The sequence below is a fragment of the Euleptes europaea genome, chromosome 10, assembly GCF_029931775.1.
Source record: "Euleptes europaea isolate rEulEur1 chromosome 10, rEulEur1.hap1, whole genome shotgun sequence".
In the NCBI taxonomy this organism is placed as follows: Eukaryota; Metazoa; Chordata; class Lepidosauria; order Squamata; family Sphaerodactylidae; genus Euleptes; species Euleptes europaea.
In genome coordinates this window covers 23,004,746-23,148,924 of record NC_079321.1, presented here as the reverse complement: position 1 = coordinate 23,148,924, position 144,179 = coordinate 23,004,746, and the positions used below count along the sequence as shown (strand labels likewise).

The 144,179-nt window shown below is 43.9% G+C and overlaps 1 protein-coding gene across 1 annotated transcript; it reads right to left on the bottom strand.

The window, feature by feature from the left end:
* Positions 1 to 24,732: 24,732 nt before the first annotated feature.
* LDAH (lipid droplet associated hydrolase) lies at positions 24,733 to 139,737 on the bottom strand. Its single transcript, XM_056856759.1, has 7 exons — positions 139,686 to 139,737; positions 134,112 to 134,264; positions 120,368 to 120,502; positions 97,188 to 97,357; positions 60,280 to 60,520; positions 36,264 to 36,346; positions 24,733 to 24,941 (listed from the first exon to the last, which is right to left on the bottom strand). The coding sequence occupies exons 1-7, from the start codon at positions 139,735 to 139,737 to the stop codon at positions 24,750 to 24,752; spliced, it is 1,026 nt and encodes a 341-aa protein (XP_056712737.1). The 3' UTR covers positions 24,733 to 24,749.
* Positions 139,738 to 144,179: the final 4,442 nt, after the last annotated feature.

Below are 144,179 nucleotides of genomic sequence, written 5' to 3'. Positions count from 1 at the left end.
GAAGAGATAAACCCCACACGCCACATTCCCAATCCTCACAACCCCCTTGCATGCCTGAGAATTAATTTATGGAAAGAATGCCGGGAACTCTGAACGTGGAATTCCCTGCATGCACCTAGTTTGGCAAGTTTGGGGAAAGATGTTTCTCTCCCCAGGCATTGCTTTCAGACATGGTAGACCGAAGCAAACTAGATGGAGTAGTGGTCTGATGGGAGGAGGCAGCCTCATGTATTCTGTAGAAGATGGGGCCAGCAAAGTTCATGTGTAAGGTGATATTTGACAGTATGTCAGAGACTGGACACTTCCATGCAGTGACCTGATTCTTCCATGCTCTCTGGAGAATTTCAGCTCATGCCAGTCCGTCACTTCTTCATCTGGCTGATGGACTGTGCAGCTTGCAGAATTGTGTTGGTGTTGGGGGGCAGGGGGGCAGCCGCCATTTTTTTGTGGCTCACATTTCCTGTTCCTCGTGTAATCTTCAGTTAAGAATGTGAATGGGGCACATGCCATCAAAAGCAAAGGGACTGACTTTAAACGAATACATGAACACATGAATACATGAAGTTGCCTTTACTGAATCAGCCCATGGGTCCATCAAGGTCAGGATTGTTTACCCTGGCTGGCAGCGGCCCTCCAGGGACTCAGGTAGAGGTCTTTCATGTCACCTACTGCCTGGACCTTTTAACTGGAGATACCAGGCATCTTCCCTGCAGAAAGTCCCAGGTTTAGCCACCAGCATCTCCAGTTAAAAGTTTAATGTAGGTAAAAGGTAAAGGTCCCCCTGTGCAAGCACTGGGTCATTCCTGACCCATGGGGTGACATCACTCATTTTACCGACCTCGGAAGGATGGAAGGCTGAGTCAACCTTGAGCCGGCTACCTGAAACCAACTTCTGTCGGGATCGAACTCAGGTCATGAGCAAAGCTTTTGACTGCAGTACTGCAGCTTAACACTCTGCGCCACAGGGCTCCTTCATGTAGGAGTTGATGTGAAAGACCTCAACTTGCGACCCTGGAGAGCTGCTGCCTGTCAGAATACATGAGAATGACCTTGATGGTTTGACTCAGTAGCGGGCAGCTTCATGTGTGCCTTTATGTGTGAGAAATCTACCAGTTAGAACTGCCCGCAACAGGAACTCCAATATGCCAGACGACTTGTGTAGTTTAGTTTTCTTTACACTGTTGTCTGTAGAATTCCATAGCATGCTTGTAGCTCTGTTGCCTTCAGTGATTTCCTCCCAAGGTCTCCCTTTCACTGAGGTGGAAAATCTGTAACCGGCCTATACCGTTTCAGATTGCTGGTGAGGGTCGCATGATTAAATACACCTCCATGTGAAAAAGAAATCCTTCCACACAGAAAAAAGAAACCCTTCCAGTTTCTAGCCTAGCCTTTTTGTGGCATGCTAGTATTCCGTGTGGAAGGGTACAGCCCAGACATTGGTTTTCCACCTCTGTGGTACTTCTTCTCCCCAAGGGAAATCGACTCTTCTCTTTCATGGCCCCGATTCTTCTCAACAAGCTTTCTAAACAGAGCCACAGTCCACAACTTAATTGGCAGCACTGAGTTTAATGGTTTGGAGAGAGTGGACAGGGAGGAGTTTTTCTCCTTCTCCCATAATACTAGAACAGGGGGTCATCTGCTGAAGCTGGAGAGTGAGAGATTCAAAACAGATAAAAGGAAGTATTTTTTCACACAACGCATGGTTAAATTGTGAAACTCCCTGCCCCAGGATGTGGTGATGGCTGCCAGCTTGGAGGGCTTTAAGAGGGGAATGGACGTATTCATGGAGGAGAGGGGTATTCATGGCTATTAGTTAGAATGGATACTAGTCATGCTGCATACCTATTCTCTCTAGTATCAGAGGAGCATGCCTATTATATTAGGTGCTGTCGAACACAGGCAGGATGGTGCTGCTGCAGTCGTCTTGTTTGTGGCTTCCTGGAGACACCTGGTTGGCCACTGTGTGAACAGACTGCTGGACTTGATGGGCCTTGGTCTGATCCAGCAGGGCTTTTCTTATGTTCTTATTGCTCTGCAACAGACTGGTTGTGGGTTGTCGCTGGGCCTCCTATGGTTCTGTCACTTCAGGCCACGGAAGATCCCAACATCCAGCACTATTGAAAGGGGAAACATTTCCTCTTTGGGGATCGCTTGGCAATTGACATGCAACCTTCTCACAATCAGATCTTGTCCCTCAAGGAGTGAACTTTGATCTGTGCAGTTGGTCTAGAAGTCTTTTATCCTGGAGCAATATTGAAGCTAAGGAGGTATATGAGGAGTTTAGCAGGAGTCTTGCAGCACTCAATCTGAGCTTCCTAAAGGCATTGGTTTTGAGAGATGACATTTCAGTAGGGCCAGTTCTCCCTTCAGGCAACTCTTCCTTCAGTTCTATTGTCCATCATAGATCCAACTTGGATTTATAGAATATAAGACCAGCCCCTGTAGGCCTGATCTGAGGCAGGCAGATTTGATGGTTTGACAAAGGCTGCAATCCTGCATGTTCTTACTTTGAAGCAAGTCCCATTGAAATGAACGGGAATCCATCCAAAATAAGCATGCATAGAACTGCAGCCAAACAGTTCAGAAATTTAGCTGAAGTCTTCGAGCCATTTCTTTTTAGAATGAGCATTTCCCACAATAGCTGTTGATATTCCCGTTTTCTGCGAATGTCATTTACTCCTCTCATTTTTTCTGGGATTAATTTGCAAAGCGGGGGCCCCTACTGTTTCCGGTGGCAGTGAGTTGCACTGTTCTGCACCGCATGGTGTGAAAATTCTCATCTTTCATCTGTTTGGAACCCGGCACGTGTTCATTTTCATCAGATGCTCTCTGCTTCTGGCATTGAGTGATAAGGGGAGCAGCTTTTTAAAGACTTGCTTCTAAAGTGGCAGCAAGCCCAACACCAGGCTTCTGAGGTCAGACGGATTGCAAATGTGCTAAACAGAAATACATGTCCTGATCCAGTACCTTTAGTGTGCACATGGCTCCATTCACTTCAGTGAAAGGGGCAGCTCTGTGCACAAATCTCTGTACATGGCTGGCGATGGTGTTTAAAGCAGGGGTGTTTAACTCATTTGTTATGAGGGCTGGATGTGATATAAATGTCATTTGGTTGGGCCGGGCCACGCCTCGCCAGCCCAGATCGAGAGTGGTGGGATGGCTGCTTCTGCTGGGACCGGATCTGGCCCACGGGCCATATGTTTGACCCCCCTGGTTTAAAGGAATAAAATGCCTGAACAGGAACTCCTGTGCCTGTAGGGAGAAATAGTTGGGGATGAAAAATCTTTTGGTGGGACTCCTGTTGCCAGCTAGGGTTGCCAACTGTGAGTGGACCCTGGGGAGGACAGAGTTTGCAGAGGGGAGAGAGTTTAGCAGAGATGTGATGCCATCGAGTCCACCCTTTTCTCCAGGGGAACTGAATTACGTAGTCTAAAATACAATTGTCATTGTGGGACAGCTCCAGGTCTCATCTGGAGATTGGCGAACTCATCTACAGCCCAGAGGAAAGCTCATTTTCTTAGTTGGTTTTAAAATTTGTTGGGGATTATAATCTTTTTCTTTTGCTAATCCAGTTTCTTGCGATGTGAGGCTTGCTAATGACACAAGTCAGGGAAGATGGATTCCCAAGAGGAGATAAATGTGTTCTGTCCACTGGAGAGTTCTTAAATTTGTTTGAAGGTTTTCAAACCTAGTGCAACCCATAGACAGGAACATTGCCAGTGTAGGTCTGAAGCATTTGTAGATTTTGGGCAAAGTTTCAAAATACTAGCAGGCATTTAATTCTACCTTGCTGCTTAGAACCCTGTATCCAGCTAGATATGGTCTATATTTTGGTTCTCGTTTCTTTTTGCAACAGACAGGAGTGTAAAAAAAATGAAGTGGATCTTTTTCAGACTTCCTTCATGATTATTATATAATTGTGGGCAGTAAAACTGCTAAATAATGGAGGCAGTATCTTCAAGGAGTGCATTGGCAGGGTTCAATATGGCTCTTGTGGGAAGACCCCATTCCAGTGGCGAGACTCATTCTGATGGCTGTTAATCATCTTGTGTAATATCTTAAGAACATAACATAAGAAAGGCCCTGCTGGATCAGACCAAGGTCCATCTAGTCCAGCAGACTGTTCACACAGTGGCCAACCAGGTGCCTCTAGGAAGCCACAAACAAGACAACTGCAGCAGCACCATCCTGCCTGTGTTCGACAGCACCTAATATAATAGGCATGCTCCTCTGATACTAGAGAGAATAGGTATGCAGCATGACTAGTATCCATTTTAACTAATAGCCAATAATCTTGTCTAACAGCCATCTTGTCTAACAGCCAGCTCCAAAGGACATTATTTTTTCTGGCCTGTTGGCAACCTTCAGCACCATGCTCTCATGAATAGCAAGAGAATACCTGTTGTTACCGAAACTGCTCTTTGATTGGGGAAATTAGCATGAGCAGCGGCACTAATTTATTTATATAGCGGAATCACCCAATGTATATCAGGGTTGTTTTCAGTGAAATTCAGAGTAACGACAGACCAAGGAATTCCAGATTAAAAGTGTTTATATATTTATTCATTCAGTGTTGCAATACATACATACAGGAAACTAAGAATAACATAGGAACATGCCCATTGTAAGGTGGAACACAGGCAGGACAACGCTGCTGCAGTCGTCTTGCTTGTGGGCTTCCTAGAGGCACCTGGTTGGCCTCTGTGTGAACAGACTGCTGGACTTGAGGGGCGTTGGTCTGATCCAGCAGGGCTTATGTTCTTGTGTTATGTGCTTAAGTGCTCTGAAAGTCTGCCTTCTGCTAATGATGAAAGAGAGTGTAATTGACTTCCCTTCAGGTGAATTAAAAACTCCCATTGATTTCAGTGCATCCCACTGAATTCAAGTGCTAGCTGAATAAGTGTTTTGTTTTCTTGATGGGAGACCACCAAGGATGTCCAGGATTGCTCTGCAGAGGCAGGCAATGACAGAATACCTCTGTTCATTGTCGCCTCGAAAACCCTATGAGGTCACCATCAGTCAGCTGTGACTTGACAGCACTTTTCCCCACCATAGCACTGAATATGGTCTTTCCACATGGGTTGTATGTGTATGTATTTGGCGTGTTCATTGAGCACACTTAAGAGGCCAGCTGGCTACACATCAGTAGGACATAGCTTGAGCACATCTTCTTCTGATCAAACAGCAAAGACAGGCTATCCCAGGCAATGCATGTATAACAAACTACACGAGGGGGCGGGGAAGCATTATTGATTGGCAAATATTCATATACAACGTGGCACCTTCCCATGCAAGAAATGCTTCCTGCGTGCTGGGGTGGGGGTGGGGAGAGAGCTACCCATAGATTTCATTTGGGAAAACTGTGTCTCCCCCAAGTCTGCACTGAAATTAGCATCTAGTCGTTTGGTTTGGTGTTGGTCATTTGGACCCAAAAAATAGCAGTTAAAGGGATTTCTTTCTGCCCCACAATTCAGCTTCCACTAGCACAAGTATACAGACTTTGGATGGGTGGGGGTCAGTTCCCATCTAACGTTTCTGCTGATTCTTCATCCTGTTGAAGACCTCCAATTCCCCCTCCATGCTGACACACAAGAGGAAGCCTTTCAGTGGGCGTTCTGGGCTGCGGTGGAAAGGGGGAGGCAAGAAAGTTGTGTTTTTCTGATGAAAATCCTTCTGTCAGTGGTCATTTCCCCACAGGATCCAAGCCTTGGTTTCACTGGCGTGAGCATTATCAAGGACTGAAAGTACAAGCAGTTGTTCCTTGCAGGGGTATTGCGATCAGCAGTGGTGGATTCTTACAGAGCAAAGCCGAACATGCCCCACGCAGTTTGACTGAGGGGGGCGGCAATTGCACAGAGGAGCTGGGAAACGACTCTTTGTATGTTTGATCACGTTTTGAAATTGGTACTCTAAAGCCGCAGTTTTCAATCAGTTCATCACGGACCTCCAGTGGGTTGTGGAGCCCTACCCGCTGAGCCCCCTAGAACCCCACTTTTTGGGGGGGTTGCCTTGTGGTGCTGTTATTGCGCATGCTTAGAGAGCAAAGGGACCTTGCCTCTTGTCTCTGCACATATGGTGAGAGGAGCAACTGGACAGTGAGCAGTGGAGAGAATTCCTCCCGGGTTCCGATCCCAAGAGAAGATGCAGAAAAGAGCAACCAAAATGATCAGGGGACTAGAGCAACTGCCCTATGAGGTGTGGTTAAAACGTTTAGGGCTGTTTAGCTTGGAAAGAAGGCGGTTAAGGGGAGACATGATAGAGGTCTATAAAATTATGCATGGTATGGAGAGAGTGGACAGGGAGAAGCTTTTCTTCTTCATAATACGAGAACACGTGGTCATCTGCTGAAGCTGGACAGTGAGAGATTCATAACAGATAAAAGAAAGTCTTTCTTCATACAACACAATGTTAAACTGGAACTCCCTGCCCCAGGATCTGGTGGCTGCCTACTTGGAAGGCTTTAAGAGGGGAGTGGACATGTTCATGGAGAGGGGTATTCATGGCTACTAGTCAAAACGGATACTAGTCATGATGCATACCTATTCTCTCCAGGATCAGAGGAGTGTGCCTAATATATTAGGTGCTGTGGAATACAGGCAGGATGCTGCTGCAGTCGTCTTGTTTGTGGGCTTCCTAGAGGCACCTGATTGGCCACTGTGTGAACAGACTGCTGGACTTGATTGACCTTGGTCTGATCCAGCATGCCCTTTCTTACGTTCTTATGTTCCTCACTACACTACGGCATATCTCTTGGTGCTTGTCTTGTGTTTGCCGTCCTGAGCTCTCTTGGTCTGCAAGCCACAGCCCTAGGCTTATCATCAGGGATGTCATATCTCTGGCTCCTCCTTTTTCTGTAACCATGATGCCACACACTTGCAACACAGTGGGTCCCATCCAGGGTTGGTTAAAAGCGGGTCACAGCTTTAGAAAGATTTAAGACCGCGACTGTAAATCTTGAGATGGAGTACATGGGGTAGTTTTGTGTGTGATTACCACCAATCTGGTCCTAATGGAGTGTTACTGTCATGCCGATGCTTGTGATATGTAAAGGATGAGGAGGAAGAGGTGACTTTAAAATAAGTGTATATTCTTGATGGGAAAAATAACAGTTGAGCAATTCCCTATTTTTAGGGGGAGAAACACCAGCAACGGACTATGAGTAGAATTGCATCCCCCACCATGACAAATAAAGTAGCACGAAATCTTGGTGGTTGAACTCCTGCTTCTGAGGGTGGGCAGCAGAATTCCCAGTGGGTCGAAGACATCCGTCAAGGGTTTAGCTATACAGATATAACCTGTTCTCACATCAGCTCTCTTTGCAGAAATTTAGGTATGCCTAAAGACTGCTTTACAGCAGATGAATTTCTGATATGGGTAGTCATAGTTAGGATTTATGTGATGTACCCCATGCCAGTTGTCTACTTTTAACTGTTGAACAGACTGAAATCAATGAAACTCCACTGTGCCTAAAATTTTCTCTGTTGCACCCATTGAAATGAATGGGATTCTCACAGGAAAGGCGGTTGGCTTGTGTCCTGTGGCCCTAACAAGAGAATGATGTGATTCGCTCACCTTTTTCTTTAAAGCTGGAAACCTCACATGTCACTTATGAAATGTGCTAGATTTGGAGAGTTGTTTCTACATAGTAGACGAGCCAAAGGTTCTAATTGGCATATGGAAGCCCTTGGACATGACAGCAAAAGATTCTGAAGCAAAAGAATCTATAGGATCATATGTTTGCAAAGACACCTGTCATGTATGTCATCCTGCTTCCTCTGTAAGCACTGACAACATTTTGAAAGTCAGGTCCAAAAATATCTGTTCAACGGTTGCATCAAAAGCTGCTTTGCAGCCTATGCTCAAATGTTCACATAGATGTCGGTATTTGATTCCCCTCTGCCCTCCTCCTCCCCCCCCCCACACACACAGTGGTTGGAATCCATCATAATTTTATTGACTTTGCTGGAGATACGCCTGATTTACTGTGAGATTGGAATCAGGTCCCGCGAATGTAATTTATCTCACAATAAGGCCAGAGGGAAGAGGGTGAAAATATCTAGAATTAAAAATAGTGTTGCACATTTGGACATTTTTTGCATAGTTGGGTTCCAAATACTTTAACTGTAACCTTGGTCAGACCTCAGGAATGCCCCCAAAGTTTGGCACTTCTGTTTCAGCGCCTTGGAGCTTCTCCCGCCTTTTCTCATCGGCGTTTTCTCCTGTGTCATTTATATGTTAACGGATCCTGTCGGCAATGAGCGGAGCTACTGTCCATTCGGATAAACTGCTCCACGGGCTAAAAGCATATTTGAAAATCAAGACGTTGACAATTAGGTGCGAAAATACGATCTTTGGAACCCAGCTGCTCGCAACCGAGGCTGAGCAGGGCGGCCAAAGTTTAGATGGTTCCTTGTTGCGGCGTGTGTTTTTCTTTCCCTCTTATCAAGAAACTAGATTCCTTTTTTGCAGGAAACCGGCTGCATTCTCACTGCTCCATATTTTTAATGACCCCTAGAGAAATGTTGTCGGAACATATTTGTCCAACTGGCTAAGTGAAGGAGTTTATTATCATCATAAGAACAAAGCTATTTGCAGTTTAACCACGAAAACAAAACACCATCCGCAACAACCCACATTTTAATTTATACACTTCCTTTTCTCATTTATAGAAAACAAAAAACAAAAAACCTTTTCCTTTTTCTCTGTTTCTCCTGCATCCCGTTCCTGAGAAACTGTTGTTTACTGTATTTCCATGTGTGTCTGTACATAAAAACAAATGCCTATTTTTCTGGATTTTTTTTTAAAAAGTATTATTTGGGTCTGAGTGTGTGAAATGTTCTATGGAAGGTAGCTCTGTAAGTGATGGTGTAAATGCATTGTGTGTATGTATTCTAAAATTTTAAATAGATTGTACATATTCAATTGTAAATTAACTGTAAACAAGCAATATATATTTTCTTGAACATATTATATAGTGGTATATATTTGTTAAATAAGCAATCTTGTATACTCTTAATTAACCTTTTAAATATTTTGTACAGATAAGTTTATTAAATATTTTATTGATACGTGCTACAATGAAATTCTTTTTGGAGATTTTTTCGGGGGGGGGGGGGATGCAGGACAGCTGGATTCTTTTAACTCCAAATGAAATTTCTCTCTTAGCTGTAGGGTTTTTGTCCCCTAATGGGATTGTCCCCTAATGGGAGTTTACTCAGCACTTTACAATATGCTTATTGCTTTGCAATCTCGCTGGTCCTCCCCCCCCCCCCCACCCCGTGAGATAGGATAGGAGTTTATTTTTTCTCATTTTACTGACGGGAAACATAAAATGATGCAGTTAAATAGGCGCCCAGTGGCACTTTATTGACTAGCAACATTTGTTCTGAAATAAGTTTTCGTGTGTCTGCATTCACTTTATCAGATGAACAAAGAGTCCATCCTTAGAAGGCTGAATGTTTCCATTCCATATGGCTAAACGCTGTGCCTTCCATGATAATAATCCCAGAGGGATAGTAGTTGTGTAATTCTGTTACAGAAGGCCGGTAGTACCTTAAGATGCTGCTGGACTTTGGTTTATTTTTGCTCCAACAGATTATCACGGCTACCTCTGGATTTATCAACTGATGCAAGGAGTCGCCGAACTAATCTGCGTTTTTTTGTCTGTCTCAGAGGTGCATGTCCCAAGAGTCTAGCCATGAGACCATGCGGAATCCGTGGCTGTCTCATACAGTCTGGATGCATGGAAGGGGAGGGCTGTGGCTCAGTCGTAGAGCACCTACTTGGCATGCAGAATGTCCCAGGTTCAGTCCCCGGCACCTCCAGTTAAAGGGACTAGGCAAGTAGGTGATGTGAAAGACCTCAGCCTGAGACCCTGGAGTGCCACTGCCAGTCTGAGTAGACAATACTGACTTTGATGGGCCAAGGTCTGATTCAGTATAAGGCAGCTTCCTGTGTTCACAAGGTACGAAGCCGTCACAGAGATCCATTCCAATCCTTTTATCTCCTGTCCTGTAGCACCGACACCACCGAGGAATCCACCCCATTCTGCCCTCTGAACACATCCCCCAGAAGAATCTGGCCAAGCGTTCTTCCCCCACGCCCCTCACACACTCACAAGCAACTCTTGGAAGAACTAATAGTCAATCTCAGTATGGGAGTCAGAATCAGCTGCTGGCGGTTCCTCCATGAACACAAGAAAACGTTCAGCTGATAGGAATGGCCTGGGGGTAACAGAAGATGCAAAAGTAGAATGGATCTTTCTGGAGCCTCTCTGCTTTTCACTCACATGGGATTTCAGATTTTATTGCTGACAGCCCGACCCTAACCATGCTTACTTAAATATCTTGGCTATTGGTTTCAATGGCATTTATTCCTGTGTAAGCACACTTTAGTGTTCCAGTCTGTTGGCCCTTTGCAAGAAGTTGGCCATATGCTTGCACTTTTTAAACCTTTAAAGCAGGGGTGTCAAACATAAGGCCCAAGGGCCGAATCCGACCCCTTGAGAGCTCTTATCTGGCCCACAAGCCAGCCGAGGGAGCCTCCCCCCCCACATTCTCAATCTGGGCTATATATGTCCCATCTGGCCCTCGTAACAATAGAGTTCAACACCCCTGCTTTAAAGGAAAGGCCTCAGCCCTGGGATTTTTGTCCCCACTCCAGACACATCCTTGGACTTGGAATTAATGATAGCACCCTTCTTTCCGCAGAGAAGAGTGCTTAGGCCAACTACCATCAATGGGACAAATAACTGGGAACGGTGCACAGCACGCCCTGCACCCATGCAGCTCCTGCAACTGCCGGTTTCTCATGCAATGCTGCAAATGAGTTGCAGTTCCATATGCAGGGCTATTCTGAAAGGAAATGGATTCTATGGGGTCATTTTCATCCCGGTCCCTTTCATTCCTATTTCTTGTCCCAGCTAGGCTGTAAATCCAGATGTTTGTTTGGAGGTTTCGCTGGCATCCAAACTGCAGCAGGGGTTTGAAGCATTCAGATTCTGCCCTGCTTTGCTCCAATCTTTTCTACCTTTTTGGCCGTCAAGTCACAGCTGACAGGATTTTCAAGGCAAGAGACGTTCAGAGGTGGTTTGCCATTGCCTGCCTCTGCAGCATGCCCCTGGTATTCCTTGGAGGTCACCCACCTGGCAAGTTTCCATGGCAGAATGGGTATTTGAACCTGGGTTTCCCAGATCCTAGTCCGACATCTTAACCATTACACTACAATGGCTCTCTTTTCCATACCTGGCCTGATGTAATATTTTGGGAAAGATCACATTCAAAGCATGTTTGCATACCACATGGACAGGACCGTATGCATTTTTATAGGTCCCAACCACATTAACACCATTTTCATGGCCATCATCCCCCTCCCACGGGCCATAGAATCATAGAGTTAGAAGGGGCCATACAAACCATCTAGTCCAACCCCCTGCTCAATGCAGGATCAGCCTAGAGAATCCCTGACAAGTGCTTGTCCAGCCTCTGCTTAGAGAGAGGGGGAGCTCACCACCTCCCTAGGTAGCTGATTCCACTGTCAACTCTTACTGTTTAAAAAAAACAACTAATATCCAGCCGGTACCTCTCCACCTGCAATTTAAACCCATTATTGCAAGTCCTATCCTCTGCTGCCAACAGGAACAGCTCCCTGCCCTCCTCTAAGTGACAGCCCTTCAGATACTTAAAGAGAGCAATCATTTCCCCCCTCAACCTCCTCTTCTCCAGACTAAACATTCCCAACTCCCTCAGCTTTTCCTCGTAGGGCTTGGTGTCCAGGCCCCTGATCATCCTCGTCACTCCCCTCTGCACCTGCTCCATTCTGCCCACATCCTTTTTGAAGTGGGGCCTCCAGAACTGTGCACAATACTCCAGGTGTGGCCATTATAAGTGATACAGCAATAGCAGATTTTTTAAAAAAGTGTCCCAAAGTCCATGGCATGGGGAGGGGTGAGGTAATGGTGGCTGAGTCAAGGAAAATGGTAGGAGGAGGAGCCGTGGCTCAGTGGTAGAGCATCTGCTTGGCATGCAGAAGGTCCCAGGTTCTATCCCCGGCATCTCCAGTTAAAGGGGCCAGGCAAGTAGGTGGATGTGAAAGACCTCCGCCTGAGACCCTGGAGAGCTGCTGCCTGTCTGAGTAGACAATACTGACTTCGATGGACCAAGGGTCTGATTCAGTATAAGGCAGCTTCATATGTTCATATATATGTTCAAAGTGTGAAGAAAACTACCACTCGGATGCTCCACGTGCCTCTGCATTCATGGCTGCAATGAGTGCTCCACAGACAATCGTCATTCTGTAAAGCCACTTTAATGAAAAAAGAAATATGAATTTAAAAGACTTGATTAGAATCCCCAGGTAGCATTAACAGAAACAAAGAGACCAAGGGTGCAAGGTGAATCTGTTAGGAAAAAATAATAATCCAAAGCCAGCAGGTGTGTAATGACTTTAATTAGGATCTACCAAATATCACAAAGAAGAGAAGTTCAGGTCACAGTACAAAAAAGTCCCAGCCTGCAGTTGGTACAGCCTAAAACGGCAAATCAGAGGTGTTACAGACTTCTCTCTTGCTTTTTAGAAATGCAACATGGTATCACTTTACTCTGCTCTGGTTAGACCTCACCTTGAGTACTGTGTTCAGTTTTGGGCACCACAATTTAAGGATGTAGACAAGCTGGAACGTGTCCAGAGGAGGGCAACAAAGATGGTGAGGGGTCTGGAGACCAAGTCCTATGAGGAAAGGTTGAAGGAGCTGGGTATGCTTAGCCTGAAGAGGAGAAGACTGAGAGGGGATATGATAACCATCTTCAAGTATCTGAAGGGCAGTCCTATAGAGGGGGATGCTGAGTTGTTTTCTGTTGTCCCAGAAGGTCGGACCAGAACCAACGCGTTAAAATTAAATCAAAAGAGTTTCCATCTAGACATTAGGAAGAATTTTCTAACAGTTAAAGCAGTTCCTCGGTGGAACAGGCTTCCTCAGGAGGTGGTGAGCTCTCCTTCCCTGGAGGTTTTTAAGAAGGGGTGGGATGGCCATCTATCAGCAATGCTGATTCTGTGATCTTAGGCAGATGATGAGAGGGAGGGCATCTTGGCCATCTTCTGGGCATGAAATAGGGATTACTGGGGGTGTGGGGGTGGGAGGTAGTTGTAAAATTCCTGCATTGTGCATGGGGTTGGACTAGATGACCCTGGTGGTCCCTTCCAACTCTATGATATGTCTTCAAGTGACTGTGTACTGATAGAGATTTTAAAAGAGAGAACGTTACAGTTGTGGGATGGTCAGGATGCACAGCAAAATTGCATAAGCGTTGCTAAGCACAAGTAACAGTGCAATGATGGGGGCATACCGGGAAGAAGCACTGAAATAACAAAATACAGCGATGGTAAAACTGGTCCTGGACTGTACCACTTTAGATAGTTGGTGGGGGAATATGATTAGTTGCTCCCCTAGAGTAAAAACCCCCCAAAAAACCCCACTGTCAAAACATTGAAAACTAAATCTCTGGGGAAAGGATTCTAGACCAGTTTGTGTGTTTATGCATGCAGGGTTCAGTCATGAATAGTTGCTGCACTAATCCTAGGGGCCAAACTAGATGAGACAATTTTTCATGGGTTGGCTCTGGTTTTCCCAACCCAAGTTTCAGAGCATCAGTCAGACACCACACTGCTGGAAACTCGTCTCCTGACTACACAGGCCCCACAGTGGAGAAGAAGAAGAGTTGGTTTTTATACCCTGCTTTTCTCTACCTTTAAGGAGTCTAAAAGTGGATTACAATCAACTTCCCGTCCCTTCCCCACAACAGACACCTTGTGAGGTAGGTGGGGCTGAGAGAGTTCGGAGAGAACTGTGTGAAGCCAAAGGTCACCCAGCAGGCTTCATGTGGAGGATTGGGGAATCGAACCCGATTTTCCAGATTAGAGTCCACCACTCTTAACCACTACACCATGCTGGCAAATAGGACTCCCAGGGCCATTTCAGGTCAAGAAAAAGGTGTGGGTGGGTGAGGCTGCAGACTCTTCTCTCCCTGTGGTGTGTCCCAAAGTGAATTGGGGCCCTGTACATTTGGGAAACACGTTCCCAGCAGTGCGATATATGATTGATGGTCTTGAAGCCATGTTAAGGAAAGCAGATCCAGCCTGTGAAAAATGGTCTTGTCTAGTTTGGCCCCAAGTCACAAGATAAAAACTCTAGATTCTGAGAAAGTTGGCTGGGGATTCATAATCGCTGAGTAATATCGGATATTTTTTTGCAAGGAAGCTGAATGTGGGTTGAGAGGGAATTCATGCACATTTCCCCTCACTCCCACTATTCCCTGAGGCCAAACAAGTTTTGAAACCATACAAAACCCTAAATACCTTTTAACGAGAGGCTAAAGAGGAGTAGCTGGACCCAGCGGCAGCAGTAGGTTCTTTCCCACCTCCAGGTTTCTGAAAATATTTGGAATTAATTTTTCTGAAGCTTAAGGAGTAATTTTCCACTCTCCTATCCAAGTACTGACTAGGCCTGACCTTGAGCGTAGCATCTGAGATTACTTATCTGGTATATTTTTAATCCTTCCCTTCCTCCAAGAGCTCTGGGTGGTGTACATGGTTTCCCCCTCCACACAAGAAGTCTGTGAGGTAGTTGGAATGAGTGTGTGACTGTAGGGTTGCCATCCTCCAGGAACTAACTGGACATCTCCTGCTATTACAACTGCTCTCCAGCTGATGGAGATCACTTCCCCTGGAGAAAATGGCTGCTTTGGCCATTGGACTCTGTGGCATTGGGGTCCCTCCACAAACCCCGCCCTCCTCAGGCTCCGCCCCTAAAACCTCCCACCAGTGGTGAAGGGGGACCTGGCAACCCTATGTGACTGGCCCAAGGGCACCTAGTGAGCTTCATGGTTGGGTGGTGATTTAAACTCAGATCTCCCAGGTGCTAGTCCAACGCTCTTACCACACTGGCTCTCACTCTTTTAGACTTGTTCTTGATGCCATAAGTGGCGACTGTGGTCTGGATGGCTTTAATGAAGATGTTTCAGGACGAATAAGGAAGCCGAAGATCTCCACTCTTCTTGTTCCATAAGCAACATTTTGAATAGTTATTAAATCTTTACAGTGGGAAAAAAAAATCAGTATCCTGAGAGCCCTTTGGCACAATACTCAGCAGAGAAATGCTCCCCTGTGTCAGAAGCACCAATGTATGGACCACACTATTTCAGTACCTAATGCAAGAAATGTCATCGGTCATTTATGCATGGGTACTTGGACTCACGTTCGCTCCCTGTCTGACTCGGTTGCTCCTTGGAGATTTGCTTGAGTTTTCCGTCTATTAGAAATGACCTCACTGCCAGCCCCTGCAATGTCCGGGTCTTCCCATTCCTCTGTTAACCCGACTCTTCCCTCTCCCCTGAACTCAGCCCGGCTGAAATCTCCATGCAGAAGGCAAAGCACTGGACACAGAAGCTTGGCATCTCTCACAGCCAATCACAAAGCAGCGTGTAAAGAGGCGGGGATTCAAATGCTTCCTGTTTCCTGGGAGCTCTTTCTGAGCAAAAGAAAGGCTTTTTAAAACCAAGGCTTGGATTTCTCCCCCCGCCCTATCTTTCAGATTGCTCCAGTTTTTTTGGTCTTAAAATTCTTTTCTATGCAGCAATTGGGTTTGGGGGGGGGGGTTCTCCCACAGTGAGCACTGCAAAGTAAGCCAATTACAAAGCAGCATTTAAAGGGGTGGGACTTGATTTTAGCTTGGAGACTGAAAGTGCACAGATTTCCAAATGGAAAGTGTGGGTCCAGCTAGCAACGAACCTCAGGTAAATGACCACATTAAACTTCTTCATCCATGCTATCTGCCTTTTAATGGTACCACAACAATCTACCTCTTCAAACAGGCTTCCTTCTCATGCTTCATAGTATGGTCTGTCCTGAATACTGTCTTTTTTTCCTTTTTGCATTATGACTTCCTTACAGCATGGATAATGGCATTCTCCCTTCTCTGCCTCCTTTATACACTCAGTCTGTCTTGCTTCATAAATTCTGAATTAGTGCTGCTTACATCAACATCCAGTTCTGGCAACTGTGCTGTATTCTTACCACTATGGCTTTCTCTTTTCAGCATTCTGCACTGGCTTAATCATTCTTGGTCACTAGGAAACTCTCAGTGGATTCTCATTTTGTCTAGAGTCCAAGAAAGAGGCTCAGGGACTTGGGATAATTGCGGAGTCTTAACTTGACCCTATGACACTAAGAGTAAGACGACAGTCTCCGGGGCATTGAAGGTCTCTTACCATTCCAACAAAGTTTTAAAGAACTCTAGTAATGATAAAACTCATTCCACATCTCTTGCTCAAACGAAAATGTTTGTTGGTGGACGAGCAAGCCTCAGGGATGTGGGGAAGGGAGAAAAATCCAAATCAGAAGCGCTAGGGCCTGCAAAATGAAAGCGGTAAGTGGGAACAATTGCAAAATGATAAATTATTTGTCGAGCGTGCTTCTTGCTTGTTTAGTGGTTAAGTACACTATCTTACTGCTATCATCTGGACATATATATTATTCCTTAACAATATGGTCTGTAACCAGGTCTTTAGAAAGCTGCATCACAATGGAATCTCATTCACTAAGTGCAGAATCGAGTAGCTTTTCCAAAATGATGAGAATATTTCTCCTTTATCTGTTCCCTGAGATTACAAAGAAAACCAGAAATAATTTTAATTTCTTCTCAGAAGATTCAGATTATTCGGGGGGCATTGGTGGGGGGACTAGGCTAATGGTCAAAGAGTTTTTGGTATTCTTCTATCTTCTTTCACAGTGTTAATTGAAACAAGGCCTAGACTCTCTTCGTCTAACACTGATCAGCACCCTGCTCTCTTTAAGCATTACCCAGTCCCTCAAAATAATTTAAATATGAATGAATATTACTTTAAGATAAACAGAATGTTGTCTGAACGAGATTCACAGCTGTGAAATATTTTTTTGTGTTTAGAATTTGTATGCTCTTCAAAATTGCTTTAAACATCTACGAACCATCCAGTATGCCCTGTGTATTCCTTTATGTAGTTTAATACAGGTCGACTATCCCTTAGCCGGACATCCGAAAACCGGAATGACCCGAAAACTGGACTTCAAAGCAAAAACCGTTGTTAATGAGGCAGATGACTCTGGAGGAAACGTTTTAAAAAGCCATCCAGCAGAATGCTGCCTCATCCCAGGAGGAATCACTTCCTGGTCCCTCAACTGTTTCTGATATTTCTTCCCACCTTAAAAAAACAAAAAAACAACAACACTACAGTTCTGTTGTTTGTCGTTGCTCTCGTTTAACAGCTGATACAGGTATTCTGGTGAGATAGTTACACCTTTGCTTTCTGATGATTCCACGTACACAAAATTATTTAAAATATTGTTTTGAATTACATTCAGGCTATGTGTATAAAGTGTATATAAAACATAAACAAATTATGGGGTCCCATCCCCAAGATATCTCATTACGTATATGCAAATATTTCAAAATACGGAAAAATCCAAAATACGGAACACTTCCGGTCCCAAGCATTTTGGATAAGGGATATTCAACATATTCATTCGTTTGCGGTGCCCAAAACGTTTCAGAAGACAACATGAGAGAACAGAAGTGTTCCTATGAATACTAACAGAGCATTGCTACAATTCTGCAATTATACCAAGTTAATTGCATTGAGGTGAGAGGGTGAGGACTGCAGCAAAATTTACAAATCGTACATTTGAGATCGTACACAGGAGCGGGCAGTCCCAGAGCAAGCTGAACAAAGTAACCCCTTCAGTACAGGCAATGCCACTCAGCCAACAACAAGAAGAAGAGTTGGTTCTCATATGCTGACTTTCTCTACCACGTAAGGGAGACTCAAATTGGCTTACAATCACCTTCCCTTCCCCTCCCCACAACAGACACCCTGTGAGGTAGGTGGGGCTAACAGAGCTCTCAATAGAACTGTAACTTGCCCAAGGTCACCCAGCTGGCTTCAAGTGTAGGAGTGGGGAAACAAATCCAGTTCACCAGATTAGCCTCTGCCGCTCATGTGGAGGAGTGGGGAATCAAACCCGGTTCTCCAGATCAGAGTCCACCACTCAACTTGCTCCCAGCGGCCAGCCCCCACCCCCACCCCAGGCAGCAGCTCACCGGAACTCTCCCGTGACATGAAAGGGCCTGCCTCCCTCTGCTCATACACGTGAAATATACTACTTGCTCATGATCGTAAGTGCATAAAATGTAACTGCATTAAAATGGTCAGAATGCATGGATCTCGCTATAGAGGCAAGACACTTTCAACCAAGAGCTGGAGTTCCCTAGCCTTCTCCTGTAGGCCAGGCTGCTGTTGTGAACTCAAGACATATTTCTCAGCTGATCACATCAGACACACAGAAATATAGAAACAATTGCATCTTTTTTTTTAAATAAAGAAGTTGAGTAACAGTAGGTCTCAATGAAATCAAGATCAGCTATGTAATATCAGTTCCTTACCAAAGAAAAACATTTTAATTAAAAAAATCCCTCCGTCTGTCATACAGTAATCTAACACATCAGTCAGTGGATTTTCTTAGCACCAAGATTTTACTGATCAATAACATACTTCGTTGCACAAGCGATTTCATACAAGGATCGGAACATTTAAGACAGTAAAGAGCCACAGTTTACTAAGGACCCCATCATACACTGCCTTGAAGCCCCGGTTCAAAGATGCACGCCGTTTTACTTTCTCCATGACGACAGCCGACACTGCTCTCCCAGCCCCAGTTCAGCGACAGTCACAGATACTGCTTCATCAGTACTTTAAGTCCCTGGGAGATGCAGCAGAGAAGGAGAGATATCCTCAAATATACCAGTCTAAAGACCCTGTCCCACCTTTAGGCATTGAGCAGGGGTTGGACTAGATGGCCTGTATGGCCCCTTCCAACTCTATGATTCTAGGACTCTACATTCACATGACTGCACTGGTTGCAGAAATAGTACAAGTAGGATTACTGGTGTGGCACCAGCATAAAATATCATTGAACATCACAAGGTTCTCTTGCAAAGCCCCTCTGGAGCGGCATCATGGAAAGAAGATGGTTAAGGGGAGACATGATAGAGGTCTATAAAATTATGCAGGGTATGGAGACAGTGTTCACTCCTCTCTTAAAGCCTTCCAAGTTGGCAGCCATCACCACATCCTGGGGCAGGGAGTTCCACTATTTAACTATGTGTTGTGTGAAGAAATACTTCTTTTTATCTGTTTTGAATCTTTCACCTTCCAGCTTCAGCAGATGACCCTGCGTTATATTATTATGAGAGAAGGAGAAAAGCTTCTCCCTGTTCACTCTCTCCATACCATGCATAATTTTATAGACCTCTATCATGTCTCCCCTTAACTGCCTTCTTTCCAAGCTAAACAGCCCTAAGCGTTTTAACCGCTCCTCACAGGGCAGTTGCTCTGGTCCCCTGATCATTTTGATTGCTCTTTTCTGCACCTTCTCAAGTTCTGCAATATCCTTTTTTAGGTGTGGTGATCTGAACTGTACACAGTATTCCAAGTGTGGTCTCACCATATATTTGTACATGAATGAAATCAGTAGCTGCAGCAAAAACCATTCATGGCATTTTGAAATCCAAGTACACTGATGGTTCTGAATAATGCCAATTCCAAAAGGTCTGAAGAAGAAGAAGAATTAGTTTTTATATGCCAACTTTCTCTACCACTTAAGGAAGAATCAAACCGGCTTACAATCACCTTCCCTTCCCCTCCCCACAACAGATACCCTGTGAGGTAGGTGAGGCTGAGAGTGTTCGAAGAGAACTGTGACTAGCCCAAGATCACCAAGCTGGCTTCATGTGGAAGAGTGGGGAAATCAACCTGGTCCACCAGATTAGCGTCCGCCACTCTGAGTGGGGAATCAAACCTGGTTCTCCAGATTAGAGTCCGTCGCTCTTAACCACTACTTCCTGCTTGCTCTCAAGAACCATTCTTGGGTACCACTGTCAATTTCGCTTGAGGTATCACACCTAAATATTTTCCCTTAGAATGGTTTCAGTGGCTAGAAGGCTAATCCTACAGTCACGCAACAGAGGGTCGAAAAGGATGGGGCACAATTATTGCAATGTGACATTGGGCGAAAATGCATGGTCGCTTTAGCCTCCTTTATTCCCTGTTTCAGCCAGGATCGAACGTGCGTTCCATCCTGGCTAAATCCTGGCTGAAACAAGGGGCGAAAACGCATGGTCACTTTATCCTCCTTTAATCCTTGTTTTAGTCAGGATCGAATGCACATTAGGCGAAACGCACGCGTTCGATCCAGGCTGAATCCTGGCTGAAACAGGGATTAAAGGAGGATAAAGCGACCATGCGTTTTCGCCCAAGGAATAAAGGAGGCTAAAGCAACCATGTGTTTTCGCCCATTCTGACAAACTTGTGCTGGTGGGTAGATTGGTGGTCACTCCATCAGAAGAGCTTCCAGCACCTGATGTGGCATTGCGAAGTGGCACAGAATAGGTGGAAATGACTGGAGAGGATGGGACATGGGTAAAATCACTTATGCACCAGACTAACGGGCATCTAATGGATGTTCCACACTTACATGCAGCAAACTCAAATTTGCCGCCAAATATGAAATTGCTCCCTGATGAGTGGCCCTATATGAAGCACATGTTTCAAAACAGGTTGGTCCACAATCATGCTTTTATATATTTTAGGTGTACAGTTAAAAACAGTAATAATGTGCCAAGTGCTGCCATATTTTAGCGCATATGTACTCCGCTGCTATGAAGTTCGCAGTTGTATTACCACAGATGAGGCATAGGCCTCCCTCCCTCATTTCCCACCCCCCAGGGTGCCACACTTGCAACCCCAGAACCTTCCATTTTGAATGCTATCATTGCCGCGCATACCTTTCAGATGTAATCACTAACAATCTGACACTGCCATTTCACAACAATGGATCTTCGTTCCTGATCTTAGTTATAACGATCTGTCTTTGAATCCCTCTCCCAAATGCCCAGATTATTTTCAGCCTCAATTTTAGACAACAGCTTTTTGGTTTAACACCAATAACCCTGCAAGATTTTTAGATTCTAACTGATATTTAGAGAACTATCACAGCTGTGAACCCGGAAGACCCAGGTTCAAATAATCTTACCTCTACAGTGACTTTGCTAAAGGCCTTTAGACAAGGTACTTAACAGTAATATACGGACACCGAAACCTCTTTTAATGGGGTTATTGTAAGATTGTAAGAATTGATGAGCATAAATATGTATATGCTTTGAACCTTAATCCTAAAGGGCTATATGAGTACTAAGGACAAAATTAAAAAGCAGGGCCTATGGTTGAATGATTATCATGACATAAGAACATAAGAAAAGCCATGCTGGATCAGACCCAAGTCCATCAAGTTCAGCAGTCTGTTCACACAGTGGCCAACCAGATGCCTCTAGGAATCCCACAAACAAGATGACTGCAGCAGCATTATCCTGCCTGTGTTCCACAGCATCTGATATCACAGGCATGCTTCTGTGATCTTGGAGAGAATAGGTATGCATCATGACTAGTAGCCATTTTGACTAGTAGGCATGGATAACCCTATCCTCCATGAAAGTGTCCACCCCCCTCTTAAAGCTTTCCAAGTTGGCAGCCATCACCACATCCTGGGGCAGGGAGCTCCACAATTTAACTATGCATTGTGTGAAGAAATACTTCCTATCAGACCAGATAATGACCAGCTTTTGTTATCCAGGCTAGCCAAAGATACAAATGTCAAAATGGAGTGTCGTTTCTTAAAGCTGTCAAAATTTGAGATTCTAACACATCTCACATAAGGTTATGAGAACAATCAAGATAAAGGTCAAAAAGCACCACAAGCCCTGAAAGTGCTACATTATTACATAAATATCTATAATATAAATAGCACATGAAAATACTGCACATTTAAGTGGCTTGGGCCATTGATGCAAGAACAGTTACATACATTTTAGTGCCTATATCTATGCAACAGAATCACAACCATCAAAAGTTTGAGATATAACTATCAATCACTGGTTAATTTGCCCATGGAAATGAGCAAGGGTGTGAAAGTTCAGTTGGTTAAAATCGACAGTTTGAAAGTGGGAAAAGACAAATTTGGAAGGTGGATATGAGCCACAAACTGGCTCAAGGAAATAACCGTTCCACATTACCAATGTTCTAGAATTGCAGAATAAGCCCTAGGCATTCATGGTTTCTTGGTCCCTGTTTAGCAGCAAAACATGTTTCAAAAACGATTAGCGGGGGACCTCCTGTTAACAGGCCCAGTTCTCACCCAAGACAGAAGAGGGAAACCCATTTCTGTGTCATGACCTTTTCAGAGTGTTAGGGAGGGCACCTAAGACTGAATATAAAGGTAAAGGTCCCCTGTGCAAGCACAGGGTCATTCCTGACCCATGGGGTGATGTCACATCCCGACGTTTACCAGGTAGACTTTGTTTACGGGGTGGTTTGCCATTGCCTTCCCCAGACATCTTCCCTTTACACCCAGCAAGCTGGGTACTCATTTTACCGACCTCGGAAGGAGGTAAGGCTGAGTCATCCTTGAGCCAGCTACCTGAAACCAGCTTCCGTTGGGATCGAACTCCGGTCGTGAGCAGAGCTTGGACTGCAGTACAGCAGCTTACCACTCTGCCACAGGGCTCCTAAAGACTGGACATACCTTTCATACAAAAAGGTGGCCTGTACAAACAATATTAACTGATAGTTTTCTGTGCCCAAGGATCCTATTTATTTATTTAAATTTTTTTAAAAAAAACTATACCAGCTTTTCTCTTAAGGACCCAATGGGGTTGCATGGCGTTTTGGTACAGGGTTGTATTCGATAATGCGAGCCTTCACCTGCAGTCTGAAATAACATGGCTCCCAAACTGGGTCACCTCCGCATCTACTGATTGTGGGAACTAGATTTTAGTGGCATCTAGGAAATAAGGGCAGATGAGAGAGTTTTATCACGGCCTGTCTCCAACCATGTGTTTCCTCTGTTGGAAAGGCATTTCTGTTTGCAGAAGCGAGGGCAGCTATTTGTGCAGACCCCCCCATTTGGCCTTCTATGGTATTGCCTGACTCCCCCCATGAACAAAATTGGGGGGCTCAGTCTCCTGCAGCAGGAGGGGAAAGAAGGAAAACCCTCTTCTGCAAAGTCCACGCATGGTTAGATACTCACAATTATGTTCATTTTCTATCTCATTAAAAATCGTCTTTTAAAAAAAGAATAAAATTAAAAAGATAATATTTTAAAGGATATCCTTTGATACCAAAGAGATGAGAAAGAGATCTTTTTCATTTATGGATTATATTATCATTGAATTGTTTCAAATATTATTTGGAATGGGTACGTATTGAAGGTCCCCCCCCCCCGGTCTCTCTTATTTGCTATAAAGCCCATTTCAATAAAGTATCTGCACAAAAAGTAATCTTGCGCTATTCTCTGAGAACAGAATTTTTAAAAGTTAAAGAAATTTAGGGCTCTGTGCTGCATGCTGATGGCCATTAGCCAGCAACATATTTCAGCTGAGGATCAACTTCATGTGTATGTGGAAGCTTTCCTGCATTACAATACAGTTCTTTGACATTTTGATCTTGGGGGCTGATTCACACATTGCACACACACTCAAAACCCCCCCCCCCAAAAAAAACTTGCACTCAGTGACCCGCATCTAAATGCAAAAAAATTACCTCCTTTTCAAGTACTGCATTGGAGATGACTTGGAAACCCTGTTAATGGAACCTGATCAGTTAAGGCTGCTGCACACAAACAACTAATTCCTTGACACTGCAACCATATACATGTGTGAACTCTTTTTCAATCACACCATTCGGCAATGGGAACTGCAGCTTGCCCCACAAGTTATAGATATTACTGGCTGGGGAAGCTCTGACTTCAGTTTTTAAGTACAGCAGCAATTGAAGAAGAAGAGGAGGAGTTGGTTTTTATATGCCGACTTTCTCTACCACTTAAGGGAGACTCAAACCGGCTTACCATCTCCTTCCCCTCCACACAACAGACACCCTGTGAGGTAGGTGGGGCTGAGAGAGAGTGACTTGCCCAAGGTCACCCAGCTGGCTTCGTGTGTAGGAGTGGGGAAACAAATCCAGTTCACCAGATTAGCCTCCGCCGCTCATGTGAAGGAGTGGGGAATCAAACCTGGTTCTCCAGATCAGAGTCCACCGCTCCAAACCTCCATTCTTAACCACTACACCACGCTGGCTCTCTTTTATCTGCTAACTTTCTCTACCTTTTAAGGAGAATCAAACCGGCTTAGAATCACCTTTCCTTCCCCTCCCCACAACAGACACCTTCTGAGATAGGTGGGGCTGAGAGAGTTCGGAGAGAACTGTGATTGGCCCAAGGTCACCCAACTAGCTTCATGGGTAGGAGTGGGGAAACCAACCCGGTTCACCAGATTAGAGTCCACTGCTCATGTGAACAGGGAATCACCCTGGTTCTCCAGATCAGAGTCCACCGCTCTCAACAACTACACCATGCTGAAACTGGGCTATTACCACACACTTTTAAAAGTCTGGTTTTGAACTTGACAAAATCCATGACAGGCACTTACATCCACACTGAAGGCATTTAACAGGACTCTGTCAATGGGACGGCACTAAGGTCACACTACGCCCTCAACAGGAAAGAAGCCACAATGCACAGACAAAATTAAGGGGGCAAACCTCCTCAAGTACAACGACATGTTCACAAAGCAGGGAACATCTCCCGACCATTGATTTTATCCATTGCTTCACCGTTTACAGTCCGACTAGATCATCCTGTAGCCACTCGGTGATCATAGCAGCTACTTCCTCGCTGGCTTCGAGGACAAAAGCGTGGCGGATTCCTTTCTCACACAATCGGATGTCTCCGTCTGGAAACTCCATCTTCATCTCCTCATAGTATTGCACCGGGCACCACTGGTCTGTAGCTCCATAGTAAAAAGTCAGCTGAAGTCAAAATAGAGAAATTATATTAGAAGAAAAAAGGAGAAAACAGATTTGTCAGTTCGGACACCACCTGTGGCTTCTTTTCTCGTCCCAGTCGCTGCTCAGTCTATCGACAGAATCAAAGCTGTAGAGAGTCAAAGCTAAATCTTTAAAATATTCAAACCCAGTCATGTGGATACAAAATCACAAAAATCACAAAATCACACAAGGTTGGAAGAGACCACAAGGGCCATCCAGTCCAACCCTCTGCCATGTAGGATCCCACAATCAAAGCTCTCCTGACAGATGACCATCCAACCTCTGCTTAAAGACCTCCAAAGATGGGGACTCCACTCCCACTCCTGAGGCAGCGCATTCCACAGTCGAACCGCCCTCACCATCAGAAAGTTCTTCTTAATGTTTAGGTGGAATCACTTTTCTCTTAGTTTAAATCCATTACTCCATGTTCTAGTCTCGGAAGCAACAGAGAACAAGCTAGTTCCCTCATTAAGATGGCATCCCTTCAAATATTTAAACATGGCTATCATGTCTCCCCTTAACCTTCTCTTCTCCAGACTAAACAAACCCAGCTCTTTAAGTCTCTCCTCATAGGGCATGGATTCCAGACCTTTGACCATTCTGGTTGCCCTTCTCTGGACACGCTCCAACTTGTCAACATCCTTCTTAAATCGTGAAGCCCAAAATTGGACACAGTATTCCAAATGAGGTCTGACCAATGCAGAATACAATGGTAGTATCACTTTGATCTAGACACAATATTCCTATTGATGCAGCCCAGAATTGCATTGGCCTTCTTAGCCACCATATCACACTGTTGACTCATATTCAGTTACATATTTCATTCATGCGGCATGATTCACAAGTATACATATTTTTTACCTGTACAACAAGTTCATTATTCAATATCCCTGATAAAAATTTTAATCGCAGTCCTCGTTTCCCCAGTAATTCCCATGCACTTTCTGCCTTAAAATAATAATAATCTTGAACATATTATCAAATGAAACGTCCTGAAAATGAGCTGAGAATTCAGATACCACGCAACTATGGCAGCCGCTGCAAAAATACTAGAGGAATCCAAGATTGCTATCAACAGGATGTTTACATTTAAAGAGTTTCTAGGAAAATAATGAAGATTTCCTGCTTGGTTGACTGTACTGGCACTGCAGCTCAAGAAAAGTGTAAAAGTACTGACAATTTTTTCCCCTTCTTCTGGTTTTATGGCTTCCGCAGACTCACGGATGAAAAAAAAGAGACAATAGTTTAAATGTACAACAGGCATCCAAGTATTGGCGCCCTCCATTCAGACAGGTCAACAGTCTCAGACTTCACTTTCAATGCTGGACCTGCTTTTTAAATTCCAGCTGGCCATGCAAGAATCGTGTTGAGTGGCACTCCTTCCCAAATCTCCCTTCTGTGTTCATTTTCTTCTTACTTTTAAAAAACACAGAACGGGGAGCCAGCGTGGTGTAGTGGTTACGAGTGGCAGACTCTAATCTGGAGAACTGGGTTTGTTTCCCCAATCCTACACATGCAGCCTGCTGGGTAACCTTGAGCTAGTCACAGTTCTCTCAGAACTGTCCCAGCCCCACGAAGAAGAAGAGTTGGTTTTTATATGCCGACTTTCTCTACCACTTAGGGAAGAATCAAACTGGCTCACAATCACCTTCCCTTCCCCTCCCCACAACAGACACCCTGTGAGGTAGGTGAGGCTGAGAGAGTGTGACTAGCCCAAGGTCACCCAGCTGGCTTCATGTGTAGGAGTGGGGAAACAAATCCAGTTCACCAGATTAGCCTCCGCCGCTCATGTGGAGGAGTGGGAAATCAAACCCGGTTGTCCAGATCAGAGTCCACCACTCCAAACCACCACTCTTAACCACTACACCACGTTGGCTCTCTTACCTCACAAGGTGTCTGTTGTGGAGAGAGGAAGGGAAGCTGATCGTAAGCTGGTTTGAAATTCCTTCAAGGTAGAGAAAATCAGGGTATAAAAACCAACTCTTCTTCTTCTAACTAACTAAAAGGTGGCACATCCTGACTTGGATAGCCCCAGGCTAGCTTGAGCTTGTCAGATCTCAGAAGCTATGCAGGGTTGGCCCTGGTTAGTATTTGGATGGGCAAGCTCCAAGGAACAGCAGGGTTGTGACATGGAGGCAGGCAATGGCAAACCACCTCCAAATGACTCTTGCCTTGAAAACCCTACCGGATCCGGGAAGAATCAGCTGTGACTTGACGGCACAAAAAAAGGGGGGGGCACTGTGGCTGGTGTGATCCACCTTAAGCTGGGGAATGACCCAGTTGTGCTTCATGACCATCAGTTGAAGGTTAGTAGCTTACATAACACTAGACAGTAAGAGTAGCCCTGCTTTATTTAATATGCTGATAGGCTGCACAGATGATCCCACATTCTAGTATTATGGGGGGGGGGGGAAAGCGATTTGCCTCATGAATTCTGCTGCACTCTATGCATAATTTTCAAGGCAAATCACTTTTCTCCCTCTCTCATAATACTAGAACGTGGGGGTCATCTGCTGAAGCTTGAGAGTGAGACATTCAAAACAGATAAAAGGAAGTATTTCTTCACACAACACATACCGGTAGTTAAATTGTAGAACTCCCTGCCCTGGGATGTGGTGATGGCTGCCAACTTGGAAGGCTTTAAGAGGGGAGTGGACATGTTCATGGAGAAGAGGGCTATTCATGGCTACTAGTAAAAATGGATACTAGTCATGATGCATACCTATTCTCTCCAGGATCAGAGGAGCATGCCTATTATATTAGGTGCTGTGGTACACAGGCAGGATATTGCTGCTGCAGTCGTCTTGTTTGTGGGCTTCCTAGAGGCACCTGGTTGGCCACGGTGTGAACAGACTGCTGCACTTGATGGGCCTTGGTCTGATCCAGCATGCCCTTTCTTATGTTCTTATGATCCTATCAAACCACTGATGTAATCTGGTTTACAAAGCTTCAGCCAAGGAATAGCCTTCTTTCCCCCCCCAGTAAGAATACATAAAAAATCCCCTCAGCTGCTCTTAATTGTGGAATTTCTTCTTCCACTCAACAAAGTAATAAAAATGAAACAATCTGCTGGTTTTGGAAATTCTACTTTGAATTTTGGACCTCTCATATGCAATTCTTTGGCATTACCAGCTGGATGTGAGATGGAGTGCCAGTATCAACCTGAAAACACTTGACATATAGGAATTCTTTCATAAAAATTTCTCTGCCATATGGAGATCAGCTGGTGCTACATTTGTGTATGTCTTGATCTCCCAGGAGAACAATTTATTTTCATGAAAAAAGTTGGATCAAAATATTGATGAATACAATTAAATTCAATAGTTGCCAATGTCGTTCAAGTACTATTTTCTAGGTGTGATACAGTGCTGGATTTTCTTGCTGTATCTTTGAAGATAAGCTGGTACCCCACAGTACAGGAAGCACTAGTTCTTCAGTGGACACAACAGCCAAGATTGTAATTCATTTTGGAAAATGCTGTGTGTTTTTGCGGTTACTGTTACTGGATATAGTAGAGATAAAATTAACTGTCTTGACTATGAAAATATGAAGACTTAGATCCAGTGGTGAGAGCCAGCGTGGTGTAGTGGTTAAGAGTGGCATACTCTAATCTGGAGAACTGGGTTCACATGAGCACATGAAGCTGCCTTATACTGTCTACTCAGACTGGCAGAGGCTCTCAGACAGAGGTCTTTCACATCAACTACTTGCCTAGTCCCTTTAACTGGAGATGCCGGGGATTGAACCTGGGACCTTCTGAATGCCAAGCAGATGCTCTACCACTGAGCCACTCCTCCACATGAAGCCTGCTGGGTGACCTTGGGCCAGTCACAGTTCTCTCCAAACTCTCTCAGCCCATGAGGAGGGAGGCAATGGCAAACCACCTCCGGACCTCTCTTGCCTTGAAAACCCTATGGGATCACCATAAGTCAGCTGTGACTTGATGGTACCTTCCACCACAGATCCAGCGGAGGCCTTTCTGTGAATGGGAGGGGTATGCGATATTCTCTGATTCCCCCTCCCCACTGCTCACATCCGATTATCTCCCATGCTGTTTCTGGGGGGTCCCCTTTCCCCTAGGAGTGGCATTTTAAGGGGGATTTGGGGCTGCAGACTAGGAACAGATATAAAGAGGGATCAGCGGACTTGTGTAGTCTTTGGGATCGCTCACAGGATATGGAGTTCCAACTCCATCAGACTGACGTGGATTATTGTTGCTCAGAAAAAAATAAAGGAGGTTCCTCTGTGCTATGTCTGATGGACATGATGCCAGATGCCTAAATATCCTTAAATGCTTTCAGCAAGTCACCACACCTTATTGCCTGCTGACCACCTTTAGGAAGGAAGAGTCAGCTGCCCTTACACTCAGATTTTAGGATCCTGTTAAGAGAAACTTTAGTATTAGATTTTTGCCACTTTGAAGGTATAAAGGGATTTGCTGTGTCGGGCACCAAAATGTCTTAATCTTTCACAGCCCAAGTAGATGGAAATAACACTGATGAATGAGGTTGAAAACGGCACAGCCGTTTTCAGAGTAGGAGTGCTATTCATTTTGGGATAATTAGAGTAGCACCATCTGATCTGAAACATATGCACTTCTCTCAGAGTGGCTGTTGTTTCTTACATCTGGCCCTATACATACTCTCCTGGTATCTTTCTTCTAAATTATCTGCTAATTTAGGAAGATGAAAGGCTTTTAAAGTTTGTGGAATTCTCCATTCATTAAGAGAGACTTAGGGCCAAATCTTTTGTTAAATTTGGCCCTAATATTAGATAGCCAGCTCATGAGTATTTGATGTCATATACCAAAAGCTATTCTCTTGCTCATGAAGTTGACCTACAATGTTGTGCAAGTTTTCTTCTTGTACTTTCCAGTACTGACCCTAAAAGCTAAAATGACTAAACTGAGGCTATCGTATTTTGGTCATATTATGAGAAGACAAGAGTCACTGGAAAAGACAGTCATGCTAGGAAAAGTTGAGGGCAGCAGGAAAAGGGGAAGACCCAACAAGAGATGGATTGACTCCATAAAGGAAGCCACAGCCTTCAATTTGCAAGATCTGAGCAAGGCTTTCAAAGATAGGACATTCTGGAGGACTTTGATTCATAGGGTCACCATGATTTGGAAGCGACTTGATGGCACTTAACACACACACACTTTCCAGTGCTCTAGGGTAAATGCATATCTTACTGTCAAAAGACATGAATTGTCTTCCTTCATCTTCTACTTTCTGTGAACTTAATTTCTGCGAGCTCATTATTTGCCTACTCTACTTTTCAAATCTGGTGCATATCACAGAAAGTCCAACTTGATCATATAATAGAGTAATTTGGGGGTCCCACTACAAGTGCCAATGAGCATGCTTCAATGCTACGTGTAGCAAAATCCTCATGTGCAACTTTCCTAACTTCCAGTCCGAACTTCAGCTGTGTGCAGTCCAAAAAGTACACGGGACCTGCCAAAATAAGAGGTGTTCTTGGCTGCAGAGAGGATTTTAGACCTATTCATGTGGAGTATTTGGAACATTTTCCACAACTGGAGGCAAATAAATTTATTCTGGCGATGGGCAGAGAGTCTGCATCTGGGGTGTCTTCCGTACTGCTGCTTTCCAGATTATGATCCTTTCAAGGGCAATAACTATTAAACTGCTCTGGACAGCTCTAGACACCGGGTCACGAAAACTAGGCAACACCAGCCCAGCTGTTTCAATAAAACCAGTTCAAAATTGGCTTTGGCTGCTTCAGTTTGCAATTTTCTTCAAGACGGTTTAACAAAACGAGTCCATCCTTTGAAAGAACACAGAGCGGTTAATTTGTCAGGGAGACAAACAACGGCTTCTTCAAAGCCATTCTGACTTGCATTTTGCGTTACACAATAGGTTCATCTTTATAAAAAGCTTCAAGCCATGATACACAGACATCTTTAAGTATGCTTAGGGGCTCCTGTAGACGCCCCAGGGTTTCATCACTTTCCTCCCAGCAGTCGCTCATTGTGTTTCATCTGAGATTACTTTTAACATTTCTTCAAATCCTTTGCAAAGAGGTGGTTGCACCATTCTGAAGGGAAAAAAACCAAGCGGTGTGTATGCAGCCCCACTAAGCCTCACTCAGAACAGAATGCTCCCGTTCTGAATCCACCATGACATAACTGACAGAATACTGAACCCACTGAAGAGAGAATTGGCTTATCAATTAAGATTGCTCTCTGAGCCCCATATGCAGAAGCAAGATGGGGTATGACCAAAGATGGGGACCTTTGCTGTAATGGTGCCCCACACTGTGGATCTCACTTCCCATAAATGTTCTGATGGTGCCAAATCTGAAAGATTTGGTTAACAGCAGTGGTTTGGAGAGAATCTGGAGAACCGGGTTTGATTCCCCACTTCTTCACATGAGTGGTGGACCGTAATCTGGATAACCAGGTTTGGTTCCCCACTCCTCCACATGGAGCCAGCTGGTGACCTTGGGCTAGTCACTGCTCTCTTAGAGCTCTCTCAGCCTCACCTACCTCACAGGGTGTCTGTTGTGTGGAGGGGAAGGGAAGGTGATTGTAAGCTGGTTTGATTCTTCCTTAAGTGGTAGAGAAAGTTGGCATATAAAAACCAACTCCTCCTCCTCCTCTTCTTCTTCCTCCCCAATTGTCCCTTACCATGGAGATTTTGATAGGAGTTCCTTATCCCCTGCTGACTGCTGATTTTTTTAATGTTCATGTTAGAAGCTATGTTGGTGGTTCCACTTTTTTATTTTTGTAGGTGTGTGTTTATGTGTTATTTGTCTGGACAGTTTTACAACCTGCTGTTATTATGGTCTTTACTTTTAATTTCCCCCCCATTCTCATATTTCCCCCCTCTATTGATTCTTCTTTTAATTGGTTTTAAACTGGAAACTCTATGGTACACATACACATGAACACATGAAGCTGCCTTATACTGAATCAGACCCTTGGTCCATCAAATTCAGTATTGTCTACTCAGACCGCCAGCAGCTCTCCAGGGTCTCAGGCAGAGGTCTTTCACATCACCTACTCGCCTAGTCCCTTTAACTGGAGATGCCGGGGATTGAACCTGGGACCTTCTGCATGCCAAGCAGATGTTCTACCACTGAGCCACAGCCACAGAGCTTCTTAGAACTGCCTTGCTAAACTTTTATTTTTTGACCTAAAAGGTTGTAAGCTGCCTTGGGTAAGTTTTAAGAAACACTTCTCCACTCAAAGAGTAAATCCCTTGTGGAATACACTGCCATGGGATGTAGTTGGTTTGAAAAGGGGATTAGGCAAATTCATGATCAATTGTTATCAGCCATGGTGACTAAATGGAGCACCCAAGTACAGAGGCAGTAACCCTCTAAGCACCAGTGCTGGGGGAAGGCTTTAGCCTCTATGCCATGCTTTTAGGCCTTCCAGGAATATCTAGCTGACTGCATTAAATATAACGATCTGTTTTTGGTATCCTGATGAGGAACCTACAAACCATCCTAATGTAAGAAAGGTGCTGTTACTATGTTGGAATTATACAAGATGGAAAACATGTTTTGAGAATTAATATAGAAGTGGGATTGAAGAAGACTTCAAAACGGAGGTATCCCCTTCTACCTTTGGAGTGAAATTCTTTCCGGTGGTACCTACAGGTGGACCAGGGTGAAGATTGGAATTTAAAGATTCACATGTGATGCATGAGGACATTTTATTTATTGTGAACCTTATAGAATCTTTCATAGTACATTTTTGGATTATGATAGGATGTTGTTTGTATCTACACCTTGTATCTATATTTGATTAGCTATTAATATATTTTGCACTTTGTTAATGCCAGTGTCTGTACTGATTTCCAAACCTCCAGGTAGTAGCTGGAGATCTCCCACTATCACAATGGATCTCCAACCAATAGAGATCAGTTAACCTGGAGAAAATGGCTCCTTTGACAATTGGACTCAATGGCATTGAAGTCCCTCCACTCCCCAAACGCCACCCTCCTCAAGCGGTGGACGCTAATCTGGTGAACTGGATGAGTTGGTTTTTATATGCTGACTTTCTCTACCACTTAGGAAGAATCCAACTGGCTTACAATCACCTTCCCTTCCCCTCCCCACAACAGACACCCTGTGAGGTACATGGGCTGAGAGAGTGTGACTAGCCCATGGTCACCCAGCTGGCTTCAGGTGGAGGAGTGGGGAAACCAATCCGTTTCACCAGATTAGTCTCCGCTGCTCATGTGGAGGAGTGGGGAATCAAACCTGGTTCTCCAGATCAGAGTCCACTGCTCCAAACCACTGCTCTTAACCACTGCACCACGCTGGCTCTCAACCCTACTGAGTCGCCATAAGTCGGCTGTGACTTGATAGCACTTTACACACATGACAGACCCCCTTCAGAAAATTCAATGCTTCATGATAAAAACAGGAAAGCTAATCTTCATCGCTGAACAACACTGTTCAACGCTGAATTACGGTTGACTTTAAACGCACAGAAATGTCTACAGATGGTCTCGGCCTCCCTTGCCCGTTAACACTACTATACTCGGGACCTCTGCCCCAATTCTGAAAAGAACCATATTGCCTCCTGCTCCCCGACCCGGACTAATCATGCTGTAAAACTGGGCTTGGAAAGGCAGGAATAATTTAGTGTCTCTTCTCTCACCTCCTTCAGCACACAACATGCAAATGGAGTCCAGAAATAACTTTCTCTCTTCCACAGCAACTGGCACCATCAGGTGTTAAGATTGGCTTTACACTTATGATCGCGCTGACTACTAAACAGCAATACATTTTTCAAAGCAACAACTCGCCAGCTGTGAGCAACTCGGACTACGGTTCCTGTTCTCGTAAACCTCCAGCCCTTTATTAATCAAACCTCCTCTTACTGTCAGGATACTTCAGGTAGAAACTTCTCGTGCCAACTCCCATTTCTCCCCTAATTTTCACATTCACAGGAATGATTAGAAGGAAGAATCGGTAGTGGCAGGGGTGGGAGAGACGGAAGGTATTTAATTTCACACTTGCCTTCGCTTTACCGTCGACTTGCCAACTTTTTGCTAACTTTGCCTCAAGTTTTTTTTTTTTCCCCCCTGGGTACAGCTTGCCATTTTGAAATTGCAATGACACAGAGGAACCAATAAAAAACAAGTTTTCAAAGAAGGTCCCCAGGTGCCAAAGTACTGCTCGGACTGACGTTGTGAAGAAAAACAGATGGAAATAGCCTCAAGCACCTGCAGGGCACTTGCTGCTTGCCATGACCCTTAATTTAGCAAGGGAAGGAAGAGAGTTTTACGGCGATCATAAGCACGGTGAAGCCAAGGAAGGCACACGTCGCACAGTGCTGTTCTGAGAAAACAGCAGACCCGCAAGACAGTTGTTGAGCGTTCACTGTTACGCTAAACACTTGAACACACGAAGCTGCCTTATTCTGAATCAGACCCTTGATCCATCAAAGTCAGTATTGTCTACTCAGACCGGCAGCAGCTCTCCAGGGTCTCAGGCAGGGGTCTTTCACATCACCTACCTGCCTAGTCCCTTTAACTGGAGATGCCGGGGATTGAACCTGGGACCTTCTGCATGCCAAACAGATGCTCTAACTACTGAGCCACAGCCCCTCCTTTCAGGTCGGCAGCCGACATTCTTACTTGTTAACAGCAGAAAGGATTGATGTAGTAGAAAAAGCAGCATTCTGAGGCCTGCCAAGTTTTGATCTCAGCAGTTTAAATCTATAGAATAAATCGAATGGTGCCACGATAGAGTAGCGCAGTTGGAATTCTAAGTGGGATCTGTGAGGCCCAGCTTAAAATTCCCTCATTTCCCCTCACTTGCTGGGGGAGCATAAGCTGGTCACACCCTCTCAGTCTAATACACCTCATGAGGCTGTCATGAAGATCAAACAGGGAAGGGAAGAAGAAGAGTTGGTTTTCATATGCCAATTTTCTCTACCTTTTTAAAGGAGAATCCTTCTTTTCCCCTCCCCGCAACAGACACCTTGTGAGGTAGGTGAGGATGAGACAGTTTGAAGAGAGCTGTGACTAGCCCGAGGTCACCCAGCTGGCTTCATGTGTAGGAGTGGGGAAACCAACCTGGTTCACCAGCTTAGAGTCTGCCGCTCATGTGGAGGATTGGGGAATCGAACCTGGTTCTCCAGATGAGAGTCCACTGCTCTCAACTACTACACTGCCTCGAGCATCTTGGAGGAAGAGAACAGGACAAAAAATGTACGAGGCGGATAGCTATAAACAGATGTTATCTGTCTTGCACAAAAGAGTTGGACAAAAGACACTCCTATTAGTGCTTCATTGTGAAATATTGTGTGTGTAAAGTGCCATGAAATCACAGCCAACATTATGACCCCCATAGGGTTTTCAAAGCAAGACACTAACAGAGGTGGTTTGCCATTGCTTTCCTCTGCACTTCCTTGGTGGTCTCCCATCCAATTACTAACCAAGGCCAACCCTGCTTAGCTTCTGAGATCAGACTACCCTGGGCCATCCAGGTCAGACTAGTGCCACACATTAGAGGAGTGCTAAAGTGCTGATACATAACTCAGATACTGGTTAAATCTCTGCATATTGATTTTATATTTGTATGTAAATTGTGCTGTTAAACTGATGCTGACTTATCTTTTGATCATAATAAACGTTGATTGATTGGTTAAATCAAGCACCGAGAGCCAGTATGGTGTTGTGCTCAGAGTGCTGGAGTAAGATCTGGGAGACCTAGGTTCAAATCCAGATTCTACTTAGGAAGCTTGCTTGGTGGCCTTGAGTCCATCAGGCTCTCTCCGCCTAACCTACCTCACAGGATTGTTGCGAAGATAAAATGGAGGAAGAGAGGATGTTATAGACCACTTTTGGTCCCCGCTGGTGAGCAAAGTGGGGTATAAATTAAGTAAATAAACAAATGAACAGTGTATGGGGGTGGCTCTGGAGGACAGTTTAGAATGTTCTGCTCGTACAAAAACGTGCACGTGAAAACATTCAAGCTGTTTTACAGAATATTGTCGAAGGCTTTTACAGTCAGAGTTCATCAGTTCTTGTAGGTTATCCGGGCTGCGTGACTGTGGTCTTGGTATTTTCTTTCCTGACATTTCGCCAGCAGTTGTGGCAGGCATCTTCAGAAGAGTCTGAAGATGCCTGTTACAGCTGCTGGCGAAAAGTCAGGAAAGAAAATACCAAGACCAGGGTCACACAGCCCGGATAACCTACAAGAACTGATGTTTTACAGAAGTTTTTAGATGTTGGAAAAGAAGAACTCTTTGAAGAGCATAAACAAGAACTGCCTTCGATTGTCTAGCTAATGAAAACTGTGCAAAGAATAAAGCATTACCTTCTTTAAGTGCTGTCTTATGGTAGTGCTGTCTCGCTCCACAACCTTCCTCATCTCTTGACTTGCCAAGTACATGACATTTGCTGCAAAAGAGGCAAACAAATAGTTCAGTCATGGAATTACAAAGCACAGTTTCTCTAGACAAGGGGCTGCAATTTTCAAATTAAGTTGAGCTAGAATACCACAGAGGTTAAAGGTGACAGTTAATGTAATTATACATAGCAAAAGAATAAAATCTATAAAAATACAATAATATAAAAAAACCTTATGGCGATAAAAATTAATAAAACGAGTTCATAATCCACATTCTCAGTGGTGACCCTGCACATTATATTTTACAAATTCTTGCAATGCTGAGGAAATGGAAGCAGGGAGAGGTGGCAGCAACAGGAGGAAGATCTGGATGCCAGAAGGTCAACTCTCCATGTAGACACAGAGCTGTGTGTGTGTGTAAAGTGCCGTAAAGTCGCAGCCGACTTATGGCGACTCCTTTTTTGGGTTTTCATGCCAAGAGACTAACAGAGGTGGTTTGCCAGTGCCTTCCTCTGCACAGCAACCCTGGTATTCCTTGGTGGTCTCCCATCCAAATACTAACCAGGGCTGACCCTGCTTAGCTTCTGAGATCTGACGAGATCAGGATAGCCTGGGCCATCTAGGTCAGGGCAGACAGAGTTGTGTGTGTGTGTTAAGTGCCGTCAAGTCACTTCCGACTCATGGCGACCCTATGAATGAAAGTCCTCCAAAATGTCCTATCTTTGACAGCCTTGCTCAGATCTTGCAAATCTAACACAGAGTTAGCAGAGGCCTAATCAAAACCCAAACAACCAGGCTGCTTGGAACTAATGAGGACCCTGAATGATCAAGTTTAACGAGGCATGTACCAAAAAAGAAAATAATCTCAGAGGTGACGGGAAGTCAATGACTTTCATATCCATTATCTCTTTAAAAGTAATGGCTCTTCCCCAAGTCATGTTTTTTAAAAGAATAATGGCTACTTTCTCTCAAGCCAGCGTCTTCAGGACTGATTCCTCACAAGCCAATTATCTGTCAATGACACCAACGTCGTCCCACCTGATGTTCCTTCTCAAATACAACAAGGCCCCCCTGTGTGTGCACCGTCAAGTCACAGCTGACTTATGGCGACCCTGTACAGTCGATTCTCAAGGCAAGAGACGTTCGGAGGTGGTTTGCCACTGCCTGCCTCCGCGTGGACTGAGAGAGCTCTAAGAGATTCTGTGACTAGCCCATGGTCACCCAGCAGGCTTCATGTGGAAGAGTGTGGAATCGAACCCGGTTCTCCAGATTAGAGTCCGCCGCTCTTAACCACTACACCGGTCTGGCTCCCTAAGGCCGCCCTAACTTGCTTTAATCTCTTTCACGGAGGTGAAATGCAGCCCAGAGTGGTCGACAAGTTGTGGTTCTTGGGTCTCAGCCTCCACGGCACTCCAACTTGCCCCAGATGAACGGTTCAACTCACTGTATTTGTTTGTAGTGCGACAGGATCGTTATTTGCATTTTGCACTAAGATACTGGAACTTTTAAAATAAATTGTTTTGTACATATTCTTGCTTTACTCTCTGGAAAATCACTGCCAGTGAGAGCTATTCTGCACTCATGGCTGCTGTTAAAGAGCTATTCCCCAAGCAGGCAACGTGTGTGTTAATCACAAAGATGAACCTCCCCCCGGAGAGCATTTTAACACTACTTTCCACAAAGGTAAGAGGTTTTTGATAGCAATCACAGAGAAAGAGTGAGTTAGCCCTCTGGATGCTTCTGCACAGAGGCATTTTCATGACCCATAAAAAACAAACAGTACTGATACACATGGATCTGTTCAGATGGCTGATGTAGATTATCCTGGGCTGTGCTCGGCTCTCACGATTCACGCTAAGGAAGATAAGAGCACAATCCCTGTGGCAATGCATCTTTTCCTATGAAGACTGCTTCAGCTTTAGAGTCGAGCTCCAGCAAACAAGTCCTTGGATGCCTTTCAGTTATGCCGGATGAAGAATTTGGTGCAACATACTGTATTTCTTCACACAACGCATAGTAAAATTGTGGAGCTCCTTGCCCCAGGATGTGGTGATGGCTGCCAACCTGGAAGGCTTTAAGAGGGGAGTGGACATGTTCATGGAGGAGAGGGTTATTCATGGCTACTAGTAAAAATGGCTACTAGTCATGATGCATACCCATTCTTTCCAGGATCAGAGGAACATGCCTATTATCTTAGGTGCTGTGGAACGCAGGCAGGATGGTGCTGCTGCAGTTGTCTTGTTTGTGGGGCTTCCTAGAGGCACCTGGTTGGCCACTGTGTGAACAGACTGCTAGACTTGAAGGACCTTGGTCTGATCCAGCAGGGCCTCTCTTTATGTTCTTATGTATCTGTGCAGATTTTTATGCTTCTGCACTAGGGTTGCCAACCTCCAAGCAGGGCCTGGAGATCTCTCGGAATTACAACTGCTGTCCAGACAACAGAGATCAGTTGCCCATGAGATAATGGCTGCTTGGGAGGGTGGAGTCTACGGCATTATACTCCACTGAGGTTTATAAAATTATGCATGGGTTTGAGAGAGGTGACAAAGACAATTCCCCCCCCCCCTCTCCCAAGGTACTAGAACTCGAGAGCATCCAATGAAGCTGGTGGGCAGTAGATTCAGGACGGACAAAATGAAATACTTCTTTACACAGCGAGTGATTAAAATGTGGAATTTGCTGTGAGAGAATGCAGTGATGGTAGGGTTGCCAGGTCCCTCTTCACCACCGGCAGGAGGTTTTTGGGGCGGAGCCTGAGGAGGGTGGCATCTGGGGAGGGGGGGACATCAATGCCATAGAGTCCAATTGCCAAAGCAGCCATTTTCTCCAGATGAGCTGATCTCTATTTGCTGGAGATAAGTTGTAATAGCAGGAGATCTCCAGCTATTACCTGGAGGTTGGCAACCCTAAGTGATGGCCACAGGCATAGATGGCTTTAAAAGTGGATTACATTCATGGAGAATAGGTCCATCAGTGGCTACTAGCCATGGTGACTAAAGGGAAACTCCACATTCAGAGGCAGTAAACCTCTGAATCCCAGTGCCAGGAGGCAACATCAGGGGAACGTCTCGGCCTCTATGTCTTCTTGTTGGACCTCCAGAGGAACTGCTTGGCCACTGTGTGAGACCAGATGTTGGACTAGATGGACCAGTGATCTGATCCAGCAGGGCTCTTCTTAGGTTCTTAGTCTAATGTTCTTCTCACCACAGTCTCCTTTGTATTTCCTCCCATGGAGAGATTTATTCTGCAACAACTCATCCAGGTTTCCCTCCCAGTGTTGTAGGAGAGGATTGCAGCAGAGGTGAGAACTGGCCCTCTTGCCCATATTTAGGAAAGGACTATCATCTCAAAAGGCTTTCTTTTGATTTTATCAATATTATGTGGCTGTAGATTTGGACTGAGGCTGTAGTTGTTTTTTTGATGGAGTAATGCTTTTATGGTTGTATTGTTCTTAGGGCTGGCGTGCGATAGCATGTTTTTGTAAACCACCTTGGTCCTACTTGTTGAGGAATAATAGTCCATAAATATTTTAAAATAAATAAATAAATAAAAAACAATCATACATGTTTGGTATTTCCTATCACTCTGCCACCTACACTGCAGTAGGGGGTCTTCAATGAACAAATCAGAGTTGGCAATGAAACACAAAATGTAGCGTCGAAGGCTTTCACGGTCAGAGTTCATCGGTTCTTGTAGGTTATCCGGGTTGTGTGACCGTGGTCTTGGTATTTTCTTTCCTGACGTTTCGCCCACAGCTGTGGGCGAAACGTCAGGAAAGAAAATACCAAGACCACGGTCACACAACCCGGATAACCTACAAGAACCGACAAAATGTAGCCCTTTCGTGTTTTCTGTCACAGAAGGAAGCCTCGATTCTAGACTGGGTTCAGAACTTCAGACTTCTTAATTCACGAAAAGTAGCGATAGCAAAAATAATAATAAAATAAAATAAAGAAAAAAACCCAGAGAAATATTGCGATGATTAACTTGTTAATTATTTAAATGTACCTTGCGGTGCTTAGATGCAAAGAGCAACATAAAGTAAATGGGATTTCCAACACTGTTTTTTAACATCACAATTTATCAGTCTGCAGCTTAGGTAATTCAACAACTTGACGAGGCCATTTTAAATTGATAAGGCCTGTGAAGACCACAAATTCCCGATCATTATAGACACCACATAGGATGAGGCAATGAAAGCCTAGTAAACCGAAGGCGTATAGCGCTCGGCTGCAGAGAAAATTCCACCCCTTGATCCCACCAATGACCTCTCTTCTGACCTGGAAGAAGAGATCCTTCTCTCACTCTCTCTCTCCTTCTCACCACCTCCTCTTTTTCTCAAATTGAGGTGATTAAGCATTGGTTGTCAGTTCAGTCCCATGCCTTTGCTAAACAGAGACAGCTAACTGTGCCAAAATACCCTTGATTTATTCCCGATGGCACAATGCGGACGGGGCTCAAAATCAAGGACCAAGAGAAGAAAAGAGAACATTATATCACTGGTAGCTCTTTAACCTAGACTGTCACGGCCAAAGCTTAATATCCACATCAGCTAAATTAGTTTCTCTCTCCACGTCCCCAACAAAGTGTTAATGACTGAAATCAATCACACTTTTTCAGCCTTTAGGGCCATTTGACACAGATTCAATTAACCACCAATTGTCACGCAAAAATACCTGCAGCACACAACCCCGAAGTTCAAAAATGGTTGTGCAACCAGGCTACACAATGAAGGAAGCAAGCAAGCAAGCAAGCAAACAAACCTAAAAAAAAATTATAATAATAATAAAAAAAAATAAACCCCCTGTACTTTGAAGCAAGAACAGTCTCATTTGTATATTCAGCAGTCAAATCATCTGCTGGTATATCTCTATGGAGAACTAGGGAATATACATCCTAAGTAGCAGTAGTGTAGTCCTGCCAGATAAAGGCGAATGTCATGCCTCCCACTTCCCACTGGAGCTTTCTATACCCCCTGAACTCGTGCTTCTGTGAGTTAGTGGATCTGCTGGAACAGTCTGAGTAGGGTTGCCAATCTTCAGGTGGTGGTTGGAGATCTCCCGCTATTACAACTGATCTCCAGGCCAGAAATTGGATCACCTGGAGAAAGTGGCTACTTTGGCAGTTGTACTCTATGGCATTGAAGTCTCTCCCCTCTCCAAACCCCACCCCCAAATCTCCACAGATTCATAGAGTTGGAAGGGACCACCAGGCTCATCTAGTCCAACTCCCTGAAAAAATGCGGGAAATTCACAACTACCTCCCCCCACACCCCCAGTGACCCCTACTCCATGCCCAGAAGATGGTCAAGATGCCCTCCCTCTCATGATCGGCCTAAGGTCATAAAATGAGCATTGCTGACAGATGGCCATCTACCCTCTGCTTAAAAGCCTCCAGGGAAGGAGAGCTCACCACCTCCTGAGGAAGACTGTTCCACTGAGGAACTGCTCTGTTAGAAAATTCTTCCTAAGTTAGAAAATTCTTCCTAAAGGGACTTGCCTAGTCCCTTTAACTGGAGATGCCGGGGATTGAACCTGGGACCAAGCAGATGCTCTGCCACTGAGCCACAGCCCCTCCCACTACTATTGTTGACACAGCTTGAGTCAGCCCAAACTGACATTTTCTATGGATGTTGGTGTACTGGACAAATGTTGTGACGGCTTCTAGTTTCTATTTGCTTGGCTCTGACTCAGCACATATTTTGAAGATATTTCAGAAAACGGCACATCACTATACTATCATGCATTCCGAGGACCAGAACACCACTGAAACAAATCAAGCTGTATGAAAAAATCAAGCTGTATGCTCCCAAAACTGAACACAATAGTCTAGGTGAGGTCTAACCAGAGAAGAGTAAAGGAATACCATCGCTTCACGTGATCTGGACATAGGGTTGCCAGGTCCCTCTTTGCCACTGGCAGGAGGTTTTTGGGATGGAGCCTTAGGCGGGCGGGGTTTGGGGAGGGGAGGGACTTCAATAGCATAGAGTCCAATTGCCAAAGCGGCTATTTTCTCCAGGTGATCTGATCTCTATCGGCTGGAGATCAGTTGTAATTGCAGGAGGTCTCCAGCTAATATCTGGAGGTTGGCAACCCTACTCCTAGGACTGACCTGTGTGTACACTGAGGTCAGCCTAGCAGCCCCTTTCAACCATCTTTTCACCATGGCTCTCTGGCTTGGGCCAGAAACCAGACTTTTTAATGTGAACATCCCATCACATTGAAACAGCCCCCTTTAGGCTATACTTCCCCACCTTTTTAGCTTGTTGAAAAGTTGCAGCCATTTTAACTTTTCAGAGGGCTATTTGTTGGTTGGACTCTGAGCACATTTGTGGTTGGGTAGAAGCTGGAAGAAGTGACTGTTCTTAACTTTTGAGTTACATGCAGTGAATTTGTGTGTTTTTAAAAAATAATTCTTAGGATTGTACAGATTGTCTGTTTTAATTTCTGTCGTCAGCCACCCTGCACTTGTTGGAAGGGCAGGAATAGAAAAGTTAGAAATGAATAAATGAACAAGACTCAACTGATTCCAAACATCCAAATCTAATCAAAGAACGGTCTCCCAAACATATATCTGTGACTGCCAGAGGATGCCGTTTGTACTGGATTGGAAAGAGCTGTCTCATAAACTCAAAAAGACCACACTCGCACAGAGGGAACTCTGCGTTCTGTTGATCTTGGGCAACCCATTGAGTTTCTTGCGTGTCCTTCGTCTGTAGAGTGAGCTGTCGACTGTGTGTAAAACACCATCTGCAAGGGTGTGTTCTAAAAGGCAGAAGGCTGGAGTAATCCTCGTGATCATTTTTGTTGGAAAAGAAATGTCTTTGGTTTTTCTTTCTTTTTTTAATTTCCTCAAATGCTTGGCTAACTAAGTGGAAAACAATTTTACTTGGAACTTCTGTATTGTTCCAGTGTTGTGACATCACTTTCTATCTATGTTTTATGTCACAGAGGATCCCAGATGCTTGGCTTAGCATTAGATATTCTTTCTGTCTTCCTTCCTTCCTTCCCTTCTTCCTTCCTCCTTCCTTTCCCGTGCTGCTTCCTACATAGCAGCGCAGTATATGGAAAAAGAGCTAAGTTTTTAGCATCAGGCAATCTTTAGTCTTCCTAACTCAGAGTCCATGTCCTTTTCTAAATTTAACTGAGTTAAGTCTGTCATGCTGAACTCTGCTGTATTCCTAAATCGGTTTGACGTGTGTCGACCACATTTGTTTAGAATTTTGTTTGTTTGTGAACTGACACATATTTAAGCTACAGGGCGCATAGCCACAAGCCATGCATTATGCTGGTTCAATTTCCAATGAGAGGTTTCAGTTAGCTTCTCTGCTAATGCAGTTTTCTCTGCTGCAAGCCAGGTGGCATTCATTGCAATAATCAGGTGAAAACCTAAAGGCTTCCGAGGAACACTTGAGCGATGGCTGATAAGCGGGTTGAACAGACAGGTTCAGATGGTAGATAAAATTGTTGGAAGAATCCTTCAATAGATAGAATGAAAGTAATCAGTTCTCCAAGTGGAAGAAAAATGGTGATTCCTGTATTGCACAAGTTAATCCACTCTAATGTATGCAAATAGAAAACTACCAATTGGGAAAAATTAAAGGTTAAAAAAAGTGAGAGCTTTACAGAGAAAGTAGACAGCATTTTGCACCATCTGCTGTGGGGTGAATAGCAATTTTCACTAATTCCCTCCTTCCACTGTAGACCACATGTTGCCCCCACACTTAGGGTTACCAGCTCCGGGTTGGGAAATACCTGGTTCCTCATCCACTTGGAAAGGTGTGACTAGTGGAATGCCTCAGGGATCTGTCCTGGGCCCTGTGTTGTTCAACATCTTTATAAATGATTTGGATGAAGGAACTCTTCAGAGGATACTAAATTAAATTAGTTAAATTAAATTTGCAGACGATACTAAATTGGGAGGGGTAGCAAATACAGTAGAAGACAGAGCCAGGATACAGGATGATCTTGGAGAATTGGGCTTAAACTAATAAAAAGCATTTCAACAGAGATAAATGTAAAGTTCTGCATTTAGGTAGGAAAAATCAAATGCATAATTATAGGATGGGGGAGACTTGTCTTGGCAGCAGTGTGTGCGAAAAGGATCTTAGTAGACCAAACACTGAATATGAGTCAGCAGTGTGATGCAGTAGCTAAAAAGGCAAATGCGATCTTGGGCTTTATCAACAGAAGGATAGTGTCCAGATAGGGTTGCTCTGTTAGATCCTGCTATTACAACTGATCTCCAGCCGAAAGAGATCAGTTCGCCTGGAGAAAATGGCTGCTTTGGCAATTGGGCTCTATGGCATTGAAGTCCCTCCCCTCCCCAAACCCCGCCCTCTTCAGGCTCCGCCCCAAAAACATCCCACCAGTGGCAAAGAGGGACCTGGCAACCCTACCCAGGAGGGGCAATCCACTCTCCATCCCCATCTTGTAGCATAAAGGGTATATTATTATGCACTAGGTTGACTACGGTAGATGAAAGCACATCAGTCAAGAAGAGTTGGTTTTTATACCTCAATTTTCTCTGCCTTTAAGGAGTCTCAAACCAACTTACAATTGACTTCTCTTCCTCTCCCTACAACTTGTGATGTAGGTGGGGCTAAGAGACTTCATGTGGAGTAGCGGGGAATCAAACCTGCTTCTCCAGATTAGAGTCCACCGCTCTTAACCACTACACCACACTGGCTCTCCTTTTAATTGCTTGGAGTGTGCCTCTGCTTGTACAATCAAGAACCGGCACACTGGGCAAGGTGAATGAGACATGATAGGAAGTCTTCATTGGGTGTTACCTGATGCTGAACAAAAACTGCATCAAAAAACAACAAACTCCTGCAGTAGGTGGCTTGACTCAAAACTGGAGTCATCTGCCCTGCAAGCATCTTCCTTGCTTTCTGCAGCAAACCGGTGCCTGGATTGCGTAGCTGATAGTTTGGGTCAGGCTAGATGGTCTCTACCAAAAAGCTGATGTACAGCTTCAAAACAGCATGCGGCACAGCCCACTTGGGACTGCAGGTTGGAGGAAGGGGTTACTCAAACTATTTTTTTCCTTAAAAAAACAACAACAGTCAGTGCATGAGCATCCTAAGAAGGTTAGGTTAAGATCCCTCTTCTTGACATGTTAACATTCCACAGGGAAGCAGCCTTTTTTTGTGGGAGAGTATTAAATCATTTGAGTCTCACACTAGCATTTAGAAATGATATAGTCTCATGAGAACTGTATCCAATATTTTTTCTGGATGTATAGACTGGGCTTAAATGTATGCTCCACTGCAGTAAATCAATGAGCAAAATGAAGCATTCATCAGACTCATTCATTTGTTTTTGTTTTTTAACCAACAATTTGCCTTTACTCTTCCCATGGGAATGGAATATTGTACGCTTCTTAATAACTTGCCAGGCTAAGGACTTACTCCCACATATGAACACATGAAGCTGCCTTATGCTGAATCAGACCCTTGGTCCATCAAAGTCAATATTGACTACCCTGACCGTCGGCGGCTCTCCAAGGTCTCAAGCAGAGGTCTTTCACATCACCTACTTAGAATAGAATAATAGAATCATAGAGTTGGAAGGGACTACCAGGGTCATGTAGTCCAACCCCTTGCACAATGCAGGAAATTCACAACTAACTCCCCCCCCCACACCCCCAGTGACCCCTAGTCCATGCCCAGAAGATGGCTAAGATGCCCTCCCTCTCATGATCTGCTTAAGGTCATGGAATCAGCATTGCTGACAGATGGCCATCTTACCTCTTCTTAAAAAAGCAAAGAGAGCTTCCCACCTCCCAAGGAAGCCTGTTCCACTGAGGAACTGCTCTGTTAGAAAATTCTTCCTAAGTTAGAAAATTCTTCCTAAAGGGACTTGCCTAGTCCCTTTGACTGGAGATGCCGGGGATTGAACCTGGGACCTTCTGCATACCAAGCAGATGCTCTACCACTGAGCCACAGCCCCTCCCACTACTATTGTTGACACAGCTCGAGTCAGCACAAACTGGCATTTTCTATGGATGTTGGTGTACTGGACTAATGTTGTGACAGCTTCTAGTTTCTATTTGTTTGTCTCTGACTCAGCACCTATTTTGAAGATATTTCAGAAGATGGCACATCACTATATGAACATGCATTCCGAGGACCAGAACACCACTGGAAAAAAATCAAGCTGTATGGCTGAGTTTGCCATATTACAAACACTAGTGTGAGTCAGTTTGAAATTTGGCCCCTTTATATATCTCCACAGGTCCAACCCAGCATTAACAAACAATTTATCCAGGGGTGGTCTCAGTGGTTCTAGGGTACTGGCCAAAACTCGAGAATGGGGTCAGAGAACCACTCAGGTGGGAGAAGAGTTATCAGCTGTTGATCCCCTGACTGCCCTGCAGTTGATAGATCTGCCCCACATGCTGCCTTAGTCTCAGGAAGCATAGAAGATCAGTTGTAAGGTAGTGGCATTTGGTTTCAGTGTAAAGCCTGGGGTAACTGCCCTGTATGCCCCATGGCTAAGACCACCCTGAGGTCACTCCTACCCCCAAATTGTTCTGGGATAAATGCTTATGAATTACGATGTTCATTCTTAGGCAAGTGGCCCTTTTAAGTCCGGAGGGTCTCGTAAATATCAAGACACATGTAACATTTTTCTCCCCAAAGGCACAAATGTCGTGTGTTATCACTTGGAGGCTGAATAATTATTTTATCTTAGGCTCTGCACCAGAATTTAGAAAGCACTAGAAGATACAGTCATTTGTGCCCCCTTCATTGTGGATTGCAGGATGTTCAATCGTCATGATCCATTTAAGACCTCAAAGAACCCCAGTCCAACTCAGGTTGCCAGTCTCCAAGTGGTGGCTGGAGACCCAGGTGAAAGACATCAGTTCACCTGGAGAAAATGGCCGCTTCAGAAGATGGACTGTAGGGCATCTTACCCCATTGAAGTCCCTCTCCCAACCCCACCCTCCTCAGGCTTGACCCCCAAAATCTACAGGTATTTCCCAACCTGGAGCTAGCGATCCTAAATCCAGCCTTGTGGTATAACCGGAGGATTGCTGTTTCCCACACAATGAGCAGCGGCCTACTGGTTGTAATTACTTTGCTCACTGATGATGGATTTCAGGAATGGGGAGGGGAGGGAAAGTACTACTACCACATGAGGTAGACTGCAAAATTTAAATTTGAATTAACTGGGTATTAAGGTGATAGAAAAGAAGGTAGGAAGGAATTCTATCTTGAATCAGCTTCTGCAGAAATGGAGAATTAGGAACTGATGAAACTATTTGTCCCCTCAAACACAATCATCTGAGCCTCTGCCTGCCTTGGTTAGTCGCTGACAGTTCAGCTCCTAAATGTAATTCAGGCACATAAAAGCCTTCAAAAATACAGTTAAATGCTCACAAAAATTATTTCGAGATAGTAAGTAGTGGCTCTACAGAAAGGTTAGTTTACCCTATATCAATCGGTGTGCAAGAGGTGAAACTAGTTTAATTTAGTACCTGCCTATATCAATTGGTGTGCAAGAGGTAAAACTAGTTTAATTTAGTACCTGCCTATATCAATCGGTGTGCAAGAGGTGAAACTAGTTTAATTTAGTACCTGCCTATATCAATTGGTGTGCAAGAGGTGTAACTAGTTTAATTTAGTACCTGCCTATATCAATCGGTCTGCAAGAGGTGAAACTAGTTTAATTTAGTACCTGCCTATATCAATTGGTGTGGAAGATGTGAAACTAGTTGAATTTAACACACCCTTATTTCAGGATTTGCTTTCTGCTGAGTATAGTAGTCATCTCATGAGTTCATGAGACAGGGATTTGGAAAACAGAAGCCTACAAATTCAGGACGGCCCCAAATTGTTTTGCTGTTCCAAGTGGATGCTCTGCAAAATTACAGGAACTTGGAACCTTCTCGAGCAGCGCATGACTTTCAGATCACTTGCTGCCTGCCTCACTGCGTTATGGTCAGGGTTGCCAGCTCCGGGTTGGGAAATACCTGGAGATTTTGGGGGCGGAACCTGAGGAGGGCGTGGTTTGGGGAGGGGAGGGTCTTCAATGCCATAGAGTCCAATTGCCAAAGCGGCCATTTTCTCCAGGGGAACTGATCTCTATTGGCAGGAGGTCAGCTGTAATAGCGGGAGATCTCCAGCTAGTGCCTGGAGGTTGGGGGCCTAATTATGGTGCTTGGTAAGGTTCAGCTAGTTTGGTCTAAATGACCTTGTTTGACAGAAGTATTATCGTGGATGGATGTTTCTCAATATTTCCTTCAGCTCACCGCCTCTCTCTCTCCCCCCTCTTCCAGTCTCTTTAACACCACACGGCATGAGTCACTGCAATTGAGTTCTCCTCCAAATGACAACCTCAGGAAGGATGTTAGAAGCCCCCAAACTGTGCTTCGTATTTCTTGGAAGTTATGAAGAGTTTCATTATCAAAGCATTCAAGCTTTGTGAGTAATATTTATGATGGAAATAGTACTGAGAGCTTTTAATATATATTTTTTTTAAAAAACCTCATAATTACGGAAACCAAATGAAAACAGCATTATTTTTCACACAGCGCATCCACAGGGAAATCAAAACTCTTACAAGCAATAAAATGACCCTGTTAAACTTTTATCCTTCTTTCTTTCTCTTTCATTCAGAAACAGGGTAAATTGTAAAGCAGGGTCACTTCGACAAAAGGACAGGTCTGTCAATATAATAAATCTTTTTAAAGCCATCTATTTCTCTTCAGCCCATATTAGCATCCCACTCCCAAACAGGAGAAAACTTCAGCTCGCTTATGAAAAGAGGGAAACAAAGCAGATGCAGAGTTCTTTCAGACCACGCTTAAGAGCCATCTAGGGGAAGGCAAAGTTATCTGACAACGTTAAGTAAACATTCTAGTTAAGCATTGTGCAAGGAAAATAAACAGTAGCGGAGGAAATGTGAACATAGTAAAGGCCGTTATTCCGTGGCCCCTTTTCCTGGAAGGCAGGTGATAAAATATAATGTGTTTCTGCAAGGAAGGAAAATGTATATTATGGAATATCATTTCTTACGTCAAACAACAAAGGGGTCATGTGCAGTGAGCGCAAAGCAAAGGGAGCTGTGGAATGCCAGGATTGTGGATTTCAGTCTACCTGGACATCTAACAAAAGGTCCAAGGAGGCAGGCAGCCTAACTTGTGCGCTGTTTTTTTTTTTTAAGTTCTCTTAAAACCCAGAAACGAGAACCTCATTGCGTTGGCTCATTCTTCCCAGACCTCTCTGTACTTGAAATACGCAAGTACCTCTTCATGTCACTAAATCAGCATGTTGAAAAAAGGGGCTGAATGCTTTTGTACAGAACAGGCTATGTGATAAAGGAATCATATATAGGGTTGCCAGGTCCTTTTTTGCAACCGGCGGGAGGTCTTTTGGGGCGGTGCCTGAGGAAGGCAGGGTTTGGGGAGGGGAGGGACGTCGATGCCATGGAGTCCAGTTGCCAAAGCGGCCATTTTCTCCAGGTGAACTGATCTCTATCGTCTGAAGATCAGTTGTTATAGCAGGAGATCTCCAGCTAGTACCTGGAGGTTGTAGCAAAAAATCTCACAATCACGGTTATACACAAGAGTAGTAATGAAGAAAACAGTGCAGGCAATTATATCAAAAAGTCTATTCAAATTCTGTTCAAACACTTACAACCTATAACAGTGTGAAGAACAACTAGTGATAACAAACGACTAATACTTATAAAAATATATACATATATACACACAGATAGTCAAATTTGACCAACAACAATATAAACAGCACAATGGCTAAATCCAACATTGTCAAGGAAAAAGTCCGAAATTCTTTAAGCCAGCGTCTGAAGGATCAGATTCGCTTCTCCGTATAAGCTCGAAAACGAGTGAAGGAGGGAACGCTATGTACCTGGAGGTTGGCAACCCTAATCATATACGAATTGCCTTGTGCATTGGGGTTGCCAGCTCTGGGTAGGGAAATACCTGGAGTTTTTGGGGGCGGAGCCTGAGGAGGACAGGGTTTGGAGAGGGGAGGGACTTCAACGCCATAGAGTCCAATTGCCAAAGCGGCCATTTTCTCCAGGGGAACTGATCTCTTGTCGCCTGGAAATCAGTTGTAATAGCGGGAGATCTCCAGCCACCACTTGGAGGTTGGCAACCCTATTGTGCATTCAGCTCACAGTTCAATTCACATTTACACTACCGCCACACTGAATTTGAGTCACTTTGTGAGCTGGGTGCAGAGCAAGCACGACTTGTAAAGTGGTTTGGTGGTGCTGCTCCAGGCCGGTGCTCCCATGTGGTGATTGAGGAGAGAAAATACACTTTACAGTATGCATTGACAATCTGTGCAATCTTTCCCCTCATCCAGAAGACCTCCAAATCTCACCCCCCTTTTTTCTTTAAACACAGTCTTCCCTCTCACATTCCAATAAATAACCCACATTTTACTCTTTGGTAATACACAGTCATGAGAAGCAGCGTGGTGTAGCGGTTAAGAGTGATGGACTCTGACGTGGAGCACCTGGTTCGTTCCCCACTCCTCCACATGAAGCCTGCTGGGTGACCTTGGGCCAGTCACAGTTCTCTCAGAACTCTCTCAGCCAACACAGAGGCAGGCAGCGGCAAACCACTTCTGAACATCTCTTGCCTTGAAAACCCTACGGGGTCACCATAACACAACCGTGACTTGATGGCACTTTCCACCACCAATACACAACTATTATTTTGCTTAAGCTTAACATGCTTGTGCTCAATTCACATGATAGGCTGCAAAGCGCCTGGAAAAGGCACAATAAGGTCTGCTTGTTAATCCGTCCACCAATTGGGGTGTCAGCACCACACAACATTCATCCACACCAAGTGGACTTTTTGTTGCGCCTCAGATACTTCTTTCTATTTGAAAAACAAGCCATGGCTAAAATTGTGGAGCAAGAAGTTTTGATTATTTTCTAAACTTAGAACTCATGTCTTATTTTTATGACGGGAAAAACTGGGGGCTCTGCTCCACCACTCACCCCTGTGGTGGAGGAAAGTGCCATCATGTCTCAGCTGAGTTATGGCGACTCCGTAAAGTTTTCAAGGCAAGAGACATTTGGAGGTGGTTTGCCATTGCCTGCCTCCACGTGCGCATAGAGAGTTCTGAGAGAACCGTGACTAGCCTGAGGTCACACAGCAGGTTTCACGTGGAGGAGTGGGGAATCGAATCCAGTTCTCCAGATTAGAATCTGCCGCTCCTAACCACTACACTACACTGGCTCTTCACTCACCCTTACCTTGTAGCAAATGAAGAGCAGCCTTTGAGTCTCAGCCATCCTCTTAACCCCAGTTTCAAGAAGAAGAAGAAATAACTAGAAGCACACATAATCTTTCTGCATTCTCCTCCCTTCGTCCAAGAGAAACTGTGCACTGGCTTTCGGCCAGACGGTGGAGAATAAGTGTAGAAAGGCCCCTCACCTTATTCTTTGCTCATTAACGGCCCATCTTGTGCCAGATCTGTTTTATACTCACTGTTATGCTTTCTTCATATGAAGCAGGAGGATTGTTGTTTCCACTACATTCTTTATAACAATTTCAAATGCTGTTTCCGAAGATAAGATTTTTTTTTCAGTCCCTTCCACTATTTCCAAGTATCATAAAATGAACCGTCTCCATTACTCCCCTGGTCAATAAACAGGTTAAACAAACAAGGAAATTCCTCAAGAGAAGCCACAGATTCTAGATTGCAAAGAGCGGCTGCGTATAGGCTATTCAGAGGGAGGAGGGATATATATATTTTTTTGCTTACTGGGCTTATCTATATCTCCGCTGTCATCCAGATGTTAACCTCTGACCTACAAGCCTGCCTCTCTAAAAAAGACTTGCAGTGTTTACCCATTATGTAATGTCTGTGCTTTTGTGGAAATTTTACAGAAACAAATGGAGGAAGTTTGCCAGTCAAGCAAGTGGACAATAAATCCTGTGCTATATAGATACAGACCCGTCTGCCCTCATCTTACAACTGCTACTTATGTGCTCGCTGGAAACTATTTTTCAGGCTATAAATTCTTAACGTTGACCAGAAAGAAAGAGAAGTTACTGCTTTACAGAAACCTGCTGCAGAATAATGGCACAAAATGCACCCTGGTTTATTTTATTTTTTTTGTTAGATAGAAGAACCTGTACATAATTTCTATAGTTTCTATAATATGAGAAAAAGCTAATGAATGGGTTGGATCCTATGGACTTATTGCACTAGGCAGAGGCACTTTCCCCCTGCAGAAGACTAGTCCAACAAATCTGCAGGATCTAACCCACTGGGGAGGAGGTGGGGTGAGTGGTAGAGCATCTGCTTGGCATGCAGAAGGTTCCAGGTTCAATCCCTGGCATCTTCAGTGAAGAAGAAGAGTTGGTTTTTTATATGCCGACTTTCTCTGCCTTTTAAGGAGGATCAAACCGGCTTACAATCTCCTTCCCTTCCTCTCCACATAACAGACACCTTGTGAGGAGGTGAGGCTGAGAGAGTTCAGAGAGAACCATGAGAAGCCCACGGTCACCCAGCTGGCTTCATGTGAAGGAGTGGGGAAACCAATCTGGTTCACCATATTACAATCCACTGCTCCTAACCATTATACCACGCGGGTGCTCGATCAGGATCAGGTAGGAGGTGATGTGAAAGACCTTTTCCCTGGATAGCTGCTGCAAGTCTAATACTGACCTTGATGGACCTATGGTCTGATTCAGTATAATGCAGCTTCACATGTGTTCAATATCTTTGACTCTAACAAAACTGATGCTCGGTTACTTTTCAAAGGGAGGATCACGCCACTGTATTAAGATGAGTAGAAATAAAATGCTGGATTTTCAAAAGCCACCTAAGAACATAAGAAAGGCCATGCTGGATCAGACTAAGGCCCATCAAGTCCAGCAGTCTGTTCATACAGTGGCCAACCAGGTGCCTCTAGGAAGCCCACAAACAAGACAACTGCAGCAGCACCATCCTGCTTGCATTTCACAGCACCTAATATATTCTGCATGCTCCTCGTATCCAGGAGAGAATAGGGATGCATCATGACTAGTATCCATTTTTACTAGTACCCATGAATACCCCTCTCCATCATCTCCTTTGATCTAAGCATGTAGGACCATGTTCTTTATCCCAGAATCCCCAATTTCTGCAGATGTTAGAGAGGCCATAACAGAATCAGGAAGGTGCCAATTTTACACTGCTGGCTTCCCAATCTTAATACTGAGTTGCCTTTGGCACAAGCAGAAAGGCAAGACCCCCAAGGGTTCTTGGCCCTTCCCCCATGGTTTGCAGGCTGTGACCCTGAGCAAGCCAGAAGAGTGGATACTGTCTAGGATAGGGTTGCCAACCTCCAGGTGTGGCTGGAGATCTCCCGCTGTTACAACTGATCTCCAGCTGATAGATCAGTTCACCTGGAGAAATGGCCGCTTTGGCAATTGGACTTTAGGGGAGAGGCTGTGGCTCAGTGGTAGAGCATCTGCTTGGCATGCAGAAGGTCCCAGGTTCAATCCCCAGCATCTCCAGTTAAAGGAACTAGGCAAGTAGGTGATGGGAAAGACCCCTGCCTGAGACCATGGAGAGCCGCTGCCAGTCTGAGTAGACAATACTGACTTCAATGGACCAAGGGTCTGGTTCAGTATATGGGGGCTTCATGTGTTCATGGACTTCAATCCAGCTTTGAAGTCCCTCCCCTCTCCAAACCCTGCCCTCCTCAGGCTCCACTCCAGAATCTCCATGTATTTCCCAACCTGGAGCTGGCAACCCTAGTCTAGGAGCTGGAGTTTAAAATGGAACTTGACAAGATAAGTTAAACTGTCCAAAATTCTTAAAAAGTAAAGTAGACCTTAGTACTGGAACTTTCCCCCCCAGTTTCTGTCAAGATTACAAGTCTGTCAGATAGTTTGACAGGTGCAGGATAGATCAGTGAGATCTAAGGATGATGTAATCAGCCTGGAAAGTACCTGGGGAGCTAGAGAAAGCTTGCCTGATCCAGTTAGAGCCAGGTGGCTGATGCAATGCAGTAGCAATGCCAGGATAATTGGATATCTACTGTGATTGGTGGTTGCAAGCACCAGGTGTATATAATGAAGTGAAACCGCAGTTCTATGCGGGATGTTATGAGCGGAGAGTGTGAAAGGAGTATCTGTATATATTTCTGCACTGTACAAATAAACTACACTTTTTCTATGTGGCCGTGGACTTTCTGATGGGTATCCTGGACAAGACTGCTAATCCGCTTGGCTTCCGCGTCAGGGTTATGGGCCCAGCTCCTCTACGTTACAGGAGTGTTTCTGCTACACTGCGCAGGTTTTATGTGTGGTGGTAGTTAAGCAGAGTCCAGGATTTTCAGAGGCTACTGGAGAAGTGACGGCTGTGTGTGAGTAACTATGGCACAACAATCTTTTATCCCAGTGGATAAACTCACCTCAGAGAATTACCACGTTTGGTCTGTGAGGTTGGAGCAGTATCTGAAAAGGGAGGATTTATGGGATGCTGTGGAAAGACTCCCTACTACAGCAGCTGAGATTGCCAAGGACATAAAAGCCCTTGCCAATATCACCTTGACGGTGGGAGATGACCAGCTTATTTTTGTTGTTGGCAAAGAGCATACAAAGTTGGCATGGGATAGTCTGCGAGCAGTGTATCTCCGGGACTCAGCTGGCACGCTGCTAGCACTAATGAGGCGTCTTTATAGATGCCATAAATCACTGCACACGCCGGCCGCAGCCCACTTGAAGACCCTAGCAGAGTTGTTTAGACAGCTGGAGTTGAGGGGAGAAGTTATATCTGCGGAGGACCGGGTGTATTTGCTTTTGAGTTCTCTGGATGCGAGCTTTGATGTTTTAGTAACCTCGCTGGAGAGCCTGGCAGCAGGGCAATTAACCTATGAATACTTGACTGGACGAATTCTGGAAGAAGAGGAACGACGGGAGGAAGGACGTAAGCAGAAGACAGCAGCCCAGCTGAGATACACCCCCGAGGTTAAATCAACGAATCGCCCATCTGCCGAGACCTCAGCCCCCCAGCGCGTTTTTCATCCCAGGCAGAGAGACTGGATAGAGTCTACGCCGAGGACTGCAGCCGAGCTGTTTAGACAACCCCGAGACGGGCAAGAGGTCTACTCAGCGCAGAGCCAGTGGCAGCAGCAGAGGGGAGGCTACGGAAGGCAGAGTAGGAGCTATAAGCAAGATGAGGAATGCGTGATGGTTGTCAGAAAGTGTTTTCTTTGTGGGTCCTCACAACATTTGATTAATAGACTTTGCACCTCCAGCATTAACAATATTCCCTACAAGGCATTGTACAAAAGAAATCCCTCTTTAAAGCATTTAAGAGTGTTTGGTACAAAGGCTTGGGTGGATATACCTTTAAAGAACCGCAGAGCAGGTGGCAAGAAATCCAAACCGCTGATTTTTCTGGGATATCAGAATGCAGCAAAATCTTATCGCTTTGCTAATGATCAGAACCAGGTGTCTTTTAGCAAATCTGCGAACTTCGGAGAATCTTTTAATTGGCCACGCTTACATGGTACTGAGAAGGTTTCTGAAGAAGTTTTATTGCCGGCTAATGGACAGCCAGAGGCAGATGAAAGTGTTTTTCCTGAAATTGTTGCAAGCAGGGAAACAGTAAAGGTTGAGACTCCAGAAGGAGGGGAGTCTAGTGGCATGGTAGTCAGACGGTCAGACAGAAGTAATAAAGGAGTACCTCCACAAAGATATGGTTTTGAAGATTGTGATCATGTTTACAGTATGGATGATGGTGAACCTGGCAGCTATGAAAGAATTGTAGCTGATAATGAAAGAGAAAAGCTATTGTGGTTCAGAGCAAGGAAGGCTGAACTGGAAGCAAGCCAATAGCTCAAGGTTTCTCACTCTAATCTAACAGGTGGCAGTTTGTAAATTGGCTGCACCTGGATGTGATTCCAGGGGTAAAAATAAACAGAGACAGTAAAGGTGTTTTTTACTTGTCTCAAACAGAAAAAATAAAACAGTTGCTGGAAAGGTTTAGCATGCTTGATGCTAATGCAGCTGAAACCCCAATGGTCACAGGTTATTTATGTGAAGAGTCTCAGGAACAAGAAGAGTGTGACAAATCTCTATCAGTCCCTGATAGGAAGTTTGTTGTATCTTGCTTGTTGGACTCGCCCAGACATATATCAGGCGGTACATTGCCTGAGCAGGAAAAATATGTCACCAAAGCAGAGTGACTGGAAAGCAGCTAAGCGTGTACTCAGATACCTGAAGGGATCTGTGAACAACCAGTTATGCTTGAATGCATGTAATGGGGAACTGACTGCGTATGCAGATGCATCATGGTCAGATCAGGGGAACGCGAAATCAACGACCAGGTATGTGTTGTATTTTGGTAAAGCACCCATACATTGGAAATCTGTAAAACAGACATTTGTAGCCATGAGTTCATGTGAAGCAGAATATAGTGCTGTGAGTGAATGTATAAATCAGGTGGAATGGTTTGTCTATCTCATGAAGGAACTCAATGTGTCTGTACAATTACCAGTAAAGGTGTATACTGACAGTCAATCAGCGCTACAACTTGCGACTGAGCAAAACTTTAAAGGCAGAAGTAAACATATAAGAATCAGATACGTCAATGTAATTGAATCTGTGAACAAAGGCTTGGTATGTATTGTAAAGTGTGCCAGTGCTGGTAATGTGGCAGATCTATTTACAAAAATTGTGGATTGCAATAGATTCATGAAACTAATCAAACTAATCTGAAATCCTTGAGAAGGAGTGTCAAGATTACAAGTCTGTCAGATAGTTTGACAGGTGCAGGATAGATCAGTGAGATCTAAGGATGATGTAATCAGCCTGGAAAGTACCTGGGGAGCTAGAGAAAGCTTGCCTGATCCAGTTAGAGCCAGGTGGCTGATGCAATGCAGTAGCAATGCCAGGATAATTGGATATCTACTGTGATTGGTGGTTGCAAGCACCAGGTGTATATAATGAAGTGAAACCGCAGTTCTATGCGGGATGTTATGAGCGGAGAGTGTGAAAGGAGTATCTGTATATATTTCTGCACTGTACAAATAAACTACACTTTTTCTATGTGGCCGTGGACTTTCTGATGGGTATCCTGGGCAAGACTGCTAATCCGCTTGGCTTCCGCGTCAGTTTCTTCTCCCATGACAGTTTGGCAAATATTTAGCTCTAAATGCTAAGAATAGTTTATTGAGCATGTTATTGTTGCTGGTTCTAAAACATTTCTCTATTCAGCGGACTATCCATATCATCAGTTCCAGTTCTGTCACTTTATGAATACTGTAAACTTGCATGCTAGAAAAATTACATATATTTTCATTGTTTCACTCACTTCCTATTTTACTACTATAATGACGGTACTGGCATTAAATGTTTAGCTGAGGGGCTGGACATACAATGGTCTTCTAAGCTGTTCTTGCTTCTAATGTTGCTAAATGATTTAGCATCAACAATTTCCTAATGCTATGTACAATGTGAAAGCAACATGTATGATTCTCTTAAGGTTTAAAGGAAGTATAACTTTAATGCAAACGTCTTTTGTGAGAAGAACTGAGGTAGGTAACAAGAAATACGGCACTTGTCTTTTAATGAGAGCCAGCATGGTGTAGTGGTTAAAACCAGTGGTTTCGAGCGGTGGACTCTTATCTGGAGAACCGAGTTTGATTCCCCACTCCTCCACGTGAGCAGTGGAGGCTAATCTGGAGAACTGGATTTGTTTCCCCACTCCTGCACATGAAGCCAGCTGGGTGCCCTTGGGCGAGTCACATTCTCTCAGCCCCACCTACCTCACAGGGTGTCTGTTGTGTGGAGGGGAAGGGAAGGTGATTGTAAGCCTGTTTGATTTTCCCTTAAGTGGTAGAGAAAGTCGGCATATTAAAGTCCTCCTCCTCCTCCTTCTTCTTGGAAGTATTTTATGTAGTTCTTCCAGAGCCCTCCTGTGTACCTAGGAGCAAAGTCTTGATTCTACCAAAGCCAATGGCAACTCTCCCATTATCTATAGCAGAGCCAAGACCCTGCTCCAGGCTCTGCTTCTTCTAAACGGTGCTTTGCTTCTTGGCCTTGTCTCCACCAAGGCCTGGAACCTTAGGCCTTGTTATAATTAAGTTTTCTAAATCTCATTTCCTTCTCAGAGGAGAGAAAACATATTGTTGTGAGTAAGTTCCGGACGTGGTAACAAGTCCCTGGCAGGTTACTTTGTTCTAGCAGACACATTACTTTTAAGGAAACTTTTACCATCTTTTTAATTTTATTTATTTTTACAATTACAGCAATGAGACAGATGGGCATGCCAAAGGTAACACGCACATATTTTAATGAGTTGACACAAACTTCCTGAGAAGAGGAATAAATTCATTTGCTGAATATTCTTGAACCATACCTATCGGGTTATTAAAGGGAAGGAGGACAGGCTTGTAACAATGACCCCCCCCCCGCCAATTTTCTTTTGCTGCACAAACTCGCAGAATGGTAAAGCCATGTTAAAATAGGCAAGATTGCTGGCCACGATATTGTCAGTTATTGCTAATCTGAAGCATATGCTATGAGCCATGCCGCTTCCTAGATTACTTAGACCTATACAGGAAGGTCTAAGAGCTTGTTGCTGTATAAAACTCTTTCTCTCTCTCTTAGAGCCTTAATGTTTGTGGGCATTTCCTTTGAACTCAGTCAACCGCAATGATTCATTTCCAAGCAAGGCCATTCATTGAAATCAACGAGTATTTCATTTTATTGAAAGGCAGCTGAGCAAAGTACAGCCAAATAAAACTAGTCATTCTCAACATAGGCTCATTATGCAAAGAGGCTTCAAAATCTGTCAGGGAGAGAGGACCGAATCCTGAAATGGTGTAACTACCGGAACCAAATGAGCTCCAAGTGCAGAGTCGTGAGACCAGAGCTTCACCCTAATACTGTCAGATGCTTTCTCCTTGGATCTGAAAAAAGTCTTGTCACACCTAGGAGAAAAAACTTGATTCTACCGAAGCCAACAGTAACACTCTCATTATATACAACAAAGCTTAATATAGAGACTAAAATAACGTCTGCCTTTGCTTCCATTTATCTTGTGCTGAAATTGGGCTTGTCAGCATCCAAGGACCAACTGGGGATCTCCAGGGTACGAATCCCTATATAGGGATATCCAGTTGACATGCAGCGGGCTGGATACAGCCCCCCAAAGAGCCTATTTATGGTCTTAAAAGCTACCAGATTTTAATCAAGGTGAGGCAAAACAACAACAACAACCCAGTTTTACTTTTGAGGAAAAGAAGTAATATGCATCTGTGTGGGTTTCATCAATGATTGGCCACATGAGGGAATCTTTGGGGAGGGGCTGTGGCTCAGTGGTAAAGCATCTGCTTGGCATGCAGAAGGTCCCAGGTTCAATCCCTGGCATCTCCAGTTAAAGGGACTAGGCACATAGGTGATGTGAAAGACCCCTGCCTGAGACATCACGTCCTACTTGCTCCTTTTAATTTGAGATGTCAGGGATTGAAACCAGGACCTTCGGCATGCAAAGCAGAGGCTCTTCCACTGAGCCACAGCTCCTCCCCGGTGCTGCCCTAATCAGTAGGGTTGCCAACCTCCAGGTGGTGGCTAAAGATCTCCTGCTATTACAACAGAACTCCAGCTGATAGAGATCAGTTCATGCCCACATGGTGTAGGGGTTAAGAGTGGTGGTTTGGAGTGGTGGACTCTAATCTGGAGAACTGGGTTTGATTCCCCACTTCTCCACATGAGCAGCAGAGGCTAATCTGGTGAACTGGTTTGCTTTCCACACTTTTCCACATGAAGCCAACTGGGTGACCTTGGGCTCTCTCAGCCCAACCTACCTCACAGGGTGTCTGTTGTGGGGAGGGGAAGGTGATTGTAAGCCAGTTTGATTCTTCCTTAAGTGGTAGAGAAAGTCGGCATATAAAAACCAACTTTTCTTCTTCTTATGCCCACCAACCTGTCAAAGCAGTATGTTAGGTAAGAATCTTTAGGGTAAAAAAATGCATATTCCACTCACCAACACAGTTCATGTTGATCAGGTCTACAGAAGCCACGATCGTCGATTCGTCATGGAATTTCAGCGCTCGCAGCACTAAGCGCACCAGGGAACTTTTTACTATTTCTGGGAGAAGCGTCACCAGGTATATCGGCATGTAGAGAACATAACGAAGCTGGCAGAGCAAGGGTGTCATGAGCTTGCCTTGTGGGGACTGCGCCATGCGCTCTATGGTAGGGAACAGCATCATGCAGCGCAAGACCTGGAAAGACAAGAATGAGAAAGCTGTCAGCGCATGCGATAGAAGAAAGGTTTTACCCAATGAACCCCTTATTATTTAATGAGCAGGGCTGTTTTAACCCCCCCCCCCCCGGTTGCAAATTTCTGGGAAAGGCCCTGGAATTTATTCAACCATGTAAATTATATGATCATATCCGCATGGGTTCATTGGTTCCATTATTAGAGGACTGCCCCAGATCTCTGAGAAAACAATGTATAGCGCTCCTATCAGATACAATAGCTAACTTATCTGCTAGCATGGCCAGATTTGCTTGGTTAGCAATGGAAATAAGGCAAAGATTGCTTAAGTCTATACAGTAGCAGAGGAAATCAAACTAAGAGATAAAGGCCCCTCCCGAGGTGGAACTTCCAGTTCTAAACTGGAAGTGTGAGCGCGGCATGCACGTGCGCGTGCACATTTGCCCGCTGACCCTCAGGTGGTCGATGTGCAGAGGGGTCAATTGCTGGGGGTTTGCCCACCACTAGTGGGCACCTGGCAACTCTAGCTGGAGACCTGATCAGCAATCACTCATGCTGCCATGGTAGGGTTGCCTGGTCCCTCTTCGCTAGCGGCGGGAGGTTTTGGGGTGAAGCCTGAGGAGGGCAGGGTCTGGGGAGGGACTTCAATGCCATAGAGTCCAAGTGCCACAGCAGCTATTTTCTCCAGGTGAAATGATCTCTATTGCCTGGAGATCAGTTGTAAAAGCAGGAGATCTCCAGCTAGTACCTGGAGGTTGGCAATCACCATGGACAGGTAGCATGCATGTATGTGTGGCCTAGTTTCCTGTAAAAGAGCAATTAGGCAGGGAAACTGAAATGGATGGGCAGAGAGCATTTTGGTTTTTTTTAGAGGAGCATGGGAAGCCCTGCTTGTTATAGAGCTGAAACATATTTTGGCTGAGGGATGAGGGGAAATCACAAGCAAATTTTCCTAGCTCAGATTTCCACACAAAACGCACGGTTTATTATTTTTTCCCCTAATCCAGGTTCTTTTCAACATAAACAACGATAGAATATTGAAAACATGCAGCATCACAGTCTAAAAAGACAAGGGGGGGGGCAAAGGCATCAAATCGACAAATCAATTCTTAACATAATCGCCTTAAAAAGTGACCCACAAGAATTAACATGAGCTTTTAACATACACGCACACTTGCTTCCTGACAAAATTTCAAAAAGTGATTTCAAATTTATGCAAGTTTGCACATTTTCTAGTTTCCACAAAACTTTGGATTGAGCTTTAGCTTTCTGAGGCCTCTGGAGCTGCGGTCACAACTTCAGAATGGATGATTTAATCCAGCCTTTCTTCTGTATCAGTTCTCTTGCCCATTCCTCTAATGCTAGGTGGCACATTCTTGAAAGTAGCACTCCTTGTCTTATTTAATTATGACACTTAATGAGACTGGACTTTCAGCACAATGTTGCGCACTGTTTTGAGTTTGCTCCTTTACTTTTAGCCTATAAGGAAACCGCATAATTACAAAGCAGATGAGAGCAAAAGAAAAATGAATCCACCGACATGTATCCCTCTTGTAGGAATTTCAGAGCTCTGAGACTTACAACCACACTGCTGATTTTGAAGCAAGAAAACCCCGGTCTTGCTCTTTAAAGCCCAACATTTCTGAAATTCAGATCCATGATAAATACAGTTGCTAGGCCTTTGCCCTCAACCCCTGGGAACATTTGGGCAGCAGGGCAAGGAGAGGCGACGGGCTGACCAATATCAAAACATCAATTCTGAGTTTTACCTGGAAGTAGGGTTGCCAGGTCCCTCTTTGCCGCCGGCGGGAGGTTTTTGGGGCGGAGCCTGAGGGCGGGGTTTGGGGAGGGACTTCAATGCCATCGAGTCCAACTGCCAAAGCGGCCATTTTCTCCGGGTGAACTGATCTCTATTGGCTGGAGATCGGTTGCAATAGCAGGAGAACTCCAGCTAGTACCTGAAGGTTGGCAACCCTACCTGGACGTGATGTTCTGATGCTCTAGGAATTCCTCAAAACTCTATGGTAAATCCATAGCATTTTGGAGATTCCCTAAAGTTTTGTGACATCACTTCTGCCTTCCCCCCACCCCCCAGTGGCTCTATTGAGTGAGGTGGATATGGGAACATCAGTAAAAATACTCCCACTACGAATAAGTAGCAACTCTTAATAGTGAAATTATCTAGAAGTGCTGCTGAGTGAGGGGGTGGGCTTGCTAATGGTGAAGCTTTTATATGCGCAAACTCCCCTGCTTTTTGTGGCTACCCTTGTGCTCCTTTGGTGATCAGCACAGTGTTGGCCACTTTACTGTCACAGTGACTGATAAACACTTTCAAATAAAGTACTTATATAGAACCAGCATGGAGTAGCAGTTACCATACTTTATTAGGATCTTGGAGATCCACATCGGAGTCCCTACTCTGCCGGGTAAGCTCACTGGATTACCTTGGGCCAGTCACTGTCTCATCCTAGCCTACCTCAGAGATGCTGATTTGAGGATAAAATGAAGTAGCGGGGAAATGATGTTGTAAGCTGCTATGGGTTCTCATTGGGGAGGAAAATAGAGTAGAAATAGCTAAATAAATAAGTAGAGAATCTTGTTGTGATCTTTGTGTGTGTGTTAAGTGCTGTCAAGTCGCTTCCGACTCATGGCGACCCTATGAATGAAAGTCCTCCAAAATGTCCTATCTTTGACAGCCTTGCTCCGGTCTTGCAAATTGAGGGCCGTGGCTTCCTTTATTGAATCCATCCATCTCTTGTTGGGTCTTCCTCTTTTCCTGCTGCCCTCAACTTTTCCTAGCATGACTGTGATCTTTACAAGATTATAAGGTAGGTAAGGTATTGTTATTCCCTATTTTGGTGTGTGTGTGTGTGTGTGTGTGTGTGTGTGTGTGTGTGAGAGAGAGAGAGAGAGAGAGAGAGAGAGAGAGAGAGAGAGAGAGGAGACAATGGCTTGCTTTGGACTAACTAGTGAATTTATAGAAGAGGCAAGATTCAGAGCAAAGACTTCTCCTAACCCTTTTCCAAGAGTCAACATGGAAGGACACAAATCAGGATCTTCCTGATTTGAAGATAAGTCTCTTAGTCACTTACATGTTTTGAACCAAAGACCTCCTGACATGTAGGTCAATCTCTTAGTTACATTCTACATTCATCTTAAATAATATCAACAACAATAACAGTAATAATACTTAAACTTGATATATTTTACACACTGGCCTTTTATGCATGGCTGTTTCCCTCGTGGCCACTCCCCCCCCCACACTACTTTGGGGCTTTGTTTCTATTATGCATGCATTTTCCAATCTTCAGCAGTCACCTCGTTCTCCCCCCACGTTTTCTGCATGCTGACTAAACAGCATCCAGAAAATGGGCAGGGAGAGCGAGGTAACTTCTGAAGGTCAGAAAATGCATGCATAATCAAAACAAAGCCCCGAAGTAGTTTTGGGGGGGGGGGTGACCACAAGGGAAATAGCCATGCATAAAAGGCCATTGTTGATACATGACGTTCTAAATTGAGCGGGGGGCCCCAGGTTAATTCAAATTCCTCCTAATTTCAGGAGGCAGACTGCTAGGTAACTTGATTTTCATGAACAGCGACAAACAATCGGACAAATGAAAAACCAAACTGAAAACGTTCTGAACTTATGCCATATCACACTTTAGTACAGAAGTCTTTTCAAAGTTTTTCCTCAGTTAGCACAAAGTAGGAACATGATTATATTAGTAAGAACTCTGTACATCATCCAACACACATTTTGTGTTGGTTCTGGATAAAGAAAACTGCATTTTGGATGAAAACTATATTCTGGGCCTCTTTTTTCCCTTTCAAGACATCCAAGACATCCAACATCTGAAGTTGAGGAATGCAATACTGATATTGGATTACATGGTAGTTTTATTCCATTTCAGCTTCTGACTGCGGCCGGTTCTGTCCCATACTTGGGCACATCATGATCTACAGATGCAGTACTGGCACCCTGTTCCTGCCACTGGGAGAAATTACCAAAGCCATTCAAAGAAATGAAGGAAATAAAACCCCGGGATGCAATTCCAATGCTGTGTTTTAGTGCAAACATATTTCTCACGTCTGGAATTTTAGTTCACCCTTTCCAGAAATTTTGCACAGCTCACAGCAACTTATACCATAAAATCAGCTCTGAATGATAAAATTGAGGAACCGTTAAAATAGCACAATGGCATTTCTTAAGGTTGATGTCTCTCACCACAAGCCAAACGCGTTTCTGCCTATATGGCCTTCCTCAGTGGTCTATTTAAATCCTATATAAAACATGCACACACATAACAAATATATTTACATATACAAGCAATATACAACAATCTAGGCATGTAATAGGTTGTCTAAAAAATAGAATAATAATAGGTTAGCCATATAGGCCGAAATGCGTTTGGCTTGTGGCATCAACCTCAAGAAATGCCATTGAGCTATTTTAACGGTTTTTAAATAATTTTAATTCTTATCTAGTACTTCTAGATATATAATAGTATAGTACTATATTATTATAATATATTATTATACTATATTATTATATTAAATTCTAATAATATAGTACTATATACAGTACTCTCTTTGCCTATCAGTAGGGTTGCCAACCTCCAGGTACTAGCTGGAGATCTCCTGCTATTACAACTGATCTCCAGCCTATACAGATCAGTCCACCTGGAGAAAATGGCCACTTTGGCAATTGGACTCTATGGCATTGAAGTCCCTCCCCTCCCAAACCCCACCCTCCTCAGGCTCTGCCCCCAAAGCCTCCCGCTGGTGGCAAAGAGGGACCTGGCAACCCTATCTACCAGGCCTCAGCCCTCTCACCTTTATTTAAACTCTGCTTCCTAAAATAATTCTTTCTCATTTTTGTGAATTACCATTTAAACCAGGGGTGTCAAACACTTGGTCAGGCCGGGCTATTCCTCGCCAGCCCAGATCGAGGCGGGGGGGACAAATGCCTCGGCTGGCTCACCGGCCGGATAAGAGCTTTCAAAGGGCCGGATCTGGCCCATGGGCCTTATGTTCGACACCCCTGATTTAGACAGTCTGGAGACCTGAGCTATCGCAAAGACCACCTCCTCCCATAGGAAGCTACCCAAATATTCAAGTCAATGTCAGAAGCCATCTGAAAAGCAGGTGAGCATGTGTATTAAGGCATTCTCAGTTTGTGACGCCAGCACTATGGAATATCCTTATGAGGAAGACCTGCAAGGCCATGGCACTGGGGAAAAGGCCATAGCTCACTGACAGAGTATCTGCTTTGCATGCAGGGGGTCCCAGGTTCAATCCTTGCCATCTTCAGTTTAAAAGGATTAGGAAGTAGGTGACGTGAAAGACCTCCACCTGAAGACCCTGCAGAATCACTGCCAGTCTAGGTAGACAAGACTGACCTTGATAAGCCAAGGGTTTGATTCAGAATAAGGCAGCTTCATGTGCTCAGAAGCCTTTGATACAAATATGAGGGCATTCATTTCTGGCATGGCTTTCTTGCTGCTACTTTGTCAGTTTTTAAAAATTTTTTAAATTAATACTACTGCTTTAAATAAGTTTATAAATTGTTTCACTTGATTTTATATAATGTTCAGGATCTTTGGAGCCTTTTTCAGATGGAAAGGCAGAAATATGAGAAAAGGAGAAGGGGGGAGATGCAGGTAAGAAGCGTAATCAGTTTTCCTTCAAAAATGCGCCCATGTCATGCAATCTCTGCTCACTTGCAGTGTAGGCAGCTCTGCTCGCCTAAATTATTTGCATCACTCTACCAATTTATACCATCTGCTTGTGTTCTAACTGGGCTACATCTTACCAGCGTGGTGTAGTGGTTAAGAGCTATGGTTTGGAGAAATGGACTCTGATCTGGAGAACCGGGTTTGATTCCCCACTCCTCCACATGAGTGGCAGAGGCTAATCTGGTGAACAGGATTTGCTTCCCCACTCCTACACACGAAGCCAGCTGGGTGACCTTGGGTCAGTCTCTCTGCCTCACCTACCCCACAGGGTGTCTGTTGGGGGGAGGGGAAGGGAAGGTGATGGTAAGCCGGGTTGAGTCTCCCGTAAGTGGTAGAGAAAGTTGGAATAAAAAACCAACTCTTCTTCCTCTTCCTCCTCTTCCTAGATGAAAAGGCTCTTGGGAAAACTGGCAGGACCTTATTCTCCATCTTCCAACCTTATCTCACGGATGCTGATTTAGAGATAAAGGGGCTGAAATTTAGCTCTGCTGATGCCTGAGTTCACCGAGTTCACTCACATCAGCAGGACTCGGAGCTGACTCAAAAACTGCTTGTTAGCTCACATGGTGTCAGTAACGGGCTTCACGGTGGCTGAGGTTCACTGGCAATCCCAAGGAGCAAATTAACTTTGGGGCTTGTTTGATGTCACTGAATAACCTGCTCTGAATTATTGAGGTAGGTGGGTTGCACAAAAAGTTAATGTAATCACCCCCCAACTGAAAAAGAACACATGGCTTGGATTCCATCTCACGTATGTAACTTGCACTTCCCAATAAACTTCAGACTCTGATCAAATCAGCTGGCAGAAACAGGAAGCAATTTGTTATTTTTATAACCGATCCGTCAAGATGACCTCTGCATCCGAGTACAATTCGTGAAGCAGGGGGGCGCTGATCCGTATATTTTTTAAAAATTCTATGTCGTGTAAACTTAACAGCATAATTTAAAGCAAGAAGGCTGGGAGGAAACGCAACGGGGTGCTTCCATAAGCTCTCGTAATAGATTGTTGACTCTTTGAAGAAATTTATTGTTGTTTCTCTGTCAAAGATAACACTTAATTTTGATATATTTCCATTTTACCTCCTTGTTCATCTGCTGCCCTGGCAAAAGGAAAGTTGTTATCTGTCAGGTGAAACCTGCTGCAGATTTTTAAAGAGAACATAATGATGCATTTAATGGTAATTTATGATCCACTTTTGACTCAGAGTGTCACATTAATCACCATTCTGTTTAAAGCCTGCAGGAATAGGAAGGCAGAACGACTAGTATCAGGGAAATACAACCCTGCCTTTTCATCCCAGAGGCAAAAGGAAGGTGTTGTACACCTTAAAGCACTCTGTAACACGGCTCTTTTGTCAGGTTAAGACCATTCTGAGATGAAACCAAATTAAAAAATGATCAAGCCATAGCAGATAAAAAAGTTATGTCTCCAGTTAAAGGGACTAGGCAAGTAGGTGAGGTGAAAGACCTCAGCCTGAGACCCTGCAGAGCCGCTTCCGGTCTGAGAAGACAATACTGACTTTAATGGACCAAGGGTCTGATTCAGTAAAAGGCAGCTTCATGTGTTCAAGGTCTATGGGCTAATTCATGCCCAGCTGTGGCATTCAAAAACAAGTGATGCTCTCTGCTATACATAGGAAATGTGATCTGTTATTCAGGAATCTATGCCCCTTCCTGAAACCCAGCCTAGTTGATCTACCTGCTATGATAAGGGGTGGGGGGAAGATAGGTTGTCTGGGTAAGTTCAGTGCATTTGGAGTTGCGCAGGTAAGAGTCAGCTACATTTTATATTCAACGACTTGGATCCACCACAGCTTTTCCACTGAGGAATGCAACTCCACCCTTCCACCACAGCCCAAATTGCCCCCTGAAATGCCATTTATGGGAGTCCCCTATCTCCTAGGAGCAACATTTTAAGGAGCATTTGGGGCTGCATGGCGAGGGGGGAGCAAGAAAGTTCCACTCTGCTGGTGGAACTCCTGTCCATGGAAACGCTCTGGGGGATTCAACCCTCTATGTGTGGGGCCTCTCCCCCACATCTCACTGAACATAAAACATATGAGTACGGCCATGTGTGAGCTAGCTTTGAACATGTGGCAGATATTGCGAAGATTTTAAAAAATATGTTAATTTTTTCTTTCTTTCTTTCATCAGCAGCTGGAGTCAAATCAACAATGAGATTACTGGCAAAAAGTGCTGTCTCTCTCTCGTTACAGGACTCTTTTGTTACTTAGACTATAAATTACTTGTAGTGAGTGCCTTCTCTATTGTGTATGGTATGCAAAACCAGCAGATTGGTGTCTCCATATAAATAATATCACCACCCTTCCGTAAGTCAGAAAAGTCACGTTTGCACCAGGGTTCACATGCTAGGCTACCAAGACATGTTTATAAACAAATCAGCCAAACTCTGCTTCGCCAGTGAGTGATTTACACGTAAATGTGTTCAGAACATTTTCATCCAACTAAAGAAATACTGTTTGTTTTTTACAAAGCAACCAGCGATTTCCATAAAATGAGAAATATTTACTACTGTTAACACAAGCCATGCCACTTAACAAAAAGTTCAGCTGTTAGTAATTCTCAATCATCCAATTGTTCTTCTTATGATTCCAAAAGGCACAGCCATTTGAGTTCCTTTCTACCCCAGTCTTTGTACAGCATGTAAAACTTGCATTACCTCTCTTGGGATAGCCTGAGAACATACACACCTGTGATTCAGTGGTCCTTTGACACTACATTTGCTACTCTGTGGTACTGAACTTGAAAGAAAAAATATTTGGCATCAAACCAACTCTCCTGGAATCTGACAGAAAGCCTGAAAACTTTCAATTCCAATTTCAATATTAACTTTAAATGATTATGATTTATTTCACAGGAGAAACAAATATTTCATTGGAAAGGTCTTCATACAAGCCTCCAATGTATTTTCTAACTAAAGCTCATGAAGACAGGCTGTGTTTTTGGAATTTACACATTATTTATTACCTAGTTTTACTCAGATTGTAGAAGTCGGTGATGGGGAAGTTACATATACACAAATTAAAGGTAACTGCCTCAATCCAAAATGCCACATAAATTTGCTCAAAACTGGAGACACAAGGTTGGATCCTGAGAACTGAAAGTGGAGTTACACTCCTGGATTGAATCTTTCCTGTTGCAGTTCCTTGCATTCCTGCAAAGCTACACCTGAACCCTGGAGGATCTTGAAAATGGAGTGGGATGTGGGGTATCTGCAGAAAGTGGACCCCTCCCCTTAGCAGGGGTGGGAAGCCTCCGCCTCCTCTCACAAGGGCTAGTTTGACTCCAACCCACCATTTGCCAAAGGAAATTATCCTGTGGAATTGGGGAGGGGCAGTGGCTCAGTGGCAGAGCATGTGCTTGGCATGCAGAAGGTCCCAGGCTCAATCCCCGGCATCTCCAGTTAAAGGGACTAGGCAAGTAGGTGATGGGAAAGATCTCCACCTGAGACTCTGGAGAGCGGCTGCTGGTCTGAGTAGACAATACTGACTTTGATGGACCAAGGGTCTGATTCAGTATAAGGCAGCTCCATGTGTTCAATCCTATTCTGATTATAGGTGCTGAAATTACCACTTGAGAATCTGAGCCTCTTAAATAAAGCACTGAAGGAAAGACTCTCCACCAAGAAGATTAATTAGGACTGTGGGAAAAGACAATTCTCTTCTTTAAATTTAAAGATGATCAGGACATTGCAGGACGTATACATTTCTTGCCTGATTAACAGAATTTGCTAATCATTAGAATCTCCGTTGATTGTTTCCTGCAAGCTAGTGTATGTAATTTTACTGTGCAACTGAAGTTGATTCATGTATTCCCAACCAGGATATACACCGGTGCCAAAAACATGGAAAATAATTCATTTGCTTTCCTCTTTAATCACTTTCATTGAAGCCGACCACGATTTAGCTGAATCACCCTGAATTTTGGAACGGATATTTGTCTGTGGGAGTGTCCTTTCCTAAGCAAGGACTTCTCGGATCTATGGGTCGGGTAGCTTAAGGACCCTAAGCCATGAGAATGTGCAGTCCCATACACCAGTGAATGCTGCTTCAACTAAATGAGATGGCCAGCGTTCACCAGTGTATGTGACAAATGAGGAACAGACAAACAAATGCTGACCTTTGCAAAATTCATCTGAGATTGTGAACACTCACTTGAACGTATCAACATTAATCAAGTATTGGACATTCATGTTAACACAGGCGCACATTTCAAAATCATCAGAGTGGAAGGAAACACTTTATGAATTTGCTTTAATGGCCAAGCTCACCAGTCAAGTAAACATGAAACCTTTTGATTTCTTTCAAGAGAGATGGAAGCCGTTTTACCAATATTATTGATTTTACTATGTTTATCTTAAAACGATATTACAGCTTATAGAAATAAACAATAAGTCATATTCTAAATTATATTGTAAATACCCACTTGCTTAGGTTAGGTCGCATTATGTTCAGTATAATCCAATTTGGGTAATAATCGAGTTTGTGTATTAAGAAGAGAAGAAATGAAGACATGAAGAGAAGAAAAGAAGATAGGAGAAGGAACACTGAAAATATCTGATACTATTTTTAATAGGTAGTTTTTATTGTATTAGTGAGTCTACTGTAATATATTTTGGGTGCCACGGAAGAAAAAGAAAAGTATGTATTGTATATTATTTCTCAAATTTTCCCCTTCCCCTTTCTTTATCCTATCTGTAATATTTTAACAATAAAATAATAATAATAAAAAATAACAACATAGGCGCACATTTTAAAACAGGTTTTAAAAATCATGGGTTTGGGGGTGGGGAGGTTGGCCATTATGGGAGAAAGTGAGTGTGTGTTTTTAAATGGCCATTAAGCAAAGTTTGCTTTTCCATCCCAGAGGCCTATGTCACTGGTATGTTTAATGGCCAGCAACACATTTTGCATTTGGTCAGTGTTTGCAGACACGGTCGATAGGATACAGATAGGCAGCTCTCAGAAGAATTTGCCAGTAACAGTCACTGCATTCCTTTTTCCCCCTGCAGTGAAATTTCACCTTTCATTGAAATGTTGTGCTTCAATAAATGCCAAAGAAACTCTTCAAGGTTCCAACTTGAGCACCTGTGGCAAGATCTTTAATACCCTTTTCCTTAAGGAAAAGCAAACATGTCCTTTTCACAATGCAATAAAATGCAATGTTCTAAATGCTTCTGCACATATGGGAGCCCGGAGAGGAAGGTAATGGTAACACAGAAAGAGAGAAGTATCTGATGCTGAAACAAGAGAGAATTCTCTGGTAATTGGAACTGCTAAGAGATTTCCCTTTGGTTGGTGGTTTTCAAACATGCTGCCTTCATACTTTCAGGAACCCTTTCCACGTGGACTTGCCTGATGTTGAACCCCTAGAAATCACAAAGGTGTCTTTTAGGACACATGCTCAATTGTACACTGGCAAAGAAGAAGAAGAGTTGGTTTTTATACCCTGATTTTCTCAACCTTATGGAGTCTCAAACAGGCAAACCTTCCCTTCCTCTCCCTACAATAAACACTTTGTGAGGTAGGTGGGGTTTATTTATTTATTTATTGTTTCAATTTAATACCCCCCTCTCCCCGGCTGAGACCGGGCTCAGAGCGGCTTACAGGGCAATAATAACCCATTTAATCAATAAAACCATTTAAAACAGCATTTAAAATAGGGTTGACAGAGTTCGGAGAGAACTGTGATTGGCCCAAGGTCACCCAGCTGGCTTCATGTGGAGGATTGGGGAAACCAACCCAGTTCACCAGATTAGAGTCCACCGCTCATGTGGAAGAGTGGGGAATCAACCCCAGTTCTCCAGATCAGAGTCCACCACTCCAAACCGCCGCTCTTAACCACTACACCATGCTGGCTCTTCTGCTTCTGGGATAATATTTAAGTTTATATCAGGCAGGGACTGCTACCATTCTTATCTTGTCTATGTGTCTACTTTTTAAAAAACTAGAATTCATATTGTCTACTGATAATGCTTAAAACTGGTAAAGCAAGAGGGTTTACTCAGGATCTCGTCACGCAGGGGGGTCAAACATAAGGCCCGTGGGCTGGATCTGACCCCTTGAGAGCTCTTATCCAGCCCGCAAGCAAGCTGAGGCAGCAGCCACCACCCCTTGATTTGGGCTGGCGAGGCATGGCCCGGCCTGACCAAGTAATATTTATGTCATATCCGAACCTCGTAACAATTGAGTTTGACACCCCTGTTGTAATGCATAAGTGATAAGTGATCCTATTCTTGCTTAATAACAAACACCTTGGTCAGATCTTGTCAAAAGTCCTAGGCCAGCATCCCTTGCAAGAATTCTAGCAGCCAGCAGCTCTAGGTCACCTCTTCTAGAGATTTTTTAAGTCCTACATCCATAGATAGTAGTTAGCCTATTGCAAAGTTTTGAGAAGACCAATCCAAACTATATAGTACTGCACTGAGAATCTATACAGCAAAATTACTTGACCATGGAAGCTAGGTAACATATTAGCTCCCATTTCCTATATATATATTGGAATATATATTGAATAAATGGCTAAAAATCTTTGATTACACTGCTTGACTTGTCCAAGTTGGCTCAGAGCCCTGCGCACTTGCAAAAGCTTCCGCGCTATGGTACACACACACACGTGTGTGTGTGCGTGTGTGTAAATAACTTTTGTAAAATATCTTAAAACTTCTCTTAAACCAAAGGAAAAAATGAAGTTTTTGACAAATCTCTATCTTATAGTTGTCTTTCTTCTAGGAAGTAGAACTGCACATTTTTATGGTCACCCTCCTTCTTTATGAATTCCTACTTCATCCAGAGCTTTCAACCTACCGACAAATGGCTCAGGGGAAGCTTTCCTTACATCTTCCACCTGAGGACGTCTGCCCAGTTAAATCAACAACTTGAATGAATGGCTAAAAATCTTTGATTACACTGCTTGACTTGTCCAAGTTGGCTCAGAGCCCTGCGCACTTGCAAAAGCTTCTGCGCTATGATACAGAATAAGATAAGCCTTGCCATGCAAGCTAACAGTAAAAACTCATGGGGACTTCCCCATTTTTCTGTAGCTGCAATTGTGCTGAGCAGGAAGCATATCTGAATTTGCAATAGAGAGATGTCATATTTCTCACACGCTGTATATCACCACTACAGATTTTTTAGAATAATAATACAATCGGCCTTTGGTGTCTCACAATAAGAAAACAATAGACGAGTCTGTATCTTACAAGTGTGAGGCTGAAACGATGACTGTCTACAAAGTTTGCATTGTTCTTCTTCAGCAAGGCTGTCACTTATGGGTCAAACCAGAGCAAACTCAAGTACAGCTGAGGGAAAGAGGAGGTAGTCAAACACGGGTCAGTTGCGCCTCTAGAGATGATAAAAGCATAGCGACGTGGATTGCACAGCATAAAGAATTGTCTCTGCTGTCTTGTACTTTCCACATCTTCTAAGCTCCCAGCTGGAGATATGGCAGGAATGGTTGTTTGTGGTTACTGACCTTTTGGGCTTTTTGCCTGGTGTCAAAGATGTTTCTGCTTCCAAACAATTAAAAGAGGCTATGTCTCAGGATGGAAGTTGAGAGTAAGTAAAGCAATTAAATGATGCCTTCATGTGAATAATAAAGAGCAGGTCAACTGTTTTCAAACAGTGCTCCTGGGATCTCTGAGCCTCCCTGGGAATTTACTATGGTTCCAGTAGCTAGATTCAGGTCTAGTAGTACCTGAGAGACCAACAAGATTTTTGAGGTATAAGTTTTCGAGAGTCAATCCCTTCTGACTGGGATATAAGGACTTGGAGATGTCCATTCCAACTAGTATCTGGTGAAAGGAGTGTTGACTCTCAAAAGTGTGTGTGTGTAAAGTGCCATTAAGTTGATTCTGACTTATGGTTACCTTATGAATTAATGTCCTCCAAAACATCCTATCATTAACAGCTTGCTCACGTCTTACAAACTGAGGGTTATGTTTTCCTTTATAGAGTCAATCCATGTTGGTCTCTAAAGTGCTACTGGGCTCGAATCTAGCTTTTCTACTGCAGACCAACATGGCTACCCTCTGAAACTACCTTCAAGTAAGTGGCAGGCAAGCAATGTACCCACCACTACTGATCTCCTCCTCCAATGGAGGAGAAGCAGGACATGGTTAGATGTTTTCTATGGAACACTCAGTTTGCATGTGGCTATGAAGAAAAGACCTGGCCTTGGAGCCACCTGAATTGATTGCAGAAAATGCGGGGGAGGGGCTGTGGCTCAGTGGTAGAGTATCTGCTTGGCATGCAGAAGGTCCCAGGTTCAATCCCCGGCATCTCCAGTTAAAGGGACTTGTGAAGTAGGTGATGTGAAAGACCTCTACCTGAGACTCTGGAGAGACGATGCCGGTCTGAGCAGACAATTCTGACTCTGATGGACCAAGGGTCTGATTCATACCCAATACAATACTTAGGAATTTCCAAGGAAGGTATGGCTTCCTTGACAAGGTAAGTCCCTGTTGAAAAAGTACACTGTAGGCAGCATGTCTGAAAACCACTGTAATTGGTAAAGTGAAGGCAATGGGTTGGATCCAACTAGCTGGTGAAAAAGGAAGGAAGTTACCCCCCCCCTTTTAATGCCAAAAAAAGCCTATGCTGGAGATCATGGGACCTAAACATACAAAAGCCAAAATGGACAGTTACTATAGTAAGGAGTAGAATCTGAGTGGAAAAGGCATAATTCCCCCCCCCCCCATTTGCTTCCCATCTTCAGAGTTTCACTTAGTGGTTCCAAACAGGTAGCTATGTTACTCCATTGCAGCAAAAATAAGGTGACACCTTAACAATTTTTTTCTTTTGACACCTTAACAAATTTTTATTCTAGCACAAGCTTAGAGACTCCTTCTTCAGATGCACTGAGCTGATCCTCGCTATGCAGCAATTTTAGTTAGGGGAAAAAAAACAAGCGGCACAATCGCGTAGTTACGATCCACTCATTGCATCTAAAAAAGCGGCCTCGAGTCCAAAAAAGCTTATGCTTGAATAAAATTGTCAGCCTTTAAAGTGCCACAAGACTCCTGTTTATTTAATCCAGTGGCTGAAGACCTACTTGCAGCTGTTGGCAATTTCCATTACTTTCAGTTAAACAAACTGCAGCCTTGTTTATTTGACTGATTTCAAGATCAACAAAAACATATTTGGATGGTCACAGCTTGATACAGAAACACCAACAGAAACACCAACACGGAGAACACACAGCTGAGATACTCAACTACTCAACTACTGTTCACCTAAAAAGCCCAAGTAAAACAGTTGTGAGCTATGTTCAGAAGTGAAATTTCTACTGTGCAAACAGGAACACCGTGGCTTGCAGTGGGTGCCAAAACATATGCTAGTCATGTGGATTTATCTAGTCATGTACATGACTTAACGCATAGAGGCGTACACTCCAACAGACCAAAGGAGGCAAAATTCCATGTATAAAGCTAACATTCAAACCTACTTGTAGCGGTAGCTGGAATCAAGGTTAATGCATACCAAAGAAAAACATATCGGCCTTTTATGCATTGCTGGTTCCTTTGCTGTCACCCCTCCGACGACTTTGGGTCTTTGTATTGATTTTATGCATGCTGTTTCCGACCGTCAGAGGTTGCCTCGCTCTCCCCCTGCGTTTCTCCGCGTTTTGCCCGCGTTTTCAAATTCAAGATAAAACAGTTTTCTGAAAACAGCCAAAACGTGGGGAAACACAGAGGAGAGCAAGGCGACCTCTGACGGCTGGAAACAGCAGGGACAATCAACACAAAGACCCAAAGTCGTCGAAGGGGTGACGGCGAGGGAAACAGCCATGCATAAAAGGCCATTGTTAAACACACACACACTTTGAAAGAGATGTCAAAAGAACCACAAACAGGGCACCATCAGTCTAGCTTTTAACTTCTTTCAGTCTTTGCAAGGTATTAAGCCAAGTTATTTGCAGTCCCTTGTGCCATGTGCCTGACGTATCTGACGATCTTCCTCCATAACTACAGAATTTGGCTAACTAAATCAAATTTTATGTGTGTATTAATCACACTAATTCATCCCTCATGGAAACCTGACATTTATTTTGCGAATGCTTTAAAGAATCTACCTGACAATATAAAATAGTAAGGGGCATCACATCCACAGGTCTTAATGAAAAAAGTTTACTTTTTTTGGTTTGTTTGCTCAAGGGAGACATTTCTCCCTCGTGCCACAATTGAAATGGAAAATAATAAAATAAATAAATGTGAGAAAGGAGCCTTGCTGTCCTCTGGGCCACCTTATTTTTCCAGCCAAGAGTATGAATCCCTTTGTAGGAAAGATGCAAATACATAATGGAAGCTTTGTTTCTAATACATGAATAAGAGATTCGAAACAGCTTCTTCACAAAGCACACTGCGAACAGAGCGAAAAATTATACGTCTGTTCTGACACTGTGTAGACACTATTTTTGCGACACAGGAATTAATTCCCTTGAGTTGGAAACACTGACACAAAAACATCCCTCAACAACATCTCGGAGGTGGTCAATCAGACCTGAAAAAAGCCACCGGCCTGCTTACGGCAAGTAAGAATTGCCTCCATACAGTGAGGTTCTTTTGTTTCTTTCTTTGTGATGTGACACATGGGACTAACATTGGTAGATGGGCCAGCTACTGTTTATGGCCTTCTTCACAAGCTTGAGTTTCAGAGTCCTTTGTTACATCTCACGTGTTTCACACGGTACGGAGACTCATCTCAAAAGACAGGAAGCAAGCATCCTCTCATTTATTTATTTATTTATTCTTTATATTTGTACCCCACACTAGCAGAGCTCAGGGTGGCTCCTGGCAGCCTGATTGTGAACCTCTGCTTACAAAAGATTCTGTGGGAATGGTAACACATGCAGAGGCTTCCATCTTGTACCAGTAGGGTTGCCAGCTCCAGGTTGGGAAATACCTGGAGATTTTGGGGGTAGAGCCTGAGAAGGGCGGGGTTTGGGGAGGGTAAGGTATAATGCTATAGCGTCCACCTTCCAAAGCAGCCATTTTCTCCAGGTGAACTGATCGCTTTTTCCTGGAGGTCAGATGTAATAGCAGGAGATCTCCAGCCACTACCTGGAGGTTGGCAACCCTACGTACCAGGCCTTTAGAGCCAATCCCTGGTAAGGCCCAGGGTTGCCAGCTTCAGGTTGGGAAACTCTTAGAGATTTAGGGGTGGAGCCTGGGAAGGAAAGGGACCTCAGTGGGGTCCATCCCCATAGAGTCCATCCTCCAGAGCATGCATTGTTTCCAGGGGAACTGATCTTTGTAGTCTAGATATGAGGGGATCCCCAAGTCCCACCTGGAAAATGGCATCCTCAGTAAGGCCCCTTCTGTGGAAAGGGGACAGACCAACTGTCATAACACGACTGATGATGTAGCAATATTTAGAATGTCTCTCTGTGCCAGAGGAGGAGGAGAAGAAGAGTTGGTTTTTATATGCCAACTTTCTCAACTTTTTAAAGAATCATACCAGCTTACACTCACCTTTCCTTCCTCTCCCCACAACAGACACCTTGTGAGGTAGGTGGGACTGAGAGAGTTTGAGAGAACTGTAACTGGCCCAAGGTCAGTCAGCAGGCTTCATGTGTAGGAGTGGGGAAACCAACCCGGGTTACCAGATTAGAGTCCGTTGCTCATGTGTAGGAGTGGGAAATCAAACCCAGTTCTCCAGATTAGAGTCTACCGCTCCTAACCACTACACCACACTGGCTCTCAATAACACATGCAGAGGCTTCCATCTTGTACCAAGCCTTTAGCGCCAATCCAGGGTAAGGCCTAGGGTTGCCAGCTTCAGATTGGGAAACTCTTAGAGATGTGCGAGTGTAGCCTGGGGAAAACAGGGACCTCAGTGGGGTACAATGCCATAGAGTCCATCCTCCAAAGCATGCATTGTCTCCAGGGAAACTGATCATTGTAGTAACTCCGGGGGATTCCCCAGGTCCCACCTGGAGGCTAGCATCCATGGAAGGGGGACAGACCAACAGTTATGACACGTCTGATGATGTAGCAAGATTTAGAAAGCCTCTCTGCACCAGTAAAGCTAAAATTGGTTTGCTTTACCCCAAATGCAAGGGCGCAGAATGTATTTCCTTATCCTTGTGTGGACCACTGTGTCTTTAGCAAGAGTTAACAAAGAGAGAGATACAATGGAAATCCCAAAGGGGAGTTTGCAACAAGAACTTTTGCTCAGTGCAGTTATGAGCTTAATTCATACATCTGAAATTTCATCAATTATCCCCACAGTCTTCTAACTTGGTGTATTCAGGGACTCTGTTCCTTATTTTGCATACATTTCTGCCACGGAACCTTGAATGTTACAGAAGATGGTGGAACTGGGGGTATACAGTTGATTCGTACAGAACACCGGTCAGATCTACTGGGTCTCATTATTGGCTCATGAGAACTGGAAGTGTACACTGAACCTCTGTCGTGGCAAAACTTGGCAAGGAAACAACTGACAGTGGTGAGCAATCTTTCTTAGTTGTCTTCCGTTACCGACTGAACTCCTCAATAAACTTACAAACGGCTCCTAGGAATTTAGTTTCAAAATCCCAAGAAGTATTTTCAAACTTTCCGATATTCCAATGCGCACAATAGGCTTTTCTATTCACTTCCACAGATAAGGACATCTCCTGGGTGCAAATAAGAGGTTTGGGGTTTCTACCCTTGCAGCAGATTGCTGTGTCAGGATAAGAAACCATGAGTGCAAGGAGTCCCTGTCACTGGCTGTATAAACGCAAACCTATGTAATGTGCTTTTCTATAGTCAACCGTGGAAAACCTCCAGTTGTGTATGTGGGCCGGAATTGCTGGATCATAGCCAGAATGGACATTGTGTTTATAAAGCTCACACAGCTGGATAAAATTTCCCTGTATAACCAACATTTTGGTAACTATGTAGAATTGGTGGGATTTTTTTTTTTTTTTAAACACACAACTTTTTGGAGTAAGGATTTTTTAAAATTTATTCTAAAAAAACTCAACCTGGATTGAAATATAATTTACTGAGAAAAGTGTGTATTTTTTTGACTGAGAAGAAAATGTCCACTCAAAGTGGGCAATATCATTCTGTGGAATGTGGGGAAACCACCAGAATTTGCCATGGTATGATCATGTCAACCAGGAAGGCTTTGTTGCTATTATGATTTTTAAAAGTATACACGGTTTAAGATTAGAAGGGAGTCATAGTGAAAAAGGGGAAGAATGGTAGTTTATTGGCTGGAAGATGGGCAGAGAGAAGCTTATGTTGGAATGTGGTGTCACAGTTACACACCATAAAGCTTTCAATTGCTCCCATTACGAATGTCCAAAACAGAAAGAAAATCAACTACCACTTTCCAGGAGACATTCTTTCCATTTTCATTTCGAAAATACACGGTGGGGTTTAATTTCCCCCTCTCCGTGTAGCACTCCCTCGGGATCGTTGTCTTGAATGTTTAAAAGATATCTAGAAAGGGGATATGTTGGCAGGACACACGCAAACTATTCTGGAAGAGTGACTTCTTCTGCTGGACCTACAGGCTCTCTGGTGATTCCCAGGGAGAAGGACGCACAATATAGTTCTGCTAGAAGAAATATTTACGGGTCAGTTCTCTCTTTCAGCATTTTGAGCATGCATCCACACGCAGGCGAGGGCATAAGGAACAGAGCGTTAATGATGTGACTTCTTAGGATTGCCAGCTCCAGGTTGGGAAATACCTGGAGATTTTGAGGGTGGAGCCTGAGGAGGGCAGGGTTTAGGGGGGCTTCAAATAGAGTCCACCTTCCAAAGCAGCTGCTTTCTCCAGGTGAACTGATCTCAGTTGCCTGGAAGATCTATAGGGTGCCTGGGGACACAGGCCGCTGGTTATAGATGCCTGAGGACAAGGTCACTGGTTATGGGATGCCTGAGGACACAGAAGCCTGAGGACACAGGCCACTGGTTATGGGAAGCTGCCCTCGAGACATCCTTTTGGGCAGGGCTTAGTAGGGCTCAAACCCTCCGTTTTGCTTTCAATGGCTCGGTTCAGAAATAAAACACAGAACTATGGTTTATTGTAACTACTGCAACCTGGCTTGCCTTGTCAAGTGCTGGTTTCATTGCCTCTGCTCATTCCTCGGTCTTCCTGCAGAGACCCGGTCGGTATCCTAGGCTGCAATGCAATGAGGGATGCATGACATTAAAGCGGTCACCTGTTTTCCTTTTTGGTTTGTGGACCTCACAGAAGCCCAGCAATACCCAAAAGCTAGAATCTCAGGGGTATTAGCAAATTAGATCATAGAATCACAGAGTTGGAAGGGATCACCAGGGTCATCTAGTCCAACCCCCTGAACAATGCAGGAAACTCACCACCACCTCCCCACCACCACCCCCAGTGACCCTACTCCATGCCCAGAAGGTGGCCAAGATGCTTTCCCTCTCATCATCTGCTTAAGGTCATAGAATAAGCATAGCTGACAGATGGCTATCTAACTTCTTCTTAAAAACCTCCAGGGAAGGAGAGCTTACCACCTCCCGAGGAAACCTGTTCCACTAAGAAACCACTCTGTTAGAAAATTCTTCCTGATGTCTAGACGGAAACTATTTTGATTTAATTTCAATTTGTTGGTTCTGGTCCGACCTTCTGGGGCAACAGAAAACAACTCAGCACCATCCTCTATATGACAGCCCTTCAAGTACTTGAAGATGGTTATCATATCCCCTCTCACTCTTCTCCTCTTCAGGCTAAACATACCCAGTTCCTTCAACCTTTCCTCATAGGACTTGGTCTCCAGACCCCTCACCATCTTTGTTGCCCTCCGCTGGAAACGTTCCAGCTTGTCTGCATCTTTTTAAAATTGCTGTGCCCAAAACCGAACACAATACTTTAGGTGAGGTCTAACCAGAGCAGAGTTTAGCGATACCATCACTTTGCGTGATCTGGACACTATAGATTGTTTTTCTCGATCTGAGAGGACCAGATAAACAAACAGGAGCTGCAACAGAAATTTTGCAAGGGTGGGGAATGGAGAGCTGTGGCAGGTACCTCTGGCAAGCACCTGAAGGAAGGACAGGGGCACGGGGCCAGCAGTAAAGCAACGGGCAAGCCCATAGGACATGTCTGGCTGACATCCATGACACCGGATGCAGCTGGTTGGCTGCCTCCGTGGTGGTGAAGGACGGGGGCATGCCATTGGGACCCTGGGGTCTCCAGGCAATGGGCAGGGAGACCCTGTATGCTAATTACCCCAGGTGGGGACCGCTGCTGGGGAGGGATTTACAGGTGGTTGTGTGCAGGAGCTGGGATGTGGAGCTGGAGGCAAAGTCCAGCATGGGTGGGAGATTGGAGGGCGGCAGCCATGCTGAGGTGATGACAGGGCCAGGGAGTGAGGGAACTGCCCTGGGCACGAGGCTGGTGGGCACGTGGGACAAGAAAGAGAAAAGGTAATGGCTAATACTCTCCACAGCTCCATGGAATGATGGAGCCTTACCCAATCCCTAGCCTCCTGAGGGCTCCAAGGTTGCCCGTGCCCCACCTCAGCCCAGTGGTGATGGCCCAGACCACAAAAGCAAAAGGTGCTTGGGCAAGGATAACTGAATTCTCAATTCCATCCTTGACCAACTTCTTTCATTTACTGATAAAGCGTGCCGGTCAGAGATGAGTATTTAAAAACGCCTACGTCCACGTTGTAGACTAAAGACAAAAGACATGCATATTTTGCGAGCAGGACTGTTGGAATAGAGTGGGAGGCAAGAAGGAGATTGTTTTGTGATGCAGAAGGATTGTGGGCTCAGCCATTAGGAAAAGGCACTCTCTGCATGCTCAGAGGTGGAGGGTGAGAAGAACTCGCATAATTATGACCTGGAGATGGGAGTGGTGGTGTGAAAAATAATTTTTTTTGTGAAGAGTGAAAAAACATAAGGACAGAATGTAAGAGAAATGCTGGGGCCTTAACCTCTTTGCAAGATCTGCCCCCACTCTGTAAGTCCTGCTACTTAATTCTAAGGGTGCTCCCACAAATCACTGGATATTGTGCTTTTGCAACTGGATGGGACAAACCCAATCAGTTATGAATGATTGCTGTAGTGAAAGAATAGGGCAATAGAGCTCCATCTTTTACTAGGAAGCAGCCTAAGTGTATGTGGTGGAGATATGCTGCAGTTGGCTAGTGGTATGTGAAAGACACTGTGCATATGTTCAGAAGCACTCTGTTCCATAATTTTAAGTGGGTGTGGAGAGGAAATCTGCAGATGCTTAATGGTGAGGGGAAAGCACTCTGCGTACGGTCAGAGGCACATTGATTATTTTCTGCTTTTAAAAAATTCTTCCACGGACTCACTGACTATGCTAATTACTTATAGTTGTCCTTCTTATCTATATAATGGGGGCCAATGCCCATAAATGATATAAATACCATTTGTCATTGCTAAAGGCAACATTGATTCCTGATTTTAAGAAAAAGAAATCGGCAGGAAGCATGAGACGAGCACGTATCAGCCAAGGAAACCACCTTGTGCTTTGGAAAAGCTGCTCTCAGTTAAGTGTAAGCTTTTATTTTCCCTCTCCAGGATAGAACAGCTAGATGGGAAACGTTGTTCTCTGAATGAAAAACAGCTTCCTTATGTGCCTGATTGAACTTAATCTCTGCTTATCCTTCTGCTCCTCAGCGCTGCACATTAAAATGGCGTGACTGTATCCACGTAACTTACAGTTAGTTATCTGCTTTGGTAGACTTTCAGAAGCTATTCTATCTAAATGCATCTTTTCTTAAAATGTATGATATGTGCCCTATTCTTGTTCCTCTTTCATTTATTTATTTTTTAAAAAATTATATACCACTTCTCAGCCTAATGACCTCCTGATGAAGTTTTCAAGAAAATGGTCTTCAGATTGAAAACAAATCGATAAATGACAATACCTCACAAGCGGCAGCTAAAAATCAACTTCACATTTAAATATTTAAAATCAACCCCAAAATACATTAACCTTAGGGCTTACAGCTCTGGGCAGGGAAATACCTGGAGATTTTGGGGGCAGGGCCTGAGGAGGGCGGGGTTTTGGGGGGGAAGTATAATGCTACAATGTAAACACTACAATGGCAAGAATCATAGAATCATAGAGTTGGAAGGGACCACCAGGGTCATCTGGTCCAACAATGCAGGAAATTCACCACCAGGGTCATCTGGTCCAACAATGCAGGAAATTCACAACTACCTCCCCCCCCCACACACACAGTGACCCCTACTCAATGTCCAGAAGATGGCCAAGATGCCCTCCCTCTCATGAGCTGCTTCAGTATGCATGGGCAACTGATTAGTTTGAAAGGATTTTGCAATCTGACATCACATAGATCAGGTCTTTAGGCATTTGCTTTCCTCCTTTTCACTAGTGTTTTCAAAATACAGACAGAAAGATATAACTCTGGGCTTGATTTCCTTTCTTTTGAGGATTAGTTAATCAACAGTGTTGCTGATTTTGTAATATCCTGGTTTTGTAGTACAAACTCAGCCAACTGCAGGCTTTCCTTTTTCCTTTCTACATAGAACCCTTGTGTTCTTCATCACCCCAGCCCCCCTTGATCAACAAGAGTTCCATTTAAATGCTCTCCTGGAGAAAAGCACACCCTATTATTGATCTTTCATGAGTTCACTTGCCAACGATTTTGCTGAGTTAAGCAGCTGATTTCATCCCCAGCTCTGTTGGCAAGTGTCTTTTGTTACTAGTTCTTATCCAATGACCAACATGGACATTACACTACTATTTGGCAAGAAGCCCTCCTTCCATCTGCATAGTCACTAACAATGCAATATCTGCATTGCTGACACATAGATCTCACACACCCTCAGATTCATATGCTCCACGATTCATTTCGGGGGAACGACAGGTCAGCAATCCAAAGGTGACATCAGTGAATTTGCAGGAGTTTGTAAAAATGTAATGGATAAATCTGCCTTAAAAATGCTAGCCCAGAAGAAGATGCAGTTACATATCCTTAACCACTTAAACACCAGTCTGCTCTAACATTAAATTTGTTTGTGGGCTTCCTAGAGGAACCCGGTTGGCCACTGTGTCAACAGACTGCTGGACTTGATGGGCCTTGGTCTGATCCAGCATGGCCTCTCTTATGTTCTTATGTTATATTTTATTTTTGCAATACTGAGAAGTTTGAGTTACGAACCTAAATGCCATTGATAAATGTTGTACTAATATGCAATACAAATTAACAGAGAGAAAGAAGATATCTATTATTACATTATTGATTCAACATGTGAAAATGGAAATAACGGAAGCAGGTGAATATTCAGAAGTTCATAACCATCGAAGGGAGAGCTGAAGGTTAATTTTGGTCACTCATGTCAATGGGGCTGAACACAAGTGGTTGTTAAAAAGATTTCTGAGTAAATTCGATTTACGTCTTCCTCTACCAATCCCTGTTTTAATTCTTCATTTCCTCTTCAGTATAATGTTGAACTTGGACCATTTGCAATGGAATAACAGACTTTTATGTTCTATTTTGTGTGTGTTTTGCTATTTTAATGCCATGTAACTTCCTAGAAAAATGTTTCAAGTGTATATTTTTTTCCAGAATTTCTCACTCCACATATTTTGAAAAGAAAACAGATGCATGATGGAGGAAGGACACTTCAGAGTTTATAGAAAAGAACCTTAGTGCTCTTCCTCTTGGGTGAAGAAGAAGAAGAGTTGGTTTTTATATGCCGACTTTATCACTTAAGGAAGAATCAAACCGGCTTATCACCTTCCCTTCCCCTCCTCACAACAGACACCCTGTGAGGTAGGTGGGGCTGAGAGAGCATGACTAGCCCAAAGTCACCCGGCTGGCTTCATGTGTAGGAGTGGGGAAACAAATCCAGTTCACCAGATTAGCATCCGCCACTCATGTGGAGGAGTGGGGAATTAAACCTGGTTCTCCAGATCAGAGTCCACCGCTCCAAACCACCACTCTTAACCACTACACCCCACTGGCTCTAATATTTCTGCAATCTTTGTAACAACGTGTTCCTTCTGCCATTTTAGTAAAAAAGATGCCAGGTGACAGTTTATTGTCATGTAAAGCCCCTATGAGTTTCGCAGTATAAGCTTCATTGGGGGATTAGAGTTCAATTTTTGCTGGAAGGTTCAGCAAAAAAGAACTCTGGTCCCCCTGATGAGGCTTACACAGAGAAACGCGTAGGGGCTTTACATGACAATAAAGCTGTCACCTGGCATCTTCTCCCCTTTTTTGGTTTCCTGGCATGTTGCTTGGTGTAGCCCTATTTTTCTTCCCCTTCTGCCTTTTTGTCATTAATGTTTAATTTACAAATCTTTAATTTACAAAACTTCGTATTTATAAACCGTAGATCCATCTTGTCAGATCTCAGAAGCTAAGCAGGGTCAGCCCTGGTTAGTATTTGGATGGGAGACCACCAAGGAGTACCAGGGTTGCTATGCAGAGGAAGGCACTGGCAAACCATGGCTGTTACCCCACTTGTATTCCCAGCGATGTATTAAGAGTTTGAAAATGTTATAAAAAATACTGTTCACACTTTCTATGTATTCCCACCGATGTATTAAGAGTTTGAAAACGTTATAAAAAATACTGTTCGCACTTCGCTTGGCCCCTTTAGCTGTGAAGACGTCTTCCAACCAATTATAAGCCGTGGTATCCAAAAACCCTTTTAAAGCGATGTTTTTTATAACATTTTCAAACTCTTAACACATTGCTGGGAATACAAAATGCGGTAACCCCCCACCTCTGTTAGTCTCTTGCCATGAACCCCCCCCCCAAACAAGGGGTTGCCATAAGTCGGCTGCGACTTGATGGCACTTCACACACACACACACACATCCATCCATCCATCCATCCATCCATCCATCCATCCATCCATCCATCCATCCATCCAAATAGTTTGGCTCAATAAACGGTCGACCCCATTTTTCTTCCCTCTTTTCCAGAGGGATACAACAGTAGGCTTTGTTGCTGTACAATGCTCCTGCAATCTGAGTCAGTAACTAGTCTTTAGGGGTACTAATCCTGTTCATTTATCTCGATTGGAGACTATACTTGGAAATGGTTTTTGTAGCATCTGCACTATTCCAAATGTGAGGTTCAGCAACTAGTTGCCAACCCCCTTAAGGTTTTTTTAAAAATATTAGGAGTCTTGTCCACCTGTGCTTATTCCCACATATCCTAACAGCATTTGTAATGCCTGAAGAATTGACAATGGTTTATATGCCATTAAAGGTTTATTATGATTATGATTATTATGAATTGACAATGGGGGTTAGCTAGATCCCAACGGAATCAATGAGACCAAGGTTCCCCTTCAACTCATTTGCTGAATCGTGATCTAATTGCCCCTGATTTATATTCTGTTAAGCCTGTTAGGACCCTGATAAGATGCCTATTCTAAAGGAAGGGCTTGTTCAACTAGAGCCTTCTCTTGTGCCAGCTGTTTTAATTAGGCCCTTTAGAATATCAAGTCCAAACTTGGAACTCTTTAAAGAGAAGGGAATACAAAAAAAAAAAAAAAAACACCCTTATTTCTTGAGAGTAGCTTGGAGACAAACAGAGTAATCAAAAAGTGAACCGCCGCTGACCCAGCCCATAACATCTGCCGCAATCTGCTGAAAGTCGTCTTCAGTCACCTAGAAATAAAACGCTAGTTCATCAGGTGTAAGATTGTTTAGGATTGCACCACATGTTGCTTTAATTGTATTGGGATGGGCTGAGAACACACAGTTAAAAAGAATGTCCAAAACGTGGAGAATGGTTTTGTTTTTATCCGTTTCAAGTGGAATTTACCTGTGTCAAGCGTTCAGAAGCATTTCAAGACCCATCACGTTACAAGCATACCGCCTCTCTCCATATGAGTCTCAGCTTAACAGTGGCGAGAAACAGCAGTGCCTGTCCTCTTCCATCATTTGGATGAATAGAAGAAGGTTAAATCTCTCCTGCAGTATGTAAAACATCCCCCCCCCCCGAGCAGCCTCTGACTGATAGTTATGGAGAGGTATAGAAACGGAACCTTGATGACTTACCGTGAAGGTTCCTTCTGCTCTGAGGATGGACGGCATCTTGATTGACGGGCGATTCCCACCAGTTGCTTGGGGAGGCAGGATATGGAGAGGTATAGAAACTATGTTCTGGTCTGTTTTGGAGCTGTTTGGTTTGATCCTACCAGCTTTTCTGCTGGTGCAAGGAAGAGGACAGACCTCCCTTTGAAATGGGTGGGCCAGAGAGGAACACATGAACACATGAAGCTGCCTTATATTGAATCAGACCCTTGGTTCATCAAAGTCAGTACTGTTCACTCAGACCGGCAGCGGCTCTCCAGGGTCTCAGGCTGAGGTGTTTCACATCACCTACTTGTCTAGTCCCTTTAACTGGAGATGTTGGGGACTGAACCTGGGACCTTCTGCAAGCCAATCAGATGCGCAACCACTGAGACACGGCCCCTGCCCATGTGGGACTCATGTGGACAAAAAGATAACCCAGCAGGGGAGGCTGCAGTGGAAATGAGAAATCAGGTAAAACTGCCCTTCCTTCCTTGCACCAGCAGAAAAGCAGGTCCAATCCAGCCGATTTTTCTGATTATTGTAACGATGGTGTTTAGGCTTAGGTGGCAGTCTTGTGATTGCCTTTACAATGTGCCCTAGCACATGCCCTAGCAGCTGGAAAGATAGTCTACAGATTTAAGAAATAATACTAGCAAACAAGGGGTTAAGCTTCCTGCTCTGAGCGTATTATTGTAACAGTGACATCACTGACGCTATGGGACTGCATATCATCAGAAAAATAAAAACCTCATGCTACTTAGATACTCTTCCCCTTATTTTTCCATGCTACTGATAATGTTATCGTGGAATCTCAGGGGTAGGATGCTCACATAAAGATAGTGCAAGAATTATTTTATTGTCTGGTCTTTCGGACTTCCAGCAATTCTGCACCGAAGAAGTTTGTTTTCTTTTCAAATACTTGTATTTAACATTTAGTGCCTTTTCTTTCCTGTCATTATTTTTCTGAAATAATTCTTAACGTCATAATCAGATTTTCAACCCAAGTCAAATGTACATAAGGGGTTGCAATCCTGCGAAAACTTACTTGGAAGGAGGTTCCATTGAACAAAGTGGGATTTACACCTGAGTAAAACATCTGTAAAGTTGAGCTGATAAAGACTGTTTTCTTGGCCTGAATATCAAGAGGATCATATTTATGCTGAAATAAAGGAACTGTGACTGTATGCTTATAAACAAAGACGGTGTAGATATTTTGCTTTTATCTAACCCAACTGAACAAAGTCATTTTTCCTTTTTTCCTAAATAATCCATTCTTCTGAATTTTATTTTCGATCAAATCCCTACATGCCACAAGCAACACCAGCGCCAAAACAGAGAGCAAAACACAGATAGGCATGTGCCCACTGAACTCAGAATGGCTTATTATTTTATCCCTGCATTTTATCCACTTTAAAAGTATAGCGGCACTGCAAGAGAGGCAGGGGCATACATGGAGCAAGGGGTCTCTACTAATCTCTAGTCAGACAAAGCCCTGGTGTAATCCTTTGGGGGAGCAAACCCTGACTGGGCTCACTGTTACTATGAATCACAGGCATACTCAGAAATCCAGGTCCATTTCCCACAGTCCGTGCAGTAAATTTCAAATGGGAAGAATAGATGACATACAGGAACAATGGGAACAGCAAGCACGTTTTTCATTTATGCACAAACTCCAGACTAGAACATAAAGTTGAGACACCTAGTCATTTGATGCCATCCACCATCACACATGACTTTGGGCCAGCCCTGGTCCAATTTTTTTTTTTGGGGGGGGTTGCCATCAAGTCGCAGATGACTTATGGAGACCCTGTAAGATTTCCAGGCAAGAGACTAACAGAGGTGGTTTGCCATTACCTGCCTCTGCATAGGTACCCTGGTATTCCTAAAGGACATAAGAACATAAGAAAAGCCATGCTGGATCAGACCAAGGTCCATCAAGTCCAGCAGTCTGTTCACACAGTGGCCAACCAAGTGCCTCTAGGAAGCCCACAAACAAGACAACTGCAGCAGCATTGTCCTGCCTGTGTTCCAGTGCACCTAGTATAATAGGCATGCTCATCTGATCCTGGAGAGAATAGGTATGCATCATGACTAGTATTCATTTTTACTAGTAGCCATGAATACCACTCTCCTCCATGAACATGTCCACTCCCCTCTTAAAGCCTTCCAAGTTGGCAACCACCACCACATCACATTCCTTGGTGGTCTCCCATCCAAATACTAACCAGGGTCAACCCTGCTTAGCTTCAGAGACCTGAGAAGATCAGGCTAGCCTGGGTTATCCAAGTTAGGTGAAAACAAATAGGCTTTTAATGGCTCATCATAAGTATCATATACTCTTTTTTTTGCATTGTTTTGCATTGTCCTTGTGAGCTTAGTCTTATTGCTTTGTTTGTTGGATATCTAATGGAATCCGCTTGCATTGTCTTGAACCGTGTAATCCACCTTGAGTCTCAGTGAAGAAAAGCAGGCTATCAAGACAGTAAATAAAATAAATACGGCACAGTTTGTTTAGTAAAACACAACAGTTCGGTTCTATGAACCATGAATGCAAGCGAGCTTGCTGATTTTCCCCATTCCCAAGAAGCTTCCGGGACCTCTGAAAAGCTCAAGCTTAGACTCAGCTTAGACTCATGGGGGGAAATGCAGGGGGACCCAGGGGGGGCGCTGTGAAGAGAGAGTGACACTGATCCTCCCTTCTGTTGCACTAGTAGCCACCTGTAACTCATCACTGGCCTTACACATATGCTAAATCATCAATTAATTTCAGAATTATGCAGGATGAGAAGAAAAGAGGTGGACTTGCTTTACCAAACATTAAGCTTTATTATCAAGCGGCTGGATTAGCATGGATAGAGGAGTGGATAAAGAAACCAGATCAAACAGCTTTGAATATAGAGAAGGGGACGTGGACCAAAGGATTTAATTTTTACCTATGGAAAGCTAAAAGTAAAGAAATTTTTGGAGAGAAACATATTATTCAGGATGGACTAATGAAGATATGGCTTAGAAACAGAAATAGAATAAATCCGACACCCCAAGAATCATGTCTCCCACAGATGAATACTTTTCTAAGGGGGAGAAGAAGAAAGTAGATATGATTACATACCAAGATATGCTGGATGATCAAGGGAATATAAAAACATGGAATGAAATTCAGAAGAATAGAAACATTGATTGGCTGACTTACAATCAAATGATTATGAAAATACGTCAGGATTGTCTATCACAGGGCAAGATAAGAAAAAACCCAGAATTTGAAGACCTAATCTGTAAAGAAAAAGATCATATTTTGGGGAAAGTTTATAAACTTGTACTTAAAAATGAAACAGAACAAGAACAAGTCAAGACATGTATGGTAAAATGGATGGAAATTTTTAAAAAGATGATAACTTTTCAACAGTGGGAAAGACTTTGGACTAAATCGATTAAATTTACGGCCAGTAACAATTTACGTGAAAACTGGTATAAACAATTTTTTTAGATGGTATATCACACTGATGGATATTAAGAAAATGGATGATTCCTACGATACCCGCTGTTGGAAATGCAAAGACTCAGATGGAACATATTTTCATATGTGGTGGACATGTAAGAAAGTCAAGAAATTTTGGATACAACTCCATCAAGAAATGAAGAAAGTTCTAAAAATCAGATTCCCGCTGAACCCAGAGACTATGTTATTAGGAATTGAACCTGATAATTTGAACAGAAACGCTGGAGAACTATTTGGTTACATGACAACGGCGGCCAGATTGATATTGGCCTCATTGTGGAAACAGGAAGATGTACCAGATGTGGAAAGATGGAAACAGAAAATGGATGAATTTGTTGTGATGGCTAAGCTGACTAGTTTGATAAGAGAAGACAACTGATGTTTTTCAACGAAATTGGAAAAGGTATTTAGATTATGTACAACAAAAGGGATAGTTTGTTAGAAGTAAAATTAAGATTACATAAAATTTAATTTAAATAGATGGATTTTACTATATGTATATAATGTAAAAGACTTTTGAGGTGTAAGATGAAACAGACTCCCCGAAGGAGTACAAATTGTATGAATGTAAGTGTGGTTGTATGTTTGTTTGTGTAAGCCCTTGGCCCAATCTGAACTATAAACCACATCAGAGACAGTCAGGTCCAAAGAAGTTGGTTTTTACTGGTCAAATAGGTTAACAGAGCACAAAGAAAAGGTGACAGCAATGGAGCTTGCTGGCTTGCACTTGGTAATATAAAAGCATGAAAAAAAGCAAGAGATTACAAAACACAAACAGCGCTGTGGTTCCCACAGCTTCAAAAGAGTTTAGGTATGCATAACAGTCCTTGAGAGCTGGTCAGTGGGAAAACGAAACTAACTGAGACACAGGCCTGACAGTTTGTTTATATATTGAAAAAAATTAATAAAATATTATTTTAAAAAACACATATGTTAAATCATCATGTACTTTTAAACCTTGGCCGTCTTCCTTCTCTAGGTTTGGAGTCAGTTTCAACTGGTCTGTGTGGTGTAGTGGTTGAGAGCAATTGGCTCTAATCTGGAGAACCGGGTTTGACTCCCCGCTCCTCCACATGAGTGGCGGACTCTAATCTGGTGAACCAAGTTGGTCTCCCCACTCCACCACATGAAGCCAGCGGGGTGACCTTGGGCCAGTCACAGTTCTCTCAGAACTCTCTCAGCCCCACCTACCTCACAAGGTGTCTGCTGTGGGGAGAGGAAGGGAAGGAGATGGTAAGACTGTTTGATTCTCCTTAAAAAGGTAGAGAAAATTGGCATACAAAATCCAACTCTTCTTCGTATGAGGCTCCAGAACTACTCCTTGCTGGTTTCAGCTCAGCCAGGCTGCTGAATGATCTGGCATCCAGACTTGGGCCTGTGTGCTTTGCCCTTGCCTCACTGCCTCTGGAGCACCCCCGCTCTCCAAAGCCTGCTTGCCAGAAAGCCCCAGTTGAGGGCTGGTGATGCTTTTCAGCACTTCCACCTCTCCCCCATTTCCTAGCCAGTCCCAACTTTTATCGGGTCCTAGTGTGGAGGAGGGGAGGCTGCCCCACCCTGGGCAGCCTGGCACCACTTCTGACCCAGCCCTGTTTACACCTGGCTGGGTCAACTGAAGCATGAAGTCAACACGTTGTCCCAATGGCTCTCCTTCCCCATATCTGGCTATATTGGTATACACATCGTTATAAACCTCCTAGACTGCTGTGGTCAAAACTCCATGCAGGTAAACACAATAGAGAAGAGTTGATTTTTATATGCTGACTTTCTATACCTTTTGAGGAGAATCAAACCGTCTTACCATCTCCTTCCCTTCCTCTCCCCACAACAGACACCTTGTGAGGTAGGTGGAGCTGAGAGAGTTCTGAGAGAACTGTGACTGGCCCAAGGTCACCCAGCTGGCTTCATGTGGAGGAGTGGGGAAACCAACCCAGTTCATCAGATTAGAGTCTTCCACTCATGTGGAGGAGTGGGGAATCAAACCCAGTTCTCCAGATTAAAGTCCACCGCTCTTAACCACTACACCACGCTGGCACTGTAAGCCACCTCACAAGGTTGTCAGGATAAAGTACAGGAGGGAAGAACAATGTTGTCAGTTGTTTTGGGCCCCCACAGGGAACAATAGTAAAGTAGAAAAGGTCCCCTGTGCAAGCACCGGGTCATTCCTGACCCATGGGGTGACGTCACATCGCGACGTTTACAAGGCAGACTGTGTTTACGGGGTGGTTTGCCAGTGCCTTCCCTAGTCATCTGCACTTTACCCCCAGCAAGCAGGGTACTCAAGCTGGGGACAATAGCAGGGGATAAATTACTAAACACAAAGTTCAACAACATGTAAGAAAAGCAAATGCTCTTGCCAGGAGTATACTCTGATTCAGAAGGTCAAATGAGATGTGACTCAATCTCTCTGATTAAAAGAAGCAAGCACAAGAGATACTAAACAAGAAGCTCCATGGGGCTGTGAAGATCAGGGAAGATTAGAGAAGGGACAATGGGACAAGAAATACTTAACCCTTCCCCCAAGTACCTTTTCAACTCTTTCAATCACTCATCTGAAGCTGCAATTAGTTTCATGGGAAGAAAAAGTGGTCTGACTAGACTAGAGAGATAGAAATAATCAATTTTCTGTAGCAGGCAGCGATAAAAGCCCCTTCCAAGTTTGTACACTGGTTCTAAGTTTCATTTCCAGTATAACGGCTCCCAAAGACGAAATACCAAATCATTTATTTAAAAACGAGAAAGCTGCAGGTGGAAGAAATAAAAAGCAGATTTGGATCCAGGTCTCCCTTTCTTAATGCATTTTAATACATTTTGCTCTGCAGCTAAAATAATTAATAGTGTTAATTAACATTGCTACATCTCTCAGTTCACACTTCACTGAAACAAATAGGTGAAATTCACACCTAAATATTACTTGTTTTTCTAAAAAAAAAATAAGTATCACAGGAACAGATACATACCGACATTTATTTCTGCAAAGGTGAAAGGATAAAGTTGTAAAGGGATATTATTTTTAAAAAGTGGAATCTACCGTTTGGACAGTGACAGCTATATAAGGTAAAGTGAATAAGTTCCTCTGGTTGGAGACACATAGCTCCTACACATTTTACTAAAAAGAGTGCCCAGTTATGTGAAACAGATACCAACTATTCAGCAGTTGTGCACAGAACCAATTCTCCTGAAGAAGAACACTAAAACAGATTGTAATGTTCTAGTAAATGGCTTTTGCCACTTAAAGTTTTTTCCTATAACCCGTCTGATTAAGAAAGGTATTTAATAATCATAATACAGAGAATGAGCCTCATTCATTAGAAAATTATGGTATGCCTTCAAACACAGGTTCTTGGGCAGCCCATTCCTGAAAGGGAGGGTAAATAGACAACGGTTGGGGATGGCGCCTCAGCGCCGCCTCCTGAGAGGCTTCCCACCCCCGCAAAAGGTAAAAGCTTAAAAAAAAAAACCACCATGAAACTCCCTCATTGAGTTTCACAGGGCTATGCCAGCTATTTGCAGGCATAACTGGACACCTGAAAAATGGACCTTCCTGGGGCGAAAGGGCTTGTTGTAAATATTTACAACTTTAAAAATCATGAACATGCTACACTACATTACCCAACACACACACCAGCCAGATCATCTGTACAGGACTAGAAACGGTGTGGGGAATGGACACGTATGGGTGTGTGTGTTAAGTGCCGTCAAGTCGCTTCCGACTCATGGCGACCCTATGAATCAGTGTCCTCCAAAGTGTCCTATCTTTGACAGCCTTGCTCAGATCCTGCAAATTGAGGGCTGTGGCTTCTTTATGGAGTCAATCCATCTCTTGTTGGGTCTTCCTCTTTTCCTGCTGCCCTCGACTTTTCCTAGCATGACTGTCTTTTCTAGTGACTCTTGTCTTCTCATAATGTGACCAAAATACAACAGCCTCAGTTTAGTTTTTTTAGCTTCTAAGGTCAGTTCAGGTTTGATTTGATCTATAACCCACTGATTTTTTTTTTTTTTGGCAGTCCACAGTATCCTTCACAATCTCCTCCAACACCACATTTCGAATGAATCTACCGTACTTTCTTCCTATCAGCTTTCTTCAATGTCCAGCTTTCACACCCATACATAGTAACAGGGAATACGATGGCATGAATTAACTTAATCTTGGTGGTCAGTGACACATCCTTACATTTCAGAATCTTTTCTAGCTCCTGCATGGCTGCCCTTCCCAGTCTCAATCTCCTTCTGATTTCTTGGCTAAAGTCTCCCTTTTGGTTGATGCTGGAGCCAAGGAATAGACACGTATACTGAGACACATATACTGAGTCTGTAGTTGGCATTGTTATTTTTTACCTGCAACAGACTATTGTTTCCTTTTATACAGTCCACCCAATGGTTATTCTGGATTTCAATAATGTTTTAAAATTCCCCCAAATAGACCTTTTTTAAATAGGTGAACATAGTGAGCATAAAAACACAGAGAGCTACTAAAATAATAAATACAGCACATTAAGTTTCAGTTCTGAACAAGGGAACATAGCAATGAAAACCTCTTAAGAAAACAGTGAATTTAAGACTAAAGAGGGGGAAGAAAAAAGGAATCCTGTAATAAAATAATATAGTGAAAGTACAAACACACACACAAATTATTCAGCTACTAAACTACACATATGTGCTTGAGCTCTATTGGGAATAAAATATTCCAGTAAAAATAAGAGAAGAGATGGAAACACAAGTTTCTTATTATCACACTTCATATGTCATAAAACATAACAGTTAACTTATTTTTGGCAAGGCGACAGAAGTTGCACAACAATCTGGCTTACACAAATATTTTCTATTGTTGAACACATCTTAAATGCAGCATGTCATACGTTAACTTAAAACATACATTGCTTTCTCCAAGTGTCCCAAACATGCCGAAGGTTTCTATAAAGTATTATTCTGCCAGCGGCATCCATAGGTGAAAGAAAACGACTCAGCGTAACTGAAACCAGGTAATTCTACTTGAGTAAAAGATGATGAATGAAGAAACATGTATGTTCTCTAGAATATTATGTTTGCTTATTTTACAGCTGAAGAGACACCATTTTGGGACGGCTGAACTTTCAAAGTGGGAGATGGCTATAAAACATACCCAAACATGGTTTGTGCATGTCTTACAACCACTCCAAACTTGGAATCTCAGTCATTACAAAAAAAAAAAAAAAAAAAAAATCTACAGAGAAAGAAAATAAGGCAAGCTCTGCAAGGATGGGAGGACAGGAGGAGGTGTGAATAAGAAAGTCCACCTTGGTGCAGGAGGTAAATAAGTGGTATCAAACTACATAAGCTGCTCTCCAGAAGCTGCTGGTAGGGCTTTTGGACTGAAAGAAAGAGACAGAGAGAGACAGAGCGTGCATGTTCCTTCGGGGTGTTTCCCAGCAGCCAACTGCTTCCTGGCAAAACCAAATTCCAGGGGAATAGCTGCATTCCAGGGGGAGAGCTGCATAACGTGGTGAGGGGGGGGGGGTTGTGTGTGTCAGTGAAGCTGGGAGCAATGCCATAAGGGGTCTAGACTCTATCAAGAGACTAAACTCCTAGCAGAGTCACTCCAGACGGAATGGTCACAGCTGAGACATCAGACGAAGATGCATCCACCCACTTCGGGGCTCAGTGGCCACATTCGCAGAAGAGAATAGGCAGTTGCAATAGGGATGGGGGCAGAGGAATCCCTGAAGGTTAGCTACTGGGCAGCAGCAGTAGTGGAAGGTGACACTGGCGGAGGATCTTTCGTAGACAACGGCAGTGCCACTACAGCTAACTCTGGTTAGTACTGCACAGAAGAAGGCAATGGTAAACCACTTCTGACCAAGCCTTACCATGAAAACCCTATGATGAGAAAAGCTGAGGGCAGCAGGAAAAGAGGAAGACCCAACAAGAGATGGATTGACTCTATAAAGGAAGCCACAGCCCTCTTTTTGTAAGATCTGAGCAAGGCTGTTAAAGATGGGTTGTTTTGGAGGACACTGATTCATAGGGTCGCCATGAGCCGGAAGCAACTTGACGGCACTTAACACGCACACAGCTGCATTCATCAGTGGCAGCATAGACATGCAAGGGGATTGGAGCCCACAGATGCATGACCATGAATAAAGTTTGCTGGAATAAAAATGTGTTAGTTTGCAAAAGGCCACGTGACTCCTGTCGGTTTGGGAAAATGCATAACACGCTCGCAACTCAGCATGGGAAGCTCCTTCCCCACTCCTGTTATTCCTGATATTTTTACATTTATATTTCATGTGCCCGTCTGATATCAGCAGGCTTGCAATAAACACATTCAAAAGCATCATAAAACTGTTGATCAAATATCTCCAACAAATGGAAGTACTAAAATCATTGCCGCAAAAATGGGAAAAAAATAGTTATTTGCAAATTTAGTCATCTCTTACTTACCTCCAGCTCTGGTGCTTGCTTCATCATTTCAAGAGCGACATAACAACCGATTGAGTGGCCAATGAGCACAAGCTTCATGTTTTGGGGTACTTTCTTTCGGAGGAAGTTCAGCTTGTGTTCAACTTGTCCACGAAGTCCAAAGATATCATCCAGTTCTTTAACATCTGCCTCTAAAATAACCCCAAAACTTATTTTATTGTCCTTTGCACTGAAGAAGTTTCATTTCGTTCACACTAATTTCTTACTGCTTTTAAAAATAACTTTTCAAAAGGTATCATGAAATGACTTTATTGATATATACACTTTATATAAACACCAGTGACTGATGATATGTACATTACTTGAAACCATGCCAAGTTTGTATAATATTCTCTTCTCTACAGAATTACATACAATACAGAAACAAATCCATTCTGATTCACAGACTCATCTTTTTACCAAACTCATCTTGCCATAAAGGTAAAGGTCCCCTGAGCAAGAACCGGGTCATTCCTGACTCATGGGGTGACGTCACATCCCGACATTTCCTAGGCAGACTTTGTTTACGGGGTGGTTTGGCAATGCCTTCCCCAGTCATCTTCCCTTTACCCCCAGCAAGCTGGGTACTCATTTGACCGACCTTGGAAGGATGGAAGGCTGAGTCAACCTTGAGACGGCTACCTGAAACCAACTTCCGTCGGGATTGAACTCAGGTCGTGAGCAGAGCTTGGACTGCAGTACTGCAGCTTACCACTCTGCACCACGGGGCTCTGTCCATCTTGCCATAGGAGTGTCTAAAGAACCGTCAGTCAGTCAGAGTGGTGTGCCAGACAAAGGATCAAGTGTTGCCACTGAGCTTTCATTTGCAGCTACATGAGAGCCAGCATGGTGTAGTGGTTAAGAGCGGTGGTTTGGAGCGGTGGAGTCTGATCTGGAGAACCGGGTTTGATTCCCCACTCCTCCACATGAGCGGCGGAGGCTAAACTGGTGGACTGGATTTGTTTCCCCACTCCTACACACGAAGCCAGCTGGGTGACCTTGGGCTAGTCACATTCTCTCAGCCCCACCGACCTCACAGGGTGTCTGTTGTGGGGAGGGGAAGGGAAGGTGATTGTAAGATGGTTTGATTCTGCCTTAAGTGGTAGAGAAAGTCGGCATATAAAAACCAACTTCTTCTTCAAAGAGGCCCCATCGGAAAGAGGTCAATAAATACACAAACAATGATTTATTGGATTAATAAAGGATGCAGCTTTATTGATTGCAACAGATGGAGCATTGGAGAGGCATAGGGAACAGATCCGCAACATCGGGTGACCACTCTGCCATCCGATAGATCGACCCCAAACCGCTTGTTGGGCTAGCAACCGGAGTGGCATATAGGTGGCTCCACAGGACATAAATCTCTGAGTGGAACCTATGCCACCAGGGAGTGGAGCTATGAACAGCCCCCGAGCTGGGCATCGATGATGTACTCCATCCCAAGACCCCTTATGGGGGTCCCCAAATGGGGGAAGGCAGGCACGCAGGCACATCTTCCCCCAATTGGATCCATCCCAATGTCAAAAACCGCCTAAGCTGTGCTGAAAGGAAAACAAGAAAAAACCATAAAGAGAGGGAGGGTGGGATTCACTGCCACTGGGCACGAAACAGGCTGGCTGGCCAGGCATGCCAACTTTAAATAGGCAGTGGGGGCAGAACGATGCAGGAGTGCCTGTGTTATCAGCCCCCAACAGTAGCACATCATTTCACCCACCCTGAATGCAAGCAATAGACTGTAGGCTGGAAGTGGCGGGCAGGAGTGCCTGGTCACATGACAGAGGCGAGGAAGCAATGCCCGCCCGCACAGAGCTTCCCTTTCATCCGGAGCCGCCCCCAGCTTGCTGCAATGGGCGGCCATGTTTAGTTATGGCCACGTTCATTCTGTCAGTCTCTCTCTTTCCCCTTCCAGCTTGAGGATAAAGGGACTAACCTATGGAAGGAATCCAGCCAGCTTTTTTGCTGGTTAAAATGGGAGGGAGGATCACCTTTGAACATCCCAAAAGGCTATGCTATGGATCAAGGTACCCGCAGGTACAAAAATTATGTGGAATGGGGGCTATAGTAAGGAAGAAAACTGGACAAGACTCAATGAAAAAGATGGCTGGCTCCAACCCTCTGTCTGTTAAATATATGAGACTACAAAACAAAGGGTTAGTAGGTGTAGGATCATGCCTAACTCAATAATACTTCCTGGGCAAGAACAGTCCTCAACAGAAGACAAACATCTCCTAGTATTATTGGGAAGAGTATTAATCAGGACCTCTCAACAACTAATCAAAGCCCTTGGCCATAACAGAATTCTACCATCCTAGAAGCTAAGCAGGGTCAGCCCTGGTTAGTAATTGGATGGAGACCACCAAGGAATACCAGGGTCGCTATGCAGAGGAAGGCAATGGCAAACCACCTCTGTAAGTCTCTTGCCTTGAAAGCCCTATGGGGTCGGCATAAGTCAGCTGCAACTTGACTGCACTTTACACATACACTCACACAGTTCAGCCTCAGAAAATAACTAAGCCTGCGCTAGCATTGCCACTCACAGGTTCTCAGACCTCATTGGAGTATTAGAATTTCCCACCCCAAAACTTCCACTCAACAAGATCAGAGACTGCTTCTTCTAGCACACCTGATCACTCCGCCCGCAGACCTTCCTTGCTTTCCTTATTTGGAACCTTCCCCAGGACTTGAAAATTCATTCCTACCTCTGGACAAGTAAGTGAGAACTGAACCCTCCTCCAACTCTGTTGATAAGATAACTTTCTTTTAATTCAAGCCTCTAGCCTTATAACTAGGGGCAGAATCTTTCACCAAAGTTCCTGCGTGCTCCTCCTGGGTTTACCACACTGTGGTTCTAGACACACCGTCATTTATGTCTCTGCCTCTCTGACAGCTTTGGAATCACATCAAGGCTCAGCTCCTTCTTCCTCTTCTGATTTATTTTGAGAATTATTTTGCTGCCTGGATGTTTGGACTCCTGCCTAAGGAATAAGGATCTATGCTGGATCTTCATGCCATATATCCCTTCCACTCTACCTTCTTGTTTTACCTCTCCAGGATCTTGTCTCCCTTTCTTGTGAGATGTCAAGAACATTTATATCAACATGGGAATGACAGCGTTGATTGATACTGTTCAGGTTTGCTTTAAATTATCAAGACTGCTTGAGTTTGGCTAATTAGTCCCTTCAATAAACTCGGGCTTGGATCCAGGCTAAACTTTCCATCAGCAGAACTTTCCTGCTTCCCTTTCGCTGCACCCCGCTGATCTCCATGAAATGCTGCTCTTGGAGGATAGGTGACTCCAGGGAACAACATGGGTCTGCAGAAGGAAAGGAAAATCACTGGAAACGGCTAATTTAGTCTGGATCCAATCCCTATATTTGATTGCACTCCATCCAGGTTCCCAGTAAATCTTGTGGATGAGCTGCATCACGTTCTTTGTACATGCAGGTCCCGTGATCCACAGCATAGCCTTCTGGGATGAATTCTTGATTACCACTTATATTGGCTATTACCAAGACTGAGTACTTTCCCCTAAGCTAGGTGTAAAACATAAGCTAGAAGCTTGTAGGAGTAAGGGATGGAGGAAAGTAGGCTTTCTTCTTTACTAGAAGGCTACACTAGCATGAATTTGAGACCAAATTTTTAAGTGGGCTCCATTCCATGTAAGTTCCACGTAGTTGGAATACAATGTCTAAAACACATTTTTAAAATTTGAAGCCAGGTTAAAATGCTCCTGTTCAGCCAGCCATGAAGCTCCCTGGGTGAGCTTGGGCCAATAACAATATTTCAAACTAATCCACCTCACATAGTTATTGGGACAAAAAAAAGAGAAGGCACTTATATTCCCCTGAGCTGGGTGGCATCTGTACATCCCCAGGTTTCTTGGAACAGGAATAAATTAATAAAACTCCCATTAACTTAAATGAACAAGGGACAGGACTTTCCTGCAGTTTTTCCACCACAGTTGTAGAACTGGCTTCCAGAAGAAAACATTGGGGTCTGAGAAAATATCAGCCCTTTTACACAATCCATTCTCTTTCTAAGATAGCCAGTCAGAGTTTAAAACATTCACATAGGAATATATCTTAAGGGAAGTGAACACTGTTTTGTAAAACATTCATCACCATGATGCAAAATTGAGCCAAGTTCTACTGCTAATGCAAGCACCTAATGCCTTCTAAGGGTGGCATTCTGGTAAGCCAGGCTGACATGACTTGAGAACTACCAAACTGAGTATAACCCATTATGATGAGTTGGGGTGGCAGGAGTGGGCACTAAAATATTTTTGGTGGGAAAATCCATAGCCAGTCTCATGCCACTGTCCACATGCAGGTGGCATGTATTGGTTTTGGGATTAATTGAGCATTACTGCCCAAACCATACTTCGTCATAACACCACCAAGCACACCTGCGAAAGAGGCAAAGAGATATTTACTTACTGGCCTGCCAGTTCCTGGAACTATTTACCTCTAGCCACCATGGAGGTAATTGTGAAGGAGGTTCTAAACCTTCTGAGGTACCCTGTCCCATGCCTTGGTAAAAACCCACTTATTACCTTGTGTGCCCTTAATACTAAGAAGGAGAACAATGACTGAAAACAAGAAGATTATGTTTATTTTATACTGAGGTGAAAGTAAGCTGCAGATAGTAAGGATCAATTTTATACAAATGTAATTTATTGAGAGACTGGGATACAGTTCCTTGATAGAATAAGAGTGGAGAGAATACCAGTAACTGCCAGACTACTTTGGACTGTCATGTTTTCCTCAGGTTTCCTAATTTTTGAGATTCTTCACTAGAGCCTTTTAAAACTGCAGACCTCCACCTGCCCTGCAGCTCCCAAAAGCCCTGAAAGACGATGCATGAGAACCATCAACAAGTGTGTGCCACTACTAGGCCACCGCACTGAACAGCCGAGTTCCACCTTAAGTGACTGGAGACAGAGCAAGATCCTTCACATGTAGGGCTGCCAACCTCCAGGTGGTGGTTGGAGATCTCCCGCTATTACAGTTGATCTCCAAGTGATAGAAATCAGTTCCCCTGGAGAAAATGGCCGCTTTGGCAATTGGACTCTATGGCATTGAAGTCCCTCCCTTCTCCAAACCCCACCCATCTCAGACTCCACCCCCCAAATCTCCAGGTATTTCCCAACCCAGAGCTGGCAACCCTATTCACATGTCTAAGGAACCTCGAGATTGGATTCAAGCCAGCTGCTGGAAAGTTGCTATCTGTCTCTTTGCTCTCATTAAGTATGTTGTTGTAGCCTGCCTAGAAGGTCACACCTCTGCAAGTGGCATGGGTGTGAGGCGGAGGGTGAGAAAAACAAGGGCTCTTGGCTTGTGGCTCTTGCCCTGGGATGCACTGCTCGGGCCCAACCATTTCACACAACGACTGGAAGAAGGTCCAGGAGATGGAAAGAGACTCCAGTCCAATGAGGTGGAGGAAAGCCAAGACTGACTCTTTGTTATGGGGGAAGAAGAAGGGTACCTGGAACCATACTGGCAAGCATGATCACACTCATGGGTGCCAAGCTGGAGATCACTGATCTAGCCTAAAGAACAGACTATAAATGATGAGGTTAGAAAGACAAGTCCACTCAAGCCTAATTGCTTGAGCAGTTCTACCTAACCTCTCCAGTGTTCCTTTCCTTCCTCCTTTAGAAGCTCCTTGATACACAGATCTTGAGCATTAGAATTTTTTAAACCTGTTGATTAAGGGATGTAAAGACCGGAATAAGTTTTGCAACTGTCAGAGTAACTTTAGGATCCCTGTCACTCAATAAAAAGGGCATTGGACACAGATAATCCAGGCCAATCAATTAAAAGGGCAGTAATGTAATAAAGCCTGAGAACCTCATAAAAGGGACATTCTAATAACATACGCACTAGAGAATCAACTGAACCAGAGGAACACAAACAGGTGCTTTCTGAATAAGGTAACTGTGTTCCAATAAGCTTTTTACTCTTTAATAAGTTATGCTTTCATTTTGACCGTCTTGGCATTCAGGTCTACAAGTATTACAAGACTCGCAGTAAAATCAGAAAAGCTGCTATATTGTTTATGGCATACTAGGGCCACAAAGCAGTAGGCACGCCATAAAAATCAGCTAGTTAAGCCACATGCGGTTCTTGAATTGGCATGCAGGCACACTTGGGAGAAGAAGAGACAAACCCTTGCATAGTTTTAACAGTAAAAGGAGGCATGGTTCTTTATCCAACATTTAGATTTAGTTACTGAACTTCAGCTAATTTTTATCTACAAACAGTAGAATGCCATAAAGGGATGGAGGAATGTGGAGGAACAAGCACGAACAAATGTTCAATAAATGTTTTATACCCCTAAAGAAACTGGTGAACAAAGTCTAAAAGTATTATGTTTTAGATTAACCCTTGGACTTTAGAAGGGCCCTCCAACCTTTGGGAAATGTTCCTGTGACTTTCAATATAAACATTCAATTCATTAACGTTTATTGGAGTAATTGCTTTTTGAAAAAGTATCCTCTACAAATAAATTGACATTTGCTCAGGATTCTGAAATAACGCCCATGGGACTTGCCTTATTTGCTGCAAATGCAGCCCTTGCCATTCTTATTTATCAGCTTTATTTTATTGGCAATCCAGCTGCATTGTAACATTGGTGACAATATTATCTCACAGCAAAGTATAACAACTTTGCACAAGATGCTTGGAGATTAATACAGCTACTTAGGATTTACATACAGTGCTTTTCCTAAGTGCTCATCAAAATTATCTGTGTCCCATGTACTAATACAGTAAAATAGGTCAGTGTCCACCTCCTTATGAGTGAAAATAAAATACCTACCAGATAGTGGATTACCTAAGGCCATCCAGCATATTTGTTTAACTGAGATTTATACCAGGATTTCTTGGGTTCATAGGTCATCATCTAAATTGCTAGGCTGCACACAAGTGCCTTAATAGATGAGAGCTTAATCCTTTCACTACCAGCCTGGCTTTCTGAATTCCTTCCTTCTCCAAGATGCTTTAGTCCCTCATTATCAATACATCGAATTCTCAATATGACTAATCTGAGGATACTTAAATCCAGAGATTGGATCCATGAACAGTCAAGACAGATTTTTCTACAAGCCTGAAAAATTCCCCAGGTTTGCAGAAAAACCTGAAATTTTAAAAATAATAGACTGAAAAAAGACTGAAAATCAAGAGGGGGAACTGTGGGGACTTTGGGTGTGTGTGTGCTCCCATTCTCCCTCCTGCTTTTCCTTTTTGCCTCTTATTGCAGCACTTCCACCCACTCCCCTTTCCTTTTCCTTACCTATCGTTTTCTGTCCCCTTCCCCCACCTTCAGCTTCCCCGTTTTATTTTATTTTTTGCTTCTCCCCTCCCCTTACTGTCTTTTACCTTTTCTAGTTTGGGTCTCTCTCCCCTATGCTGACATTAACTGAGGCTTAGAATCAGAGTCCACTGCTCCAAACCACTGCTTTTAACCACTACACCACGCTGGCTCTCCTTAAGCAGGTGTTATTCACTGGACGAAAATTCTGAACAGACATTAGCTGAGCCACTGTACACTCGCACTGTGTTGACACAGCCCTCGACTGTAGTAGAAGCTGGGGTACAGGGTGCACTCAGAGCACACGAAATGGACCCACAAAAGAATACATGCAAAGCAGATCTGACACATTCTCTGCCCTCCACCCCCTCACACACCAACATGGGCCAAAGTATGCATGCTGCAGTCCATGCACTTAGCCATTTCCGCTGGGCAGTCCTGTGCTGCTTGTTCAGCATCCCTATCTACAGGCTCCAAAGTACCATTCATACCTCACTGCACTTTCACACATGCCAAATAATGCACTTTCAATCCATATTCAGTGCACTTTAATGATCGTTTCCAAGTGGATTTTGCCGGTTCACACAGCAAAATCCAACTTCAAAGTGCATTGAAAGTGGATTGAAAGTGCATGTGTGAAAGTGTCCAGAGAGTAAGCCCGATTAACTGAAACAGACAAGCAAAGGGATGTTATGAAGGATGTCCTCATCTTTAAAATCTAAGAGGTATAAAAGAACATGATATGGGCATGGTTCCTCTCTCAGGAGCAGGCTTCCTATGAAATTATCCAGAGGCAATCAATCTGTTTGCCAAGATCAGTGTTTGAATGCAGTGTTACCGGTAGTTGTGCTTCTTTTATTCTGTCTATTGGCTTAGAAAGCAGATGGCACAGCCAGTCACATACTAAGTAGGTGCCTGGCCCAGCAATACAAGACCTGCAGCTATTGAAGCAATAATAAAATGCCATGATTTGGCTATTCTCTCTTCCCTCATGTGACTGGAACTTTTATGAGGGTATCTTGCCAGAGGAATTACTTGAACCAACCAGGGGAATAAATAGGAAAATAAATTATTGCCCTGCTTTAGCTTCTGAATCCAACTTTAGAATTCAAGGTTCAGCGGGAATTCAGCTTATTTATTATTCCATCTAATCCCTTTGGGAAAGTCCTTCCCCCTCCCTTCATAGCTGAATATAACCAAGTCCCTGTTCGGCTAAAAGAAATGCAGCATCTATCATTAGGACAAAGGCATGCAATGGAGAGCAAAAGCTTTGTTATCTGGCATTGGATTATCCAGAATGCCCAGTTAGCCTGCATTACGCAGAGAGCAAACTCATTCTCATCAGCCACCACACCACTGCATCTTGGGGGGCGTGCATGCACTCATTCCTACGTCTCCGGCTGGCCAGCTAGATGTCTCCAGCCATTGCTGTGCTTCTGACAGCCAGCGCTGCCAGCAGATGTCATCCTTGGGTACTTCCTTCCCTCTCAGCCTGCTCCAAGCTGTCAGGGGTATCTTTTTTGAAGTACAGCAGCCAGAACTGTACACAGTATTCCAAACGTAGCTGCAGCATATATCAATATAATGGCTTTACAATGTTATAAGTTTTATTTTAAGTCCTTTTCCTAATACACGTAATATTTCCTAAGCTTGCCTTATTCACTACTTCTGTATACCAAGTCAACACTTTTATTGAGCTATCCACTTCATCCCCAAGATCTCCAGTTGAAACCCTATTGATACAGTTGCCAGGTCCTGCTTTGTCACCGGTGGGAGGTTTTTGGGGCAGAGTCTGAGGAGGGTGGGGTTTGAGGAGGGGAGGGCCTTCAATGCCATAGAGTCCAATTGCCAAAGCGGCCATTTTCTCCAGGTGAACTGATCTCTATCGGCTGGAGATGTTGTAATAGCAGGAGATCTCCAGCTAGTACCTAGAGGTTGGCAACCCTACCTATTGAGCATATTTTAAAGTTAGGATTTTTTTTTCCTCCCATGTGCATCATCTGGCACTTGTTTACACTGAATTTCATTTTCATTGCCAGGTTCAACTAGCATCTCAAGGCAGCAGTGCTGGGAACGACCTACTTTGACCTACAAAATATCGAGTCACACTGACTAGTAGCCAAACATACAGCTTTATCTCTTCATACAGACGTGAAGGGCTAGAAAAAAAAACTGGGGAAAAAATGGGGGAAACCCCTCCCCCAGACCTGTTTTATATTTTCCAAAGGAAAAATTGGAAATTTTGAGATGACCCAACAAGAGATGGATTGACTCCATAAAGGAAGCCACAGCCCTCAATTTGCAAGATCTGAGCAAGGCTGTCAAAGATAGGACAGTTTGGAGGACTTTCATTCATAGGGTCGCCCTGAGTCGGAAGCGACTTGACGGCACTTAAAACACACACACACGTTTAGGTGATTCACAGTCTTCAATAGCACTACCGTTCTACTGAAATAATCTTACCGGGTTGCTTGGGGTAATAAAAAACTATAACAAATAAATATTTATTCAGAAGGGAAAAAATGTGCAAGGGAAGCCTTACGACATCTCTTGGGCTGTTTGCTTTCATGCATTCTGTTTTAAACATTGGGGACAAAATGTTTGGCTATCTTCTTAAAATAGACATCCAGTAATGAAACTCAGCATGAAAGTGAAATAGGATTCCAGGACATGGCAAAATTCAAAATTATTATTTATCTGTATACTAATGATACATTCTGAGTATTCGTGCTTTCAGGTGTCCTTTTAAGAACCCTCGGAACAGACAAACCATCGGTGTGGTGGAAGCTGAAGCATCAATATGGGTAATGCTCCTCTGCTGATACAGTTCCTGTCACACTGCGAAAACAACCAGAGTTCCTCTACACAGCCATGGATGTGGGTTACCTCACTGTTGACGAATACCTTGCAAAATGCTTAAAGTGAATCATTGCTATAAACAGGAAGCTCGCCCTCTGAATTTTGTAGTGAAAACATAATTTTTTTTCCAAACGAATGGGGCACAGCATCTAAAGACATTTCATAAACAAAATACAGTATTTGTTAATGTGCCAGTAGAATGTAAAGCTTGCAACAATCTGTTGGGAATATATGGGGGGGGGGCTTTAGCATCAGGATCAGCACAACTAGATGTATATAGATGCTCATTATTATACTGGATTAGATCCAAAGGGATCCAATTCTTTGAAGTCAGGCTCTTTCTCACTTAGTGAAAGATAGCCTTTAGATCAAACAAACGGCATTTAATATATATTTACATTGTTCGACCTGGACCTTTCCTTCCCCTTACCTTAATCTTTCCCAGGATGTCTGAAGCAAAAACTTCAACAGTGGCTAGTAGAACTTAGATGTGTCATAGGGTTGCCAATGTCCAGGTACCGAATAGAAGCAGTCCAACAACTGGGTTGTAATGCAATTGCTTAGCTAAAAGCATGAAAAGTGGCAACTGGTGGAAATAAATAGCAGAGTGGCAGAAACGCAACGGGTTTGCATCGAAGAAAGGGTGGCTGAAGATTATAACGAAAACAGGGACAAGCTACCGGAAACCTGTACCACCCATCTCCAACCATATGCTTTGGACTGCTACTGGTATTGCATTACCACCCAGTTGTTGGACTGCTACCATTTATGTATGATTAATTTGAATGAAAAAGGTATTGGGGGCCCTTTTGCATCATTAAAATGAATGAGGATGCACTTGTAATTTGTCTTACATATGCATGATGACTCTTTTGTGAATATAGTCTGTTAGGTTGAAGTTGTGTTTTGATTTATTATATTAGTATAAGGGTTAATTGATGCCATAGTGGCTGCGTATTTCTTATCAATTACGACTTTATCAGTTCAGGTCTTGTTTTTTGATATTGACAATGTCCAGGTACTAGCTGGAGATCTCCTGTTATAATAACTCATCTCCAGCCAATAGATATCAGTTCGCTTGGAAAAAATGGCCGCTTTGGCAGTTGGACTCTATGGCACTGAAGCCCCTCCCCTCCCCAAACCCCGCCTTCCTCAGGCTCCGCCCCAAAAATATCCATGTATTTCCCAATCCGGACCTGGCAACCTTAATGTATTTTGACAGCACTATATGTCATTATGTAAACACTGTTAGCTTGATTCAAAGCCATTCTTCCGCTAAACGAAAGTAATTATAAGATACTCAGCAAAACTGTCAAAATAATTAGCCTGTTTACAGCAGCTAAATTCTGCACAACAGCTAATTGGGGAAAAAATCAAAACCATATTCAGTTCAGTCACAGTATCAGAAAGTATGGGAAATGATCTCAATAACAAAACTGACGTACTATGAAAGGTTTTTTAAAATGACTAATAATGTACTTGAGAGATTCGTAATGTTCAGTGTTTCTTATGCCCTGGATCAACAAATTTCAAGACAAAGTTGTGCTTCATGGAGCAGGTGCAGAGGAGAGTGAGAAGGATGATCAGGGGCCTGAAGACCAAGCCCTGTGAGGAGTTGGGAATGTTTAGTCTGGAAAAGAGGAGGCTGAGAGGGACATGATTGCTCTCTAAGTATTTGAGGAGGGCACGGAGCTTAGAGGAGGGCACGGAGCTGTTCCTGTTGGCAGCAGAGGAAAGGACTCGCAATTATGGGTATAATTATGGGACAAAAGGTACTGGCTGGATATTAGGAAAACGTTTTTTTTTTTTTACAGTAAGAGTAGTTCAGCAGTGGAATTGGCTTCCTAGGGAGGTGGTGAGCTCCCTCTTCCTGCCAGTCTTCAAGAAGCAGCTGGATGAACACTTCTCAGGAATGCTTTAGCATCCTAAAGCCTGCTTTGAACAGGGGGTTGGACTAGACAGCCTGTATGGCCCCTTCCAACTCTATGATTCTATTTATTTTTGATCGGATATGATTAGTTGAGGTTTGTGGTCACTTTTGTCATCGGTGACTTGAATTCGGCATTGAGATACGTATAATAACCATTTAAAAAGTGCCCAAAAGAAAAGTGGCAGAGGACACAAGTCAGGCTAATAAGGGGGTGCCATCAAAGAGGATACTTGTGCAACCTGAACGATGGGCCTGAAAGTGAATGAGTTGACTGTGCAGAGTTCAGAATTATTAATTATGACGTTTCTGAAAACCATGCACAAGACAGGAAGGAAGTTGGCAAACCAGGAAGCTACAGACCATCTTGTTTGACTTCAAAAGACTGAAGCAGTCAGAGGCAGCAGTAGTCAGGGATTGCCAGAGGAAGTGTTCCCCCTCTGCCCCATTGTGTACAAATGCATTTACTATGCGAGTCAGCCCATTCACCTGCAGCGTTGGCATGCCACTGGAGCGCAAACCTGAACTACCTGCTGCTGGTGTGCGAACTCTGCATGTGACTGGGTAATTCACATGGTGTGTTTCATACATGATGGACCACGTGTGGAACACTTAATACCAGCAAGTGTTTTAACTGGGGCCACTGCCCCACTGTTTCCCCCCCAAGCCTGACTAACACATTCCCAGACTGATGGTCATAAAGAGCAGAGTGCAGAGGGTTTGCTGACACAGAAGCACACCAGGATCTGCTATGCTCCAAAAACTCCAACCAATCAACCCGAAATATTCTTTAGCCAGTCAGATAAATGGTCTTCTTGCAGCTGAAACATACGGTATGTTTTGTCTTTGTCTACAAAAGCAGCTACTGCCCCCACTCATTCAAAAACCACCCGGAATCTGCTCAGCTGTAGAACTGAAGTGAGTCATTACTACATCCAACTGAAAACAACGGGACGCAGTAGTGACTAAGAAGTACCACTGGCTCCACGCAAGAACATCTTGCTCAACTAAGCATGCATAGGACTGCCAAAATATAAAATCGGGGAAATGTTAACTGTACTCCTAGAGACATGTTTCTAAAGCAAGTACACAAAGGAAAGTATGCTGATCAAGAGCCTTCTCTTCAGACTGAAGTTTCAGGTTCTGGAATTGGGTTGTTTTGTTTGGATTATGGAGAGGGAGGGCTGGCTCAGTGTCCAACCTACGATTTGAAACACTGGCCTGTATTCAACCACACATTCCACAGACTTAAGGGCATTCAAGTTTTCTCAAGAGAGTGATTTCCACTGATTCGCCCCTCCCATTGCAGACTCTTACTTTGCCCTTATGCTCTTCCTGAGGGTCCAGTTACCTATAAATTTTATCAATATGGTTTAGGAGCAATGTGTGTGTTAAGTGCTGTCAAGTCACTTCCGACTGATGGCAACCCTATGAATCAATATCCTCCAAAACGTCCTATCATAAGAACATAAGAAAGGGGGTCACAAAGTGTTTTCTGGGGGGTCGTCGCCACGTTATTTTTACTTGTAATTATTTTTACTAAAAATTTCACATGGAGGTTTTTAACATTTATTTATTAAATTCAGCCATCTACGAGATGTAATGAATTACAATTCAGCCACCGCAGCGGATACTTAAAAATATTAAAAGCTCGCCGTGTTCTTAACACAGTTGAAGATTACCTCGTATGTTTTGCTGGCACCGCCATGTTTGCAATGATGTAATTGTAATTCAATGATGTCTGCAATCGTCAAATTGGCGCAAACTTAGCTCGCCAATGGTCAACCACTTCCAGTTGGCACCATGATGGAAACCGCCCACTCGCTACCAAGCGCGGATTAGCTATACTGCTTGCACGTGGTTTGCACTGTCTCAAGAGTGCCAGTCGATCGAATTCAGGTATTCTACCATGTTAGTTTCTCTTGGGGTTCCTCTTCCCCAGGTCCTCGTGAAGTTGTGAGCGTCCATTATGTGGAATCTAGGTATGTCTCATTTAAACTGACACCCCTTTTGCTATTCATTAGAAACTTAATAAGTGCATCAAGGTGTTAAATAAATCCTTTAAAAGAAGAAGAGTTAGTTTTTGTACCCTGATTTTCTCTACCTTTAAGGAGTCTCGAACTGGCTTGCCTTCCCTTCCTCTCCCCACAACAGACACCTTGTGAGGCAGGTGGGGCTGAGAGAGGTCAGAGAGAACTGTGACTAGCCCAAGGTCACCCACCAGGCTTCATGTGGAGGAGTGGGGAAACAAGCCCATTTCACCAGATCAAAGTCCGCTGCTCATGTGGAGGAGTGAGGAATCAAACCCGGTTCTCCACATTCGAGTCCACAACTCTTCGTACCATACTGGCTTCCTGGGATGAGGAAGTAACAATAAAGGATTTATTCAACACCTTGATTCTTTTCTTCTGCTTGCTACTGCTGGTGTGGCCCTGATTTCTTCCTAACTTAATAAATGGCCACCCATTTAATATCTAGGAGTGTACTAAATTTACTGGCATTCATTCCTGATCAGTAGTCTCTGTTTTGATAGCCAGGGCACTGTGCTGCAACGTATTTTTAGAAGTTTCTGATAGGAAGTACTAACCTGTAGTTTAAATAAACTTCCCCTAAGCCTAACATGCTTCTCAAAGTCTAACAATAAGAAAGTAGATTATTTCACACTCCCCCCCCCCAAAAAAAAAAAGAAAAAATGTGAACTGGATTCTCAAAAAAAAAAAAAAGTAATACATGCCCTTTCAAGCAGTGACATGTTAAAAGAAATCTTACAAGCTTGCAAAAATAAATGAAGTGTGGGCAAGCTCTGGCTGCTTATTTTTAAATTAGTGTCAGAAATTGCTATGCCTTGATTAGGATCTCTTGGGATGGATTAGATCTTGTCCACCTTTATTTCTCTTTAAGCCTGCCTTTTTTTTAAAAAAAAAAACAACACCCCCAAAGCCTGCAAATAGCCTCACTCCAACTTTAATCTTACAACGGAGTGACCCAAAAGTCATAATATATTTACAGTAACGGGCGACATTGCAGCATATAAATAAGTCAGTGTTTATGATACTATAAAAGAAGCCGTTCATAGGTAGCATCTGCAAGACTGAGTCAAGCTAACTAACCATTAGGAAAAACGTATGAGTCAAAGTGTCAATATTGGGGCACTGCAAAGGAAAAAGCAACATTTAAAGATTCTGCTAGTATTTACTCAGCACGTATAGATTGTTTGGTTTTTTTAAGCAAGACGACAGAGTGCTAGTAACCCTCTTTCTCCCTTGCTGTCTTAAATACTTTCATATATGAGCGCATTAGTATGTCTACAGAGCTGCCTACACAGGTAGAAAAATACAGCTGTAATCTAGTCTATAGCAACGTAACGAGCACTGCGTGTGCAACAGCTTCCGAACAGAATGGAAAATGAGCAGACTCCATTTGGGTAACTGGCAGGAGACCACAGAATCATAGAGTTGGAAGCAACCACCAGGGTCATCTAGTCCAACCCCCTGCACAATGCAGGAAATTCATAACTACCTCCCCACCACCACCCCGTGACCCCTACTCCATGCCCAGAAGATGGCCAAGATGCCCTCCCTCTCATCATCTGCTTAAGGTCATAGAATCAATGATTGCTGACAGATGGCCACCTAACCTCTTCTTAAAAATCTCCAGGGAAGGAGAGCTCACCACCTCCCAAGGAAGCCTGTTCCACTGAGGAACTGCTCTGTTAAAAATTCTTCCTAAGTTTTTAAAGTTTGCTTAGGTCAGATAACAAGTCATGCATATGTGCTGCACTTAAGCCATTTGTAAGAAAAGGGCAGAGGCAATCAAGGAAAGGATGTGAGGCAGCTTTAAGAACACCGGAATTGAGAATTATAGTCTAACCTTGCCCCACACTTTTCCAGCCAGTTACCATCCCAATTCCAGCTTTCCCTTTTGTGCCAGTACGGTCAACAGGTGGTCAACAATATCTTCAGATGCATCTGTACAATTGTGGATTTGGAGTCCCTTTAATGAATTGATGTGTGGTAAGGTGATATGGTATAGCCTAATCACGTCAGATCTCAGACATTAAGCAGGGTCGGTACTTGGAAGGGGGACCACCAAGGAAGACTCTGCAGAGGAAGGCAACAGCAAACTACCTCTGCTTCTCACTTGCCTTCAAAGCCCCTTGCTGGGGTCACTGTAAGTCAATTACAACTTGACGGCACATGCGTATGGACAACAAATGAATCTGTAGACATGAAATTACACTATAGATTGATCACTCTCAAGACTGAAATGGGCACATTTAATTGCAGAGGGGTAGCCATGTGAGACTGTTGTAGCAAAATAAAACAAAAGTCCAGGGGCAACTTAACAAGCAACTTAACAACATTTATTGAAATACAAGCTTTTATGAGTAAGAGCTCACTTTGCCAGATATGTTAAGAGAACCATTTTGGGAATACTTATAGGGGAAATTACAGAAAGGGGGGAGGATGATTTGAGGAATAGAGAGGTTTGGTGCAAGTCCCATCTTTCAACTGTAATTCCTTGTATACTGGGACTGTTAGTCATTACATATAATTGATGATAAGAGAGGTCTCTCTTATTAAGCACACTTAACTCTATCACAATGTCATTAGATTTCCCAGTAGCCTTTTAGCTATCATGTTCTCGTGAGATACTGCTTATCAATTACAGAGCATTGCAGGTTTTCATTAGGCCAGTTTCAAATTGTTTTAAGCCTAGGAGGGAAAGTTATCTGCTTTTCTGGGGCCGATAGATATTTTTGATCAGGCTTCTGGAACAGACTAATGGAGAAAGCTAAGCGGGATGGAATGTTAGTAAACAAATGGCTGCGTGCAACAAGTAAGAAACAGGTTACTCACACAGTGTGAATAGCAAATTATCCATAGACAGCAGACCCTTACTATAAACCCACGATTTAATCACTGCTACATTTTTCAAAAGGGGCAGTAAATGTGTTACCCTGCAACCTTATAGGGAAGAAGGCAGCTACCAAGTGCGCCGTGAACTCATGTATTCAATGGCGGTGGTGGAAAGTGCTGTCAAGTCGCAGCCGACTGATGGAGAACCCACAGGGATTTCAAGACAAGAGACAAACAGAGGCGCGTTGCGATCGCCTGCCTCTGTATAGCAACTCTGAACTTCCTTGGTGGCTGATGCTGCTTAGATTCTGAGTTCTGATGAAATTGGGTGAGCCTGGGCCATTCAGGTCAGGGTGCATTCAGCGAGACTCTAGAAATTGGGTCAGCTGTTGTTGTTGTTTTACAAGATCTTAGGGTGGGTCAAACATCACAAGCATCTTTCCCTGGTTGCAGGCGAGCTTGACGTATATGCACGCAAGATACCAGTATTGATTACTACAGATTTTTCCATAGTAGTATCCTTCCCATTGGGAATAATTCTTTTGGATCATCTCACCAGCAATAGCTTCAAATAGTTTTGCACAGCAGAATGAGATGAGACCTAGCTATGCAGCAGGGGACTCGAAGGGGTAGCGCTACAATTGCCATGTGGGAGGATTCATGAGTTGCCTTGAAGCACCAGCACTCAACAGTCTTTTTATACTTACTGAAATATGAACACATGAAGCTGCCTTATACTGAATCAGACCCTAGGTCCATCAAAGTCAGTATTGTCTACTCAGACCCGCAGCAGCTCTCCAGGGTCTCAGGCAGAGGTCTTTCCCATCACCTACTTGCCTAGTCCATTTAACTGGAGATGCCGGGGATTGAACCTGGGACCTTCTGCATGCCAAGCAGATGCTCTACCACTGAGCCACGGCTCCTCCCTCCAATATGTTTAAGCTGTAGCAGCCAGAGAGGGCAGGAGAAACAAAACCAGAAAAAAATGTAGTTAACTTAGCAGTAAACTGTAAAATCTTTCATACTAAGAAAGCTGAACTTTCATACTAAGACAGCTCTCATACTAAGAAAACAGAGCCCTACTTCGGTAGCTACAGGGCAGGATAAAAATCCAATAAAATAAAATAATAATAAATAGTGTTCGTTACAAAGATGTAAATATTTGACAAATGTGTTTGCTTTGGATTTTTTGGATTAGTTTCACATAATGCACATTATAAATAATATAATGACCAAATTTTATAGGTGTGCAAATTGGCTGAAATATGGGTCGAGTAAAATTGGATTGCATTTGTTCATGAAAACTTAAGACATTTGCCTAAGTCCCTAAAGTAGCTTGACACTTCTCTGATGTGATTATTCAACATACTATTACAAAAAACAGGAAGAAACTACTTAATAGCTTTGCATGATCAAAATGCAAGTGCCACCAACTATGTTTTCCATGTGCAGGTTATGTTTGATGGAGGAATCCATACCTACCCACCCAAATTCAGAGACTGTCCAAACAGGCACAAGCGAAAGACACCCCCCCCTTCATAAAATACAGTTTGCCGCCAGCCCTGAGCTTGGGGATTATGCTCAGACCCCTCACCGCAGGCTTTCCAACAATAACCTGAGCAAAGTCTTCTGAAGGTGCCCGCCTGCAAAAGAGTCAAAATAGCAGCTTCTACCAAAGCTTCTCTGCTGTGCCTCCTACCTTGTGGGAAAAGGTCAGGAAAGTTCCCACATGTCTGTCGTTCTGTTGATTGTGTAAAACAGAAATGTTCAAAAGGCCGTTTTTATAAATGGGTAAGAACTGTAGCATAATGGGACAGCTTAGGAGAGGGCTGTCAAACATAAGGCCCGCGGGCCGGATATGGCCCCTTGAGAGCTCATATCCAGCCCGCAAGCCAGCCAAGGCAGCCACCCTCCCAGTCTTGATCTGGGCTGACAAGACATGACCCAGCCCGACCAAGTGAAGTTTTTGTCATATCCGGCCCTCATAACAAATGAGTTCAACACCCCTGGCTTAAGAGGTCATATTTATGAGGGAACAAGCAGGGGACCCACAAGGACCTGCGCAGGGCATCTCATTTTCCCCTCCTCCACTATTTCGTCTGTTTCATGAAAGTCCCCATAGCCTCTCCCCTTTTCCTGCTTCCTTATTTCCTTCCCTGCCTCCAGCCAACTTACCTTTATCTGCCCCTCTTCTTCAGCTTTCCTTCCTTTCCGCTCCCAGGCAAGCCTCAGCCTGGGAAAACTACAGCCCAGTTGCAAAGTGCTGGCCACTGGACTAGGCCCAGTTGTGAAGAGGGGAACCCACAAGGGTTTGTGGGTGGCACTTCATTTTCCTCCTTATCCCCTTCCCCACACTATTACCTCTTTCCCTACTCCTGGCAACATCCATATCTTCACCTTTTTCTGTTTCCTTCTCTCCTTCCCACCCACCCACCTTTATCGCCCCCCCATCTTCAGCTATAATTATTATTTACTTCATTTATACCCTTCTTTTCCCCCACAATGAGGACCTAAACCAGCTTGCATCATTCTGTTATCCTCACAACAACGCTGTGAGGTAGGTTAGACTCAGAATGTGCAACTAGTCCAGGGTCACCTAGCAAGCTTCCATGGCAGAGTGAAGATTTAGACTTAAGTCTCCCAGATCCTAGTTCAAAACTCTTAACCACTACACATTGGCTTTCAATGGGTAGCTACTGTTGTACAGTAACAAGCAGATAGTTCTGGGTGAGTCATGCAAGAGGCAGGTATGGAGTCACCTAGTGGTTGCTGGTGGGCCTGGCCTCTCAAGGGCCAAAGCAGCCCTGGCAAAGGCCTTTCCTCTGACTTTTGCTGACAAAAACAAAGACTAGGAGACTGGCAATACTACTGTAGATGCTTACTGTATTGTAGATTGACCACAATGGTCAATGAGAGGGCACTTGTTTCTTAAAGCTACAGACGCTGCTTGTATTGGGGTGGGGAGGTTAGCAAACCTGGGGCATTTATCAGGATTGTAGAAAGATCTGTATTGTCTGTTCATGGCTCCACTCTCTGGATTTAATTATCTACAGATTTGTCCATGTTGAGAGATATATTGATAGGATTACAGTCTATTGTACTGTTCATTGTACACATTATCTTGGCTTTGCTTCCTTGTCTTCTACTTTCATAATCCATTTGCAGCATTGTTCAGGTATGCTATTTCTCAGACTTTAAAAAAAATCTTCATATTTGTAATCCTAGTCCTATTGTATTGTTCATTGGATGTCTTATGGTGTCTGACTGCACTGTTTTTATATTTTGTAATCCACCTTGAGTCTCAGCCAGAAAGGTGGACTAGAAATAAATATTATTCCGGGACACATTTTAAATAGGAATTGCTCTTATTGTAAATGTTTAATACTTTACTACTTTGTTTATGCATGTCATCTTGGACATAGTTCTTACTGAACGGTCAGTATATAACTATTCTAAAATAGAATAAGATTCATTTTATATAAAATGCTGCTAGATTCCCATTCTAATATCTCCATTCTCAGCTTCACTGATGTCTTTAAAATCCACCCATCCTACCTACAGAAGTTCAAAAGATGCTTTGAACAATTATTCCCACAACAGTAATTTTTGCAGAGTTGACCTCAATATAAAAGGTTATAAATACACCCAACTTTGAGACAGAAACTAAGTGAAAAACTTGCCTGAAGTCTTCCTATTCTTCCCCACCCCCACCCCCAAAGCTTCCAACAGCATACCGTGGTTTTCTGAACACATTGGGGTCATGGGCTTACAAATTGTCAAACTCTACTACTAGTTTGAAGCCTATGAGATTTTTTTCCCTTCTTCTTAATGCCAAAGTGTTAATGTTTGCCTTAGAGTCTGACATTTGACCACAATGATTAGCAGCAATTTGACTAAAATACCAAGGGGCCTTGGGTTTCATTTTCAGCCTTGAAACCACAGAACACAGCATCGGGAATGCGCATGAGTGGTGGTGCTCAAAAGGCTTAAAAATTAAAATGCAAAAGTTGGTGATAAAATATATTAAGAGCAAACAGGCTCTGATTCTAAAAATCCAGTTTTAATACATGGCTTGGGACCTGCACCTCGTAGAATTTCTCCAGTTCTGTGGAAATGCCAGAGGAGCAATACCCCTCACAACAGTTTTCACAGTAGTTTCTCCATCAAGACAACTGCCACTGCAGTACTAAACAGAGCCAGCTTTTTGGGGTGCGGAGCTCAGTCATGGAACATATTAAATTCATTGTTCCAAGACAGGCCTCTTGTGAGAATCAGCCTTTGTTTGAATGTGGAGGATCTAAAGCGTGTGCCGCAGCATAAAAATTACACAGACACCAGGCTAGGCAACAAGCAAGAAGACACCAAAGCTACAATGCAAAAATAATAATAATAATAATAATGCATGTTTTCATTTATAAGGGTCAGATTCCAAAGTCTGCACATGTCATGGGGTTTTTTCCATGAAAGCTTATGCTAGAATAAATTTTGATGGGACTTTAATGTGTTGCTGAACTCCGTGTTTTATTTTGCTGCTATGGACTAACACAGCTACCCATCTGGAATTTCCAGTGTTATATCATTATTTTAAGAGGGACGCCATGTTTCCTGCCCTGCCCTGGATAGCCCCAGGCTAGCCTGATCTTGCCAGATCTCCAGAAGCTGAGCAGGGTCGGCCCCAGCTAGTATTTGGATGGGAGATCTCCAAGGAATACAAGGGTCATGATGTGGGGGCAGGAAATGGCAAACCACTTCTGAACATTTCTTACCTTAAAAACCCTACGCTACGGGGTCACCATAAGTCACATGAACACATGAAGCTGCCTTATACTGAATCAGACCCTTGGTCCATCACAGTCAGCATTGTCTACTCAGACCGGCAGCAGCTCTCCAGGGTCTCAGGTAGAGGTCTTTCACATCACCTACTTGCCTAGTCTCTTTAACTGGAGATGCCGGGGATTGAACCTGGGACCTTCTGCATGCCGAGAAGATGCTCTACCACGGAGCCACAGCCCCTCCCCAAGTCAGCTGAGACTTGAAGGCAAAAAAAAATGTTCCCTGCCTTTGGGACATCGAGTATTGTCACCATTAGCGAGGATACTGATGGAAATTTTGACTGCCTCCTAAAGTTTTCTTTAGTATTAATTTGATAGTTGGGTTTCCTTGTACTATCCAAGTCCAAGGACTGATGTATACAAGGGTCATACGGTACAGTGTTCTTGGGACTATACCTTTTGGATTACAAGAAAGAGCACTGCAGGTTTTAATACCTATTGGTTTAAATGTTTAAATAGTTGCTTTTAAATGTTGCATTTTATGCATCTTGTGGACTTTGGTCATGCTAGTTTCAAATACCATCTGTCAGCCAAGAAAACATGGATGTAACGTGAAGGTCCTTATGTCTTCTCTTGCTTTATACACTACTGTAAAGTTGTCCAAGACATAAAAGGTGATGTGTATCCTCAAATAACCATTTCCCCCCAACGGTTTGCCTTATTCACAGTTATTTCTATGTGTATCGGCATCAATACGGTGGTACAAATGCTACCAGGAACAAAACAGTTACTAAAGAGCCAGGAGCAATTGCAGCTACCAGCTTATGGCCCATGCTACTTTTTTCATAGAAAACGAAAACCTCAGCTCATAGTTCCCAAGGTGCAACAATTCCATTCTTGGCTGCATTCAGATGTCACAAACCAACCACAATTTGTTTAAATGTGAGCAGACCTGATACCCTCAGCCTCAGGCATTCTTCCGCCTTCCTGTGCACCCAACATTGAAGACTGTGTGGATCAGAAAATCTCTCATTGTAAATCCTGTAACTGTCCAGCTCTTGCTAAACACTTTTTAGTTCAAACATTTCACGTAGGTAAAGGTAGTCCCCTGCGCAAGCACCAGGTCATTACTGGCCCATGGGGTGATGTCACAGCCTGACGTTTACTAGGCAGACTATGTTTACGGGGTGGTTTACCATTGCCTTCTCCAGTCATCTACACTTTTCCCCCAGCAAGATGGGTACTCATTTTACCAACCTTGGAAGGATGGAAGGCTGAGTCAACCTTGAGCCGGCTACCTGAAACTGACTGCCGTCGGGACTGAACTGAGGTCGTGAGCAGAGCTTTTGACCGCAGTACTGCAGTTTACCACTCTGCGCCACGGGGTACAAATATTATAAAATGGTAGCATGTTAACAAGTTAAGTCATATTACCTTCCACAATTTCCAAGTCATGAGGGACTTTACAGTGTCCTGCATGACTTACAACCCAAACAGGATATTGCCGATTTAGGCCCACGTACAAAGCCTGAATGAATGTCCGATAATAGCCAGCAAATCCTGGATTGCCTGAAACAGAAAGGGAAAACTTATTAAGAATGTTGACAATAACTAGAACTAGTGCTTCTGAGAGATTAAAAAACTAGAATTAACATTGCATACCGTTAATATTATTTGCGCAACTTTGACACAGATATTCAATTTCCCCCACACCTCGCCCCAAGCAAAGTCAGTAAAAAATTAAAAACAACAACAACAACTTCCTTACTGCTAGAACACCAGTTATTCCTAAAACCACTTGCTCACAATATATTTAGAGGCCAAAGAAGATATTACAAATGGTTGTACAGATGTAAAACAAAAGCTCTGGAATTCATGTAATACAGAAGACGTTTATCTTTCAGCAACATGAAAGATTAGAGTCGCTCTTTGAAAATATAACGAGATTCGTCCACTGAGAAATGTGCTTGCATTTTATTTATTTTTAAATACAATGCATTAAGATGCTTCATCAGCAAGAGATTGGATTTACTGCAAACAAATATATTCCTCCCCTAATAATGTTTTACATCATTTTAAAGATGTGCTTGTCTTTTCTACATCCTTGACCCCTTTAAAAGCACCACAGATCCTGGTCAAAGCTTTCATACATTAGAGCATATGCTTCAATCATCAGCTGAACGGTGAAAGTAAGAAGTGTTTATATAACCTTCATCAAGCTTTGTGCTCAATGCTAGCTTACAGCCCTGTCACTAATGCTTTTCGGAGACAAAAGGAGACCTCATCCTTGATAAGCAGAGTCAGTACCTGTGATTTACTTTAGACAGGAAAGCAGAGATAAGATCATAAAAAACAGACCTGGGAAAAGCCCAGGGGAACAGGGAGAGTATCCTTCTCATAAGCATCTGCTCAGGAAAGAGATAATCTCATACACAGGTCAGTTGTAAATGCTGCCAATGTCAAAAAAATGCCTTAAAGGGGTAGAAATAAGAGCCGCTGCCATGAACACACATTTGAATGAAGGAGATAATAAGGACAGAGAGAAGATTTCACCATCTCACAAAAACAATGTCAGAAAATTATCTCAGTAAATGGCCTGCTACATTTCTAGTATCCTTCAGAAGCAGATGTGTTATCACTGTCAGGATCAGACTGCTTGGAGGTGGTCCAGAGTCTGCAGAGACCCCCAAAGGCAGGTTGTAGTTAGAGATGAACAAGCCTTCCCCCACCCCCCAGCTTATCCCCTTCTTTCTTTATTCTTCACTACCTTTCCCCCAGCGCCTTCTCAGAAGAATAGTTCATATAACACCTGACAGCAACAATGTCAGGCATTCTGGAAATGACAGTATCCAGAATGTCCTGGAAGTAGAAACAGAGGGGGGAAAGGGGAGTTTTTCCTCCCCTTGGCCATCAGTATGTTCCCCGTCTCCCCCCTCCCCCCCCCATCAACAGGAATGACAAATTAGAGCGAGGCAGAACTGGGAAAGGGAGGTGGGGAATTCTTCTTTGGCTCTGAATTGCTATCTCAGCAAGGGAGAAATTTGGCAGCGGGGAAGGCCATCTTGCCCTCTTCCATCAGCATCTCCCAATTTAGGCAGATATAATTATGAACGATGGGACATAAGATCGTTCAGACCAAAGTCTAAAGGTATCTAACTGTACCGCTGAATGGATGCGAGGTGGAAAAAATCTCCTCGTCACTTGACCAATGGGTACAAGTAGCCAAGGACGCTAACCCAGGACAGTGATCAGAGTAACAACATATTGTTCCAGTGCCTGGTTCTGGAGGCCTTGATTCAGCCTTCAACATAGCCCTCTGCACATCCATGGAGTTCCAGTTGATAGCTACTTGGGGGAAATAGTCTGAAAGCACACAGAAGTCTTTCCCCTGATTCTAGGCAATTTGTTATACTAGGATATGCTGTTCATGTCTTTAGAAAATAACTGTACATTTACATGGATGTACATCTTTTTCACTTAGTCTTGCAGTAGTGCCAAGTTGCCTACTTGGTATGAAGAGGATTACATCATTTATGTATTATTTATATACGTTATTTGTGTATTATTTATTTATTTATATTATTTATATCCCCCGTTTTGGCTCAATCAGAGCCACCAAGGCAGCGCACAACCAAAAACGGAGTAGTCTCAAAACACTTCATAAAACAAATTCAAAACCAGAACTAAAATATGTTTTGATAAAAAACAGTTATTGTAAAATTATATATATGCACATGCATGGAGAACAGAATTACAAATATACCTGTTAAAAATAATGGGTCTTTTTGGAAAGACTAATACATGTAACCAGCACTTTGAATTTATATAATGCTTTACAAAGTTCCAAACACATCATGTACACAGTCCCAATGATCTTTGCAATAGACCTATAATGAAAGTTCAGTCAGTATCACCATGAGGAAGACAGTGGGATGAAACCAGGACAAGAGCAGGTAACTTAAGGCCAGTCTTCAACAGAGGCAATGTTTGAATCTGCGACTTGCGGGTTTACATCCCAAATGCTTAGCCACTAGAACTGTCATAAAAAAAGTTAATGCTTTTTTCCAAATTCTACAGCTGCAATGAACTTTCCTATGCCAATTTCTTCCCAGGGTTAATGAAGCCACCAGAGAGATAAGACTATTCAATCAACGGTATCCAGTTTCCATTTCATGTCCTCTATCTTGAGAGTCCTTCTTTTTTGACACTATCATGGTAGGGCAGAGCAGCAGCCTAACGATGACTTAGAATCATAGAATCATAGAGTTGGAAGGACCACCAGGGTCATCTAGTCCAACCCCCTGCACAATGCAGGAAATTCATAACTACCTCCCCCCTACAACCCCAGTGACCCCTACTCCATGCCAAGAAGATGGCCAAAATGCCCTCCCTCTCATGATCTTCTTAAGGTCATATTTATGACAGATGTCATTGCTGACAGATGGCCATCTAACCTCTTAGAAACCTCCAAAGAAGGAGAGCTTACCACCTCCCAAGGAAGCCTGTTCCACTGAGGAACCGCTCTGTTAGAAAATTCTTCCTAATGTCTAGACTTGTTAAAAGAGAGGGGAGAGATGAAAACAGATTTTATAAAATGGAGGTAAAGGGCAGGCACATGAAGAACAGGGCAACTACTGGAGCAGGTGGTACACCGAGTTGCCAATTCACACATATGAACACCCATGAAGCGTTCTTATACTGAATCAGACCATCAGCCTGTTGATGTCAGTATTGTCTACTCTTGACTAAGAGCAGCTATCCAGGGTCTCAGGTAGAGGTCTTTCGCTTCACCTACTGTCTGATCCTTTTAACTGGAGATGCTGAGGATTGAACCTGGAACCTGCTGTATGCAAAGCAGAGGCTCTTCCATGGAGCCATGCCCCCTCCCTGTGCATTTATGTTTCCTCAGGCATGAATTTGTATTTCCAAGAAGAAACCCAAAAGTGAAACCTAGATACGGTTGAACATGCAGAGAGGGACTCTGAAAATTTGAAGAAGCCGCAGAGATACAAGGGATTGAGCAAAAAAAAAAATTTTTTTTTAAAGAGAAACAAACATGCCCACAAACCACAAAGTATATATGGAAATCCTTGCAGTGTTTTTGTAAAAAGTAACTTAAGTTTGGAGTAGTATTACAACAGCACCACAAAATAAAAATGCAGAATAGTTTCAAAATAGTCATGTTTAAATCTTGGGAGAAAGCTGCAGACCACACAGAAAACCACTGTAACAATTGTTTTAGTGGTAAAGATTTCAACTGCCTTCTTTCAAGATGCTGAAGATTTCGATTTGAATAAAAACTGAAGTTTCCTTGCTCGAGGAAAACGAATCTGCCTTTGGCTACAAGTCAACCACCAGAGGAGAAGCAACGTCCAACTCCCCTGTGTTCATATGTGGAAGCCGGCCCACACAGATGTCAGAAGGGTTTAAACAGCGCATGAACAGAACACAGCAGCATTCTCAACACACGGAGAAGATTGGGAAGGCTGATTGACTTCACAAAGAACTGATGATCAGGCCTTCAAGGTAAACATGTGGCTTCCGTGACAAGCCTAATCGGGAACTGGAGGACCACTTACCCATGATATTTTTCTTACACATAGAAATAAAACTGAATATAATACTATAAGCAAAGACCACATGTCTATTTGTTGCACCAGCTTTCCCCAAACATAGACTGGCAGCCTAAGTTACCTCATTTCTCACAACTATTCTTCTTTGGATGTGCTATATAAACCTGCACTGTGTTCCTTCACTAATGTTGAACAACTTACAACCTCTCTCGAACAGTCAACAATTGGGGCCAGCAGCACCCAGATGGAAAATATACAATGCGCTTTGGACCAACCACCTGAATCGAAACATCATCCAATAAATAATATAGTATTTTAAACAGGGGCAAGTTTCCCTGTATCAAAGCAACTGCCAAAAAAGAAAAGCAGCAGGCAGTTAGGATGAAAGGGGGAATCCTGACTTTTCCTACAGAAAAAAGTGTCTTAGGCCCAGATTGTGAGATGTTGCAGAGCTCCCAGACTTAACATTCAGCTCCAGACGCCAGAGTTGAGGTTGCAGGAAGAAATCTATGCTTTCCAAGGTGGGCACCGTGGCCTTCTAGTGCGTTCCCTCACCTATCCAAACTAGGGTTGCCAGGTCCCTCGGCGCTACTGGTTGGAGGTTTTTGGGGTGGAGCCTGAGGAGGTAGGGGACTTCAATGCCACAGAGGCCAATTGCCAAAGCGGCTGTTTTCTCCAGGTGAATTGATCTCTATCGGCTGGAGATCAGCTGTAATAGCAGATCTCCAGCTAGTACCTGGAGGTTGGCAACCCTAAGACCAACACAAACCACTTGGTGGGCTATATTGCACTTGGCCATGCCCACTATAAATGCCTGCCTGTGAAGTGGCTAAAAAGGCTGACAACACTATAAGGCCTACGGTTCCAAAAACCTTCCCCTTTCTTTCCCTTAGTGGCTAGGCTTGACATTCCAAACTCTGTTCTAAGATTTAGACTCATATCTTCCTTGTGTACACCACATTATCGAGGACATTTTCATCTATGCCCCCAACAGCGACTTCCCGGCAAGTGCCAGCAGAAGACCCAGAGGAGGAGGAACAGCCCAAGGAGGCAAAACTAGAGGAGGCAAAGCAGGCGCATGGGGAAGAAGGCCAGGAGAGTGAAGAGATGCCAACTGGCTCTGTGGTATCTTCTGCTGCCCAAGGCTCATCTTCCCCTGTAGCAGGAAGGGCAACTGATGCTTTTGAAACACATGGCTAATGTTGCAGAAGCCACCATGAACCCTGGTCTACACACACACATACACACACACAGCTGTAAAAACCAAGCAGTGTCTTTTCTTCTGTTTCCCTATCAGTAGAAGACCCATTATCGTCTAAGCCCCCTACCATCCCCACCCTGGGCCAGCAAGGAAACAGTGCCCAGGATTGCACGCAGCCTGTTAGGGTTGCCAGATCCCTCTTCCCTACTGGCGGGAGGTTTTGGGGGCAAAGCCTGGGGAAGGCGGGGTTTGGAGAGGGGAGGGACTTCAGCGCCATAGAGTCCAATTGCCAAAGGAGCCATTTTCTCCAGGTGAACTGCTCTCTATCGGCTGGAGATCAGTTGTAATAGCAGGAGATCTCCAGCTAGTACCTGGAGGTTGGCAATCCTACAACCTGTCCTGGGGGCAATCTAGTCCCTCAAGGCTGGTTGGATTTTAGACTTAATTTTTTTTTTAATGTGGTGGAGTTCACAGGACAGGGGCCCAGGAGTGGTGGTAACAAAGCATGGTTTTGCACAAAAACTTTTAAAAACTTTTGAGAAATCAGGGTGTGCCAGCTGGGTTCCCATTACCAGTCTATTGCTAGTTCTATTAATATATATATGTTTTTAAAAAAGAGGTAGCACAAGGCAGAGGGAAGGGAGGAGGTGACAGAGGAAAGAATGGGGGCAACCACAATGGAGAGTGGTTTTGAACAAACTTTAAACCGTGGGGGGAAATAGGCGTGATGCCGATCTGCTTGCCATTATTTTATTTATTTATTTAATTGATTTAGGGGTGTGTGTTTTTTCAAATTTATAGCCTGCCCTCATTCCTAGCAAGCCAGGCTCAGGGCAGGTAACAACCTTTAAAATACATAAAACCATCAAACACCAATGAAATATTAGTAACATCAATAAAAAATCGTAACAGGTAGCCTTACAATTTACCCAGATGCCACCATGTAACAGGATTTCACCAAGACAACCCCCCACAGATGTCAAGAGTGAGGGGGAAGGTTAAAGAAACCTATGCTTTAATTAAGCGGACGTACTATAATAACGATAAAAATACCGAAGAACTTGATGCTCTCTGGAATTCAACAATTTTAAGGATGGAGAAAGCATTCTAATGTGTAAATTGTAGAGAGGGGGTGATGTAATAATAATGCGGATTTTAGTTAAATAGACAGAGTATTCTTTGATTAAGTGCTATGGGTATTTTAGCTATATTAGCGCTGTTTTTGTTTTTTTTTTAAATTGGTATCACCAGTATTTGGGTTTTTCCCCTTTTTCTTTTATTGCAAGAATAAACGTTTATAATAAAAAAAAAATTTAAAGTGTGAGGGGGAAGGATGGGGAAGCCACTAATGACGGATCCACTCGCGGCTGTCCTCAGTTATAGGCCTGGTGGGATAGTTCCGTTTTACAGGCCCTGAAGAACTCCTTAAGACCCCGCAGGGCCAATTAGCAGCCTATCACTAGTCCTATTACTTTTTTAAGAGATCAGTGATGCCAATCGTTCCGTTAGTGCTCTATCTCTAGTTCTATCAATCTAAAAATTAAAAAGGAGGGGAGGTGCATGTTGGAGGTGGAAGGTAAGAGGGGAGGAAGAGTGGATTGGGGGAGGGAGGTTGGATGTGGGTGTAGACAGGTGTCAATGGGCAACGGGGGGGGGGGGGTAAATGGAGCATTAAATATGTGGCGTGAAGCCAACTCAGTATCGGGTTGGGGGGGGAATCGGGGTGAAAAGCTGGAGAAAAAGTGCTGAAAAAATCAAAGCGACCCCCATAGGGAGCAAAACACATATTGCAAAGGAAAAAACCACACACCCAAAGCAGTTAGGGGCCAGAACCAATGAAAACCACACGTGTGAAAAATCCCCTAGCCTTGGCTGCTCAGAACAAGTAAGTCATCTAGTGATCCCAGCAACAGGTGTGCTGTCCTGTTATATCTTCCAAGCCATAGTTTTGAGGACTGATAGCATGCCACAGATCTGCCTGCCCACTACCCTAGGCTTACCAGGTCCCTCCTGTCCTTCGGCGGGAGGTTTTTAGGGTGGAGGTGAGGTGGGATCACATGCGCATGGCTGCGCTGAAGTGATTACGTCACTTCCAGTGAAGCGTTTACAACCGGAAATGCTGCATCACAAGAGGCCTTTTCCACTCAAACTCCCAATAAACCGGAAGTGATGTACAGCTTAAGGCAGGCATACGGGCAAGCATTGCCCGCCGACCCTCAGCTGGTTGGCCTTAAGTGGTAGAGAAAGTCGGCATATAAAAACCAACTCTTCTTCTTTGCTTAAAGCTGTGTTTTGCTTATCCTGACACTTCCAACCCACATGGCACAACACTATTGGCAAAAATGCAGCTTTGAGGAAAAAGCAAAGTCAGCCTTTTTGGGGAAGATCCGTTTTAGCACATTTTATATCTGTGACACAGCTCTGAAATATGCAGACACTTCCTACGTGATAAGCAGAAAGTGGAATATAAAAGACTGGAGGCATTTCCAAGTGATCAGATCATCAGTGCCAAAGAGTCCAAGCCAAGAGACTACCAGACATTGACATGCAATTATCCAGGAAGACACCTTAGTTCTACACAAATGTATGCACCTGCGTTGCACTGACTTTCCAGGCTCTTGTATTAAAAACAGTTTAAAAACACAGCTCTCCCCCTTATATCACTCATTGCTGAATCAGATCTCTGTTCCACATAACGTATCTATCTATTCTATTTCTTATATGGTCTCAGCTTGAACTACTAGCTTGGTGTACAGAAAAGAAGGCTGGACAGAGATATGTCAGGCATGTAGAGTTTCTCGTGCACTTATGGGCATACCTGTGCTGCTCACACAAAAAGGAGGAACAGAAGGGGTGTGGCTTTTCGAAAGCTATGGAGATCTTCCGCATCCGGATGCTGCACACAAGCGCAGCTAGAGCAGGTCCTTAATGTACTACGGACTGCCTTTTTGTGTCAAATTGACTAGGTACTTAGGATAAGAGGTGTTATTAAACCCAAACAAAGAACAAACAATAGAAATACCCAGCGTTAGGAGCCACTGCGCTAACGAAACCCTGTCAAAAGGGAGATGTGTTATATTAAACCAGAGAGTTACATTTGTCATTCTTTGCTGCCAATGAATGCAATTCGTCACTCAGTACAATCCCTTGATGAGTTTGAATCAACTGAGAATTTTGGATATGTCCTTTTTTTGTCAATCTACATGGTGAACCACTAAGCCCAAGTAACTCTGCCTGTGGAAACACCCAATGAATCTGGCGTAAATCTCCAAGCCTTCAGATTCTAATAAAAATTGCTACTTTTCACTATTCCAAATGCTCTGGTTATAGGCCACGCAATAATCTACACGCAGAAGAGCCATTCCAGATTTCTGAAAGGGGAACAGAGAATATTTTGGGGACAGGGGCACGCAGTTCTGAATAGGCCTATTTTTAGAAATAGTCAATATTAAGCTGAAGAAAAAATCTCCCATTTTTCAAGAGCATAGTCTTCAACTATTGGTGAGCTCTCCTTCCCTGGAGGTTTTTAAGAGGAGGTTAGATGGCCATCTGTCAGCAATGTTGATTCTGTGACCTTAGGCAGAGGATGAGAGGGAAGGCATCTTGGCCACCTTCTGGTCACTGGGGGTGTGGGGGGGAGGTAGTTGTGAGTTTCCTGCATTGTGCAGGGGGTTAGACTAGATGACCCTGGTGGTCCCTTCCAACTCTATGATTCTAACTACTTTTCACATGTCCATGATAACCTGTGACACAGGTGTTCCCAAGGCATAAACAAGGCACCTGGTTGGGCCACTGCATGAACAGACTGCTGGACGTGATGGACCTTGATCTGATCCAGCATGGCTTATCTCATGTTTTTAACATGGGAAGAGGGAAAGCAACTGCCACCCTCCCTAAATGGCCTCCTGTTTACACAGTGTACACCCAATATTTCGGCTCCAGACTGGTACCTTAGTAACAAGAGCTCATTTAAATAAAGATGTACAAATGCAAGCAACAAGAGCTCTTGTTTGCGTGGGTTTCTCCATGCATATTCAAAAGGGTGCTTACATACCTCTATCGTTGGGAAGGGGGAGGGATTAATGAAAACAATATTGTAACCAGCAGCTCATCAAAATCATATATGTGTGTGTGTGTGTATGCATATACTTTATCTTTCAAAACAGCACCATCTTCTGGCACATCTGTTTCCAAGCCAAAGTCAGAGAGCACAATTGTCTTGTTTTCAACCCTACATTCTGTTTGATTGTAATAAATGCAGCCTGCAAAGCCCATACGGGAAGGACCATGAACAATAAACACATCCGATTCCAACATTAAGGCAGCTTTTGCGGCAATTTTTCCAGCAAAAGGAAGCTGTGGTTTTTTGTCCGTCTCTCTCCCCACCCAACCCCCGCTCCACTCCTGCAACTCCACAGGGCAAGCGCTGAAGTTTTAACCCTGGGAGGGTGTTTGAGGGGGAAACCGGCAGAATTTGGAGCAACAATATAATAGCTCTGACGAGACAACAGGAGGGATAAGAGTTTTATTAGCCCTCTTGAGAAAGAGTAGAAGCCATCTGCTTCTTATTTCTCCTCATTTTGTTCATGAAATACTATGGGCAAGTGAGTTTTTCTGCTCCCAAAGGCAACAACAAAATCTGTGTTCGATGACAAAGCATAGATTATAAATTTTTAAAATTTTTATCATCTAACTCCTTCAACTCTCTCTTGCTAGCACAAATAGGGTTGCCAACTCAAGGTTCAGAAATACCTAGAGATTTGAGAGCGGAGCCTTGAAGAGTGGGGTTTAGGGAGGAGAGGGACCTTCATGGGGTATAATGCCTCACAGTCCACCTTCCAAAGCAGCCATTTTCTCCAGGAAAAGTGGAATAAATGTTTTATATAAATAAGCAATTTATATAGTCTGGAGATCAGTCGTAATTCTGAGAGATCTCCAGCATCCACCTGGAAGTTGGCAACCCTAACTGCAAGCCATTACAGCATCCCCTCCACAACTCATCCCACTTGGCATCTCCCGACAGAATATCCAGCTGCCAACTGTGATGATTGTTTTCTAAACATCAAGCTTGGTCCTTCTCAGAAGAAGAAGAGATGGTTTTTATATGCCGACTTTCTCTACCACTTAAAGGAAGTCTCAATCCGGCTTACAATCACCTTCCCCTCCCTCCCCACAACAGACAACAGAGGTAGGTGGGGCTGAGAAAGCTGTGACTATCCCAAGGTCACCCAGCTGGCTTTTTGTGTGAGAGTGAGGAAACCAACCCAGTTCACCAGATTAGCGTCCGCCGCTCATGTGGAGGAGTGGGGAATCAAACCTGGTTCTCCAGATCAGACTCCACCGCTCCAAACCACTGCTCTTAACCACTACACCATCCGGGGCAGGGGGAGAAAATAATTTCCTAAGGATAAATTAGGGTAGGATTGGAACAAAACTGCCATGAAATGTTTTCTTTTAGAATTAGCAAAATGCTTCGTAATTCAAAGTTTTTCACACTCAAAATGAATAACATGAAAAATCTGAGGATATCCCACCAGAGTGGGAGTGCCTCCTCTTCCAATATGAATTATGATTAGATTCAACTTTACCCATGAAATACTGCTTTTCCTGGTTGTGCTTTTTTTTAATTGCTTTACAATTAACAGGAATCATATTTGTCAAACCTATAGACTCCAAAAATACAGCCACCTCTGCAAATCAGACAACACCCACACAAGGAATAAGCATATTTGGACCAGTTAGCATGCCAACTCTGCATTTCTGCATCATGTAAGTACCCCTCTTTAAGTAGTCCCTTCCAGTAAAAGTTAATGGTGTCAATTCACTCTCACCACAGAAGGAAGAAACCTGAGAGGATAAGATGCTGCTATTTCAAAATGCATTTAGAAAAGAGTTTGTAATTTAAACTGAAATCTACTCCGATGCCAAAATTCAATTGATTGAATGCTGCACTGTCTTAGTTGACATTTGATACTATTGTTTGTTATTTTAAGTTGTATGGTTTTTATAAATGATCTAGGTTTAAAAATATTGTCGAAGGCTTTCACGGTCAGAGTTCATTGGTTCTTGTAGGTTATCCGGGCTGTGTGACCGTGGTCTTGGTATTTTCTTTCTGACGTTTCGCCAGCAGCTGTGGCAGGCATCTTCAGAGGAGTAACACTGAAGGACAGTGTCTCTCAGTGTCAAGTGTGTAGGAAGAGTAATATATAATCAGAAAGGGGTTGGGTTTGAGCTGAGTCATTGTCCTGCAAAGTATTAAAGGTAATGTGCAAATCATTGTCCTGTAAGAATCAAGATAATGTGCTAATGAGGGTGTGGTATGTTAATGTGGAACCATTGTATCCTGAAGTGATCTGTTAACATGTGGAATCCAAAGCTAATCCGCATGGCTATTGTGGACTGTAGTCTTTGTTAGTCTGGAGGTTTTCAGGACAGGAAGCCAAGCCTTATTAATTCTTAAACTCTCTTTTCTGTTAAAGTTGTGCTGATGTTTATGAATTTCAATGGCTTCTCTGTGCAATCTGACAAAATAGTTGGTAGAATTGTCCAGTATTTCAGTGTCTTGGAATAAGACCCTGTGTCCTCTTTGGGTCAGTCCATGTTCTTACAGGACAATGATTTGCACATTACCTTTAATACTTTGCAGGACAATGACTCAGCTCAAACCCAACCCCCTTCCTACTATATATTACTCTTCCTACACACTTGACACTGAGAGACACTGTCCTTCAGTGTTACTCCTCTGAAGATGCCTGCCACAGCTGCTGGCGAAACGTCAGAAAGAAAATACCAAGACCACGGTCTCACAGCCCAGATAACCTACAAGAACCAATGATCTAGGGTTTTGTTTTTGTTTTTTTTACTGGAATGCCACCATACAAGGTTTTTCATTGAGGCCGTCGAACATCCTAAGAACACTTTTCCAGGCTAAATTCCATTGAACAGACCAGAGTAGGATTCTGTGTAGACTACTTAGGACTGTCCTCTCCATTTTAGGATTGTTCTCTGCATCACTCACAGTGCATTCCTAAGGAGAGTCACTCCAGTCTAAGCCCACTGAAACGAATCGGCTTAAACTGGAGTAACTTCTTAGGAATGCCTCTTAATGCCTATGTTATGGCTCACATTTGGCACCAAGTTGTGGATCACATTAAGGAATATTTTAATCATCAGTTATGTGTTGGATTCAAAGCTTTTCCACTGGCAGATGAGCATGCCCACCAGTGGAAGGGGGAGGAGGAGATTTTCACCAGTTCATCCCTCCCACGGCAGATCTCCACACTGCATCCGGTGCAGTTCCAGGGAATCAGGGCTGCACCAAGAATAAAGTGAAAGCACCTGATGCCTTGTACTTAAAACATTTTCTACCAGCAGCAATTTCATATGCTCATACCTATCTACATAAATATAGCCAGATGTCTCAGTGCTATTCCATCATATCTTAATTACAGCTCCTTGCATGGGAAAATAAAGGAGATGAATCGGTTACATGCTTCTGCAAGCAGCCACACAGACCAAGAGATAATGACCTTTGCCCTCACAATCTACAGGTGGTCAACTGAACATACCAGCTGAAGTTGCACACAAAAAAAACCAGGATGTAGTAAATAATTACAAACCACAAGTATTACAGTGCATCAATTGCAAAACCATGATGGAGGGAGATTGTGAATGCAGGGTGTGATCAAATCCCAGTAGACATGGGAGAGTGATTTTCACTGATTCTTCACTGAAGATCCCAGCAGGAGCCGAGATAGCCATGGAACAAAACAGCACACCATTTTAATAAAAATAATTCTAATTTTAATTCTGGTTTTTGTGTGTGCACAAGCCATTTTAGATCCACATTTGTCCTCATCCTTCTCTTCATGTGTTGTATATTACTGTTTCTGTAATTTTGTAAGCCAGTTTTGTTTTACTGTTGGCCGCCATATTATACAGTTTTATTGTATAGAGCATGGTGTCAAACATAAGGCCCGCGGGCCGGATCCAGCCCCTTGAGAGCTCTTATCCAGCCCGCGAGCCAGCCCCCACCCCCACCCTCTCAGTCTGGGCTGGCGAGGCATGGCCTGGCCCGACCAAATCACATTTATGTCATATCTGGCCCTCGTAACAATTGAGTTCAACACCCCTGGTACAGAGCATACTGTTTTCAGTGCACTCTGATTTTGTAATCCCATTTTATTGCATTGTTAGTTTATGTGTTATGATTGCATCCTGCAATCCACTTTGAGTCTCGGTGAGAAAGGTGGGCAATAAATGAAACAAATATATAATATCTGTCTTTCTCTAGATTTTCTCCCTTCCAATTTCCCTTCAATTATATGTATCTTAGGCTAGTTCCCTATTTCATAGAATATGCCTGACCGACAGAACACAACCATTAGTGCAGGGATGGACTTACCCGGGATGACTAAAAATAAGAGTCTTGGAACATTTGCATTTCCCCAGAGATTCTTCCAGGGGCCACATTTTAAAACCTGAGTAGCTGCTCCACCAAAGCTGGCGAACTCTTCATGCACCGGGCTCTGTTCTTCCAACGCTGGTTTAATACCTGCTGCTAAAGAAAGTGAGAAAGTTTTAAAACATAACGAATTAATTATGCATCATTGAAACACATGCTTTCTTGCACCCAAAGAAATTTCTCTTCTGTTTGGCCAGGGATGACAATTTCTCTTCTGTTTGGCCGGGGAAGACAATTTAGTTATCAGTGTATTATTTTGTTTGTCTACCCAGCTTATCGTTGGAAAGCTCAGAATGGCTTGCCTGGAGATCCCACTGTCTCCTGATACAAGGATGATCAGCTGGTGCTTGTTCAGTTTCAGTGCCGGTGGTGGTTGAAAGTGCCATCAAGTCACAGCTGACCTATGGCGACCCTGTAGGGTTTTTAAGGCAAGAGACATTCAGAGGTGGTTTGCCATTGCCTGCCTCTGCGTAATGACCTTGGTGGTCCCCCATCGAAATACTAAACAGGGATGACCCTGCTTAGCTTCCGGGATCTGACAAGATCAAGCTAGCATGGACCATCCATTTTATGTCCCCATCTCATTCATAGAATCATAGAATTGGAAGGAACCACCAGGGTCATCTAGTCCAACCCTCTGCACAATGAAGGAAATTGACAACTACCTCCCCCCCATGCCCCCAGTGACCCCTTACTCCATGCCCAGAAGATGGCAACCCCCCCCAAAAAAAACCCCACCCTCCAGGATGCCTGGCCAATCTGGCCTGGAGGAAAATTGCTTCCTGACCCCAAAATGGCTACCCTGGGCATGCAAGAAAGGACCACGAGAGCGAAACACTGGTGCGAACCTTCCTGCTCTCCCTCTCATGATCTGTCTAAGGTCATAGAATCAGCATTGCTGAATGATGACCATCTAGCCTCTGCTTAAAAACCTCCAAAGAGGGAGAGCCCACCACCTCCCAAGGAAGCCCGTTCCATTGAGGAACCCCTCTAACTGTTAGAAAGTTCTTCCGAATGTTTAGCCAGAAACTCTTTTGATTTAATTTCAACTCGTTGGTTCTGGTCCAATCTTCTGGGGCAACAGAAAACAACTTGGCACCATCCTCTATATGACAGCCCTTCAAGTACTTGAAGATGGCTATCATATCATTACAGTGGGATTGGTTTCATCACTTCCTTACAGGTCGCACTAATAAAAAGGCATTTGGGTTATTAAACTATGCTGCAGTCATTACTTAAAAATACCAAGGTAAGACTATGACTTGACAAAAAACTTGCCAAAGGTTTGCTGAGAAAACTGGAGAACTGACACTGCCAAACTGGATGTTATTAAATTAGTTGTGCTTACAGCACCACATATTGTCCAATCTAAAGTGCCCAGCGAGCAATCAATGAGCATTTTTCATTTGCACAGATGGGCAACGCTTCAAGTTCTTTATTTCCACATCCCAAAACGTACCATCTTGTCGAAAGAGCTGCCCAAGCACATTGATCAGAGCCAGATACTGATACATAGGACACAGATTTTAATTTCAGTCTTTATAATCAGATGTAAATATGCTGAACTGCAAACTATTAAAATGCAAGCACACCCCCACACCCCAAACCAGTTTCCTTATCAGGAATGTCTTTACTTTGTAGTGTCATCCACACCTTTCCAATGCACTGATAAGAAAATGAATAGAACTAAATGGCCAATCACAATATTGCCCTAACTTAGTCTGTAGGTGGTGACAGTGTAGATTTCCACATCAGTTGACAGGGAATGGCAAACACAAACATGACATTAAAACAATATGATAAACAAAACTACAAGTAGCAGGAGAAAAACTGGCACAGGATACCTTCATCCGCTGCATATGCTCAGGTGCCATTCTTACTTGAAAAGTGCTCTATTTCTGGAATGTGATGCTGTGTGCTACTGGGTGTCAGACAGACATATGATCAGGTTCTGGGCTTTTAACATATTGTCATGTGGAGGCTGCCATTTCCCCTTACTCATCACAGATGGCCCAAGATGCAACCCAATACCAGATTTACCCAGCACCATTTTCTCTTTTCAAATCTGCCTGGCATTCTGCATAGGGATGCAAGCTACAGGTCTTATGATCAGCATCTCAAAATATTTTCTCTCTCTCTCTTCCTCCTTTCACAAAACAAAACACCTAGTCTAATAAAGAGTTATAGTACTCAACAGGCTGCACACTCTGTGTTGTTTTGGTTGGTCCTGATAAAAGGCATTAGCACAGTTTTGTTTGAAATGTTTCCTATGGTGTTTCTCCTGGGAAAGAAACTGTGAAGAACACAGTCAACAAAATGCATTGCTGAACCTGCTGGGGAGTAGTTATCTTTACTAGCAGGCCCAGCTTGCTATTTCAAATGGCATGTTGGTTTCTCCAGCCTCTCATTGGGTTGGATCCTATTTAGGACTTTCATGCACAAAAGCATGAGTTTCCACCCTAGCTCCTCCTCCAGGAGCTACGCGGAAGGTGGCAATCAGTGAAAATTCCCCCTTTCCTCACTCAGACCTTTTTAAAAATGGGATCCAACCTTTTGTATCTATTTTCTACAAATATACAAAGAGAATCCCAAGAAAAGATAAAGGACAATTAGATTTACAAAACAAACAAACCCATAATAACCAAGCTAAGCCAGCAATGTGGTCTGGGGAGGCAGATCTCCATCACTGTACCTGAAGCCCCACAAAAGTTTCCACCTGAATTTTTTGGATCTTCCCTCCATAGAATTGGCTACAGGCAGCTGTCATGGAGACTAGTCTAAAAAATCACAGTGGAAGAATCAGGGGAATAGCAGGGTGGGGGGTATTTTATTTATTTATTTTTGAACATTGTTATGCCACTTTTGCAACCCTTTGGATTTACCTCCATATAGGACAAGGGTGACAGGAGAAATCTCCCATCAGGAAATTCGAATGAATTAATTTCCTCTATATTTGGCACTCACACGAGCTTTTGAGAAGGAGGCATTGGTAGACAGAAAGGAGAACAGTCTATTAGTTTCATAACAAGGTAAGCAGCGTAGCAGCCTGTGAAATGGGAAAGCATAATCTCACCCTATTGAAACAAAAGCAGAAACTGAGTTAGAGACGAGGGGGTTCTAAAGATATGTGGGGGAAGGGGAGAAACAGTGCACCTCAGCCAGAGTCTAAATACAAGTAGCATAATGTTAAAATATTAATATAAAAATCTTAGTGCGTAAAAAATAAACATAAGCACCTAATGCCCGTCAGTTATCTTTGCAGCCATTGGCCAGAACCCTGGAAAGTAGAAGCAGCTTTACTTTCTGCTGAGCAGTTGGGGAGAAAAATCACCTGCAAGCTTTTCTACTGCATCTCCCACAAGTTAAAAAAAAAAAAAAGGCTTGAGATTTACTTTAAAATGAGAGAAAAAATTCAAGCCTGGAATATTCTTCATTTACAGGCCTGCCCAGGAATCAAGATCATTTTCAGTGGTCTGAAATAAGGTGGTTGGGTAGGAGAGACAGTATTTTTTACGGCTGTGCCACAGGTTTGGAATTCCTTCCCATACAGACTGTTCTTCCTACAGGAGCCTCATATGGCCTCACAACCATTTTGTGACTGAATTGTATATATTATTTATACACACACTACTTTTAAATGGTATGGGTTTTTAACCATGCTAACAAGAAGAGAAGCCAAGGGCCTCGTTGTTGGCTGATTAATTTGGTTTTCAATTGTACTGTTGCTATTGATGTCTTTTAAAGTACCATCCCATATAGAGGTACATCCTTCAAAGATCGCGGAAAATGATCCTTGGACACAGAAGGGTGCGCAAGGTTTAGTTTTTACACACTACCATTTTTGGGGGGTTAAATTTTAATGATCTAGTTGCTGCAAGCTGATTTCTCCCCTTCTCCTCACATACCCTTAGATCACCCCACATTTTGGGTTTTGTTTCAGTAGGGCAAGATTACTATTTTTTTCCCATGGAGAAGGGAATAAAAGGTCAAAAGATGTTTTTAGGACACAAATAATCCTAAGAGCTGCCTCATGTTTCAGCGGCAAACACAGGTTGCTTTGCACTGTGTGAAGTTAGGAAGCATTTTCTGTTATTCGTTTAGAAAAGGTGGACTCAGGGAGGCTCACAAAGCAAAAAACAGTAAATTTCCTACCCATGATACATAAGTAGGATTGATACATAAGTAGATTCTACCTACCAGATTCTAGAAGGCCAAAGGACTCACAAAATATTAGGGAAAGCTTTGCCCTGTGGGAACAGCGCCATGCAAGGTAGGTATCCCTCAGGAGGGATGCTCTGTGGCAACCCAAAGGTTTACACCTTTTCTCTAGCACCACAGCCCTGACCATTTTGTTCCCAAAATTTTGTTTTTTCAAAAAGTGACAAACAGCCCTTCATTCTTCTCCATCCTCAGGAGGAGGGAAAAGCTTCCCCTTGTTGTTACACATCCGTTGAAGCCACAGGCAAAGAGGGCTGGAGCGCCCAGCGGAGCCCCCCTGCAGTTAAGCAGGACTGGACGCTCTTAGAATCATAGAGTTGGAAGGGACCGCCAGGGTCATCTAGTCCAACCCCCTGACCAATGCAGGAAATTCACAGCTACCTCCCCCCACACACACCCAGTGACCCCTACTCCATGCCCAGAAGATGGCCAAGATGCCCTCCCTCTCATCATCTGCTTAAGGTCATAGAATCAGCTTGCTGACAGATGGCCATCTAGCCTAGAATCATAGAGTTGGAAGGGACCACCAGGGTCATCTAGTCCAACCCCCTGCACAATGCAGGACATTCACAACTACCTCCCCCACCACACACCCAGTAACCCCTACTCCATGCCCAGAAGATGGCCAAGATGCCCTCCCTCTCATCATCTGCTTAAGGTCATAGAATCAGCTTGCTGACAGGTGGCCATCTAGCCTAGAATCATAGAGTTGGAACAGACCACCAGGGTCATCTAGTCCAACCCCCTGCACAATGCAGGAAATTAACAACTACCTCCCCCCCACACACACACACACAGTGACCCCTACTCCACGGCAAGAAGATGGCCAAGATGCCGTCCCTCTCATCATCTGCTGAAGGTCACAGAACCAGCATTGCTGACAGGTGGCCATCTAACCTCCAGGGAAGGAGCACTTACCACCTCCCCAGGAAGCCTGTTCCACCGAGGAACCGCTCTAACTGTTAGGGAATTCTTCCCAATGCCTAGCCCTGTTGTGACTGGGGTAGGTTCCCCTTGCAAGGACGCCTCGGTATAAAGCTGCCTCGTAAGCCTGACTCTGGGATGCTCTTTTTTCCCCGTCGCAAGGAAAGAGCAGTCGCGGTCAGCTGGTCTGAGCAGGGGGGGGGATTTAAAAAGAAGACCCAAAGGGCAGGAGGCAGCCACCAGCACCGGGGGGGGGGGAAGAGAGAGAGAGAGAGAGAGAGAGAGAGAGAGAGAGAGAGAGAGAGAGAGAGAGAGAGAGAGAGAGAGAGAGAGAGAGAGAGAGAAGGCAACCGTCCCCTTCCCCGCACGTACCTTCCCCGGCCCCTGGTTCGCCGCCCAGCATTTCCGAAGTCGAGACAGGCATGGCAGCTCCAGCAGGTCGGGCGGAAGCGGCGGTGGGAGAGGCGAAGAGGGAAGCCGAGCCGGCGACCCTTCCGCCAGGAGGGGAAGTGGTCGCTCGCGGGGCGGGGCCAGGCGCCGCCTGGAGCCTCGGCCGTGTCCCAGGAAGCCCGCCCAGTTAAGGGGCAGGGGGCGGAGCAGGGGGCGGGGCTTCTCTCTGAGCGTTGGGAAGCGCGGGCGGTTGGTTGGGCGGTTGGGCGGTTGTTGTTGTTGTTGTTGCTTCCCGCGCGATTCCCTTCCTCGTGGCCGGAAGAGGCTGGCTGGCGAGATTTCTGCCCCGCAGGCAGCTCCTGGGTTGCAGCGCTGATGGGACTTTATGCGTTTGCTCAGATTTCTTTGCACCTTACCAACGGGCAGAAATGGATTTTACTATTTTAGTGAGTGAGTGATAGAAACAAGTTTTGTTTACTTTTCTATTGTGACTAGTAATAACTTTCAAAAACTGTTTCGACGCTTCTGCGGAAGTCAGGTGATGGGTCACTTTTTTAAGGTGGGTGGAGGGCCAAAAGGGTATTTTTGCTTTGTTGGACTTTATAACTTTTGTATAATTATAATTGATACTCTTTTATATTTTCTTTTTATGTTTTTTGTTATTATTGTATTTGTTTATTTTGTTATAAAAATAAAAAAATTACACTAAAAAAAAAAGATCTATTTGCACCTTGCTTTTCTTCCCAGTGGGACCCAAAGCGGCTTACAACGTTGCTCCCTTTCCTCCATTTCCCCCGCTCCAACAACTTTAAGAAGTTACTGGCTTAAGACTGCTCAGTAGGGTTGCCCAACCTCCAGGTACGGGAAATCCCTACGCAGGAAAGTTATTTATCGGTACGCAGCCACTAATCACTCTAAATTATCTTTTTTCAAATTGTATTATACTTTATACATATCAATGTATGATGAATTATTACAGTAAGACGTACAATACTGAATGCGCAAAACCGACCATAGTATATAAGTGTCCATGCATCAAAGTTTGTATTACTGATGTTCAAGGTTATAAAACAAACATCCATCCAAAATTGCAATCATGTAATAGTTGGAACACCAGGGAAAAGGAAAATTCAACTTATCCGGCAGTATAATCCTTCAGCGCCGAGACTGAGAGATGCACTTTGTTCTGTGGTCAGCTGATCCTAGCTGGCCAATCCTATGTTGTTCCTTGGATCTATTGCTGCTAGAACAGTGGTTGGCAAACTCATTAGTCAACAGAGCCAAATATCAACAGTACAACGATTGAGATTTCTTTTGAGAGCCACCGTCCTACTTGCTTGTCCCTTTAACTGGAGATGCCAGGGATTGAACCTGGGACCTTCTGCATGCCAAGCAGATGTTCCACCACTTACCCACAGCCCCTCCCAAATGGTGCAAGTGCAGACTTCCCCCCCTCCCAGTTCCCAAGCCCCCCCCCCAATAAAGCAGCAACCGAGGCTGGCTGCCCAACCCTAGGAGGCCCCCTGCTGCTGCGCCCCCCCCCCAGGAAGGGGACTCCTCTCCGCCCCCCCTGCCCTCCCGGCGCTGGGCACTGGCAGGCATCCGGCTTGAAAGGTCCAATGAGAGGAGAGATTCGGGGACCCCTCCCCAATTGCACTCACATGAAGCTGCCTTATACTGAATCAGACCCTTGGTCCATCCAAGTTCATCGTGCCTGACCCCCACCCTCAGCCGACGGAGTCAGCCTCCCAGAGGGATTCCCCCACGCCCCACTGCCGCTGCCCTCCCCTCCTTCCCGGGCCGACAAGGGAGTGCATGGGGCGCGCAGCCCACTCCGGCCCAGCGCGAGGCGGAGCCTGCCTCTCCCCCCCCCCTTGCAGCAGCAGCCTGGGCGGCTGGCCGCCGCCTCTCCCCGCCACCTCTGATCCCTCCCTGCCGGAGAGAGAGAGAGAGGAGGGGAGGCCGGGGAAGGGGGGCGCCGCCTCCCACTCGCCTGCTGGCTCCTCCCGCCTGGGGCGTGCTGGAGCGCGGCGCAAGCACGGCGGCTCTGCCTGGCTGGGCACGGGGATGCGGAGGAGCCGCTGAGCCGATGGACGGGGGGTGGGGTGCCGGGGAGCCGAATTCCTGGCCGGCTGGTGGGGAGAGCCACATTCAAGGGGCCAAAAGCCGCATGCGGCTCGGGAGCCGCGGTTTGCCAACCACTGTGCTAGAAGTAGCAATAGATCCAACAGTAACCTCCAGGTACTAGCAGGAGATCTGCTATTACAACTGATCTCCAGCTAGGGTTGCCAACTGCCAGGTAGTAACTATAATAAATGTCAGCACGTGGCTTCAAAGATAATATAATGTGAAATATACCAACTGGAAAAGAAAACAATATTATAGAATATAATAATTCTATTTTTTGGAAAGTCCAAAACACAACAGGCTTTCAACACAGTGTTTATGAATATATGTTGTGTTTTGGATTTTCCATAAAATAGAATTATTATATTCTATAATATTGTTTTCTTTTCCAGTTGGTATATTTCACATTATATTATCTTTGAAGCCACGTGCTGACATTTATTATAGTTTCTACTATTTCCAGCATAGGTATTTTCAACTGCCAGGTAGTAGCAGGAGATCTCCTGCTAATTCAACTGATCTCCAGTCGATAAGAGATAAGATCACTTGGAGAAAAATGGCTTCTTTGGCAATTGGACTCTATGGCATTGAAGTCCCTTCTCTCCCGAACCCCACCTTCCTCAGGCTCTGCCCCAAAAATCTTCCGCCTGTGGCGAAGAGGGACCTGGTAACCCTATCTCCAGCTGATAGAGATCAGTTAGCCAGGAGAAAATGGCCACTTTGGCAATTGGACTCTATGGCATTGAAGTCCCTCCCCTCCCAAACCCTGCCCTCCTCAAGCTCCACCCCAAAAACCTCCCGCCAGTGGCGAAGAGGGACCTGGCACCCCTAGTTGCCAACCTCCAGGTACTAGATATATCAATGTAAGCAAACCAGTGTGTTATAGATCAAATCAAGCCTGAACTGGCCCTAGAAGCTAAAATGACTAAACTGAGGCTATCGTATTTTGGTCACATTATGAGAAGACAAGAGTCACTGGGAAAGACAATCAGGCTAGGAAAAGTTGAGGGCAGCAGGAAAAGAGGAAGACCCAACAAGAGATGGATTGACTCCATAAAGGAAGCCACGGCCCTCAATTTGCAAGATCTTAGCAAGGCTGTCAAGGATAGGACATTTTGGAGGACTTTGATTTATAAGGTCGCCATTAGTCGGAAGCAACTTGACAGCAGTTACCACACACACAAGCCACCCTGAGCCTGGCCTCTGTCGGGATAGGGCAGGATAAAAAAGTCTTAAAAAATAAATAAATACAATATTACAACTGATCTCCATCTAATAGAGATCAGTTCACCTGGAGAAAATGGCTGCTTTGGCCATTGGACCCTATGGCATTGAAGTTCTTCCCCAAACCCTGCCCTTCTCAGGCTCCACCCCAAAAATCTCCAGGTAATTCCCGACCCGGAGCTGGGAACTCTACTGCTCAGGAATTTGAACCCAGATCTCACCAGTTCCTAGCCAAAACTCCTACCACTTCTAAGTCTGTACAAAAACAGAAAAATCTTGTCTGCACCCTGGTAGTCTAAAAAATAAAATAAAACGGATGAAAAGTGTTGCTGACCATGCGTAGTGTGTCTGAAGCAGGGGCCCAAAAACTTTTTGAGCCTGTGGACACTTGGGATGTTGAGTATGGGGAGTGGGTGCCACCTAGGGTTGCCAACCTCCAGGCAGTGGCTGGAGATCTCCCACTATTACAACTGATCTCCAGGAGACATAGATCAGGTCCCCTGGAGAAAATGGCTGCTTTGGCAATTGGACTCTATGGCATTGAAGTCCCTCCCCTCTCTAAACCCTGCCTTTCTCAGGCTCCACCCCCAAAATCTCCAGGTATTTTCCAACTGGAGTTGGTAACCCTAGTGCCACCACAAAATGACTGCCACGGGATGTTGCAGCCCATCACAGAGCGTTCGAAGCTTACAAGCTAAGAATCCTATGTTGTGTGTGTGTGTAAAGTGCCGTCAAGAGGCAGCTATTTCTGAATATGTGCTCCCTGCTGACAAAGGTGATACCTTCTGGGTTCTTTCTGAAGCACCTCCTGCTCCAATGAAGTTAAGAAAAGCCAGGATTGGCTCTTTGCTTTGGGGAAGACATACATTATCGGAGAAGCAAGTGCATGCCAGGAAGACCTATCAATGGGTGCTATGGTGCTCACAAGCATCCCGATGGGAATCACTGGTCTACTGTCCCATAACGAGTAACTGCAACATAGCATTACAAATCTGGCAGTCCAGGGTACAACTTCTGTGCCATGGGGGCTGTTTGTGACCTCTGGCAGAACTGAACCTGTCTTCTCCTTGTAGAAGAATGCTGTCTAGCCTCCGCTGGGCGGTCCTCTATTAAGGGTGGTCCAAA

Bases quoted from the DNA above. Each gene is read 5' to 3' on its own strand.
- LDAH (XM_056856759.1), bottom strand. From the start codon at position 139,737: ATGCCTGTCTCGACTTCGGAAATGCTGGGCGGCGAACCAGGGGCCGGG. The intron at 97,358-120,367 runs GTAATATGACTT...GGGTTATTTTAG, and splicing joins TGACTTGGAAATTGTGGAAG to AGGCAGATGTTAAAGAACTG. The intron at 36,347-60,279 runs GTGAGTGGAATA...CCTCTTTTGCAG, and splicing joins GATCAACATGAACTGTGTTG to CAAATGTCATGTACTTGGCA.